We start from the raw sequence: 120,140 nt of genomic DNA on the forward strand, positions 1-120,140 counted from the left end.
TAACATCCACTGCCCAAGCTTCGGCTTCCTCCTACCTTGGCGAGCGTACCTCTCTCTTGCAATGGCATCACCGTATGGGTCACCCAACACTTGAAGTTGTCTCTTCCATTGTGCGCACCAACTGCTTGCCCATTGTTCCTAGCAGCAGCTCTATGTCCAAATGTGCCTCCTGTCCCCTTGCGAAATGCCATAGACTTCCCTATGTATCTCGTGGGCTTCAGTCCTCAAGGCCTTTAGATTTGGTTATTGTCGACTTATGGGGTCCAGCACCTGTTGTTTCTCATAATGGATATAGATATTATGTTTCCTTTCTTGATCACTTTACACGTTATACCTGGATCTTTCCTTTAAAATTAAAATCAGATGTTCATCAAATTTTTCCCCACTTTCTTGCTCGCATAGAACGTCTCTTTAACACTAAATTAATTAATTTACAAACCGACGGTGGCCCTGAGTTCAAGCCCATCACCACTCAATGCATTAACCTTGGCATTAATCATCGTCTCTCTTGTCCTTATGCTCATCAGCAAAATGGACTTGTAGAGCGTAAGCATCGTCATATCGTTGAAACTGGGCTTGCTCTACTAGCCCATTCCTCTCTCCCCTTATCCTTTTGGACTGAGGCCTTTGAAACTTCTGTGTATCTCATAAACCTTCTTCCTTCTAAAATTCTCCGCAATAAATCCCCTCATTTCTTGGTTTACAATAAATAACCTGATTATAATTTTTTGAAAACTTTTGGGTGCCAATGCTGGCCCAACCTCAGACCATACAACAAACACAAATTAAATTTTAGGTCCATCTCTTGCATTTTCCTGGGATATAGTCTGTCTCATAAAGGCTATAAATGCTTCGAGCCCACTTCAAAAAAACTCTACATCTCAAGAGATGTTCTATTTTCTGAAAATTCCTTCCCCTACTCAAACAACCAGCCCAATACGATTTCCCCAGCCCAACCATCCTCTCACACAATGCTGCCCATACTTGCCCCACCATCTTCTATCCTCGGCCCAGGCCCATGGCCCATTCCATCTCACATCAACTCTCAAAACCCTAATGACCCGAACCCTAATAACTTTCACCCATCTGCTGCCGCCTCTCCCTCGAGTACCTTCCCTACCCGATGCACTGAAACTAACCCTAACCCCACCTCAACATTCATCACTTCCACTCCCACCTCTTCATCCCATACTTCGGAGCCTTCCACTATACTCCCAGAAACTTCACCCTCTCACGGCGTCTCCCTTCCTTCCAATCTCTCCGAGCTTCCTATCACAAATGCTTCCCCTGCACCTCGTCCACTCCCATCTCACAATCTCGTTCCTCCTCGGTCTCCGATCATTACTCAAAGCCACACGGATTCTCTACGGCCTCGAAACTTTATCGACGGCACTGTCTTGTACCCGCAGCGTCATTGTCTCAGTACCACTATGGAGGTCCCGGATGAACCTTCAAGCTTTGCCGTTGCCTCCAGATTCTCTGAATGGTATGATGCTATGTCCTTTGAATTTAATGCTTTAAATCAAACCAAAACTTGGATATTGGTTCCTCCAAATCCTAGTTTTAACGTTGTTGGCTGCCGTTGGGTCTATAAGACCAAGTTGAATTCCGATGGGTCCTTTGCTCGACGGAAAGCCCGTTTAGTAGCAAAAGGGTACCACCAACAGTTTGGTTTAGACTATGGTGCGACTTTTAGTCCAGTTGTTAAGGCCACCACCATTCGTCTAGTTCTGTCTATTGCTGTGAGTCATGACTGGCCTCTGCGCCAAATAGATATTCAGAATGCGTTTTTGCATGGAGAGCTTACTGACACTGTTTTTATGCAGCAACCTCAAGGATTTATTGATAAACAATATCCTAATTATGTGTGCAAACTCAGCAATGTCATTTATGGTCTTAAACAGGCACCAAGGGCCTGGTTTGCTCAATTGAGCACCTGGCTCACTGATTATGGCTTCTCTGCTTCACATGTTGATCCATCACTATTCATTTTGAATTCTGGTGATTTACATATGTTTCTGTTGATTTACGTTGATGATATGCTCATTACTTCTTCCATACCTGCTGCTATAGACAAACTGATTTCTACTCTGGCCAGAGCTTTTCCTGTGAAGGGGATTGAAGTTGACTATTCTGATTCTGGAATTTTTCTGTCTCAAAGAAAGTATATAAAAGATCTCTTGGAAAGAAGTAACATGCTTAATTCTAAGCCAATGACCTCACCTATGGCAGCTTCTCTCAAGTTGTCACAGTTTGATGGCCCTGAATTCACTGATCACACTTTATTTCGAAGCATTGTTGGGGGCTTACAGTATTTGTCAATGACTAGGCCCGACACTGCTTTTTCAGTAAATAAAGTATGCCAATTCATGCATTGCCCAAAAGTTTCACACTGGTCAGCTGTGAAGAGGATTCTTAGATACCTCAAGTCCACCATAAATTATGGCATGATCTTCAAAACCTCTTCAAGTCTTACCTTGCAGGCTTATACAGACGCAAATTGGGCAGGATGCCCAGATGATAGACGCTCAACTGGAGCCTTTTGCATTTTTCTTGGCAAACACCTTATTTCATGGAGCTCAAAGAAACAAAAGACTGTGGCCAGATCAAGCACAGAAGCCGAATACAAATCACTTGCCACCACAGCTGCGGAGTTGATCTGGATACAAACTCTTATTCGGGACCTTGGCATCTTTCTACCTCAGCCACCCACTCTCTGGTGTGACAACATTGGGGCAACATACCTATCTGTCAATCCTGTCTATCACTCAAGAACAAAACACTTAGACATAGACTTTCACTTTATACGTGATAGGGTAGCTGCAGATAGTCTTAAAGTCTTATTCTGCTCTTCCAAAGATCAAATAGCTGATGTACTTACTAAGCCAATTGTTTCTGAGCGATTTGCTGCACTTAGATCAAGTCTCACAGTGGTTGATACCCCTATGGACTCGAGGGGGCGTATTAACCATATATCCTTTATACCCTCTGCTGTAACGTAGTCTAGCACGTTCTCTCATTTAGTTGTATTTTCCTATTTTTATATTCTTTGTAACAGATTTGATTCTCTGTAAACAGTGTATAAATATACACTGACTTGATAATGAATAGTAAGGAAAACATTCAGAAATTAGTCTCTTCTAACAGATGCAATTACCTATATACTCATATTGAAGAGAAATGTTTGATTCACGAAGAGATCTCACAATAGTAAATTTATGAAGATCACATGAACTGATGTGGCTTGCTATGGTGCATTAGATTACTAATATCTTTTTATTGTAAAATTGATCTAATGTATTACATTTAATCTTTATAAAATCTCTAGTTCTCAATATTAAATAAAGAAAAATCTTACCACACACTATAATCTCACCTTTATCCCTATATGATAATGTGGCATTGTCTATCAACTTTTAAATTTATCTACTTTTAAATAAGAGATAATTCAAGGTTGATGGAAAGTGTCACTTTTATAAAGTGGGACGATAGTGGGATATTGGTGTTAGTACACACCCGCATCATATCAATGGTGTGGATGTGTCCTCCAAATTTTCATCTCTAGATAATTTTCATTTACTGTATTGCATCTGTATTCGCAAATAAAAATAATACAAAAACCAAAACACATTTCATAACAATTCAAAAAGGCCTTTTCAAGTTCTCATAAAACCCTCTCTGAAAATTGAGATGTAGTACCTAAACTACCAAAATTGAGAAGTTGCATTATCCAATAAGTTTTTCAAAAAATATCGCCTTTTCTCCAACACTAACCGTTAAAATATCAATCCTAAATAATTTAGCTCAGTTAACATGCATATTTCTAAGCTAAACCATTTCTTTGATTGTCTCATGTCATGTGGGTGATTACCGAGAGAGAGAGAGAGAGAGAGCGTGACAGACGAGGTGGAATTGAGAATAAGGATGTATTTGTTTGATTTAGTTGGGCGTGCCTTGTTTGCAACGATGGTGAAAGCTTCAAGGTAATTAAATTATAAACCTTGCTACAAAAATTATGTTGAGAATCGTTTTGATGTTGAACTGAGTTGAGTTGAGATGATAAAATATTATTAGAATATTATTTTTTAATATTATTATTATTTTAAAATTTGAAAAAATTGAATTGTTTATTATATTTTACGTTAAAATTTAAAAAAATTATAATGATAAGTTGAGATGAGTTGAAGAACCAAACGAACGAGTGGAGAAGTACCGGATAAAAACGCTTGGTACCCTTAAAATGTTAGGAATTTGCATTTCACGCAATGTTTTGAATACCGTACCGGATGGCGTACCGGTCAAGATACTGGAACGAAATATTTCGGTACCGGTACCGTTTCGTGTACCGTTTCGGGATAGTCGATATATGAATAAATTATATATATAAATATATATAACAATTATATTCTAAAATAATAATTTATATATGAATAAATTATATATAAATACATACATACATATAAATTATAAATAGTCTAATCTAAATTGGGGGTCAAAAAATAAACTTGTAGTTTGAAAAAACGAAAAAAAAAAAACACAGGCCGAAATATCGGCCGGTACCGGCTGAAATATAGGCCGGTATAGGCCGGTACAGACTGAAATTTAGGCCGAAACGGCCGAAACGGCCGGTACGGCCGGTATTTTGGCCGGTACGGTATATATCTAGTACCTGTACCGGCCGGACGGCCGAAACGAAAAATTTCGGCCGTACCGGCCGGTACGGTACGAAATTAAAAACATTGATTTCACGTACACTCTGAATAATCAAAATAGACACATTACATCCTCTGATTATTAAAAGAAAAATGATATTACGCCTCCTGAGTTTGTCCTCTCAATTTGACCGCTCATGTATTTTATTTTATTTTTTTATATTTGGTTTTACTTGATGGTTAAGGAAGTAACTATTAGTGTATTGATTTTTTTTTATTTTTTAAAACTATTTAAACATGTTTAAAAAATATTTAAAAATATATATATAATTTGCACTATGGGACACACCTAGTGATCAAACCCGAGCGGCATAGTAGCATTACCCAAATGTACAATCCTAATAGTTTCAGGGTGCAACATAAACTTGAGTGATATAACATAAACCTGGACACATGCTTAATTGGAGCTCTAGAGCATTCTCATTGGATTAGTTAAAAGTTAAATCTAATGAGAATTTAGCTATTGAGCCATTAAATAGTTCACATTGAAATAGCTATATTCTAAATATTTGGAATATATCTACAGTAATATCTAAAATAATTTTCAAATTTGAAATGAACTATTCATTCATCAAATTTATTTTATATTCTTTTTTTTTTCTCTCATTTTAATATCAATTATTTCTCTCTCTATTTTAAATGACAATTGAAAAAATATAATTAGAATACAATTACTAATTAATATATAATATTATGAATAGTAAAATATGATAAAATAAAATAAATTCATAATTAAAAAAATTAAAAAATTTTCAAAATTATTAATTACTCATTACTATATAATGAATAAATGGATAATCTAATGTAGAGATTTGATGTGAATAGTTAAAATTAAATTTATCTTATATTATTTTATTGTCATATAATGAAAAAAATGACTATTTCAATATAGAAAATTATGTGAATGTAATAGCTAAATATTAAATTTATCTTATATTTATAAAAAATATATTTTAACTTTAATTAATTCAATAAGAGTGCTCTAAGCAAGATATGAAAACATTTGCACTTACCGTGACATCAGCTTCATTGTGCCGATCCCTTGCTTCTGGTCAAACATCACATTTTTGTAACATGAGAATAATTCAAACAAATCCAAATCTCTTTGGGATAAACGTTAAGGCACTAAGAAGAGAAAATAATAATTTGGCTCAAGTAATAACAGCCTTGGTCTCATCGGTATAATCCCTAATCCAAGATTTAGAACTCTTGGATTCAATAAAAAAATATCTTTGAAATAAAAAGTTAACTTAAATATGAGCATTCTGAGAATAAAGTCTCGAGTAATCTCAGAAATTTACAGATTCCCAACAAGAAGCTTTCCGTAAGTTTACGTCAAAAAATTTAAAGTGAAATTTCTCTAATCCGATGACCCTAAAAATTATTTCCAGCCAAGAGAATTCAAAGGTTAGATCTGGATGGAGCATAATATAATTTTTTTTATATATTATTTATTTTTTATATGTTATATTATATATATTATATACTAAATTACAAATTAATATAACATCAAAATTTAAAATTTTATTATTTATGTCTAATAATCTTAAAATTAATATAGCATAAAATTTTAATATTAAATATAATATTAATATTAAGTTATTAATATAAACCTATTTTGATAATATATATATATATATATATCAAGGATAAATATATTTTATGGCATAATGAATTATAATATATATTCTTTTTTATAAATACAATTCTACACCTTTGATCATATATATTAAATAGAGTAATGTTAGGTTCAAATCTCATATAAGTTATTTGTAAAAAAGTAGGTTTTACTAATAAAAAATAGTTTTTTTTACACTTTTTAAGGTAAAGTCTACTTTTTTATAAGGGTTTGATGAGGATTGTCTATTTGAAATTTGTACAAATCATTTCTCTATTAAATATGTATTTTTAGTTTCCTAAATAATTGAACACAATTCTTGCTATCTTTCTCTGCTCTAGAAAATTTTGTGAGGTTTTTATCATTAAAATTACATAAAAAAAAAAAACTTGATCGAACCAAACAAGAACCAATAAGATTGAGAAATTTTTGGCTTTAGTAATGAATCAGTTTGGTTCTAAAATATACTCAAAACTCGATTACACTCCTAATATTGTTAGAGCCACTAACTCCCACATTGAAACTCTTTGAAAATAAAAAAAATTGATAGTTGCAATCATAAGTTTGTAAGTGTTGCACAATTATTTTAAAATAAATAAATAAATACGAGACTCACATAAAAAGAAAATTAATTTTTTAATAATAGACCCTACTATTTTTTAAAGTGAGTGCACGAGCTTGCTCACTCCACAACTGTATGTAGCATTACTCTTTGAAAAAAAAAAAAAAAAAAACTCCTACATTGAACCCTAACAATATTCCGCGAAATGAACAACTCTATTTCCACGACCATTAAAGCTGAGATATCTTTTTTTTCTTTAAAAAAAAAAAAAAGGAAACTTGACCAGAAGTGGACAGCGATGACCGAGTGAGGCGCTTGCCGAATGCGGGAGAGAAGTGGCAGCAGGAGATGGAGGTGATGAATCTCTGAGCCAAATCGACGAGCCATGCGAGCTAGTCATTATTGTTGTTTTTGGCGCCGGTGCCAGCGTTGAAGATGGGGTTTCTAAGGGCCATAGGAGGTTGATCGTACGTAAGGGTGTAACTGGTTCGGTTTGGTCTCATTTTGGACAAAATTTAAGACCGAATCGGTATGCACAGGTTATACATTTTTAAGAACCGATTCCGCAATGGTTATTCCCTAGACTAGTACTTTCGGTTTTATCAGTTCCGATTCGGTTTTTCGATTTAATATACTATATTATATAATATATATAATAGTATTATAGTATATAATACTATAGTAATAATATATTGTAGTATATTATAATATATATTATAATTTTATTATAGACTATAGTGATATAAGATTTTGTACTTTAATATTATATTAATTAATAATTTATTATATAATACAAAATTATTTTATATATAATTATATATTATATAAAAATTATATATAATATAAAAAATTATAATATATATATGAATCGGTCTAATTCGGTCTGATCTGATTTTAGAAAAAGAAAAATTAAAATCGGATCGATTTTAACCGATTTTAAAAAAAAATAAAATCAATATCAAATTGAACCAAACTCGGTACCGGTTCGTTCCGGTCCGGTTTAAGCGTACAGCATCGTGTGGATGGTCCTCCGAAAGGACTGCTTCTGCAACTCGCCGCCCGTGCCTAATCCCTCTTCCAAAAAGATGTCGCTGGTTTTTCCCTTCACCTACCATCTCCATAATAGCGAGAGAGAGAGAGCGCGCCATGGATATGGAGGGAAGTACTGTAGATGAGCGTTACTCCTAGCCTATCATAAAAAACCATACTATTAAAATTAATATTTATGTTAATAATTTTAATATTTTGAAATTAAAACTAATATCAATTTTTTCATGACAAGCAAAATATACAAAATACTACGTGCGAGTAGTATTGAGATTATTTAATAATAAGGGTTAAAATATTAAAATAGACTCACAGATCATATGATTTATCTTTAAAGATCTGTTTGTTCCGATGTAAAATATTTTTAAATATTTTTTTATTATAATTATAGTTATGCTTGTTTATATGAGATTGTGGATGGACTTTTTAAAATGTCGAAAAGGAGATTGGAGTGAGTGAGTTATGTTGGTACATTGAATTTTAAATTTGTGAATGTTATATAAGATAGATTTGAATTAAGACTGATCAATTTTTTATACGATTTATCAATCTGATACGAACAAGATACGGAATAATAATACAAGTATTGAACATAATTAAGTTTGAATCAATTTTGGTCAACCTAAATATGATTGGATTAATAATCAAGTTATTATTAGGTTAGCTTGCAAACTTATAAATAAACTCGAATAAACTTAATTAAAGGAAAAAAAATAAAAAAGTAATTTGCACCATTGGGTGAGAATCCAAGGTCCCAAATGACACCAATGATCCCAAAAAAGTAAACTTACAAACCGACACGATTTGATATGATATGTCATATTATAAATTTACTTTTAAAGTATTGCTAGGATGCCACCCAACAGTTGTGCCCCTTAACAAAATTTTCCTTTTCAATTTTTTTAATTTTTTTATTCATATTTTTTTAATATTTTTAAACATTTTTAAAAAATATAAAAAAAATATCAATACACTAATAGTATTTTTCTTAATCAGTAAATAAAAAAATTTAAATATATGAACAGTCAAAATGAGGAAGCAAAATGGGACGGCATAATAACATTATTCTTACTTTTATTATAAAATAGATTTAACGTATATGATGTTATGTCAATTTATATATTTACTTTTGTAAAATCTATTTGTAGCTCTCTTTTCTTTAAATTTCCTTACACACTCTACCTCGTTATCCTAACCGCAGGATTGATCAAAGTTCTTCATTCCGATTGTGTAATCTCCAATTATACCAGCCGACATTGCCGGTTAAGTGATTTCTTATATCAACCATTTTAGAAAATAAAAAAGAAGATAAAAAGTTTCCAACATGTTAGATTCATAATATCAGAGAAAAGATAATACTACAAGTTATTTTCCCCAGCAGCATGGAATGCAATACAATTAAAGGATTGGAGTAGCTGCAACTCACACAGTACATGAAAATCTGAATAAATTTAATCAATTTTTTGGGGGGATATAAAAAGGGCAGGGTGATTCTTAGATGAGCACCCATGCTCCTGCTATACAATCTTTGCTCCTTGAGAGATTGAAACAGAGGAGAAAGAATCAAGAATCTCACCCCCTTTCTTATGCAACTATAGTCTTAAAGCTTCTTTAAGCCCAATGCTGAAACTATTTTCCATGCCCCTCTTACCACCATTTCCTGTTTGCATCATGGCCACAAACTCATTGTAATCTATGCGTCCATCCTGCAAAATGAACAGAATCACACAAAAAAAAAATGTTCAAATTACATATGAAATGCATCGGAGTGTTAGAATATGGTTTGGATTCAAAGATGAGATGAGATGAGATGAGATGAGATGAGATGGTTTTAGATGAAAGATGAAAGTTAAAACAAATATTGTTAGAATATTATTTTTTAATATTATTATTGTTTTGAGATTTGAAAAAGTTGAATTGAAATTTAAAAAGATTGAATTGTTTATTATATTTTGTACGGAAATTTGAAAAATTTGTAATGATGAGATGAGATGACATGACATTTAACCATAGCAGTGGAGAAATGGCCCGTAGGTGAAAATTATGAACTTGAAATTTTATAATTATTTTTTTTGGCTTTTCTTAGCCGTTAACAATAAGGTCCATATCTCAAGCCATCCCACTATTCCAAATGCCTGATCACCATGGTAGGATGACCTTAACTTTTTAAATACAACTAGTTTTCATCTGAAAAAACCGTTCGTCCAGCCCAACCAAAATGATTTTCAAGTTCTCTCTACTGGGTTTTACCAAGTTACCAGGTTAGGCAAACTAGACCATGCATTGTTGAGTCAAAAGTTACAAAGAAGTGGTTGTGGGAGCATAATAAAAGAAAATACTCACATTGTCCTGATCAACTTCTTGGATAATTTCTTCCAGGCGAACATCTCCAATGCCAAACTCCTCACAAGCTTTTTGAAGCTCATCAGGCGTAATATAACCACTTCCATCCTTATCAAAGTACGAAAAAGCTGCAAATAGATGATCTTCTCTCTCGATTTTGTTCAGATGCAATGTTGCAGCAATGAACTCCCCGTAATCAATGGTTCCACTGTTATCTATATCTGCCTGCAATTCAGTAACTAAGTGTATTAAAAAAATAATTCTTAATGCAGCATTATTTCCTCGTCATAAGTCAGAACACACGATTCCCGCAAACACTCTTAACCTATTTTCATGTCTTACCAATAGAACATTGGTGCAATGAGACTAGAGAGGTTTTCCAAGCAATCTACTATGTTTTGGAAGGACAGAGAATAGTATATTGATGTCCACATATATATAATAATAGAAAGAAAATGAAACTTGTACCCCCTCAAAGTAGTAACCCTCACCCCAATCAATGCAATCATCAATGGCTAAATCCTGCTTATCCAAAATAATATGGCATTACTTTAGGGGGGTAAGAATCAATCGATTTTCATTTTCATAAAGTTACGTTTTGGCAGGGGCGGGGGTAAGAATATCCCGTGTGCAGTTTATTTCAAATACAAGCATTACTACTCTGCTATTTGTCTTCAGAGGCTCTCTTTCTTCTTTTCCCAGCAATTAGCATAATATCAATTATTGCGACTTGGAGTAGCTCTAATACTTGGATCCAAATTCATCTAATACTTACCGCTTGCATTAGATCATAAATTTCAGACTCCTTAAGATTAGCTCCTACTCTTTTCATACCAGCCTTAAGTTCTTCAAAAGTGATTTGACCACTATTATCCGCATCTATCATCTTAAACATCTCTTTTAGACCAGCTATCTCTTCTTCAGATAAGCTCTCTGCAATGACCTGCAGAGAACAAAGATGGGGAGAAAAAATGTCGTTCTATCTAAGAGAAAATCAAACAATATATTCAATCTATATTATGTACAAATTGCATCTGAATACATTAGTTTATGTGGCAAGGCTAACGATTGAGCTATTCAATGATCTTATATTCAAAAGCCTTCAGCTTTTCCACGGACACTTACTCTAAGAGCCAATTTCTTGAGCTTGTTCATGGCAGAAAATTGCTTCAAGCGACTTAAAACTGCAGAATCAAGAGGCTTGTCAGGAGCAACTCCATCAACTTGAACCCAGGGGTGACCTGTCAGGAATTTGAACCATAGATTAGCCACTAAAAGAAAAACCAAACCAAAACCTACATAAAGGTCAAAGGATGTATACATGCACAACGAATGACAATGATTCGAGACAAAAGGCAGAAGCAGATGCTTTTGTCATTCTAAAGAGTTTTGAATAAAGAGGGAAAATAAAAAAGAAAGTAAGGACATTTGTTCCAAATTACATATCAAGTAACCAACAAACCAGGGTTAATCACCTCAACAACCTTTTCAAGGGTTCAGCAATTTAATGATCTAAAACAGACCTTAAAAGACAACAAAACAAATCAATAGTAGTTCTCTCTCAATATTTTGAAAAACAACTCACTTTGAATGAAAAGTCTTCTCATTTATCAATCAGAATACAAAAATCAACATTACAACAGCATCAAGGGAACTCTCATCATTCCTTCAATGCGATTTTAGTATATATTCATCACAGCTCACAAGAAAAAACGTTAAGGGAAACATTATAGAAAAATAATTCAGCAATTAGAACTGCATTTGCCATTATTCTAGTCCAAAACTTCGCTAAAATCCAGCACAGCATTGACAGGCCAAGAAAATTGTTAGATTTCAAGGTTACTTTTGGTGCAAAAAATGAACAAAATTGTGATCTCAGAAATCAAACCATTCAAGTGATTTGCAGAGACTCAATGGCACATGTATTTCAATAGAAATAGGTCCTGCCAAAATAAGACTCACACAAAACTTCATGTGCAGTTAGACGCCTTTTAGGATCTCGAACAAGCATTCTCTTCACTAAATCCTTTGCACTGTCGGAGATACTAGGCCATGGGTCAGATGAGAAGTCAAGATCGCCATGCAGGACCTGTTCGAATATCCCTTGCTCAGATTCTACAAGATCATGGCGAGGATGGAAAAGAATGTCAGCGAAAAGGAAACAATAAACCAAAATCGGGAACATACTTAGACATACACAGACACCATAGAGTGAAGTTTCAAGGACAAGTAAATTCCAAAATTCTTACCAGCCCAAAAGGGAGGCACTCCACACAATAGAATGTAAAGAATCACTCCAGCACTCCAAACATCTGCTTCTGGACCATAACGTTTTCGCAGAACTTCCGGTGCAACATAATATGGGCTGCCAACCACATCAGAAAATTCTTCACCTAGAAGGGTACAAAACCATTGATTTCTTATTAGAAAGTCTCAAAGAAACAGAGGAAGGAGTGGTAGAACAATCAAGCCAATAAGTAGCTACACATTCAACCACAAATTAAACAATAATTTGAGAAAAAAAGTTGTTGGTAGAAACATGCTTGTACCTGAAAGTAAGCAGTATCATTGCATCATATTTAATGCATCATAATGTGAACATGTGTTCTATTAAGATTCTGAAATTCCAACTTAGAATCTACTTATAGGTGATAAGCCTAGCACAAAAAGGAAACAAAATGTAGAACTATCATTGTCCATAAACTCAATCCAGAAATGACTGAATTTAATCTAAAATTAAAATTAGATTTAGTGAAAATAAAGTCCATCGTTTTGCAGTCTATGAACTGCCATATCCCACAGTATGTATGAATCTAAAGTATTGAGTGGAAAACTAATCTTATAGTCAAGAATGTTTTGGAAAGATAGCTAGAGTGATATGGACAAAACTTAGCTTCAGGTCAACAGAGCTTGTGCCCCAGATATTTGAAGCCAGCACAATATTGAAGCATAACTCCATTGACGATAAAAGAATAGTGGAAAATACTCTTTTTTCCAAATATATATATATATATATTCGATTACATTACACAGAAAGCATATAACGATAATTAATACAATACTATGATGCCATCAACTAGAGAAATCTTACCCAGCCATCAACTTTAGAAAAACAACAATGCAGCAATTTGAGTAATTTCCAGAAGAAAGACAACCGCCAGAATATACCTGGTTTGAAGAATATTGATAGGCCAAAGTCGATGGTTTGGAGAAGTGAATCCTCCTGATTGTTGACAAAGAGAAAATTCTCAGGCTTAAGGTCCCGATGCATTACTCCCAGTGAATGACAAGCTTCTACAACCCCAACTATAGTTCTAGTAAGTGCAGCTGCCTTTCTTTCTGTATAGTGCCCACGCTTAATAATCCTATCGAAAAGCTCGCCTCCTGCACATAGTTCCATCACAACATGAACCGCCATTTTATCTTCATAAGCTCCTTTAATAGATATAACGTTTGGATGCCCCTTCAGATGGTGCATTATCTGAATTTCCCTTCTCACATCCTCAATATCTTCGTCTGTTATCAACTTCCTCTTTGCAATAGATTTGCATGCATATTCTTCCCCCGTTGCCTGCTCCACACATAGAAACGTTGTCCCGAATTGCCCTTGTCCTAGTTTCTTCCCCAGACTGAAAAAATCCTTAAGATTTCCAGTTTTCGTATTTAACACCTCGGCACGAAGCCCTGCACTAGCCACCCTCTTCATATAAGGGTTCTTCTTGCCTTTTGAGGGTTGTACTGGTTCGGATTTAGTTTCTGGTTTTGGCATTTTCACTTGTTCTGGGGGTTTGTTTTGGACCGGCAGAGGCGATCCGGGCTGATTATGTGTTTGCTCATTGATTGTTTCTCCATTGGTATGAGAAGAAACCGAGTCATCAGGCGTCCGTGTCCGCCACATTGCGGCATAAACTGATTGGACGAGACCATTACTAGCCATGCTCGGTCCGACACAAGTATTCCCCATGTAGCCTTAAACTGATTTCTTTCTAAACACCCAACTTTCAACACCAAGATCTAATCCCACTGAACCTGTTAACACAAAACATGGGAGATCTGATCGTCACAACCTGAGTGAAAATATGAACTGTTTTGCTCTGGACTTGACACAGATAACAAAATCGAATCTCGAATGCATCAGCACCAACAGAGAAACGGATCAAATAACGGAAGCAGTTCTCACCAACTCTCGAGAGTTCTTCGTCACTAGCAGTTGCCGATTCCTATCTATGGAAAGATGTTAATAAATTGCACAAATGATCTAACTGTAAGATTAGTCGAACAAATACAGACAAATAAGGATACCCAAAAGAAGTCAGAACCTTTGTTGATGCAAAATGAAATCCATCAATAGAAGAAAAGCCCCTAAAGTTATTGGACCTCAGAACCGGTCAGTCATCAAACAAACCAGGAAACTTCTACGAAAAGCTCAAAGGTCGTCAAAATTGAAGAATTCCAACAAAAAAAAATAGAACTCCCAAGTGAGAACAAACATAAAAAACATAAAACTAAGGAAAAGGTAAACAAAGTCGAAAAGGTGGGAAAAAAAAAGTGAGAACCTCTGGTTTACCAGGTCTCTGAAACGAATATTGGAGAAGAAAAAGAAATGGCAGCCTTTGGTGGTGTGTCTGGACTCTGTAAGCAAGAGCAGGCCTTATTTAAATCTACTTGGTTGCTGAAGAAGGGTGATTTATTCGAACCCGTAAACGCGTTCGGACGGTATAGTTCCAATCACCGGAATCTTCGGCCGACTGTCGTATTGACATAGAAATCATCCACGGAAAATGATAGGGATCCCGCTGAGGGATCCGTTCATTTTTCCCGTTATAATTGTTTTTTTGTTTTTTGTTTTTTGTTTTTAGTGATTAAGAAAATATGAATTTTTTTTAAAATTTAAAAAGTGATAAAAAAAAAAATGATGTGAAGAAAATTTTTTACATTATTTTTTTAAGAAAATTTTTTACATTATTTTTTTAATAATTTCAAATATTTTTAAAAAAATAAAATTTATAATATTATTAAATAATATTTTTTTAATCATACAAAAAACAACTAAAAAAATATATATATTGTAACGGGATCCCGCTGCATTGCCCAATGCCTATCATCTAATCCTTTTGTTGGGATAAAATGCCAAACGGTCCTCCAAATTGGTCGGTCAATGTCTCGTGAGAAATCGAAGTTTTCAATCATTTTAATTTATTTTAAATTCATTATTGATAAAATTCATTATTTTTTTAAATTCTTAAAAAATATTAAACTCATTAATAGAAAATATAATTTAATCATAAAAAAATCTCAGAAAAATAAATCAATAAACTAATATAATTTGATATGATACGTTAAATTTTAAAAATATTTTTATTAAAAATTAAACTTAACGCATCATATAAAACTATGTCAAATATGAGTTTATTTTTATAAAAAAAATTTATAGTTATAGTATTTCTCGATAAACAGAGATATCCTTTGATCTCACATTTTATTTTTGGTTGTTATTAGCTTATAAACTTGGCTCCAATAAAAACAAAAAATAGCATTTTGGGTGCATAGGTTTTAGTTTTAGTTTTTTTTTATTGATTTCTGTGTTTTACTATAAAATGGTTTTAAATATAAATCATCATCCTCATGACCATCAAAATATTTCATAATATAGAAGAGACGAGACGTCTCATTTGGATATAAAAACACTTTCGACATATCTCATTTTATTTTATTTCATTATTATAATTTTTTTAAATTTTTATTTAAAATATAATAAACAATTCAACTTTTTCAAATTTAAAAATATAATAAACTCAATCTATAGGGGATTTGTTGTGAGAGAGAGGAAAAATGTCATCAGACCACAAGGCCATTGATGCTTCAGAAGTTATCATTTTTGGGTGATAATGTGAACTAAAATGTAATGAAGATGAAATTACTTTAATTGGGGTAATGAAACATGGTAGGAATTCTCAATTGCTCATGCAAAAGGTATTGAAAAGTTTGTTTGTTTATCTTTTTTTTTTTAATTAAATATGCATTAAATTAAAACGGAAATACAAGAGAAGAAGAGGGTGGAGTGTCCCATATAAAAACTTCATTACATTTACGGTAACTGCATTGTTGGGAGAGAATGGATAAAACAAAAAGAAAATTATTTACACATAAAAAAATTTATAATATTTTACACAATTAAGTTTTAAATTAGGTGTATTTTTATAAAATATCTTATAAAAGTAACATTATTTTATAAAAATATATTCATTTTATAATATATTGTGTAATATATTGTGTGTATATCATTACTCATAATTTTTAAAGTTTCAAATATGTGACGGCATGTAAGACTCACGCGCGATTTGAATAGCATGTCAGCCTAACGGACTGATTGTACCGTTGTACGACAACAATTTTTAGCCTATTTTATAAATCGGGACTTAGAGAGTGTAGCGATACAGCACATACACAGATTTACGCTTCGTTTAAAATTTAAACTCATCTCAACTCATCAGTATAATTTTTTCAAATCCTAACAAAAAATATAATAAACAATTCAATTTTTTCAAATCTCAAAATAATAATAATATTAAAAAATAATATTCTAATAATATTTTATCATCTAAACTTAATTCAATTCAACTTAATTTAACATCTAAACGCAGCCTTAGTGGCCAAAAAGCAGTAGATCATGCAATTTCCAACTTGGTAAATAACACAAAAGTGAAGAAAACAATGGACACAAAACTTTATAAACATAGAAAGAAAAATGGGAGAGAAATTTTAGAGTGAATGTGGAAAGAAATTTTTAGAGAAGAGGTGAAAATAAACAATCCTTGTTTCCAATTAGCCAGAGACCGAAAAGTTTGCTGGATACAACCCAAGTGTATTGAATAAATGGCGAGAGCACTAACATTAATTTCTCCATATGTATACATAAAATCATATTTTTTGGATATTGATTTTACATATCAATAAAAATTTTCATATTGAATTATTCATCTTTGAGTCAAATAATTATTTTATTATTATTTATTTTTTTCTTAAAATTATTTTTTTTCTTTCAAATTTCTTCCCATTAGTGTCGAAAGAGAGAGAATAAGGAGAAAAAAATATTTCGAGAGAGGGTTTGTTTTCATTAGTATCAAGAGAGAGAAAAAAGTAATAAAATAACATTTAGAAAGTAAACAATGCATTTTTGAATTTATAGTAATATTGTTCATACCTATGTAAATTTTTAGATATGCATAATCTAATACAATCCCATTTAAGGTCATATTATGCAAATATGTATATGCATATACGCATTAGTATCGAGAAAGATAAAAAAGTAATAAAATAATATTTAGAAAGTGAATAGTGTATTTTCAAATTTGTAGTAATACTGTTCATAGCTATGTAAATTTTTAAATATGCATAATCCAATACAATCTCATTTAAAGTCATATTATACAAATATGTATATACATATACAGATACATAATCCAATACTAGTACTCTTATAATTGGATAGTTCAATGCCTCAAGAAATCTTTATTAGGAAAGAGTCTTTTTCTCATCCTAGCAAGTTTCTATATTGAATAATTTTGTCAATATAAATAAGAAAAAAATTGGTTGGGATGAAAATGAGTAAATAAAACATGTTTGAAATACAATATGGGACCAATCAAGAGGATTCTCAATCCAAACAAGAGCCAACTTATGAGAGCGTTTAATTACTATATCTCAACCCTTTATATATAATAAATAAATAAATAAATCTTATATCTAACACGAGCAATGATACACCTATAATTATATCGCAGTTATTTTTTAAAATCAATCAATGCAAAATAGCGCCATCTTATCGAAAAAAAGCTGAAGTTTTATTTATTTAAATCTCTAACACACCATTTATAATAGGGTCCATTACAACTTAAAAAAAAAAATCAAAACACTAAGTATTTTTTAACATAATAGATATGAAAGGCTTCCACATCAACGGTGTGCAAAGTATATAAAAAATCATATTTATAAATAGATTTTAAAATAATTTTATGTATAATCATAGAGTACATAACTATTACGTAAATATTTTAAAAAAAATTTATTATTATTTTATTTAAATTTCATATTTATTTTTTTTAAAGAGATTATATAATATTTATACATTCTATAATTATAAATATCATTTTTATATTTTTTTTTTTACGACCGCTGTAGTCGGCAAAACTTTGTGTTATGGTCACGCGGTTTTAGAAACACCTGTGTTTTGGCCCTTCAGGGATCATTCTAACAAGCGGTGGACACCGCAATCTACGCCGGCCAATGCCGGCAGTTGCTACCATTTGAAATAAAAAATACACCTTAAAACACTTAACATTCACATTTATGCACTTTTTAACTTTTTCTTTGGTTCTTTGTCTAGAAAACGAAAATAAAGTTGAGATTAACACAATAATAGTGAAAAAGTTTTGAATGAGTAATGTTATATACAGTTATAGAGTGAATAAATATTACATCATTATTTTTAAAAAAATAGGATATTTATTAAAAAATTCGTTTTATTTTTTTATGTGAATTTCATATTTACTCACTTTTTTTAAAGATGCAAATATCATTTCTCATAATAATAATAAAAAAAAATCCTCTCAAGTTATTGTTGAATTTAAGAGTCTCAACTAGTGAGCATGATAACATTTTATTTTATTAATTTAATATTGTATGAAATATTTATACAGACATTAATAAATATTATAAAACTGTCTTGATGAGTCTATCTTTATCTTCTTTGATCCTAACATAATTAGTTGATGTACAGTTATGATTAATGTGATAGGTATTAATATACACTTCACAACAAATGTTAGGCATTAGATGTAATGTGTAACGTATTACAACAAAATTAATGACAATAGTGATTAATCATGGGATGAAAAAAAATATATAAATAAATAAATAAATAAAGTATTCATGGGGGTGGTGGTGGGAGTTGGGTGAAAGTGGCCCACAGCCCACTTTACATATTTTTCTTCCCACTTTGAAGATGAGCTTAGCATTAAAAGCCCACTGCTTGCCCACCTAGTACCTACCAAGTCAAGCTGTACATCCTAAGGATCCGTTTGAAAATAAAAATATTTTTAAATTATTTTATTATGAATAAATATAGATAAAAATTACTATTAAAAATATTTATTTTACATATATGATATAGTATCATCTAGACCATACATCTTCCTAAATGAGTGTTGAGAACAATCAACTAGAAGCAGCTAGCAATGAGTGTAAAATATGCACTGTTATAGTGACTTCTCTCTAACATTACTCTTTTATTATTATTCATAAATTATTTATTACTATTTAGATATTCAATGACAATACTCGTCATGTAGAATTTCCTTTTTAAAAGTAAAACCCACTATAAAAAGAAAAATGTTCCAACCACACAAATTTTATAGAGATAAACTAACAAATTAACATAAATTTATGTGATACGTCATATCTATTTTATAATAAAAATAATTTTATAATATGACGTATCACATCAATTTATTTTTATGAAATTTTTTTGTGACCAAAACATTTATCTTATAAGAAACTGATTTTTTTTTTTTTTTATGAAATTTACTTTTATATATATATATATATTTTTAATCTCAACTGTTAGATTTTCTCAAAGGATAAGTTATAAAGAGAGAGAGAATATAGGGGCAGATAAAGTGGTAATTTTGGTAATTTGAAGATAACAAAAAGGATACGAGTGTAATTTTACTCAGTATCAACTCATACTATCTCGTGGAGTGGACTCTTTAAACAAACAATAATTCGTTGCTTAATTTACACCAACATTAAAACCGTATTACCCATTAATAATAATAAAATTGTTAACTTTTTTACTTTATAATTCGAGTATAGAAACATCCCTCAGAAAGTTCTTGGCGAGTCAACTCAGTTTTTAGCAAATCAAAATCATCCAACTCGGTGGGGCATTCAAAACAATATAATATAGGCATCGTCTGGACAGTGAAAGTTTTTCATTTCATCTTATCTCATTTTATTGTTATAATTTTTTTAAATTTTCATACAAAAATTAAAAACAATTCAATTTTTTAAAAAATTTTAAAATAATAATTATATTTAAAAAATAATATTTTATTTAATTTTCAACTTTCATCTTCAATATCCAAATCACATTAGTAGTAAGAAGTGATCTTCTCATCTAAAAACAGCACGTGGACTTCTTCTACTGGCTACCAGAAGCCAATCTCAAATATGAGGATGGATTTACGCCACAATATATCATCAAGCAGGATTGGTGGAGCAGAGACTGCCAACTAGGAAAGATACTCCTCTGAAAATCTGGCACTTCGTTTTCACCAATGAGAAAGAGATTCAGATGAGCCTAAGGATAAGGGTCCCTTGTTGATTCCATTACTATAAATAGTACACCTGTCTAAGTTCATCCTCACTACTACTATCATACCCTCAAAACATCAGTCCCTCCCTCCATTGTTTAGAAGCTGTAAAACTTCCTTTTCATACCAATGGCTGCTTCAACAATGTCCCTCTCCTCTCCTTCTCTAGCTGGCCAAGCTGTCAGGCTTACTCCCTCCTCATCTGAACTCCTTGGTGAGGGCAGAGTAACCATGAGAAAAACTGGGGGCAGACCCAAGCCTGTCTCATCTGGAAGCCCATGGTATGGACCCGATCGTGTTAAGTACTTGGGCCCATTCTCTGGTGAGCCCCCATCCTACCTCACAGGAGAATTCCCAGGTGATTATGGTTGGGACACTGCTGGGCTATCGGCCGATCCTGAGACGTTCTCTAAGAACCGTGAGCTCGAAGTGATCCATTCGCGATGGGCCATGCTTGGAGCTCTTGGTTGTGTTTTCCCCGAACTCTTGGCCCGCAATGGGGTCAAGTTCGGTGAAGCTGTCTGGTTCAAGGCCGGAGCCCAAATCTTTAGTGAAGGTGGGTTGGACTACTTGGGGAATCCAAACCTTGTCCACGCACAAAGCATTCTAGCCATCTGGGCCACACAGGTGATCTTAATGGGTGCAGTTGAGGGCTATCGTATTGCAGGTGGGCCACTTGGTGAGGTGACAGACCCAATCTACCCAGGAGGAAGCTTTGACCCATTAGGCCTTGCTGATGACCCAGAGGCATTTGCTGAGCTCAAGGTTAAGGAGCTCAAGAATGGGAGATTGGCCATGTTTTCCATGTTTGGGTTCTTTGTCCAGGCCATTGTGACTGGAAAGGGACCACTGGAGAACCTGGCTGACCATTTGGCCGACCCTGTCAACAACAATGCTTGGGCATATGCCACAAACTTTGTCCCTGGAAAGTGAGGAAAGCTCTTGGATTTGGAGTGAAAGTTGTATGTGCAAGTGGTGTGAAATTAGCTCGATGCTACTGCTGATGTAAACCAGTGGACACTGGACAATGTACTTGTAAAACTTGTTTTAAAAGAGCACAATTTCTTTTCAAGCAGGCATCTATCCTTTTATTGTGTATTGAATTTAATTCAGTGTTCTATCCTTTGCTGTGATACACTAAAATGCATGTTCGAGATCACCCTGCATTCTGCTAGGGACAAGGATCATCTACATTTCAAGGATCCTATTCCTTCTGCTAGATAATATACTTTGGACGCAGGAGTCTCAGGAAAAGACACAGAACAAAAAGATAAGGCAACAGAAAACTACAGCAATTGAATCATAAATTCTATAACAATGAGTAAAAGCATAACCTGACATGTTGGCAGATTAATGTCGTCCAAACTCTTCATCTACCCAGAAATGTAGCAGCATTTGTTAAATCAAGACACAGATGAGATGAACTGCAACTAAAGGAAGATAAAAATACAAAAGAACAGAATTTCATGAACAAATCATTTCAATAGTTACATTTTTTTCCCTTCCTGACAGTGAACAAATGAAGTTTTATTGTTGTTATTATTCACACATAATTTATTTATAGAGTTGGAACCCACAATGATAGACTTTTCATTTGTCCAACTAAATCAACAAAATTAATCACCACCTCTCTCTCTCTCTCTCTCTCTCTCTCTCTCTCTCTCTATATATATATATATATATACACTAGGTGAAAGCAGCGTGCATTGCACGTTTGCTTAGTTTATATTTATTTATTTTTTTGTTAAGAATTAATTTTTTATTAATAAGAACGTGCTGCTCATGCTTACTGCTAACGGTATTCAATATCCAGCAACTATCTCACTTATCTTGTTTCATTTTTCTTCTTTTGCTTCAGAATATAATTAAATGGCATACTAAACTCTTAAAATGTAAACTTTCACCAATAAGAGAAGTATGAGGCCTCTGATCACACATATGCACAAAGAGAGAGGCACAGAGAGAAAGAGAGGGAGGTTATGAAGAAACAAGATCTTTTGGTGCATGCAGCTTGTTAACTTCATTTGGTTATGATTTATGAAAGCAGCATCCCACCAATAAACAAGTGTTTAAAACTAATTGCAGAAGCTAATCATTAGCAGACCTAATTAAACCTATGGATCTTCCGTAATAATAATAATATAATTATATAAATAAACATTTTACTTGTGAATCGAAGTGAAGGGTACTGTCGTGGCAGATCATGATGGTAGGAACTAATTTGTTAGAGGTCTAACAATTTGGGCCAATCTGACACAGAGGGAATTTGATTGAAACATCAATATTGCTTACTAAAAAACACATTATAAAACAATAATAATCGAATAACATAACAATTTGTCTAAAATTTGCTTATTATTCAATTGTCTTAAAAATAAAAAATAAATTTTATATAAAAAACTTAGCATGATTTTATGTGATTTATTAGATTGTAAATCTCTTTGTATCGTAAAATTATATTGCGTCATATTTTAATTTAGAATTTTTTTTTTTGTGTAAGATTTCTATGTAAACCAAATATTTCTATTATTTTAAAAGCATTATTAGTCTTTCTAAGAAATTACACCTTGGATTTGTCTTCAAATGCTTCCATCAAGTCTCCCCTCTTCTCCTCTTCCACAGTGCAAGACGTAGTTGGGTCATATGGGTTCGACCCGGTTTTATTTTGATCGGGTCGGATCGGATCAGCTGATCCTAGATTGATGTTGTTTTGGGTCGGGTATAAACCCGGCTATTTTTGTTCGGGTTGTAGCCCTGATTATTATGTTATTTATCTTTCAATTTTAAATAATTAAAAATTTTCAATTAAAATTTAGTTTCAATTAAAATTTAGTTAAATTTATCAATTATTAATATCCTATAATAAAAAAGTTTGATTAGAAAGATAATAAGTATCATATTCTTGGTATCAACTTAAATGTATCTATGGTTAATTATATAGAAATTTGCACAAATAAATAGATGTGTAAAAAGATAATAAACATGATAAATGTCATGTATATAAATTTTTTTATAAAAATAAATTTATAAATTAATGTAGTTTAATATAATATATGAATAAAATATTTAATAAACGAAATAGATATCAATGCATAAAATAACTTTTACAACATTTATCAAGCAATTGATACTCTTCAAAAGATCTTTAGGCACAATAATAATTATTATCAAACTATTTACAGGCTAAAAGGATTTCATCATGATTACTTAGCAAAACTGTCTCTTTATTATATATTCATGCATCCGTTTCTCTTCCTCCTTATATCCTAAAAATCATACAAATTCTTAAGTGGGTTTTGTAATATTCAATAAGTATTGTGTCTCGTCTCTCCCACTATATACCTAAAACTCGGTGTTAATGTTGAAAAACTGCATAATAGGTCAGGAGGAGAGAAATAGTCATTCCCAACCTGTGGTGACAACTTGGACCTCGATCGGTATGGTTTGGAATCCTTGACGGCACTCCGGTACAGTTGTACAATGTCCGTATGTATATCTGTGATAGTAAACAAGAAATAAGTGCAAAAAAAATAAAAGAGATAAAGACGCACATATTTACGTGGTTTGACATAATGCCTATTTCCAGGGGTGGAACTAGGATTTTGTGTTTGGGGGGCGATTGACAAAGTGTGTGGTATATGTGAGTGTAAGTAATATATGTTCTTTACACGTGACTATATAAAAAACAATAATCATACATCATAAAATTATATATAAAAAATATATGTCTATAAATCATCTTACATGTTTAGATTAACATACCTGGAACTGTAAATCTAGTATTACTGGTGGAGACTGCTTCAAGAAAAAATCAACTGAAAACTATGATCTGTGCAACTGTGCTTTGACTCTAGCGTTAATGTTGTAAAGAATGAAAAGAAAACTTAAAGAAACGTTGTGTAATAGACAAAGAGAGAGGTATCAATGATGGATTGATGGATTGAATAACCGTGTAAATTGTAACTGTCAAAATAATCCTATGCCAAAGGTTGTGTAGCCTGTGTAATTGTCATTGTCAGAATTGTTCAAATTAAAATTGTGTTCATTTAGTACTTAGTAGCATGTCAGATTACTAAAGTCTAGAGTTAGAGTGAAGGTGTTTCTGTGTTTGAGTATTGTAGACTCAAGGGTGTTAGGTGAAGTGAAAAGTTAATTGTTAGAGTCTAGACTAAATGTGTTAGGTTAAATGAAAAGTTAAAGCGGGGCCTATTTGAGTATTAGGGGGACAATTTCAGTAATAGTTTTGGAGACTTGAGTATTTTGGTGGGGCAATTTCAATTATATAAAGAAAAATTATAATTATTTATATACTTTATTATTTTTTTTAAAAAAAAATTGGGGGGCGATAACCCTTACCTTGTATACAGTTTCGCTCCTGCCTACGTCCACGAATCGTTGGGGAGAATCCACTATAATATGATTGTTTTATAGTCTTTCATGATCTCATATCCTTGATGTACAATGAAGGTTGATGATCTATTTCTGGTAGAGATCTTCTCACTGGTGCTCTTGTTGCGAGGTTGGAGAAGTTGAAAATAGCAGTATGGGAGAAGTCCCCCTGAAGTTGTTTGGTCCATTCCTTTTATCTACTGCCAATCTTTCATTTATGTCACATCTCATCTTTTTCTCTATCGACACACTATTATTCATCAACCTTCTATCCCCTCCTTCCTTTCCTCCTGATGAGACTCCAACCTTAGACTGGGCTTGAAAAGCCATTCTGATATTTTATCCACTCCACTTGATAAAAAAGAGATAGTGTTCATGATTTGTGCTCACTGAAGTCAATAACTTAGCGTGTGCATGAGGTGATAAAAAATGAGTGACCAAGTATGTACCATATACTATTTTTATAGACAATTTTTTGGGATTAATTATGCAAATAGTTTTGCTATTTACAAAGTAGTATGTAAATACACAACTTGTTATAGATTCACTATAACTATGAAAAAAATAAAATACTATATATTAATTAATGCGACAGGTCTCTATATCTTCTATATTTAAACTTGCAAGTGTATTTTGTTTTAAAGAAAATAAAGATTTCTAAGAGAAAAAATTATATTCTCGACCAATGTGTAGTGCATATTTAGTAAAGTGCTTATACAATATAATTTGATTTAAAAAATAATATTTAATATTTAAATCTTATAAATTAAATCTTAAACGTCAACAGTATACTCTGCACACTGGGTTAAAAATATATTAACCCTTCCAAATGAGTGAAAAATAATTTCTTAAAAAATGAGAATGAAAAATAAAAAACAAAAAGATGTATGGGTCAGGGCCGTCAGGCCCATGTAATAAGAGTATCCCCATCCCATTCTCCATATCACTATTATCTCTAAATTATAGGGAAAAATTTAGAAAAAAGTTCAAAAACTCCCTCCCATCCCATTCCCTATTTTAAGATTTTGATTTAGGAAATGAACAGTGGTTCCCTAAATATAGGAAATCACTATTCATCCCCTAAATCTTTTTTTATTAATATTTTATTCAAATAAATAAAATAAATTATTTTTTCAATCAACTACATTTTCTCTTATACTCATATTTATTATACTTTTAAATAATATTTTTAAAAATAATTTAAATAATTACTAAAATATAAAAATAATAATTTTAAAAATATTATTAAACCTTTAAAAAAATAATTTAAATTTTTGTTTAAAATATTCACAATAATAATAGTTCAAAACATAAGAAAAAATATTAAATAGTTAAGTTTGAAAATGGAAGTGAGAGAAAAAAGTAATAAAAAAGTAATAAAAGAATATTATTTTAATAGAATAGAGAAAGGATAGGGAATGAAATGTAGAAGATTTTTTAAAAATAAGTAAAATTTAAGATAAGATTATAAAGAGTATCTTTTTTAACTAAAATTTATAAAAAAATTTGAGGAATCGGACGTGAGTGCCGTAAGCAAACCAAAAAAACCCGACCAGTACAGAGTATTCCCAGCTCTCTTCTCCTCGCTCTCTCACCCTCGCATACACAGTACCGTTGTATCCAACTTCTCTCCGATGGCTCTATCCGTCCGTTGCCCCAATTACCCGCCACCGTTAGCTGCTGCTTCTTCTTCTTCAGTTGTTGGGTTTTTGCCCCCCAACTCGCTCCAATTTACGCCTCCCAGTCTCGGCAACCCATGTTGCCGTTCAAGCCACCGGCGGCCTCTCACTGCCGTGAACGCCTCCCTCTCCGCCGTTGTATCTCCCAAAAATTCCTCTATCCAAGACGAGAAGAAGCTCCTACTCGAAGTCAAGGACCTGAAGGCTGTGATAGCAGAATCCAAGCAACAAATTCTCAAGGGCGTTAACCTCGCCATCTATGAAGGAGAGGTAGGTCGGTTAATCTCCACGGTTAATATTATTTATTCGGTTCCCCAATTAAAAATATGGATGGTGGTGTTTCTAAATTTTTTTTAAAATGTCTTCTCTGCTGTGTTTAATTGATTAATTAACGTGTGTTTTGTGAATGATGGTATGTTTCGTGTGAGTAGGTTCACGCAATTATGGGGAAGAATGGTTCTGGGAAGAGCACATTGGCAAAGGTTAGAACTTCGTAATCTCTATCATTGAATCATAGGAGTACAAAACTTACAGATATACGCGTATAGTTGTACACAAGACGGTATTGTCCATTCGCATGGCTAAGAACAAAAGAAGATGAGGTAGAAACCTATTCCATTCGCATGGCTAAAGAAAGAAAGAATTGAACGTGGAATATACAAGTAGCCTGAACAAGTTTAAGCAGATAATTGTCGAAGTTTCCCACTTTGAGTTTGCGTTCTGCCCGCTTTAATTCATTCCCAATTCAATTAAAATTTGAAAGAATAGTAAGGTTCTCTACCATACTCTTCTAGTGAAAGTACTCTCATTAGAAAGCACCATCGTTAGAATATATTGTGTATGGGGCCCATCTGGTCCCTGCAAGAATATATTGTGTATGCATTCGCTTAGGTTCTCTTCTGAAAGAATATTGAGGTTCTCTCCTTTCCTCTTCTAGTGAATAGATAGTGTATGGGGTCCATCAGATTCCTGCAAAATACACAGCAAAAACGGTTTTATCTCATCTCGTCTCATCATTACAACTTTTTCAAATTTTCATACAAAATATAATAAATAATTCAACTTTTTTAAATCCCAAAATAATAATAATATTAAAAAATAATATTCTAACAATATTTTATTCAACTTTCATTTAAAATCATCTCATCTTATCTCACTATCCAAATGGGGCCTAAATCTCTAGCAATTCACCACTGCTCGCGTGCATCTGTAGGTATAGATTTTGAGAACTAGAGAAGCTTCCACAATCAATTTTAGGTAGACTTCCTTGATTTGCATTCCATGTAGCTGCAGATTGATATTTGCCTATAGCAGATGGTTAAGACTGCATTCAACCTCGCATCACCAACTCTGTATTTCCACCATGGCGTTAGATTGTGCAGGAGGTGAGATCCAGTGATTTAAAATGATGGAAGCTTTGGTTTATGCATTTGGCTATTTTATATAAAGTCCCGTGCCCATGCTTTATGTTGACTTAAGAAAACATTGTTTTAAGACTGTGCCTAGTGTCTTTTACAACGATTCATTTTAAGAAACTGTTATTATTATTTTTTCAATTACCCAGAGAAATTACCAACTTCCTTCTTTCTTGATCACAAAGAAAGCTGAATGAGATCTCATACATTGTAGGTTCTTGTTGGCCATCCAGATTATGAAGTTACGGGGGGTAGTGTAGTGTTCAAAGGGGAGAATTTGCTGGACATGGAACCAGAGGAACGGTCACTTGCTGGGCTCTTTATGAGCTTCCAGTCCCCTATTGGGATTCCTGGCGTGAACAATATTGACTTTCTGAATATGGCTTATAATGCTCGGAGAAGAAAACTTAGTCAGCCAGAGCTCGGACCGATTGAGGTTTAAAATTATCAGATCTCCTTGTTAAACCCCTTCAATGATAGAGAAAATTAATTTGGCTATGTCTTATTCCCTCATATATTGTACTATAATCAATTTGGAAACTGGTAATGATTGTTTGGCTGACCAAATATGGAGCTTAGACGTGTGTATATTTTACAAGTCGTTTCTCTTGATATACTTCTTATTTTCCTTTGCCTCATATGTGCATTGTTGTGTTTATATGACTATATAGATCTGTTTCTGATTCATAAGATTGTTCGAAATTGCTTAGTGATTGCTACTCACAGATTCAATCACTGACATTGTTTTGTCCTTGCAGTTCTATGCTTTTATTTTTCCCAAGCTTGAACTCATAAAGATGAAGGCAGACTTTCTCAATAGAAATGTTAATGAAGGATTCAGTGGCGGTGAAAGGAAGCGAAATGAAATTTTACAGCTTGCAGTACGAATATTGTTTGCTATTTTATCTTATTATTTTGCTACCGTAACCTGAATGTTACTTTCTAATATTAACAGTGGGAAAGTTATTTCCCCACTCTGGCTCTGACATTTGAATGTCTTTTTCCCCCTAGCTTCTTAAGTCTTTTAGATCTTCAGTCTTCAAAGTTATTCCATCTCTTTTTTATATCCAGGTTCTGGGTGCGGATTTGGCCATCTTGGATGAAATTGATTCTGGACTGGATGTTGATGCACTTCGAGATGTAGCAGAAGCAGTAAATGGGCTTTTGACTCAAAAGAATTCTCTATTGATGATTACCCATTATGAACGTCTTTTGAATTCTGTGAGGCCAACATTTATCCACATCATGGTAAGTCGTTTGAGGATGTTGGAGAATTACTGGGTATTGTTTTGGGTATGGAGTTGGCCAGGAGAAGGGGAGGAGTGGCTGGGGCATGTGCCTAACCCTATCTCGTGAAGAAAAAAGAAGGTTCTTTTGTAAAATTTTACATGGTCTTTCTATACTAGTTGCATGGCATGTATCAAAGATTTTATGAAGATAGCATGAAATGTATTGTTTCAAAAAAAATAAAAAAAATAGAGCATAGATAATTGAGTGAGATTGGGATGGGTTGTGGATCAAGTTGAGCCCTGGCTGGCTTACCTCCAGTATTAGCTGCAGCCCTAAGTTTGGTCTTTGCTATAAACTAGGTGATGGCTCAGTAGAAGCAATGTTGAATTTCTAGATGGTGGACCATCTTCAAATGTGACGAAACCAAGAATGGAGTCCTTTCTGTTTCAATCAGAATTGAAAAATAGGAGTTTTTCTTTCCATTTATTATGATCTTGTTGCATTCTAAATTATTTCAGCACTTTATTGTTTCAAACCTTGCTCTAGAATTGATCATTTGATACGGTCATAAATCAAATTTTGGTTCCTGTCTGCTCTTGCTATTGAAACAGTTTCTAAATAGATACTTATTGATGCTGTATCGACGTTACCATTTAATCAGTATATGTTTTTGAATGCTTGGATTTCAGGAGAATGGGAAAATTGTGAAGACGGGGGACATTTCAATAGCAAAACTTCTGGAGGACGAAGGTTACCAAGCAATTTCTGCATCATGAGTGCATGCAATTAGATGTTGGCATACTCTCGTGCGGTATTAGAAGTAAATCAACCATACTCTTGTCAGCTATATTTCTTTCAAATTTTCTAATACCAGTTCTTTTGGAAGTCACGCTTTATTTATCTTAAGGCTCCTAAATATTTTCTCATGCTACATGCATCAGTGCAATTGTTTTTAGATGGGCCTTAACAAGATCTGTGTTGAATATTGTCAGATTATGCTCAGGTATGTTCGTGTAGAAATGCTGACACTAGCACATTGTTCGTTCTTTTTCCAATTTTTTTTTTCAGAAGAAAAAATGAGAAAAGGATCAAGAATTGTAATGTCCTATTTGGTAAAGGAAAGTCAAGTCTGGATTACAATGGCCCCTAGCTCTTTTTTCAAATTATAAACGAACATCTTCATTACTCATGTCTTGCTCAAAATGTTGAGAGCCAGGTCGAGTGCCACATGACTCCACATCTTCGGTTCTAAACGGGTCTGATTTCTGTCCATTGGGCAACTTTTGGATATTGTGCTGAGTTGAGTTCTTTATGAATAATAGTGAGTTGAAATAGTGGAGTAAATTTTGTGGGACCCACTTAAGATGATTTTAAATGTATTTGGATGTTAAAAAGAGTTTAGATATATTTATGAGAATTTGAAAAAAGTTGTGGGTCCCACGTGTAAAGAGGTGTTGAGTTAAAAAAGATTGTGGGTCCCACGTGTAAAGAGGTTTTGAGTTGAGATGAATTTAATGATTTGAGAGTTGGGTGTTTGGATGTTAGGATCTCGGCTTAAAATTTGACTGAACTGAATTGATCTCAGTGCAATCCAACAACCAAACGGGGCCTAACATATTTTTAGACGGCCTTAGAAAACTTACAAAGTATTAACCCTTAATTTGATAGCATACAAAAGGTATACAAAAATCAAAATGAAACTTTGAATCCCCCTTTTCTAAACGTTTGTGCACTTGGGGGCAATCAGTCTGAATATGCATATGCTTAGTTTCAAAACTTGTTTACTAGTTCTCTTTCATTCCTGCAGATTTTACAGCATCGCTGAGGGTTAGGAAGGTGAAGAATTTATCACAGGCAATTTCATCCGGAATCATGGCAACATATTGTTTATAGAATTGCGAGATGCAACAGCCTGACCTCATGATGCTTATGTGTAGACTATCATCTGAGTTTTAGGCTCTTTTTTTTCCCCAAGTCCTTGCTGCAGGGTAAAGAAATTTTGATTGAGAATCATTTTATTGGGGATGGCTGATTGCTGAAGTACTTTATTTTACAAGCCTGTTGCTTACCCTATAAGAAACCAAGTTTTAAAACAAATAAATTTTGTTTTTTAGCCAAAAATTATCGGAAAAATATAAAAGTTGGACTTGAGTGTGGTGTTTGTACACCGTCTGGGGAATGTGTAATTACCTTTTTCAAGGTTGCCAATATGGGTAATAAAAGGTGCCCATGTGGTCATGTCGCTTCTTTATCATATTTTTTAAAATACATCAATAAAATTCATTTTTTTATATTTTATATATTAACTTTTATAATACGTCATATATTAACTTATATATTTTTTCTTTATATTATTTAAATATTATATTTTTTTTAATTTTTTTAATTTTTTATTTATTTCAAATATTATATTCTCTCCATATCATATATTCATATATTTCAAATATTTCTCTATATATCCTATATATTGATATTTTCAATATTTCTTTATATATAATGTAATATTTTAAATTACTTTAAAAAAGAGTAAAATAAAAAAAAAATACATGCATTTATTATTAACAATATCAAAACTTATGCATGCATAAAAGTCGAATGGACTATAAACAAAATGTTATAGAGTAGATGAGAGATAAGAGAGGTGCAAGTGATAAAATGATTAAAATGAAAATAAGATAAAAATTAATGAAATGAGAAAGAAATAATACAAAATTGTTTAGAGGAATAAACATTAACCTCTACATGTAGATGATTTACTGTAATTGAATGTAAAATAGAAATATAATAGATGATCCAATGAAAGAGACTTTTGGCTATCTTTTTTTATATTTTAAAGAAAAGTGTATTTTACATTGTTACAAGATCCATTGAGAGTGCTCTAAGGCCCCGTTTAGAAATTTGACTAAACTGAAATCAATTTAGTTCGGTTTAATTTTAAGTTAAGTCTAATATTCAAACACCCAACTTTCAAATCACTAAACTCATTTCAACTCAAAATCTCTTTACATGTAGGGTCCACAATATTTCTCAACTCAACACATATTTACACGTAGGATTTACAATTTTTTTTAACTTCTCATAAATATATTTAAATTCATCTTAATATCCAAATACATTTAAACTATTCTTAGGTGAGCTCCATAAAACTCACTCCACAATCTCAACTCACTATTATTCATAAAGAACTCAACATCCAAACGAGAGATTGGGTCCGTCTGACAATACAACTATTTTTAAGTATTGTCAAATATTTCATTCTCATAGATCATTTAAATATAAAATACTTTTAATTTTAAATTTTTAACTTTTTTGTTTAATCATTTTAATTTTTTCAAATTTTCAAACAAGACATAAAAAATAATATTAATTTTTTAAATTTTAAAATAAAAATTATACTTAAACATTTTTTTAATTTTATAATATTTTTAAATAATTTATTTCTCTTTTTTCAAAATTCAATAAATTATCTTAATTTAAATTATTTTATTACTATTTACAGATGTATTGAAATATTTTAAATATCCAAACGGCCGTAATATTTTTACATCACAATTTTTTATAACTGATAATTGATGATGAAATTGAAATGCAAGGGCGAAAACCTGATTAAACTTGCATGTTTGGGAAGAAGCTGTGAAAAAGTTTTTACTGTAGATGGAAAATTCATTTGCTATGGATGGATAGTGTAATGACATGTACACGCTCTAAATATATAAGTCTTGAATAAACATTTTATAAAAAGTAGACTTTATTATAAAAAAACGCAAAAAAAATAACAATTTGTTTTAGCTGAGGCCAATTTTTTTTTTTTTTAAGGGCTATCATTACACATGAATGGATATTAACAATGCCCAAACATGTGCTAAATCTATATTGGAGAAAGAAATAATTAGGTATCATATTTATAAGGAAAAATCTTAATGTAAGTGATTTCGCGCATCAAATCACGCACTGATGTTAACATGTAAGGTATTTGTTTAATGAAACGGTGTGAATTGAGACGTAAATGATTTTTATGAGACAAATGACTATATTTTTCTTTCAAAACTTTTCTTCTTCTATTTTTATTTTCAATAGAGAAAACCATATCAGTATTGGTACGTGATTTGGTATGTCAAATTATTCGTACCTAGCAAGACTCTATGTATAATCCATATTACTTTTTTTTTCAAGAGTAATATTACTTATTTTTAAAATAATAATATAATTATTTTATTATAATAATGAAAAAATCTATTATTATAATTTTATTCATCATCTTCTCATAATGTGATATTAGATGATAGATTTATAAGTAAAATATAATAAATAGTATTTAATTATCTAATGTCACATCATGAGATGAAGAGATGATGATGAGAATCGAGACGATAAGTAGCATTACTCTATAATAATTTAAGGTATATATGTTGAGACTTTTACAATTATTTAAAAAATACTCGGATCTAAATGATAAACAGTTAGGATATGTAAAAGAGAAACATAAAGGAGAAATTAAAACTATTTAAATAACTTAAATTGATCAAGGGGTTTTGATAGGTTAATTAATCAAATGAAAAGTTGGAATATAATATTTATTAGAGATAATAAAATTAAAAATTAAAAGAAGGAAATGATGGGCCCATATGCTCTTTCCCTTATTGTTTAGAGGCCCCGAGGTTGGACTGTATTGCCACGTGGGCCTATAGTGCTATTGCTTTAGCTCAACGGTTGGATCCATAACTTATTTATTTATTGGTATTTTCCCTTGGTCTTAAGTTTTTTGCAAAATTGTATTTACCAAAACTATGAGTCCTGATCTTGCAAAATTAAAAAAATAAACCTCTACGTGGCTTCTGCTTTTGTTTTTTGAAAATTCCCAAACTGTCCCCTTCTCGAACTAAACCAAAGTCGGCCCTCGTAATTCTACGTCCATTTTTGCTCAAACTTGCAGAGTCCTCTCTCTCTTTTCTTTCTCTCTCAGAACAAGCTCTTTCGGATTCCTCGATCGTGCGCCCATCAATCCGACCGCCCATGACTCTGATGACTCCTCCACCGTTGGATGTAATTCCCTAATTCCCTCCTCTCTCTTCAATTCAGTTTTGATCCCTAAGACCATTCGTTCTGTGGATCGCTACCGCGATGTTGTTCTTTATCGCTGTCCAATTTCCGCCGTGTCTGTGCTCCCATGCTTAGCTTATGGGGTTTCTAGCCACAGATCCGAGCACCGGGATTGACACTGTTTATTTTTTATTTTGCAGCAACAGCAGCAGCAGCAGCAGCAGGACGACGATGAGATGCTGGTCCCACACACCGACTTCCCCGAAGGTCCTCAGCCCATGGAAGGTAACGACTTGAAAACGCCTCTTTTTCGACTTTCTAAATTCTTCTTCTTCTTTTTTGTTTCCGGAGAATGTTGTCGGAATTTTGGAAGAGAATAGGAAACCCTGAGTTTTTCCTGTTCCGTTCCGATTTCGCGCTGACAGCTTGGTGATGTACGCTTGATTCTTTTTATTTTGCCTTATAATGACCGTGCGGCTGATAGTTTAACGCTCATCATTTTTTATTTGTTTGGTTGCTAAGAAAGCTGAGGAATCGAAAGGAAAATGACAATATCTATTGATGTATATTGTTAAGTTCTTTGGGATGCTATTCACCTCAATTCAATCCTATTTCATCATTTCTGGGTTATCCTACGAGTGCCGGAGAAATGATTGATGCACTGATGCTGATCATTTTAGGGTTTATGTTGGAATTTCGCTTTTTGTAATTTTTTTTTCATTCGTTTGTACTTCTTGCTTACTTGGTGCAAATAATTTTTGCTGGGTGGCAAGTCCCCTGGTGGGGAATGGGGTTGGTATTTTTAACATCAAACTCAATCTCACTTATCAGGCACAATCAAGACAAGTGGTTGTATTCATTGCTCTTACGATACAATATTGGATATATGTAATATCTAATTGTTTCTACACTTCTCTTAGCTTATGAGTGGGGACTTCGTGTCTGATATTTTTGCTCAATTATTTTTAGTAGCACAAACAGAAACAGCAAATACAGTGGATACTCAGGCAGTGGATGATCCACCTTCGGCAAGGTTCACATGGACAATTGAGAATTTCTCCAGGCTTAATACCAAGAAGCTGTACTCTGACATTTTCTTTGTTGGAGGCTACAAATGGTATTTGAATGTCTTCTATTTATACATGTTTTTCATCTATACACACACTGTGTTTAAAAATGTTTGTTAACTGATGGTTATGGTCTTGTGCTTTCTCATGTATACATCGTGCACTTTGGTTGCGCTTCTCTGTGCTTTTAATGAAAATAAATTTATGATCCTTGTTTAATTTCCCTTGACAGGCGGATACTAATCTTCCCCAAGGGGAACAATGTTGATCATTTGTCTATGTATCTAGACGTTGCAGATTCATCAACTTTGCCATATGGGTGGAGTAGATATGCCCAGTTCAGCTTGTCTGTTATCAATCAAATTCATAATAAGTACTCAATTAGAAAAGGTACTCTGTCCATTATTTTCCTTAATGAAAATGATTATTATTATTATTATTATTTTTTTGCGGGGGGATAAAATTTGGCACTAGTATACTTTTACCTTTTATGATATTACAGTACAGTTGGTAAATGCCCTTGAAGTCTTTACTGTAATTCCGTGTGTATTTCTTTCCATTTCTGCACTTTAAATTGTCATTTCTTGGACATGTCTGTATATAACTTATGTACTTGGTCTCTTTTTATTTATGAAAACAAAATGTCAATTACTTAACTAAAGAAGCGAGCACCCTTGGTTACGGTGATTTTAGCAAGTTACACAATTTTTCTAGCAAATTAAAGAGACCTATTTGTGTTAGATAATGAATATTTTGAGAATTAATTTTGATTAGCGATCCTCCCTTTCAGTAGGGTTGTGCCTTTTTGGTTCCAATTTTTTTACGCGTTGATAATGACCATCCTTTTGCCCTTTGCAGAAACACAACACCAGTTCAATGCACGTGAGAGTGATTGGGGTTTCACTTCCTTCATGCCTCTTGGTGAATTGTATGACCCTAATAGAGGTTATCTTCTGAACGATACATGCATAGTTGAAGCTGACGTTGCCGTACGTAGGGTTGTTGATTACTGGTCACATGACTCCAAGAAGGAAACTGGTTATGTTGGACTTAAAAACCAAGGAGCTACATGCTACATGAATTCTCTTCTTCAGACACTCTACCATATTCCTTACTTCAGAAAGGTTAGCATTTTTTCTCCTTTTACCTTGTCTCATTGCTTCTATTTGACAAAGAGGCTTCATATATATGATTGTCTATTCCAGGCTGTGTATCATATGCCAACTACTGAGAATGATATGCCATCTGGAAGCATTCCTCTGGCTCTGCAGAGTTTATTCTACAAGCTCCAGTACAGTGACACTAGTGTAGCAACAAAAGAGTTGACAAAGTCTTTTGGATGGGACACATATGATTCATTCATGCAGCATGATGTACAAGAACTTAATCGGGTCCTTTGTGAGAAGCTTGAAGACAAAATGAAGGTACATAGAGGTTTCAGTGTGTTTAAATGTTGCATTTTTCTGATATGTTTGCTCTGGAAGTGATCTAAATTAGGTTTGTTTTATTGATCCAGGGAACTGTCGTGGAGGGTACAATACAGCAATTATTTGAAGGGCACCATATGAATTATATTGAATGCATCAATGTGGACTATAAATCAACGAGAAAAGAATCATTTTATGGTACATATTTAAGGTTATTGTGGTTTTCTTTACATCAGAGATGGATTTATGTGCCTTACAAAATTTATATATGTATAGATCTTCAGCTTGATGTAAAAGGCTGTCGTGATGTATATGCTTCTTTTGACAAATATGTGGAGGTGGAACGTCTTGAGGGTGACAATAAGTATCATGCCGAACAATATGGTTTACAGGTAAATTCCTCTTACACGAGTGGACTTGTTATGGATATTATCTTCTGGTTTCTATGAGAATTTATGCTTTTAGTAACTCTTCTTTTTGTCCATTCACCTCTATTCTTCTTTATGTTCCCTTGGATTTCTCTAAATGTTTTTTTTTTTTTTTCTTGCCAAAGGTTTTACTTATAAAAAAAAAATTGTTTTTGTTTTTCTTTATTGGATGCCTAATCCATAGATGTTTTTGCTTGAATGTCCACTTCTTTAGTATGCTTTTAAAGAAACTTTTCTACATTTGACCTTTCAGGATGCTAGGAAAGGTGTTTTGTTCATTGATTTTCCGCCTGTCCTCCAACTTCAGCTAAAAAGATTTGAGTATGACTTTATGCGAGATACCATGGTAAAGGTGAGTTGCAGAGTGGATCCATTATTTTTTTTTGACCATCATTGCATATTTGAAGAATTTCTATGTATGCTTTGCATCTTCAATTTTGGAAGATCGGCAAAGCTTTTGACTTTATTTGAAATATGCTAGGATAAACGAAACCTTATAATTTTGGATTCCATATATGGTTTTTCTTTCATCTCATTTTTTTGTTCATTTTCCTTTAAAGGCCTGTTATTATAATCATCTGTTCACTGATTTTTTTTGACAAGTATCATCTGTTCCGCTGATTGCCAACAGATAAATGACCGATATGAGTTCCCGTTGCAACTTGATCTTGATAGAGAGAATGGAAAATACCTATCGCCTGATGCGGACAGGAGTGTTCGCAACCTTTACACTCTTCACAGGTATTAATAATCTTCTGTTGGATGCCATCGACTAGTAACATAGGTTGTATGTAATGCATTTTGTATCTAGGTAACTGTAAATAGTGAGGAGTGGGGCGCTGCTTAAGCATGGAAATATTTGTATGGATCACAGACAGAAATGAGACATGGTGACAAGGAAAATTCTGAAAATATAGGAACACTGCAGGGCCATGTGTGTATATGTCAATTCAGTTTCACTCCTTTAATTTAAAATTTAAAATTCTGATAGAATGGAGTGACTTCATATTTAATAAAAACCATTTCACAAACCCTAATTTTCCATACAAAAATGGAAATGTAATTCATATTTTTACCAATTCTTAATATTTATCTAGAACACTACAATGAAAACAAGAGTCAATGCACAAACAATGCGGAGGGGGTCAACCTTTTTTTCAAAGCAAACGAAATAGAAATGACTAGAGCTTTGAAGATTGGGAGCACTCTGTAGATGAGTTTAGAAGTTTCTTTTTTCACACCTTATTTCTTTGCGCTTGTTATTGTACTCAATGGATCTGGCTTTCATTTCTTTCTTGTATCGTTTTCAAGCTCCTAACTTGTAACTAGGTGTTCTCTTTCATATACTGCCTGTGTATTTGGGCAACATCTATTTACTTGATTCAATAAAATTTTATTTTACTTATAAAAAAGGGGCCATGGTTGCCATTTTCTCCCTTGCTCTTCTGGAGTGTTTCATATAATTTATGTGTTCTATGTCAATATGTTTGGCCATTTTCTCCCTTTCTCCTCTTGATCATTTTTATGATGAGTTAAACTCGTCAATGATCAAATGAGGTGTTGCTTGATTACACGGGTTGTATCATGAGAAACACTGATCCACAATATGAAAAAGAAAATTGACTTCCTGAAACATGAAAAAGAAAAACCAAAATGAGCACACATACAATGATAAAGGGTTTTAAAGAAGAAATTCCTTAAGGTCCACCCGTCTGCTCCTTATCCTCAAAGCTTTGGTTCTCTCTCTCTCTCTCTCTCTACCCATATGCACCATTTCAAACAACCTGAGATGAACAAGGTTTATTTGAAACATTCTTCAGGCAGAAGAATGAGAAGGGTACTGTTTGAAAGATCGTTGACTTATGCAAAGTGTTTTGGACTTTTTAATACATGCTCTTGGTAATGGTTGGATGCCAGATGAAGGTTTTCACAAATTATTTTATGCTGGGTAATTATTTTTGTTAGGTAATTACTTAACATCTGACCACAATGCTATGCCTATCCCCTAACCATATTTAACATTCTCTTTTCAATATAAGAGTGGAGACATGTCTAGTCATCTTCATTGTGGTATGCCTATCATTGTCATTAGATTGTGATGGTCATACCATATCATATTTTGGTGACTGCTATCCTTGTGGGATTTTTCTTTAATGACCTGTTCCAGTGGAGTGATTTATTTAGTGACCACAATTTCTCTTGGTACCTATATGTAAATTTTCCCGGAAGAACTGGAGAAGACAGTGTTGATCCATTTTTCTGTTGCTGTTTTTGGCTATATGCATACTATTTGATTTGATGGATTTGCAAATTGTAAATATCCACTATTTTTGTTTGTAGTGTTCTGGTTCACAGCGGTGGGGTGCATGGTGGACACTACTATGCTTTTATCCGGCCAACCCTATCTGATCAGTGGTAACGCATAATATTCCAAAATCTTTTTCAGCATTCTTGCTTCTAATTACTTTTTGTTAGTTATAAGTCTTTTGTCATGTATACATATTTATGCTATCAAGTGTTGAATGTTCTCTGAAATGCCATCAAGTTTATGGATTTTTTATGCTTCCTGAGTTAAGGAAGTTTACAACTATAGGAAGACTCAACATCATTACCATTCTACTTTTTACCTGTTGAGCTATTTTCTGACTTTTAAGTAGTTTCTTTCTTCATGATTTGGACATGAAGTACCTATCAAAAAAAGAAAAAAATGGACATGGAAGTGACTAGTGAGTAATTGAAAGCCATGCTCATATTTTTTGACATGTAGTCAAGTTGCTCTTTTTTTCCTTTTCTTTTCTGTCTAGAATCCGCCCCAATTTAATTTATGCCTCGATGCTTTTCTTGTGTTTTAATATTTTAATATAGTGCAATTTGTCCTTTTTAGGTTTAAATTCGATGATGAACGAGTGACAAAAGAAGATGTGAAGAGGGCATTAGAGGAACAGTATGGTGGTGAGGAAGAGGTAATAATTTTCTGCCTATTTATGTAGTTTTCTACTAATTTTATCTTTTATTGATTTTCTAATTGACGCCTTCTGTTCTCTGCTACATGCAACAGTTGCCACCAACAAATCCTGGGTTCAACAACTCTCCATTTAAGTTCACTAAATATTCAAATGCATACATGCTTGTTTATATACGTGAAAGTGACAAGGATAAAATAATTTGTAACGTGGATGAGAAGGACATTGCAGAACATCTCAGGGTAAACCCAATCCGACAACTATTGTTACTCTTACCTTATATACTCATTACTGTCGTAAAATCTCTTGTACTTTCTTCTCAACAATATAATTTGTGCTTTAAACATTCCATTCAGATAAGGTTAAAGAAGGAACAAGAAGAAAAAGAGCAAAAAAGAAAGGAAAAAGCAGAGGCACACCTGTATACTATCATAAAGGTTACAACTTTTGTAATCTCCTGTGTGTGTGTTTATGTGTATACTGCCTTTCTCTCTATGTCATGTGTCTGGTTGATTATTGGCTTTAGGTTGCACGTAATGAAGACCTACTCGAACAGATTGGAAGGGATATATATTTTGACCTTGTGGATCATGAAAAAGTACATAGTTTTCGCATTCAAAAGCAAATGCCCTTTAATGTCTTCAAGGTACTCTGATCTGCTGATCTGCTGATCTGCTGTTTTACCTTCAGTATTTAAAAGATAATTTGTTTCCATTTACTGTAACATCATTTAGCATCATATTTAAGCTAGCTGTGGGATATTTGAATATTTGTGGGTGAGTATGCACCACTAACTTGTGTTATTCCCCATACTTGATTTTGAAACTTTTTCTGGAATGAATGATGATCATTCTATTCACATGACTAGGTGTTACTCTTGTATATGTCCCTTGTACTTGGGATATGCCTATTTCCATCAATAAAACTTGTTGGCTGATAATAAAAAAAATTATATTCAAGATGGAGGTTGGGGATTTCAGTTGATCGTTGTTGTTGAATTTGTTGAATTGGGGTTTTATTATATCATTTGGTAAAGAAGTGTGATCTTTGTACATACACGTGTGTGTGTGTGTGTATACGTATACATATTGGAATATCAATTTTCAGAATAATGCATCTAGTGTGAGGATCCAACTGCAGTCTACATAAATGCGATACTGGTTGGGATTGGAATAATCACACAAATAGTTTCATTGAAATTTATCTTTTGCCATATAAAATCCTTTTATTTTCTGTCACCTTGGGACTGAGTAAAACTTCCTTCTTGTATCATCAAATCATTGCGTTGGACAAAATCTACCAAAGCTAGAATACTATGCTCTTCTAGTATCTATTACTAGTTCAATTTTTTTTCCACAGCATCTAGTTAAGGGGGGATAATGCACCAAATATCAGTTGTCTTTGAAACTAAGCCCAATGGCTATACCTTCATTAAATATCTGTTGGTCTTACTTATTACATATGACATCTAGTATAAGTGGATTTTTGCTCTTTGTTATTATGATGCTGTTTATCTGTGGAACTTGCTAGAACACCGATAGTAACATTTTATTTTTTTTGTTCTTCTCATTCAATTGTACTGTTGCAATTTGCAAATGTAATTTTTCTTGATTACCTCTATACCTGCTATACAACTATGTTCAAGGCTGACTGTAATAAGATATTCTTTGATACTTAATTTTTTTTTTGTGTTATGTTTTTTATTTATTATAAATATTATATTTTTCTCAGGAAGAAGTTGCCAAGGAGTTTGGAATACCCGTTCAGTTTCAACGTTTCTGGATTTGGGCAAAGCGCCAAAACCATACATACCGGCCAAATCGACCACTGACACCTCAGGAGGAAGTGCAGTCTGTAAGTCCTTGTTTACTTTTACATCCATGTCTTATATTACACCTAGTAATGTTGTCTGAGTTGTGATTGTTTGTATATTCACCGTTTCACCTTTTTATCTGCTTAACGAATTATGATCAACTTTGAATGCATCAAATATGAAAGAAGGAAGCCTTGTATCTTTAGACACTCATGCATAGGTGTTGTTCTTGTATATGTCCTGTGTACTTGGCTTCACTTATTTTAATAAAATTCTTATTAACTGATCAGAAAAAATGAAAGAATGAAGAAATGTCTGGCTGAAATTCCACTTTTCAGGGCTTGAATGAGGTGGACATAGTGCTATTTGAATCTTATTAATAAAAACTTCTCATAGACTGATAAGATGTCTAATTGATGGAGGAAAGACACTTCAGTACGTACATGGGAGAACAATGGAGATATATGAAGTTGTACCAATTGTCATTGGATAAAGTTTGCCAAAACTTGAAATCAACTGAAATGGAAATTAATTTTTACTTGTAACTTTAAAGGTGGAAATATGGACTATCCAGAAAGACCTTCATATGGTCTGTGTGTGTGTGAAAGGATTTGATAAGGTAAGCTATAATGGTATATGATGAGATATAAAAATGAAATTTTAAGTTATTTTTTAATGTTGTTGTAATTAAGAATTTGTGCAAAAAAGAATTAGCTAGTGAATTCCTTATCACAAGGTCTACATCGAATATCAAGATTGAGGATCTATTTATTTTTTGCATTGGTAATAAAAAAAAACACACTTTTGTCATTGGTCATTGATGAGATTAGTAAAATCTTTTTAAGATAGTGTCACATGATGCAGGATGATATCCATTTAGTTGAAAACAGATCAGGGTTTAGCCTTTGGTTGGAATTATGGAGAAATACATGATCTAGGGTATAGGGTAAGGAGAACTACCATTATGCAAAGTTTTTAATATGGTAAGAAAAAGTGGCAATGGGATAATGAAAATGAACTGTGAAGTATGTTTTTTCGGTCAATCATTTAGAAAGGTGGTATACTTGAAAAGTGGTGTTTATTTTTTTTACACCCCCGGTTGATCACAGTAGACTGGTGCTGCATGTGTAAGAAAAGTGGTGAGACTGGATCATCTTTTACTGCATTGCGAGGATGGTAGAGAGCTATGGGATGATGTGTTCCGCAGGTTAGAGCTAGCTTGGGTCATGCCTGCTGCAGTGGTTGAGTTCTTGGCCAGCTGGACAAATCTAAGAGGAGCCCCCCAAATCACATCTGTGTGGAAAATGGTGCCTATTTGCATCTTGTGATGCATATGGAAGGAGCGAAATGACCGGACGTTTGAAGACAAAGAACGCTCTATAGAGGAACTTGTATCACTTTTTGTTAGAACATTATTTTTATGGGTCATAGCTGTAGATTTTAATGGCATTGGCATTCATGACTTTCTTGTTTCTTTTTCTTCTTCTTCTTCCTAGATAGGCGCTAACTTGTGTATACCTTGTTGTGTACTTGGGTTAAGCCTATTCTTATTAATACAACCGTTTACTTATTTATTTTATTTTATTTTTATTTTATTTTTTTAACACCCCCGGTTCGGATTGGGTATAGAAAGGTGGTGAATGAGATCCCACATTGCTTAGGCGGGAGAAGTTCTTGCTGTCTATAATGAGCTCAAGGAGCTCTAGTTGTAACTTTTTTTTTTTTTTTGGTTTTATAAGCAATGCTCTAGTTGTAAACTTGACTAGTCCTTTTGGAGCATGAGTTTGGATGTGACTTGAGCTTTCCTTGGATTGTTACAAATGGTGTCAAAGCCAAAACCAACTAGAAGAGTGGGACGTAACCGTGCCACCTATGATAGAATAGCTTGACGAGGATGCCATGGATTTAAGTGGGGGAGATTGTAATAGTCCGGATTGACGGATTTAGTATAAGAAGGTTGTGAATGGGATCCTACATTGCTTAGGGTATATCATTTACTTCTTCACTGTGAGGTTGTTAGGGCTTTGTGGGATGATTTAATTAATAGGGTGGGGATAGCACGGGTAATGCCGGGAGGGTGGTTGATCTTCTCGCTAGCTGGTGTCTTTATGGTGTGTTTAGCAGATTACAGCAATTTAAAGGAGGGTCCCCATTTGCCTACTATGGTGTATTTAGAAGGAATGAAAGGACTGGACTTTTGAAGATGAAGAGTGTTCAGTGGAGGAGCTTAGAAGTCCTTTTTTTTTTTTATCAAAATGTTATTTCTTTGGGCAATGATTATAGATTTTAATGGTCTTAATGTTCATGAGTTCCTTGTATATATTTCTTCCTCCCTCCTCTTCTTAACTAGTTTTTATTTTTATTTTTTTTATCGGTAATCAAGAAGTTTGATTCATAAGAATAGGCAAAGCCCAAGCACACAGGGAGTATACATGAGAATTACCTAACTAGAGTTTACAATTGATAGCAAAAAGTCATGGACATTTAGTCCGTTACAAACAATGGCCCCCACCCATAAGAACAATGTTTGAAAGAAGAAGACTTTCAGCTCCTCCATTGTCCTCTCGCAGTCTTCGAAGCTTCTATCATTTCAGCTCCTCTTCTTAACTAGTTGTCTTCTCTTGCATATGAATTGTGTACTAGGGTTTTGCCGAGATTGCTATCAATAAATTTCCTACTTATAAAAAAATAGATAAATAGTGAGCTCAAGGAACTCCAATTCTAACCTTGCCTAGTGCTTTTGGACTATAAGCCTAGATGTGTTGGCTTGAGCTTTCCTTGAATTTTTCTTGGGTTGTTACATAAAGATTTATTTCGCTTCTTAATAGTTTTGTGGTTATCTTAGCTTGTTGATGGTATGCAAATCTGTTTAATTTTGCACTTTGCTCATTGTAGGTTGGACAGTTGAGAGAAGTTTCCAATAAGGCAAATAATGCAGAGCTAAAGTTGTTCCTAGAAGTAGAGCTTGGGCAGGTAATGCCGTCTTTCCTATTTGCTGAAAGTTCTCACCTCTGCATCGTAGGTTTGACTGTTGATGTCATGCATCTCTTTCTCTTTGTGCTGTGCCATGACCAACCTATTATCATTCAGGATTTGAAGCCTGTTCCTCCTCCTGAAAAGACTAAAGAAGATATTCTTCTATTCTTTAAGCTTTATGAACCTTTGAAGGAGATGCTCCAGTAATTACTCTTTCCTTTTCCCTCCTTGTTAGAATTGCATCAGGCACCTCATCTCATGCTTTTCTTCTATGATGCCAGATATGTTGGGAGGTTGTTTGTCAAGGGTAGTGGTAAGCCAGTCGAAATATTGGCAAAATTAAATGAAATGGCTGGCTTCAGTCCTGATGAAGAAATTGAAATCTACGAGGTTAGCTTGATTACTTTGGTCAGTTTTTCGATTTCTCTTATTTTCTTATCATAGTGTATTGTTTAGTTTCTTCAGTTAGCTTAACAATACTCTTTGATATTCAGGAAATAAAGTTTGAACCTAATATCATGTGCGAACGCATTGACAAGAAGGCCACTTTTCGTGCTAGTCAGGTGAATTTCATTGATGACTATTTGCAGATATTCTACTTTGAGTTGTCATATGTATTTATTGAAAAATTCTATTTGCAGTCCCCAAATGTGCAAACCCTTCATTAAATGGAAAAAAAAGTACCATTTTGAGAAGGATATTATTGTAATTTTAAAAGATTTTAAAGACAAAATTGATTAGGCTTGCACATGCAGTCCCCAAATGAGGACTGTATGTAGCATTGCTCGTATTTATATAGCTTTTAATCTCCTTAACTTTGCTCTAGAGTTGTTCTCTGTTGCAAATTACCACCCTATTTTTCTGTGGTCTTCATTTGCATTTTTCAGCTCGAAGATGGCGACATCATTTGCTTTCAGAAATCCCCTCAAGTTGGAAGCAGTGATCAATTTCGCTATCCAGATGTTCCTTCATTCTTGGAATATGTTCATAATCGTCAGGTATAGAGTGAACCCTTTTGATGTGGAAATTAGGATCTCTATGTTTTATTATACTTATTGAGCTTCTGCATAGTTGTGGGTAAGCAGTCTTTGCACCAGTCTGAGTACTGGTTTTTATGGAAAATATTACGGGGAGAAACCCTAAATTTGTTAAATAGAACATCTTAGTTAAAATTATACCTTAAAGGAGTCCAAGTAACATATGAGGACAAAGATAATACTTTGGGATCTTCCACAAGACTATTTAATAATCCTTGTCCTGTCAGCAGAACTAGTATACAGTGGTTTCTGGTCAATCATTCGACTCATACTTGACCAATTATAGAGTCAGGTTTGGCTCACCCATCAAATATAGATTTTTTCCAACTATGTTTAGTTCAGGTGGTTTTAGGCAGATTGGCAGAAAGAGAATATATGAGGAAGGTTCGGTATATCTTCATTTTCTTGTCAAGTTCACGCTACATGATGGTCTGTGCACTGCAAGAATTTTGAGATATTCTTCTGTAAGAATTTTGAACGAACTTAAAACCTGTGCTCCAAGTTCATGTATTGTCGCTAGTACAATATTTCTTTTTATAGGTAATCAAGAAGTTTTATTCATAAGAAGAGAAGGCATGGCCTAAGTACAGTCACTAGTACAATATTTCAAGTAGAGAAAATTGGAAAATGCAAGCATCTTTATTATTATATTTTTTCTAACTTTTATTAATTGAATATAACTAACCCTTAGGGGTTGGCTCAAGTGGTAAAGGCCTTGGGCTTGGGGGTATGCTCTCCCCAGGTCTAAGGTTCAAATCCCCTTGGGTGCAAACAATCTCTAGGGGCCATCAGACTGGGGGATTTTTCCCTTGAATTACCCAAGGTGCACTTGTGGGAAACTCCTTGCCGAGGGCCTTTGCACCCCCGGGATTAGTCGGCATGCTGTTCCTGGACACCCGGTGCCAATAAAAAAAAAAAATTAATTGAATATAACTTTGACGCTGACTTCTAAATAATAATCAACAGGTTGTTCGCTTTCGATCTCTGGAGAAACCAAAGGAGGATGAATTCTGTCTTGAGTTGTAAGTTGGTCCTACACAACTGTTCTGCAGTTGCTCTTTATTGGTGTGAATCACGGTTATTTTTGTTTTGGTGAATGGTGTGAATCAGTTTGTTGAAGTATAGGGGATGTTTGGCAGCTGAAATCCCCAATAAAGGAAGTGGGGATTTTTCTGTAAAAAATGTTTTCATTCCCTAACATTCAAACATCTACAGTATAAAAACTCAAGATTGTAAAAGAATGCAGAAACATAAAACCATCTTCCAAATAATACTTTAGAAAATTTAAAAATTGAAAGAAAAAGCAGCCGTCTGTCTTAAGTCATGGGAGTTTAAGTAAAAAATGTTTTCATTCACAAACATACAAACATCTACATAAACTTGTATATCTTGATTATCTTTTATGTAATTTTCTAGGTCAAAAAACCATAACTATGATGATGTTGTGGAAAGAGTAGCTCAACATCTTGGCTTGGAAGATCCGTCAAAAATCAGGCTCACATCACATAACTGTTATTCCCAACAACCTAAACCCCAGCCTATTAAATATCGAGGAGTGGAGCATTTATCTGACATGCTGGTCCACTACAATCAGGTAATTTATCACATGGATGTTTTTCTTTTTTGGACTTGTTACCTTCGTATTGTCTCTACTTAATGTGTCCCAGCGGCTGATAAAGAATTTGTTCTTTTTTCCTTCTTAGAGTTCTGACATTCTATATTATGAAGTATTGGATATCCCTCTGCCAGAATTGCAAGGCCTGAAAACGTTAAAAGTTGCGTTTCATCATGCTACCAAGGATGAAGTGAGTACGGATGCTGGTCAATTCTCTTGAATAGTTATTCTTTTATTGCATTATGTTAAGCTTTATGCCACTCAATGTACTACTGTTCTGTTGTTAGGTTGTAATTCATACTATTAGATTACCAAAGCAGAGCACTGTGGGAGATGTTATTAATGACCTAAAGACAAAGGTAACTTACAACTCTTCTACAAAACTGTGATGCCTGTTTCAATAATAATTGCAGCTGCGCATTTGTTAATATATTTTTTTTTTGATAAGTAAGATAAGTATTATTAACAAAAAGGCAACAACTGCCAGTTACAAAAATGTATGCCCTATTTACAAAGGCATGTTAGAAACTAGGAAATCATGAAGTTCCATGCCATTAAAGACAGCAATGGCCCAAGTACAAAGAGTCCTAAAAAAGAAAATTTTTAGTTCTTCCATCGATCTCTCCTTGTCTTCAAACGTCCTCTCATTTCGCTCTTGCCATAGGCACCACATGATACAAATAGGAATCATCTTCCAAATCTCTTTGATTTGATGCCCACCTCGAATAAATGTCCAACACGCCAATATATCCACCACGGATTCCGGCATAACCCAAGCAAGATCCATCCTTTGAAATACCTCATTCCAGAGCGCCCTAGCTACCTCACAATGCAAGAGTAAATGATTTACCGCCTCACCTCCTCCTTTACACATACAACACCAGTCTACAATAATTATCCTCTTCTTTCTCAGATTATTTGTAGTAAGAATCTTGCCTAATGCCGCTGTCCACACAAAGAAATAAGCTTTTGGAGGGGCCTTGTGTCGCCAGAGCCTTTTCCAGGGAAACTGTGCCCCTGGCGCTTGTGTAAGGACCTTATAATAGGACCGAACAGTGAAAATCCCTTTTCCTGCAGGAATCCACCAGAGGCTATCCTCATGCTGGGTATTAGGATTAAAAGAGTATAGATAACTATAAAATTCTGCAAAAATCTCCATCTCCCAATCCTGTGCCGCCCGGTTGAAATTAATATTCCAGTGGATACCCCTTTCTGAAATTCCCATGACCTCCGCCACTGTAGCTTCTTTGGCACTTGCTATCTGGAAAAGAATAGGAAACAACTCTTTTAGGGCACTGTTACCACACCATGTATCCTTCCAAAATCTGATCCTGGCACCTGACCCCACCTGAAATCTCGTGTGTCGATAAAAAACCTCCCACCATTTTCTAATATACTTCCATAGCCCCCTTCCATGTGTCCCTCTAACTTCTCTAGTACACCAACCTTCCCCTAAACCACCATATTTATTTTCTATCACATTTCTCCATACGGCTTCTGGCTCCTTGGTATATCTCCACAACCATTTACCAAGTAACGCCCGATTAAACAGCCGCATATTTCTGATACCCAAACCACCATTGGAGATAGGATGGCATACCTTCTCCCATTTGACCAGATGAAATTTAAACTCGTCTCCCATTCCACCCCACAGAAAATCTCTCTGTAACTTCTCAAGACGCCTCGCCACACTTGCCGGAATAGGGAATAAAGATAAGAAATAAGTAGGTAGATTAGAAAGTGTGCTTTTAATCAAAGTAATCCGACCCCCTTTTGTCAAGTACATTCTCTTCCACCCTGCCAGTTTCCTTTCTATTTTTTCAATTACTGTGTCCCAAGTCGAGCTTGCCCTTGGAGCTATACCCAAAGGTAATCCCAGGTAAGTCATAGGAAGAGACTTTATCTTACAACCCAACGTGTCAGCCAACTCCCTAATATTCTGAACCTCTCCAATCGGTACCATCTCAGATTTATCATAGTTCACTTTTAGACCAGACACTGCTTCAAAACACAGTAGACACGCCTTGACAGCCCGCACCTGGTCCCGATCAGCTTCGCACATAATAAGCGTATCATCTGCAAACAACAATTGAGAAATGGTAGTAATGTCCCTGGTTGGAGAACCAATTTGGAAGCCCCCTAACAAAACCATTAGCCGACAAGGCCGAGATCATCCTGCTTAGAGCCTCCATCACAATAACAAAAAGTAAAGGGGATAACGGATCCCCTTGCCTCAGCCCACGAGAACTTTGAAAGAAACCCTCAGGGCTGCCATTGATCAAAACAGAAAACCGTACTGTAGAGATACACCACCTAATCCATGACCTCCACCTTTCACCAAAACCACATCTACTCAAAAGATGTAAGAGGAAATCCCAATTAACATGATCATACGCCTTTTCCATATCCAACTTGCACAAAATACCTGAGTTTCCCTCCTTCATTCTGCTATCCAAACATTCATTGGCAATTAGAACCGCATTGAGGATCTGTCTTCCTTTAACAAAGGCATTTTGAGGCTTAGTCACAACTTTTCCTAGAACCTCACTTAAGCGATTTGCAAGCACTTTTGAGATAATCTTGTACACTCCATTCACTAAGCTGATAGGCCGAAAATCTGAGATCTCAATAGCCCCGGCCTTTTTAGGAATCAATGCAAGAAACGTGGAATTAAGACTTTTCTCAAATTTTCCAAACGAGAACAACTCCTGAAACACCTTCATAAGATCTTCTTTAATCACCTCCCAGCATTCTTGGAAGAAACCCATAGAGAAACCATCCGGTCCGGGAGCCTTGTCTTTTACCATTTTTCTTACTACATTAAGAACCTCTTCCTCATCAAAAGCCCTCTCCATCCTGACCACATTCCCTGGTTCAATAATGTTAAACACCAACCCATCAAGAGTAGGCCTCCACCCCTCCTGTTCAGTAAGTATCTTTTCAAAAAAATCAACCACATGTTCTTTGATAACCTCTTTTTCTCTACGCTCCACCCCCTCAATTTTCAACACCTCAATGTTATTGTTTCTTCTGTGCGAGTTTGCAATACTATGGAAATACCTCGTGCTCCGATCCCCTTCCTTTAACCATAATGCTCTTGACTTTTGGCGCCAAGATATTTCCTCCTGCAATATTATCCTCTCAAGATCTGTGCCCAACAAAGTTTTTTGTGCTTGTTCTTCTTCAGTAAGAGGCCTCCCCTCCTGTAGTCTTTCTAACTCCTGTATTTCCATCCACTTGGTGTTTTTGTTCTCCTCCACATTACCGAAAGACTGTTTATTCCATATTCTTAGATCTCTTTTTAAAACTTTCAGCTTATTTGCTAAAATAAAGCTGGGTGTACCCTCAAACTGATAAGAAATTCACCATTGTTTGACCCTCTCCACAAAACCTTCTGATTTCAACCACATATTCTCAAACTTAAAATACCGTCTACTACTCTGAATACCTCCACAATCCAGTAAGATAGGCCAATGATCCGAGGTTAACCGGCCCAACCGCTTTTGCCATACGTTCGGATACTGGCTTTCCCACTCTGGTGAAATCAGGAACCGATCCAATCGAGTCCATGTATTATTATTAGACCATGTAGCAAGGCCCCCTGCTAGTGGCAGATCTATCAGGTTTAGGTCAAAGATGCACTCTGAGAACTCCAAATTTGCTGGCCTCAATCTTCTATTTCCAAAACTTTCACTTTGGAATCGAGCAACATTAAAATCACCCCCAATACACCAAGGGAGTTCCCACCAGCAATGAACCCCAGCAAGCTCTTCCCACAATAATCTTCTATCCACGTCTAAATTGGGCCCATAAACCCCTGCAAAAGCCCACAAGAAACCATCCACCACACTTCTAAAAGAGCACGCTACCATATAATTCCCTATATAGTCCTCTACTTTCTCCACCACCCGCCTATCCCATAACAATATTACTCCTCCCGATGCCCCCGAAGAAGCCAAATACACCCAATCTACATAATTATTACTCCATATACTCCTCACAATCCTCCTATTGATTAACTTCAGCTTTGTTTCTTGTAAACAAACGATGTCCGCTTTCCACTCACGAAGTAAGTGTCGAATTCGAGTACGCTTTTCTACCTCATTAAGACCGCGGACATTCCAAGACACAATTTTTGGCTTCATTTATGAACAAACGTCCCCTTCCCTTTTACCCTACTCCTACTAGGACTACCCTCCGAATTCATCGACCACATCAACCTTTTGAGCTCCCTATTTTGCTTCAAGTCCCCCTTTTTTTTCTGCTGATTCCCAGCTTCCATAGCAGTTAACAATGCTATGAACTGCTCTTCATACCCCTCGCAACTAATCCCCACAAAATGTTGAATCTCTTTCACCTTATGTAATACCCAGTCTGAAGCTTGATTTGGAAAACAATAGTTCAATGGGATAGGATTGCTACTCTGGAAATTCTGAAAATCCTCCCCCACAGAAAAATCCTCTAAACCCAACTGATCGCATGCCTCAGAGAGGGCTAAATCATCCTCCACCGAGTGCATGAAATCCTCGGACTCCTCATCCCCAACCTCCGACTCGGAAACCTCTAAGGGTCTGACAGATAGCTTCGCCGGAACCACCCTCGTGCCTTCCAAAGAAGTCGGTAAAGTCTGGGTCGCATACTCCCGGATTTCGAGCTCCTTTTGTGCACAGAACACCTTTGACGCCTCGTCGGCGGCTTCGTCGGCGATCTCTACAGCTGTCGTCGGCGGTTTCTGTGCTACCTCCGCCATCGGAAGGCTTTCCGGCACGAAAACTGGGCTCGGTGTCGCGCCGCTGAGATTCACGCGTTTCTGGGCAGGATCTTCACACTCAGATCCTCGCCCGCCCATTTGTAACTCGGGCTGACCCGGCTGGGAAGGCCCAGCCCCTGCAGAAACTGAGCCTCGCTGATTGGGCCGAGTCTGCCCATTTATTTTCCTCCAAACGGCCCGCCCCTTAAGTTTATTCTGGTGGGCTTGATTCCGGGTTTTACTAGGCCCAGCCCCTTCACCCATATCTCCAACCCGCCCCACTTTTCTTCTTAAAGCTTCCACGTCTTCTGCTTTCTTTATCCCCTCGACAAAGGACACGATATCAGCCATATCTCTCTGCAAATACCGTAGCTGGCCTTGCATCTCCATCAGTAGCCTTCGCACTTCCCACGCCTCCTGACACGCCGCGGATCTCATGCCATGGGTATGGTTCGGGATTGCGTCTCGGCTCCACTCCCTTTGTCTCCTGTCAGAGTTTGTCCCTCCATGTTCCTGTTTCCTCCTAGCTATCGGCAACGACGAAGATAAGGCCTCCTTATACGTCCGTGACTGAACTGCCTCCTTCCCGTTGTTCACCTGAGCTCCTCCATTGACATGGACTTCTCTACCACTTTCAACCAAAGCCTCCCTCATTTTCCTCCAACCCCACCCCTTATTTCCTTCTGGAAAGCACAAAACGTTTCTCCTCCCCCCCTGGTTATATTCAGACACTTCAAGATATCTTCCTCTATAATTTGCGCATCGTTGGGCAATAAGACTGCAGTAACCATCTCTAGTTGCTGAATACACCTCCTTCATCCCCTCTCTTAAACTTTCCTCTAACACCTTCCTCAGCCAATGTATTGATGCTAATCCCAGGATCACTGAATGATCCATTTTCCAGTTTCTCTCGGTAACTCTCAGTGATCCACCACTCCCTTTTGACAGAATAAATCTTTTGGATTCAATAACCACTTCTATGGGATAACCCATATTGAGATGAAGCAGTTAACACCACAAGATTTATTTCACCATTAACAGAAAACTATCGACGAAGAAGATAATTTTCATACGTGCATGAGAAAAACAGAGGAGGGCATATATTGTATAAATACGATACTTTGGAAAAAAGGGGAACTTTCTTATTTCAATGTAACTGCAGAAACTCCCCCCGCATTTTTCAGTTGGAGCCTTGAGCAGTTGAAAAGCTTTGGGTTCAGATTGCACACATCTTAATTGAAGCAAAGTAGAGGCTGTAGTGTTATTACCAGAAACGAGTTCTGTGCTTAAGACTTTTTTGCTAGAAATATTTTCCACCACCAACGGAACATAAAACCCCTCTGCGCCAGATTTGATTAATATATACTACCATAACATGCATTTCACCTCATAATCAGAACATTTGATTTTTAATCTATAACAGTCATGTACCCTTTCCTAATTGTCGCTATGTACCAGATTTTTCTGCTTGCATTCATCAATAGAAATAATGAAAAACAATTACCTATTGTTGTGCCTTTACTTGGAACAGGTGGAGTTGTCTGATCCCAATGCAGAACTTAGATTGCTTGAAGTTTTCTATCACAAGATCTATAAGGTAATGGATATTTTTCCTTCTGAATAGAAATATCTAGTAGTGGGAAGGTGAATTACCTCCCTGGTGTACTTGGGCTATGCCTATTCATATTAATATAATCATTTACTTATCAAAACAAAAATTTACCTCCCTGGTATACTGGAATTAGGTTATAATTAATTTTTATATACCTTGTGGATCTCTTTATTTCTGATATGATTGTACAATTTCTTAGTTATTTTACATATTAAATTTTATACAAATTTTATTGAGTGCTTTTTTTCTGAATAAAAATCATGTAAAACTATTATTGATATTTAAGTACGTAACTAATGCAACTACAAGTTCTTTGTTCGAGTATTCAACCTTTAATTTATAGATTCAAAGACGTCACCAACATCGGGTCTAGGTAGTATAAAAGCAGAGAGCATAACCAACAATATATATGATTAAATTACGAAGTCTATAATTGTTGGATCCCACAGATGGTGTTTAAAGCTTAAACATCTATTTGTTACTTATCAAAAAAAAATTCCATTATTGTTGGATGGTGCTCTTCCCATGATAGTGGGCATGGGTGGTTTCAGAGTTGATTTCCAGTCAACGTATTAAAGAAAATAGTTGTCAGCTTTTATGTCTCTGCAATGCAATAAGCCAATAACTACCTCACTTGATGAGTGGAAAAGGGAGACTTCAAAATCCCTTCATTTCTTTCCTGGCCATAATATAGTAGCATACCTGTTTAGATTAACCTAGGCTTTTTGCTTATTGGCTTAGTTGCAGACAAATTGGGTAGTTTCTTTTGGTGCTCCTGTTCTGTGGACCTGGCCGACATATTTTATCTTCCTTCTTGTCAATAAACCCAAATCTAGTTTATCCCAATTCCAGCTTCTTTCTGGAGCCAATGAGATAAAAAATTTATCATCATAAACTGAAGGAAAGTAAATTTTTTGTGGTGAAGTCTTAAGAGTAGACAGTTACCATAAGGTGGTTGTTTCTTTTGTGTGAAACAGAGTAAGAAAAGCCAATATAATTTTTTACCCCATAAAAACCATAGATTGACATTTTGATCTTGCATGCATGAATTCTTCCTGCACCTTGTAATCTGCCTCCTTCTGTAGTTCACTGAAATCTCCCCAAGGCATCATCCTTACAATTCTTACATGTGTATATTGTTTGTTTAATTCGACAACTGTTTATTTGCAGATTTTCCCCCTCAGTGAAAAGATTGAGAATATTAATGATCAATATTGGACATTACGTGCTGAGGAGGTAAGTGTACTTCTTTGCTAGGCAGATAGATTAGTGGGTCATTGTGCTAATTTAGTGTGTGTTCCTTTTCTTTTATTGGTTGTTTTGAAGAATCTGATTCCTTGATCTGAGTTTTGCGAAACAGGACATAGATTGCATGCAGTGATATTCCCTGGCCCAGCCCCTTGCCCCACTCCCCCCTTGTTTGACATATGTTGGTCTTTGGAAATTCTTCTTATTAAAAAATGCAAAGGGTGTAGCCTATGTACACTGGACGTTTACAAGAGGAACACCTAGATAGAGATGGAAAAAGATACAAGAAAATCATGAAAACTCAGCTCGCTAAAATCTATAGTGCTGCCCAAAAGAACAATGCATTGAAAAGCAGAATTTCTATCATTCCCTCCAAATACATCCATCAAGTAGATAGGGACCATCTTCTACTTGGCTGCAATTTGCATATAACCCTCTCCAATTGGCAACGATGATTTACAGATTCCTTGTTCTGGAATCTATTTATGTCTTCAGATAATTGCACCTGCCCTGTTCTCTCTTGTATCTCTCTGGGGGGTGATGAGAAAAATGCTCTTAATTTTATTTAATTATTGACTTGAGGCCATTGCAGATGTGATGTGTGCATATTGAAAAGCAACATCTCTATTACCATCTCATGAGAACTAAATGGAAGAAAATATATTTTTTGTACCTTAAGACTGCTTACCTTCTGTCTTGAATGAGTGAAGAAAATGATTAAATTCTACATTTAAACTAGAAGTATAAAACTTACAAAGGGGTAGAGAGAATGAGAGATTGGATGAAGCAGTGTGCATGAGCATTTGAATAGAAGATGCAGCTGGCTTTTTAGGAAGTGGCCTAAGAAGTGGGATGCATGAGAGGAAAATGTGGGAAAGTGATGGAGAATGCTGGATGTTGGAAATTCCCAATCCTTACAAGATCATAGGAAATTTATGTACTATATTCACTTGGACAGCTAAGTTACGCCTTGATCGAATTTCCTGTTATCTAATTTATTTCTTATGAAGCGTCTCTGTCTTGGTTGTGTTCTGGTATTCTAATCCTTGAGAAAAGAACATTGATTCTAAGACTAACTTGATGACCAATCCAGATTCTCATATTCATGACCTGAGATGTTCTTTTAAATGTAATTCCCTCTTAGTTTGTGCGTATGAGATTGGTGATATCACCTAATTTACCAGTGGCTGCCCAAATAGACTCAAATGGTATTTCAAGTACTTTGTGTATGTTAGATAGCTGTTACCTAACCCTGATTTCTTGTTGCCACAGATTCCAGAAGAGGAGAAAAACCTTGGTCCTCATGATCGCTTAATTCATGTCTATCATTTTATGAAGGATACAGCTCAAAACCAGGTGGTGAGTACTTGTGGTTGACTCTGGGACACTGCCATTTTTCTCCAGTGTTATGAATCAATTTGTCACTTGGTTAGCTGAGATTATATTATTCTTGCATTTATCTCTTTTCAGCTTCCTTTGTTATTGTTTTCTGTATCTAACAGCAGGTTCAAAATTTTGGGGAACCATTTTTCTTGGTTATCCACGAGGGTGAGACATTAGCTGAAGTTAAAGTACGTATTCAGAAAAAATTGCAAGTCCCTGATGAGGAGTTTTCTAAGGTAAGTTCTTCTTCATGCCCTCTCAGTGTGTCTCAATACTCGGGCACGAACTACCATGCACTTTGACCATTTTACAGAAGACCATAAGCTCACTTTGCTGTTGAATGCCATCTCACTTTGCCCCTTCTTCACTTTCTTGTTTCTGCACAGTGGAAGTTTGCATTTTTATCTTTAGGTCGTCCAGAGTATCTCCAAGAGTCTGATATTGTGTCCAATCGGTTTCAGGTGTGTCTATCCTCTCTCTCTCTCTCTCTCTCTCTTGCACACATGCACTTAAACACTTAAAATGCTCACAGTAATATCAATTTAAATTGGTGTTTAATTGTTATCTTTACTGTACTTATTAAAAAAAAATTTGTTGTCTTTACTGTACTTTTCATTTCTCATTGTGCAGAGAAGGGATGTTTATGGGGCTTGGGAGCAGTATCTTGGGTTGGAACACACGGACAATGCTCCTAAGAGGTCATATGCAGCCAATCAGGTACATAATTTCCTCAGATCATGTTCCAATGTCTTTTTATCTTTTAGGTTTGGAAAGTAAATGTCACTCGAAAAGAAAGAAAAGAAAGATGACAAAACAATAAAGAGAATGAAATCCGTAGTAGACCTTTTCCAATGAGCAAGGAATCAACGCCTTGTGGGGAAAAAACTTAAGGAGTTAACAAAGTTGTCAAATACCCACATTTCTTCTTTCACCTCTTAACATTGGCCTGTAGTGTTGAGCACTGGTAGTTATGAGGGGGGGTGACATTGCCCTCCTCTTCCCAAAGTAAAGGATGGTGAAGATGATGTTGATATTTTTGTAGTATGAGCCTCTTGTGTTCACTTCTGGCTCTATTTTGCAGAATCGTCACACATTTGAGAAGCCAGTGAAAATCTACAATTAGATAAAATGGATGTTTCTCCAGTTCGTTTGATGATCCAACTCCCGATGGAGTTGCGACTTTTGTGTAAAGAGTGATTGACGCACAATGGAAGCTTGCCAACAGTTTTTGCAAGAGTAATCATTGATCTTACATGTATAATTTTTTGTTGGAGGGCTGGGGAGTGGTTAGAAATGTTTAACCTTATATCTATTTTCTAGAGTTCCAAGACTTCTCTCCCTCTTGTAGGCACCCATTTCTTGGGTTAGTAGGTGTCATTTCATCTATATAATTCCATTGTAATCTAGTATATAAAGATTTTGGGGTGGGTGATGTACAGAGGGTATAGATGTGTCTTAGTGTTTAATTTCTCTTTTTATCTGATCATCATCCTGCTGTGTTTTTCCTAGATGCATAAGAGGATGAGGGGCATGTATAATATTCAGTTTGGCTTCGTGGATTTGTGCAAAAGGAAACAACCGAAACATCGCTCGCATGCGTCCCCCTCCCCCCCATCCCGAATTAACTAGAAGAATCCTATGTGATGCTTTTACCAATTCTTTTTTAAGTGGCTGTTTGTTTTTGTGGCCTAATCCATTCTCAACACGCTCTTATATTTTGCTTATGCACGCCTACATGTTTTTTTTATATGAAACTGAACAATTTCTCGGGTTTACGCCTTTCTACAATATGGTTCTTGTGTTTCAAAAAAACTTGTCACATAAGAAGATCGGTAGAGTGAATGGTTTTTAGATGTTATAGGAGTTATGATACATCGAAGCATATCTTTGGCATTTTCAAAACCGATATGATAATTTAATAAATTGGATTGGAGAAATTCTTTCAACTTAATTTTGGAGGAAAGATGTCCTTAGTTAATTCTAAAGTGGTCTAAAAAGAGAACCACTTGACCTGAAGGTTAATAAACCTTGAAAAATTGGCCTCAAAAACCAAAATTGACCAACAAATCGAACTGGAAAAATAAAATAAAATAAAATAATGAAAGAGTGCATATAAGATAGCAACCTAGAATCACTTATAATAGCTTGAGATACGAACACACGCTCGATGGAGTACTAAAAACTAAAAAGCCTCTCACCTCTTGTAAATTTAGGCACTTTGGCAAGTTCTTGGGTGACTGTCCTTAACACTCACAATCTTCCACATAAATAAGTTTTTAGAGATAAAATTAAGCTAATGAAAATCTGATTCCACTTCCCTACCATATAAATAAGTTTGTAGTCTCTACCTTGAAAGAGTTATATTTGAAATGGAAAATGCTTGGATTTTAATTGTAGCCCAAACATGCCCTCCTCTTGTATTTTATTTTATTTTTTACTTAATGATTAAAGAAGTAATTATTAGTGAAGTTGTAATTTTTTTTTCTTAATGATCAAGAATGTTTAAAAAAATTATTAAAAAAAATCACAATTATACTTAACGCGCATATTTGAAGTGCACACCTTATCATTGCCCATTTGAAATAACAACTTGAAAAAAGGAAAAAATCTGATAAGGACAATTGAATTTATTGACACCTACTGTTTTGGGTAAGGTTACGTTCATCGGCTATAGTTAGTACTACACGAAATGAACCCTTTGTGATCAGGTTCATTACACTTTTGCAGAAATCGAGAGAGAGAGAGAGCAAAAAATGGTGGCATCTACGTTGCTGAGATTTATTTTCCCACCACCATCTTCTCTTTTCATCACGGCCATGTCAGTGTTTAGCTTCACATCAACAGCTTATCTTGGGTTCTCAGAATTAAGAGGAAAGCACTTGCCATATTCCAAGTTTTGGAATGGAAGTTCTACAAAATCTGGAAGAAGAAAGCAGACTGAAGTTTGTAGCAGGAAAGGCATGCTCTTTGGTTATACTCCTGCCTTTCTTGCTTGTATCACATCCTTTGTGCTTTTGGCACCTCAAGATACCCGGTTTTTATTGCTCCGTTCTGCTTTAACCCTTCATTTCTTCAAGAGGATATTTGAGGTACACTCTTTTCTTTTTCTTTTTTTGCTCTCTTCATGGGAATTCAAAGACGAAATAGACCCAAGACTTCCTTTCCTTTGATCCTTCATATGTATATATCTCTTGTTTGTCTTTCTTTAATAGGTGCTGTTTGTTCACAAGTACAGTGGGGGGATGGTTCTTGATTCAGCAATCCAGATTTCTCTCAGTTACTTTATGACCACTGCAACAATGATATATTCCCAACACCTAACACAAGGGATTTCAGAGCCACCAGTTGATCTTAAGTATCCTGGAGTTTTGCTGTTTCTTATAGGAATCGGAGGCAACTTTTACCACCATTACCTCCTCTCCAAACTCAGAAGAAAGAGTGACAAAGAATATAGGGTTCCCAAGGGTGGTTTATTTGGCTTGGTTATATGCCCACATTATCTGTTTGAAATCATCAGTTTCTTGGGGATCTCGTGCATTTCTCAGACACTTTATGCATTTTCTTTCACTCTGGGCAGTGCTTTGTTCCTGATGGGAAGGAGTTATGCCACAAGGAGATGGTACCTGTCAAAATTTGAGGATTTCCCTCAGCATGTCAAGGCTCTCATTCCATATATTTTCTAGAATGTAAAACACAGTTAGAAAAAACATAATAATTGGCGAGAGAAGTGATACAACCACACAATCAGATCGTAAAAGTAAACTCACAAATTGATATGACTATATATGATACGCTAGATCTACTTTACATTAAAAATAGTTTTACAATTTAACGTATCACATTATATCATGTCAATTTGTGTATTTACGTTGTAAGATCTCTTTGTAACTAAAATATTTCTCAATTAACAAACACATGACTCATGTAAGGTTCATAATACTCTATCTTAAAAGTCAATATGTATTTTTTTTTGGTTTGCCCTTTTTTTAGCATAGAACTAGTAAGTGTTGTTTTGACAATTGGGCACTTCTATTTTTGGACCAACTTGCAATGGTATGTCTGCTGTGCTATTAAAATTTGGGGTTATGCCCTATATAAGTGGATTTTTATTTTTTCTAAAGTGACTTCATTAGTAAAATAAAGTTATTACAAAAGGTTAATGTAAATTATAAACCATGTTTCTGTTGATTAGGGGAGATACTTCCCACTATGAAATTCTAACAAGCATATTGGGATTACTACTAGAAGGATTTTTTCCAAATTTGTTATTGGAATATGCCCATTGCGCAATGGAATGCGCGCATCAATTTTGAGATCAATGTATCTTAACTGCTCTCCATTCTTCAAGATCTTTTAGCAAAAATCCGGTATCTCTTACTACTCGTTCTGATTCCCAGTTGTTTGCTTTATGGGGTTGGTTTATACTGTTAATAGCATTTGAGGAGTCTCCTTCTATAATTTTTTTTTATCTGTCTTGTGCATGCTTCTTGTACTCTTATTAGAGCATTCTCATTGGATTAGCTAAAATCTAAATTCAATGAATATTTAGCTATTAAAGAGTAAAATATGCTCACATTGGATTAGTCAAATTCCAAATATTTGGAATTTGGCTACAGTGACTTTCAAAAGTTTTTCCAAATTTGAAGGTTACTGTACATACATCAAATACATATTTTATTAATTATTTCTCTCTCTCTTTCTTTCTATCACATATTTTATCACAATTAATATATTAATTTGACTTAGTGATATATTAATTTAATAAGAACATGATTATTAATTAATATATAATAAGTAAAATAGTAAAATATGATAAAATTAAATAAATTAATAATTTAAAAAATTAAATATTTTTGAAATTATTAGTTATTCATTATCATATAATGAATAAATGTATAATCTAATGTGGAGATTTGATGCGAATAATCAAAATTAAATTCATCTTATATTATTTTATTATTATATAATGAAAAAATAGCTATTTCAATGTGGAGATTTATGTAAATGAAATAGTCAAAAGTCAAATTTCTCTTACATTCATCAAAACTGTCATTTAACTTTGGCTAATCCAATGAGAGTGCTCTAAGCTGCCATTATATCACCTTGATTAGGGTCAGTACTCCATATGAATCTGGTGACTACAAACTGAATTTCTCCCCCTTTTTGATCTGTAAACTGCTGCTGATGTGCTTCCTTCCTTTCTTATTGCAACATCAAATGTGATTGAAAAAAGTGTCCTCTGATTCTGGTGGATTCCTTCTGGAGTTGTATTCTGTAGCTTTCCACTCCCATGCTTTGCAATGTTCCTGATACATGTCTAAGGTTTTTTTTTACAAAATGTTCTACTACTAGGCTGCTATTATTGTGAATTTTCTAGTTTCTAATGAACCAAATGTTATCAATTGCCAAAACAACAAAAATCTGGAATTTGTGAGCTTCTTTGTATGAGAGATTGAGCTTGGTGGTGGGGTTTAGGATAGTTTCAATCTAGTTCTTAATACCAAGAGGTCCGAAGGATGATATATCCAGTGGCCAAAGTGATTGTCTCCATAGGATTCTTGTGAATGAACAATTTAGAATCAAGTGTTTAGTAGTTTCTTCCTCCAACTAACAAATTGGACAGATTTCTTGGCCTTCAGAAAGTGTAATATAATTACTAAGAAGAGTCTTAGGTTGTGTTTAGATGTTGAAGTGAGTTGAGTTGAGTTGAGTTGAGTTGAGATGATAAAATATTGTTAGAATATTATTTTTTAATATTATTATTATTTTGAGATTTGAAAAAGTTGAATTGTTTATTATATTTTGTATTGGAATTTGAAAAAATTGTAATGATGAGTTGAGATGAGTTTGGTAACCAAACTCACCCTAGTAGGCAAAAAATCATTTAGAACTTTCCATAGAAATAGCTTAAGTCAATCTTGAAGCTTTAGAGACCAGAGTTTTTTTTCTCTATGTTAGTAGAGTGAACTATATTTTGTTCATTGTATTGGATGACAATAGCAACATAAGCTGACTTGAAAGAAAAATGGCCAGAGGAATGTTGTGTCCATCTTGGAGTGTCTTGATGGTTGTGATATTGATGTTTTGTTTGATGGATTTTTTGAATTTCTGTCACTGATTCCTAAGTGAAAAGAGTCTTTAACAAAATTGTGTTCTATCTTCTTCGTTCCTCTAGGATGAGTTCAAAAACTTTCAAATGAGGGTCTTGCCATGTGTTTGATGTTTTTGGTTTAAGAGTGAATCTGTTAAGGTTTGTTACCCAAGGATCAGACCAAACTCTAGTCTTTGTTCCATTATTAATCTGAAAGCATATATTCGAAAGAATGAGGTCTTTTTGTTTAATGATGCATTTCCAGAATCTTGAGTTTGTTGGTTTTGAAGAGGTAATGTTCCAGGATGTATTTCTCACGTATTTTTGGCTAATCATTTCTTTCCATGTGCTTTTTTCATTACTGAGTAGATGCTAGACAAGTTTGCTCAATAATGCTTTATTGAAATTAGCAGCAAGTCTTATTCCTAGCCCTCCTAAAGACTTAGGTTTACAAATTGACTTCCAAGATTTAGGGGTAAAATTATGAATTTTGTTTGCTTTAAACCCCCACAAAAAACGCATTAGGGCTCTATCTATTTGAGTGATGGTTTTCTTTAAAAGCCAGGTAGTGGACATGGTGTAAGAGGAAATTGTATTGGCGACTGATTTAATGAGAGTTGTTCTACCAACTTCTAGAATAAGTTTTGATTTCCATCCAGCTAGTTTACTAAGGATTTTCTCTAGGATTTCTTTGTAGTGTTGTTTCATAGAGGTTCCAGAATTGAGTAATAGACAAAGATATTTAATTTTTGAAGGAGAGAGCTTGAAGTTAAGGATTTCTTTAACTTCTTTTATCATGTTCTGTTTGATGTTCTTACTAAACTGGATGGAGGATTTTGCTGTGCTTTTTTTTTTTTTTTTACCAGACCAGGATTTGTAAGTTTCAAGACTTTGTTGAAAGGCCTAAGCATTTTGAGCTGTGATTGTGCCAAAGAGGATTAGATCATCTGCAAAGAGCAGATGAGAAATATAAGATCCATTCCTTCTGATTTGGATCCCTCGAATGTTTCCATTTTGTTCTTGTTTGGTTATTATTCGAGAAAGGACTTCACTTCCTAGTATGAAAAGAAATGGGGAGAGGGAGTCTCCTTGCATGATTCCTCTATTTGGGTGTTCAAACTCATATGGTTTTCCATTAATAACATATGAGTAACAAGTTATTGTGATACATTCATTGATCCAGTTTATCCAAGTTTGATGAAAACCAAGGCAGTTAAAGATGGTTAGCAAAAACTTCAATTCCATAAAGTCAAAGACATTTCCCATGTCAATCTTGACATCCATAAGTTATTTTCTACATTTTTTATTTTTCAGAACATGAAACACTTCCTGAGCAAGAATGATATTTTCTTGTATTACCTTTCCTGGAAGGAAAGCATTTTGAAAAGGAGAGATGATTTTCTGCATGACTGTTTTGAGTCTGTTAGATAGGATTTTGAGAATTATCTTGCAGTAGACATTTGAAAGACTAATGGGTCTAAATTGGTGGACTGTGCTTGGACAGTTAGTTTTTGGAATGAGAACAATGTTTGTATGGTTCATCTCCTTTAGCATGTGCCCTGAAGTGACGAAGCTTTTAATGACTTTGTTGAGGTCCTCTTTCACAATATCCCAGTACTGTTTCTAGAAGAATCTTGTGAATCCATCTGGACCAGGTGATTTAGAAGATGGAATCTGTTTGATTGTGGAGAGAATTTCTTCTTCTGAAGGCAATTTGCACAGAAATTGATTATCAGCGACAATTATCTTCTCTGGAAAGAGAATATCAAGGTCTTCTGGGATCTAAGGAGATGATGTTTGGAAGATTCTTTTGAAATGATCCAAAAATATTGTTTGGATGTTCAATGGGTTGGAGTCCCATTGATTTGAATAATTTTTCAAGCAATGAATCACATTCCTCATTCTTCTGATTGTAGAAGTCATGTGATAAAATCTAGTGTTTAAATCTGTGGTGGTTAGCCATTGAATTCTTGATTTTTGCCTCCACAAAGTCTCTTCTATTTTCAACTGTTCATTGAAGCATTCTCTAATAAAGTTCTCATGGTGTGAGTTGTTATCATTAGAGACTTGTGATTGAATATAAGTTAATCTATTGGATAGGTTTTTTATGCAAGTTTGTATGTGTCCAAAGTGGTTAACATTCTAGATTTTGAGAACTTTTTTTACCTCTTTGAGTTTTTGGTTGAGAATGAAGGAGAGGGATCCTTTCAGATGGGTATCCCATGCTTTATTTTTTATTTTTATTTTATTTTTTATCACTGTGGCACATGAGGGATCTCTTGCCCAGAATTCCTCAAATATAAAGGTTTTGAAGTTTTGGTTTCTGTCCTCTGTGTACAAGAGTATTAGAGAGTGGTCTAAGGTATGGACTGATAGGTGATTTTTTTTGCATTAGGATTAAGCATTTTCCACTGAGGGCTTGCTATGACTCTATCCAATCTTTCTTTCATAAAGCCATGACCATATCTAAGTGAATTTAGGACCACAGTAACCAAGGTATGCAAACCCATTATCTTCCATGAATTTTTTTTTAGACCACTAATTGATGAAGAAGAGGCAAAAGGCTTGCCTCCATGTTTTTCAGATTGATTTAACAAGGAATTAAAGTCCCCTATTTCTAATATGGATCCGGGATATGTTAGTGTTATTTGGTTCAAGAGATCCCTGAATTTCATTTTGCATGAATATTGAACAGGTAGAAAACCATCGAAAGCAACCATGACATATATAAGGATTAGAGTACACAAGCATAACTATTATATTGCTAGAACATTTATAAGTGGAAATTACAATTGAAGCACTTTTTTTTTCTAAGCAAAATGCATTAAACTTGTAAATTAGCCTTATAGTGTTTGTTAATATTTCAAGAGTATTGATGCACATCAATTTTTTTCAACTCTTCTTTTAAATGGAGAAGTTTATAAAAGTTTTAAATTCAAATAAATAATTTTAGCAAATTTTATGAAGTTATACAATCATAATTATTAGTTGTAAAATAAAATTTTTAACAAATTTTATGTAGTGACACTATTACATTAATTAATTATAAAATGACTTATAAAATAGTTCTATTATAAATTTAATTATTGGAATTACAATTTGTTCAAGGGCATACATTCATTATCTTGATGGAAGCGGGCTAACGATTGAAGAACTTTAAAAATCACTCTTAAAAGATCAATTGAATCTAGATAGATCATTATTTTCATTTTTTCTTCAAAAAAAAACATTTGGTAGTTTTAATTTTTAATTGGATTTTAGAGTTTTCTTGGTTTTTTTATTTGTTGGTAATTCATACAAACATTGGATTCATGTGGCAAATGAACATCAAAAGACGCTAACAAGAGAAGAATAGAAATATCCAACTGTGAAGTTCATCGAACTCAAGAAGTTTATTAGAAGCATGGATTTTTTATTTTTTATTTTTAAGATTATTTTTAAATTAAAACGTGAATGTCCATAAACTAATGTTGAAATAAGGTGTTTTAAAATGCTGGCAATAAACGTGGTGAATTATGGAAAGAAGATAAATGTTTTTACCACAAAGAGATTTTATAAAAATAAATCAATAAATTGACGTGTCTTAATATAAAGTTATTTTTATTATAAGTAAATTTAATATATTATATAAAATCATGTCAGTTTGTGAATTTACTTTTATAAATCTCTTTGTCACCGAGCACTTCTCTATAAATAATACTAGCATTTATTCTTGATTTTATTACTTTTAATCGTGACACATTATAATTTTATAAATATTGTATTTAAATTTAAATAACGAAAATGATTAATAGTGTTCCCATTTTGATTATTTTTCTTTACTTAATTAATAGTTAAGAAATGAGCTATTAGTGAATTGGTGTTTTTATTTTATTTTTAAAAAATATTTAAAAAAAACGTTTGGTAAAAGAAGAAGAAGTCCATTTTGCACTATACACGTCTCCTGGAATTTGTGTTTTAAATTAGGGTTTTGTTACTTATCATTTTTACATATTAATATTATATATCATAATTAATTTTTTTTATTTTTAATTTTTTTAATTTTTTAATTTTTAATATTTAAATTTAAAATTTTTTACTCATCATTTATATATCACATATTTAATAAAAAAAATTATGTGCGATGAATAAAATTTTTCTTAAAATCAACTTAAAATATCAGATGAATAACGAGATGCAGACGACAGTCACTCTCCTAATCCTTCCACTTCGAGTGGTTACGGTTGGATGAACGATTCCATTTCATAGAGATAGATCAATCTCATTACAAGCGCACACACGATTTCTTGTCTGTGGGATTCGCACTTTGGGTAACTATTTATTTCCCCTCTCCTCCTTTCGACGTGGAGGTTCATCTGTCTGGAAATCCTTTTCTTGAATCGCATAAAGTTAGTATTTTTTTTTCTTCTTGTTTTTGAAAATAATGGCACAAGGTACCGAAGAATATTTTGGATTAAGATTAAGTAGAATTCTTAGTTAATCCGATTGTCAAGATTTTACATATCAGCGACAACATTCTTAATTTTTTCTTAATTTATTGCGTGCTTAAAGAGTATCCTAGTAATTCAAGCTAATCTGAACAGTATTGTTCTAAACCTTCTAACTCAAAGAAAAGCAAAGGCAAGAAAAAAAACCTGTTGCTTAGTTTATTGGAAGCTGATAATGTACGAGAAGCATGATTTGTGGACTGAGGCTACTGGTGTTGGTTGTTGTGTTACCTTCGTATACTCTTTACACTCTCTGGGCACATGAATTTGGATGAAATGCCTATTCACCATATCCGTGATGGACCTTTTATTTTTTGTTATTGATTGTATTTATCAAAACTTCAAATACATAGATTAAAGACTATATATTTGTGAAATTCTTGTGTACGAGTCAAAAGTTCAGAGATGTGCTTCTCGTTTTGTCTTCAGGCATGTTTTTTTTTAATCATTCTCCATGTAGCATTTCACATATTTTGAAGATTTATTATAAATTAGGCTGATTCTAGGATTTTGATTCGACATTGTTACCTGAGTGCGTATGTCCACTAGGAGAATATTCGTTCTTCTGTTCTGTTTAGCATAATATTTATTATCAGGATGTGGCTTGAAAGTTTCTACTGAGATTTTATAATATTGATCGAGCTTTGTCTTGGTGTTGGAGTGGGTGTAGGGTTGTGTGAATCTGAAGGGATAGCATCAGCTGCTGGTTTGTTTGTTTTTCCCTTTCATCTCAATTAAATAAGAAAGCTATCTGGAGATACGGATTGAGCAGGTTCTGTATGAAGGATAACATTACTCTACAAACCTTGTTGTGACAACCCCACCCTGTGATAAATGTGACAGTTCGAGGATTTGAATACAATTGGTGCAGGCTTGAGCAAGGGTATGATATGAATCTCTTGTCGTAATTTTTGTTGTTGTAATTGTTTCATGTTGGTGCTAAACTTACGTAACATGTCACATGTTTAGGCCAAAGTAGTGTCATATGTTACTGGCAAAGGTCGCTACTCATTACAGAAAGATAAGAGGGACGAAGACGATGAAGGTAAGGCAATCAGTGAGATTCTGCTGATTCTGTCATATATGTCACATTGTTAATGTCTACCTGTAAATGAGTGGTAATAAGTGTGACTGTCTGGTTTTTGAAGCGTGGATATGTCTTTTGAAGAGCACTACAGCCCCATCCATGATCACTCTTGAACTGATAATAACCGGTTTAACAATATTACCATTCCTATGCCATCTAAAAGATCTGATGGGTCCAATAAATAGATTGTTTTTTTTTTTTGTCTTGAGCAGTGGGCAGGATATTACATTTTTTAGCTCATAATCAAGACTCAACATCATCATAAATAATGATGATCATATCTATTTTGTCATAACATCATCGATATTTCAATCATTACCATTTACTTCATCGCCATAAGACTAAACAATATAGTCATCACCATTTTCATTATCATTATTAAGGTTCCATGTGAAAATATGAGGTGCTCTATGAAGCACATTATTCTGGGATTTCTATAAAACATATTTTTCTGTTTTTTTTTTTTTTTTAAGTAAAAGATTGCTACCGTGGAAATTAGGCACAACAACTAAAGATGGACATAGGCCCCAGTTAACATTGAGTAACCCTATTGACCGCCTATTTTTCTGCTATGATTGGAGAAGTTGCTTATCAGACAATTCTCCCAATGTCTATTTTGCAGAGTTTAGCAGATGCAGGACTTCTGGATCGGATCAATGGTTCTGCACGTCTCATGATAGTTTCTGATCTTGACTCTACAATGGTAGCTTTCTGTTTAAATTGTTATGATGTCTTAATTGATGACTTCATGCAATCCGTCTAGTGATTCTATCAGATTAGCGGTATGTGATTGTAGGTTGATCACGATGATCCAGAGAACCTCTCCCTTCTTAGATTTAATGCACTATGGGAAGCCTATTATCGTCATGATTCTTTGCTTGTGTTTTCAACGGGAAGGTCACCTACAAGTTACCAGAAGCTGAGGAATGAGAAACCTTTATTAACCCCTGATATAGCCATAATGTCCGTGGGAACTGAGATTACATATGGTGAATCAATGGTACCAGATACTGGCTGGACAAATCATCTTAACTGGAAGTGGAACAGAGACATAGTTGTAGAGGAAACAGCTAAGTTTCCTGAACTTACTCCTCAGGTAGGGTTTTTTTTTTTTTTTGGCCAATAGAGTCTGGTAGCTGATATCACTTTGGCCTTATGGGCTGCATTGTGTTATATGAGTATTATGTGGAAACATGTAAGATGATGGAGTTGTTTGTAATGAATTTTCATTCTCAGAATTTTGTCGGTTTATTGCAGTCAGAAACTCAACAACGTCCTCACAAGGTTAGCTTTTTTGTGGAGAAGGTCAAGGCTTTGGAAATAATGAGTTTTCTATCCGAGCATTTGGAGAAACGTGGTGTAAGAAAAATAATGGTTACCTAACCTTATTACTAGGATATTGTCAATGTCTTTTGATGGTACTTGCTTGCTCTGTGATCTTTTAAGATTATCTTTTGTATTCATGCTTGGGGCTTTTTTTTTTTTTAATCTGGCTTTTCCCATGACTAAAAGCTTATTATCCCTTTCTCTTATACACACATTCGCCTAATCTTGATTTCTTCATGGACAGCTTGATGTAAAAATAATTTATAGCTCTGGGATTGCATTGGACATATTACCAAAAGGTGCTGGCAAAGGGGAGGCTCTTGCATATCTGCTTCAAAATTTTAAAGTTGATGGAAAAGTACCTTTACATACACTTGTTTGTGGTGACTCCGGAAATGATACTGAAATGTTCACCATTCCCAAAGTCCATGGTGTGATGGTTTGTAGTCTCATTAGCACTGTTTAGTTCATCATGTACTTGTATCATGCCATCCTAATTATATAAATTGAATAGTTGTGTTGTCAAGTACCACTTATTCTTGAATATGCAGGTTAGCAACGCACACGATGAAATGTTGCAGTGGTATACACAAAATGCAAAGAACAATCCCAGTATAATTCATGCCACTGAGAGATGTGCGGCTGGGATCATACAAGCCATTGGTAATTTCTGTTTAGGTCCAAACGTGTCTCCGAGAGATATCAGAGACTTTAAAAAATGCAATGTGGACATCTTCAGTCCTGGTCATGAAGTGGTGAAGTTTTATCTGCTTTATGAGCGATGGCGACGTGCAGAAGTTGACAAGTCCGAGCAGTTTGTGAAAAATCTGAAGTCAGGCTTTGTAAGTGTAACAGGCGGTAATTTTACTTGTCTTTTGGAACCTTCATTTTTTTTCTAAGCATTGCAGTAGATCCAGGATTTGGCAAGAGCCATTTTGAAATCCACTATCTCTTGCAAATTGTTGACTGCAAAACTGGAGACTCATTTCTGGGTTGAAGACTTAATAGCGTCTGGGATTATTACTTAGGATAAAAAGGAAAAAGATTATATTTTGGCAGCGAGACATGATATGGTGTTCTTTGGTCAACAACAAATATGATCTTAGAAAGAAAAACGTGGCAAACTTGGATTTGTGTGTAATTGACCTCAAATAGCTAAAATATGGTTTGCTGTATTGAGTTGAGGGTTCTATTTTTCACTAGCAGTGTTAATATCTACCCAATTCTAATTCTCTATTTCCGCGGTTCATGCCGTGTTCTTGACTAGCATATTGCTTCAAATTTCAATATGCTTTCATATTTTCACAAACTATATGGTGTGACTTAAACTTGCCAAGTCATCTAAGTGTCGCTAACTTGATCTTTTTAGAAGCTTTATTTGTGTATAGTTGGTTCTGACCATGCATCCCTTTGCTGTCATTACAATTTGTAGAATTTGCTAAAATAGCAACATTACAATTTCTAAGTCTCTCTCCTCCAGTGTCCATTTGGTATATTTGTCCATCCCTCAGGAGTTGAGCAGCCTTTTCATCAGTGTCTAGATTCTATGGCAAAGCTGTATGGGGACAAGACGGAACACCTATTCCGGTTATGGGTGGATCGAGTATCTTCCGCACAAATTGGTTCAGACACATGGTTGGTGAAGTTTTATAAGTGGGAGTTATCTGGTGAGATTTGTTTGATTTAATATAATTGATATCTACATTTGAAATCTTAGCTTGTATTCTATTTTGTCTCTTTTAGATATGAACAGGGCTACGCTTAGCCTAGTTCGGTCCTGTTTCAGCCCATTCTATATAAAGCATGTCTTGATTCTGACAGTCTCGTACTCAATGCAGATTACTGATCCTATTCTTAACCGGTATTGACCATGCTGTCCTAGACTATTTAAGCTCAAAATTGTTGTATAATCTCGCAAAGTTAGCCATGTCTTCTGCAATTGTTAGTGCTCTAAAAAGAAGAATTTGAAAGCAGATAAAGAAATTTGGCTGAGGCAAATTTATTTTTCCTAGAAAATTTCCCCAAATATGAAGTACTTTTTATCCCAGGCAGTAATCCAAATTGTGTGTTGCCTAAGGACTAGAATAACTCCAAATGAATTTACTAACTAGTGTAAGACATGAATAGCTAAGTAGCACCAAAGACCTCGATTATCAGCAGCCTTTTCTTTTCCTTGGCAGGAATTTTGTTATAAGCAGTCCATTATACTTCAAAATCCCAGTACCAGAATTTTATTTAGCTATTCAAAGAAGTCGTGCTCAACAATGACCAAGTGTTCTAGTGGTTATACTTGTAAAAAACAATGCTCTAGTGATTCCAAAGGAGTGATAGGCTGGTTTCTTTCTTCTAAATATTTCCCTGAAGGGAGAGTACGGGCCCATGGGCTTCTGGTTGGGTTTCTTCACCTGAGCAACCCTCCATGGCAGCAAAGCTCATAGTAGGCCTCTGACACTGCATTCCTTAGTTACTGCAGCATTGTAAGTAGTCTGCGTGTCTCATTATATTTAGTTTATTGGACAACCACAAGATCCAATACGTCTGTAAATGGCTGGATGGTTATCGAAAGTTCCGCATGGAAACATGCAAGCTAGGAAAAAAATAATTGCTGATGTTGTCTTACATTCAAATTTGCCTAAATATACTTTTTATTTTGACTCTATATTTTCTGAGCAAATTTAAAGAAGCAGAAAATTTCTGCATGAAGTTCTTTTGTAGTCAGAGAGTTAATAAAATGTTTTTCTCTTGCATTCATATCCATTGCTAAAATGTTGGTTATTCTTTCAGGGGATGAGCGGCAGTGCTGTGTGACGACAGTTTTAATGAGTTTAAAGGTATTTTCCATAAGACAGTCATTTCTCAATCCTTGAAAGATATTGCTTGCTTTCTGTGATTTACTACTTCATGATTATACATCAGAAAGAGCAAAGGTATGGTAACCATTACCCATAATTTCTTGCGAGTTTCAGCAGCCAGATGGATTCACCTGGGTGCACATGCACCAGACATGGCTGGAAGGTTCTAGAGCAAGAGACCAGACAGCCTGGTGTTTCTAGGTTGCCAATCAAGTCACCATTGATCCTGCAATAAATCTTTCCTGGTAACTTTTATGTAATAGTTATGTTTATTGCACTGTTAAAAGTTAAAACTATGCTGGATGGAGGGAGTAAAATCATCCTGATCTGCCACCAATTTCTCAGTATTTCTTTGCAGACACATGATTGAATGTAAGGCACCAACTACCAATTATAGCAACTCTTAAATTAAACTCAATAAACAATATGCAATCTCATCAAATTTGATTCTTTCTTCTGTTAAAATGGGTTCAAGTATATGCATATCACGAAGTTAAGCAGATTGGATTGGATTGGATTGGATTGGATTGGATTGGATCGGATCGGATTGGATTGGATTGATGAGGTATTAATGAATGGATATGTACCAAAGTCCATTAATTACATGCTAGATGGAACTGCATTAGACGTATCTATATCAACCTCTAGTGTGAGAAAATAGGAGGATTTCATGGACGACTCACGCAGGAAATCTAAAAGCGTTAGTAACTTACAAAGGTTTTTAGCATTCAACGGATTTTTCACCTACTGACATTATTCATGCTGCTATTTTACAGTCATTTCTGCACACTTTGTTAGAAATATTAGAGTTTTTTTTATTTGATTTTCAAATTTTACATAATCGTAAAGATTGAACGTGTATCATTACATACAGACGCACTGGCCTAGTGATAAATTTCAATCTCCAGCTACAAATGCTAAAGGCTTCGTTTGTTTTTACAACTTCTTTCAATTCATCTCATCTAATCATTACAACTTTATCAAATTCTCACACAAAATAAAATAAACAATTCAATTTTTTCAAATTTCAGAATAAAAATAATATTAAAAAAATATATTCTAATAATATTTTATTCAACTTTTAACGTTAATTTCAATTCATCTTATCTTATATGCTAAAACAAACGAACGAGGCAGACCTCATTTTAGACTAGATAAAGAACATTTTTTTTATTTTTTGCTGGATGAAGAAGGAACTCTTGCCTTTATTTGTAGAAGAAGTTATACCATGACTTGCCAGAGAATTGCAAACCCATTAACATGATCATCATAACCCCAAAGCAACCGAAAAGGATTACTCTCAGAAGCGCACAAAATCATCACAAAAACCAATGCAGCCAACAAGGTATAGACTCGTTGATAAGAAAACTCAAAAATCTCACCCCATATAAAAAGGTACACAAAACCAACATTTTTTTCACATTCGAAAGCCTTAACTTTTGATCTGCACACAAAGAAGAAGAAGAAGAAGAAAGAATTCAAAACCTAAAGCAACAGAGATATGGCAATGAAGCGACAATCTGGGGTGGTTACTACAGCCCCTCCACCACAAGCTGTCCGTCCCGTATATGAGGATTTCCAGCCAAAATACGAACAGAAGCAAGAAGCAACAGAACATATTATACAAGTTCATCTTCCTGGTGTGTTTAATATATCTTTATAGCCACTTACTTCATTTTATTTGATGAATTTCTTCGATTACGCTTTCAGATTCATTACTTTAAAAAAAAAAAAAAAAACCACAAGTATATATGAATTTCTATATTTACTAGTCGTCCACTCGCATTATCGAGTAATTTAAACGTAGCCTTCTTCGATTATTGATTCAAAGAAAGAAAGAAATAAAAGATAAAAGAGTTGTATATGAAAACAAATTGATATGGTTTTATAGAGTCTGTTAGATCTGTTTTATAATAAAAATAACTTTACAATTTGACATATCATATCAAGTTACATCAGTTTATGGGTTTACTTTTGTATAATTTCTGTGTGACTAAAGTATTTTCCTATATGAAATTAGTGGAAGTGTTTTAAATTTTTAAAATCTCAAAAAAGTTACTTTCAACTTAAATTAGAAATTTATGGACATTTATTAACATGAATTGCTTCGAAAATTATATATGTTATACATTGGATTAAGGTCCTCTCGAGTTCGTGCAATCTTAAGAGAGATCAATAAATGAAATAAGTTTTAAAATATTTATTATTCATTTAATGTTGTCCAAAATATTTATATGGATAATAATAAATGTTATATGATTTATTTTACTAGTTTTATCTTTTTTTCTTTGTCGGAGTTTAAGGGAAAAAAAATATTTTCTTTTAGGTAATGTTTAGTTAATGAGTTGAGATGAAAGTTAAAAATTAAATAAAATATTATTAAAATATTATTTATTAATATTATTATTATTTTAAAATTTAAAAAAATTAAATTTTTTATTATATTTTATGTAAAAATTAAAAAAAAATTATAATGAACAAATGAAATAAATTGTGATTAGGCCTTAAATTTGGAATTACAGCAATTCCCCGGAATGTATAAAAGCCTTTACGTTTTCAGGTTTTGTGAAGGAGAGAATAAAAATCAGATACGTGAACTCCTCTCGTACGCTAAGGATTCAGGGAGAGCGGCCTCGTCAAGACAATAGATGGAGCCGTTTCAACCAAACTTTCTCAGTTCCAGAAAATTGCGACGTCGACAAAATTCAAGCAAAGTTTCTAAGTGGGATTCTCACCATTACAATGCCCAAGATAGCAACAGTTGGTCCTGCTGCAGAAGACAAAACGGCAAAAGCAGCTCCAAGCCTTCCAAAGTCTACTCCCCAACCAAAGCTTCCAGAGGTTCCAGAGCAGATTCCTCCTACGCCTGCTGCTTCAACTTCTGGGGTTGAAAAACCAATGGAGGAGAAGATCGCTCGACCTCCGAGTCTCAAGAGGGCTGCCACCGAGCCAAAAATGGAAAAGGGTTTGGAAGATATTCCCCCAAAAGCAGCTTCAACTGCCATTAACGAAAGACAAAGGGTTGTAGAGAGTAGCCAATCTCAGAGTCCACCGGGAGCCACGGCCACCACCGAGCCGAAAGCACAGATGGGTCAAGACTTAGCTCCCCCAAAAGCTGCTTTAACCACAGATACTCTGAAGCTAATGGACAAAACGAGTATGGAGTCAAGCGCTAAGCAGGTTGATCAGAAGTCCATTCCAAAGAAAGATGTACTGATTGAGGGAAATTGGAAGGCTGGAGAAACAAAAGAACCTGAGAAAATTGTGGAAAGTAAAATGGTTAAGGGAAATGGGAAGGCTGGAGAAACAAAAGAACCTGAGAAAATTGTGGAAAGTAAAATGGTTAAGGGAAGGGAGAGTGGCGAGAAAAGCAGAGACTCTGTCATGCCTGAAACCACTGCGCCAAAGATTGCACAGACCGGAAAGGAGAAGAAAGAGAGACCTTCCGGTGTTAAGAAAGAGAAGCCTAAGGAGGATTTCAGTTCTGAGAAAGGGATGGGACTAAAGAATATGATGGGTTCTGCTAAGCAGAGAGTGAATGATCTAGCCAAGAGGATGAATGAAGAAGACAGGAAGATGCTAATAAATATAGGTGCAGCAGTGGTCGTGCTTGTGGCACTTGGAGCTTATGTCTCCTACAGCTATGGCTCCTCTGGAAAATCCGAAAAGTAGTTCTAATGTTAATTTCTACACGTTAACAAAAGCTTGAAGTTGTAATCATAAACAATCTATGAATTTCATTATGCGGAATATATATAGCAGGCATGGACTCATGTGAAATACAACGATAAAATTTGAGATATTCTGCACCTAATCGTGTTCAATTCTGCATGTTCCTTATTCTGATCACAACCGAAGGAAGATCTGGTTAATATTTTATCTGGAATTTCTTAACTAGAAAGATGAGTTCGTAAATGATTTGATTATTGCAAAAGACATTGAGATCAGCTACTTGTTAATAGGAAAAGGGTCTGAGATGCTATCCATAACTTCTCCCCTTGTATTGATCTTCTTGGTTATGAGTTGGGAATTTAAGTTACCGATCAAAAAGGAAAAAAAAAATGAGCTGGAAATTCAAGGCTGTCTTTTACATACATGGGATCACTCCTATGGCTTGATTTGCAAGAATGTTGCTTGCAGATAAATCTGAAGACATGATTAGTAGCAACTAAAGACGATATGGACAAGCAAAGAAATTTCCATGCCTCTGATTTTAAGAGAAACACCAGCCAGTTTGAAGATACAGTAGGCTTGTATTTTTTATATTTAACATCAAAGAAGGGAACAGGAAAACAAACTGAACATCCTTGTTCTAGACAAAGCAATTGACTTCATTTGAAGAGCTGATTTATACAACCTTCAATTGTGTTATCCCATTATACACAATTCCTGAAGACTCTTCAGAGCTCAATTGCATATAAAGCTTTTAGATTCTAGCTAGGCCAATTGTCGAAGCGAAATTCAAACTCAAACATGCAACAGCTGCAAACTAGTCATTAGGAAAGTCTCAATCTCCTCCAAGGTTTCCGACCATGTTTAATTTGCTACGGAGGGCGGTAATGCGGGTGAAGATTCTGGTGCCAGCATCTACTTCCTCATGACTGTGATCATCAGCTTTTGGTCTGAGAAATCGCAGTGCCATTGACATATATAATAGTTGTCCCCTAGAGTTGTCAAGGTTACCCTGTCGTTGCTGCTGTTGAAGACTCCCAAATTTGGAGATGACAGACACTTATCATATCCAGTAGCATTGACTACAATGACATTGTGATCGTCCTGGTTGTAGTTGAAAACTAGCAAACATGAAAGCAAATATGTAAATTCACTGGTGAAAAGGAAATTTAAATCAGTTCTTGCTGAATTTTTTCACTAGATTAATGTTACCATTCACATAAATCCCAAATATTACCTCAATCTCACAAGACCAAATCACTTCAGAACCTTAATCTAAGTAGAAATTTCACAAAACTCGATGATCTCTGGGAAGCTACAGCATAGAAAGTTTAGATTCTGTTAGTACTAGGATTAATTACCTAATGTGTCTCCAACATAGAAAGTCTTGCCCTCAACCCATGCATAGTAATCAACGTTAGAATTCCAGCCTTCTTCATCTCCAACAACGTATTCTTTTGCATGTACTGCTCGCAGAAGGACCAGAAGTGCAATCCAAAAAGCTGTAAAAGCCATTGCTCGCAACATGTTGAGCTAGTTCTTCTCAAACTTTCCCTGTAAAAGAAACACAGGCTTTTTTTCTGAAAGTAATAGGAACCTGATGACACTTATATCTCATATTACCCTTCAAACCAAACAAAAGGAATCGTCCCGATAGATGTTAGTTAATTAGTTCTTCGGTAATACCGTTCTGATATAACTAAAGTATACAGCAAGACCCTCCCACTGTTCTGTTTTTTGCTGCTGGTCGACGTGGTCGTGCTTTCCTATGATCAACAAGCTATACGACGATGTTGAGGGTATACACATGCAAGGTTTTGAGCTTTCTGTGGGGGTATATAAATAGTGATAAAAACTAAAAAGTTATTCTACACAGGTTTAATATCAAAGAATTAAAGACCTGAAAATGTATGCAACTGGAAAGTTCTACAAATCATACTCATCCCATTTTATTAATTTCACTCTGATGGAGGGGCGTTATCCATCAATCTTTAAAAGATCTTCTTTAAAAAATCAAGGATGACCAAATGTGGTAAAAGTATCACATTTTATCTTGAGGGATGAAAGTTGAATGATAGTGTAATATGTAGCATTTAGAAAGTTTTGCTATTTATAAATAGAAAATACTTTAGCCACAAACAAATTACATAAAAGTAAACCTACAAACTAATGTGGTTTGATGTGGTACGTCAGATTGTAAAGTTATTTTTATTTTAAAGTAGATCTAACATATTCCATAAAATCATATCAGTTTGTGGGTTTACTTTGTATAATCTCTTTGTGTTTGTAACAATTCTTTTTTTTTTTGTACTTGATATGATAGCTTTTACGTTAATAAAATATTTTGTGCGCCAATAAAAAAGTTTGCAAATAGATCGTCTAATTCTTTAAAAAGATCTCACAAGAATGAAGTTGACAATGTAGTTAGATGTTAAACATCAAATCTAAAAGAGTTTTGCAATCTGATACATCACAATAAGTTATATAATTTGTGAATTTAATTTTATAAAGTCTTATTATGAATCAAACTATAAGTTACTAATCACGGATTGATTACATAACACTAGCAGCCGCCCTGGTGACACCAAACTCTTGATCATCTTCTGGAATCATAAAACTCTCAAAGTGAGTGTGTGTGTCAGTGTGTGTGTGTCATTTAAAATACATTTATTTAGAAGAATCCATGGGGTTAATACATTTCTTTAGAAGAGAATCGTCATGAGGGAGAAGACCCTGCATGTATTTCATCTGAAGCAATGACAACAGTATTCACAGCCCTGAGTAACAGAACTTGGACAGCAATTCTCAAGAGATTCCTTGCCCCTTCAATGTCCCTTCTGTTCTTCATTTGCAGGAATTAGATTGTGGTGTTCCCTTGATTGGCCTGGCAACACCACCTTAAACCCTTGCATGCAGATTGAAGTTTATCGTCTCAATTGTTATAAATATTATCATATGTGTCTGCAAAACAAAATGGAAGGACGAGAATAATTGTTTGGGTTTTTTTCTACAATTATTATTTATAAGAAACAATGGAAGACAGATGAGAAAGGATGAAATAAGGGCCCCAGATTTCATTGTATTGCAAAATCGAAGAAGTTGTACCAGAAAGAAGAGAAAGGATATATGCTTGATGAAACAATGGTGCTATTTTGTAAGCAGTTGCGCTGATCCTAATCTTTCTATGTCCAAAACTAACTCCCACATCGATGAGAAGCAAGAAAACTCCGTACTTTATAAGACCACAAAGAGGTTGTGATGATCGCCGGGCTTAGCAACGCAAGCCTGTTACCCATGTGGGGGCTTTAAAGTGATCGGACGCTGGCATATGCCATCCGGGACGGGTTACACCGATGGCTTATTACTGGCCCGCCCACTCCAAGTCAAGAGATTGAGGCATGTGATCTGGGCGAAGGCCCTCGGGTCACGTGTGATTCCTAGAGGTTGGGGGCAAAGCGTTCAGGCTGGTTTCACAGAGCAGCGACAACCCCCCGCTCCTGACGGTGGAGGGATAACGGGACAGTGCCTCTGTGATCCAATAAAGACCCGGTGGATTTGACCTGGCTGGACCATCACTTTTTTGTACACTCTGGGGAGTGAGAGTCTCCTCAGCTCTGGTATCCTTTCAGTCTCTGTTTTTCTCATTATGTAGATCTTTTTTCTTCCCACTATCTAAATTATATGATCTTCAACTGCTATCAAGCAATTAGCTGATGCAAATGGAGAGTTTTTCTTTTAGTTATCAAATGCTGTACTTTATGTGTCTGGTGCTGTCTTAAATTCCCCCTACCATGATCTTCCTTTTCTCCTAGAAACAGACATTTATTTAATAATTAATAAAAAAGACTACTGAAATGTGTCTAAAATATTACCCAATTTGCAAAGAATCAAGGTTTCAATCCTCGAGCATCATGTGAAGTTGCTAGTCATTGATAGCATGGTTGCTCTTTTCACAGGGTAGGTTCAATTGCTTTAGCAGTTGAATCAAGCTTTTAGACCTCAGGCATTACCTTTATAATCAGCATTCCTCCCTCAAGACATATTGGGTTCCTTGTCAAAACATTTCTATTTCAATATGATTTACCAGAAGAACCTCATGTTAGGGTGCAACTGAATGGTCAGAGGGCGGACTTGGGATGAACTGCATGCATACTCAAGACATATTGGGTTCATTGTCAAAGCTCTCTGCCATATCTCCCATCTAAAACAGAAATGAAGAGTCATGCATGTGCTCTACTAACCTTCCTTTTCTAGACATTTCTCTAATGTCGATTAGCTCATAGTAACCTTTACTCGATCAATTCAACGAAGCCTTTGTCCCTTCCACTTAGGGCTGGCTAAAATGTTCCTTTTGCCACCAGTGCTATGTGTACTTCAGATATACCTTCAAAATGTACAATGCCCATATATCAAGCATCATTGAGTTTGCTGTTGCTAATATAGTAATATACATCATTCAGGGAATACTGAGAAGGGGCCTCCTACACAACATCCATTGGGTTGGCATGTTTCTTTTATCAAGTAATGAGGAAATTATCTTAAATCATTTTACTTTGGTGACAAATCAAGGGAGATCTCACAGCCGTGGCGAGGCCTCTGCCTGTATTCTTTTCAAGGTTGGATGGCAAAAGCAAACTACAAAATTTGCCTACCGATTAAAAAAAAAAATTAATGGATTGTGCAGAATGAAACCAAAGTCAAGTGACTATTAGAATTATTTAAATTAATAGACCTACATAGATTATGAATCATATATTATATAATTATTAAATGAGTAGTGTTATATACAGTCGTAGAGTGCTCAAGCGTCATGCAGTCTCTTTTGGTCTACTGTTAAAAAATTAATTTTTTTTTATGTGAATTCCATATTTTTCACTTTTTTCAAAATGATTGTATAATGCTTGCATACTCACGACTACAACCATTATTTCTCTTATTAAATATAAAATTTGGATAATGTCTGTAAGGTCTAATAAGTGTGATAAATAAAGTGACATAACTGAGCCATTGCCACGTATTCAAGCTACATTAACCAAGCCATTCTTGTCAAGTGTGTTGTTTTCAATGTGTTGTGTTGTGTGCAGGAGACTGGGGTAGGTTGGGTGCCATAATTTGAAAGAAAATGAACTCTTGGCAATAATAAGACGTCCAAGATCATGTGGATTTCCAGTTTGTTATATTGATCGACTGCCTTCCATTTCTTCTCTCGACCTCTGGAGGTAAGAACAAACAAGCCACTGTACCAGTTCAATCATCAACTATTGTATTAAAATATAGCGATGAACTTTGCTACTTGCAATGTTTGTGCATCGATACATCACTTGTGATATCGATTATAAAATGATTAAAACCCTAATACCTTTTCATCGTTGCAAAACCCACTTCACTTCTTTTTTTTTTTTTTTTTATTTATTGAAGGAGGACAGCACCTCCACAATTTTATTAAAAAAAAACCTTATCAAGGCGGAAAAATTACCATAATTACATCAATAAAATATGCCCCAAAAGAGAAATTCCCAACAAACCTCCCAACGTCTAATAAAAGGTAAACCCATTTTATCCGTACATATAAGACGTTTTGGTGTGTTTAGATGTTAAAGTAAGTTGAGTTAAATTGAATTGAGATGATAAAATATTGTTAGAATATTATTTTTTAATATTATTATTATTTTGAGATTTGAAAAAATTAAATTGTTTATTATATTTTGTATTTGAATTTGAAAAAATTGTAATGATGAATTAAAATGAGTCTGAAATCCAAACTCACCTGTGTTCCCCGGACCAAACTCCTCCCCATCAAAAAAAAAAAAAACAATATTTAAAATGACCCACTTCACTTCACTAGTGTGCTGATTGTTATCAAAACAATATTTTGCAGATATTTTATATATATGTATATAATTAAAATGACCTATAACAGAAAGCTGTCGTGATTTTTTTTTACATGCAATATATTAATGTCCAAATTCAAGGATCTTTTTTCTTGGTATCAGGAGCAGTTCCATGTAAGAAAGTCAATATTTTTTACTACCAAGTAGGTTTGCAAAGGCAGCATCCCTCTGTTCTGCGTGTCAATTAAGTTATCATCGAGGGAGGGGGGAGATGAACCCAAAGACAAAAGAATCGAATCCAAAAAGAGTTGAGAAAACACCTGTCTCCTTAGAGAAGGGCCTGCTTTAGAGAGATTCCCGACATAAATAAAAAATAAAAAATAAAATAAAATTTGTGAAGTTTCAATGCTTTGATAATATGTAAACACTGCAGAAATTTGGATGAGGAACCGAAGTTCTTTCTATTTTCGTGATTTCACCGCTTGTTAACTTGTTGGAACATGTGCGGAGAAAATTCAAAGCTAGGAAAAACACAACATCTATAGAAGAAGAAAAAACTAAAAGCCTCTAAGTTGTCTAGCAGGAAAGACCCAAGTGAAGAGAGAACTAGGAAGTACAGATAAAAAGAAATAAGAACTAAAATCTAATTGTACTAATCTGAGACATCATCCCCATGAAAGCCATTGCCATTATCTTGATCAACCACAGATTTATTTTTAACTTTTGACAATCTACCGGAAGATTTAGGTTTCCTGACCTTCTCTGCCTGCAACTCCAACCCTTTCTCTGAAGGCTTCCGCTTTCTTTTCATGCGTGATCCTCCTGCATCCTCTGCTGCAGAATTATCTACAACTGCATGAGTCAGTGCCTCATTTTAAGGAAACTAATACTGAACTAATTACAAGCTTAAGTGGCTAAGAAAGATATTCCAATTTATTTACAATATAGGAGATTAGCTTGTTTGGACACTTGGGGTATCTAAAAATCTGTGAATAGTAGTAAAATGATTTGAATTAAGATGTTTTATTGAATTTTTGAAAAGGAGGGAGAAAAAGTTAAATAAAAATATTATAAAGTTAAATATTCAAACCAAACAATTTATCATCTCTCTCATCTCATGTTTTCTCATTATCCAAACGTGCCTTAAGTCTTTGGTTTTCCAAACCTTTTTTTGATGTTTTCTCCCCCAAATACCGTGTTAGAGAAATTCAGAGAATCCTTGTCATTAACGCAATAAAAGCTTAAAAGGTTTCACTCCATCAAATGTTTACTGAGGCATGAATTTTCTTATTTTTATTTTTCAAAATACGTAATTGCTCTCTTACAACAGAAATCTATCGAAGGACCTGAAAATCATGAAAAATTCTGCTTATAACATTAATATGTGTGATACCCATGTAACACCATTGGCGTGGCAAAAAGTCAAGGCAGCATAACACTTGTGTAGCATATTAATGCCTGTCACGTCAATGGTGTTACGGGGGAGTGTTTCACTGGGGTGTTACGAGTAACAGAACTGGAAAATCATATGGGATTGCTAATTAAAGAATAAACACTACCAAGCATCACTTCCAGAACAGTTAAGGAGCAATGCCTCTTTTCTGGTAAGTATCACTTAAAGCACCAAACAGAAGGGGGTGCAATCCAAGTACACGGGATGTCTATAAAAGGATGGCTTCAAGGGAAGAAAGAAATGGCTAGGAGTACAGAAAAATAAAAAAACACAATTTCAGACACAGGTAGCTTAGAAACTTAGGCTTTCAAAATCAACATTAGAGTTTTTTAATCCAGATTTTTGGTAAAAATAATCTGATGGAAGGACACTACCAAACTTGACTAGTGTAGCTAGCCTTGTTCCTAGTAAGGATGAATGTAGCAATGACTTGCAGAAAAATACATAGAAGGCATAGAGCATTACCTTCAGGCGGACTTGATGCATGGTTTGTTGTGTGCCCATTTGGTTCGGCCTCTTCTGAAAGAGGGGATCCAGACTGGTTACTATCCACTAACTTCGATGAACTTTCAACACACTTGTCTTGCCGCTCAGGCACGTCAGGAGAAGGAATAGCTGGCAAGAAGCACAGTTCTTCTTGGGACATGTCTGAATCACTGAAAGCTGAATTCTTCTCCAGCGTCAGTATATCAACTTCATCATCTTCATTAACATCTGATTCTTTAACCTGTAAGGCACAAAATTTTAAGAAACGATGAAGTGAAGAAATGATCTGCTCAACCAGTTAAATGCCTTCTCACCTTTTCGGTTTCAGGAACCAGATCAAATTCATCTTCTCGTTCTACATACTCCTCATTTTCCTCTAGCTCTTTGAAATCAGGAGCAAATGCACTCCAGTTCTCCGTATAATCTTTAGCCCAAATATAAACGAAACCAGTCAGGGAAACAGACACAACAATGGGGTGAACAGGATGCCATGCTAAGTCAATCAAGGCTTCCTTTGGACCTTCAAGGATTTTCACAAGATGCCCAGCCCTATCCCATATGTAAATCTTGTGCTCTCCTTTGCTTGCAGAACCACCAATTACCCACTCACCATCACCACTAAAGCAAGGTGCTTTCCAATGCATCTTTGTGATAGAATCTTGAAACTCCCGAAAAAGTGTTAGACACTTCGATCCAACAGCCTTCAACTTCTCAACACCATCTAGCTCATTAAGTGTCTTGTCCAAGTCATCAAGGGCTACGAGCCCATCTTTGAAGGGGAGGAGATTCTCATAGATTCTAATGGTACGATCATTCGAATTTGTAAGCAGATACTGCCCATTCCTGCTGAATACTATGTTCTTGACCACAGCACTGCCACTAACTGGAACCATGGCTTGCACTTGGACAGTCCTATGGTCTATTATAAGAATTTCCCCTTTGGAGTTCCCCACATAAATAAGATCCCCATACTTGTTAAAGCAAGCAGCAGTTGGAGTGAAAGGGGGAGTTCCATCTGAGAATTTATTGCGTGACTGAGGGACAGTTCCATTGCCTGTGTCAGGGATTGAGACCGGAAGCATAGTAGTGCTTCCTGTGTTTAAATCAACTATCATGGGAGCAGATGAGAGAGGACATGCCAGGCAGAGAGATGGAGTAGAGGAGCCTGGATTTAGACGAGCTTGTAAAGGGGTTTGCTGCAGAGTTGTGCGTGTAAGCCTCTCGCCACTGACAACATCCCAAAGTGTTAATGACTTGTCAGCAGCAGATACAAGGATACGATGGCCATACTTTGACCAACAGACACTTGTTATGGCAGCAATACAGTCTTTATCTCGGAGCTCCTTGGCAATGCCCCTGGTTTCAAAATCCCAGATAATGCAGTTCCCATCAGAGCATCCAGCTGGTCAATCAAACAAGCATAACACGAGCTGTAAAGATCTTTGAATATACCCCAAGAATGTCACAAGAAAGCATCAGAATTACATGTTTTTACCCAGCACCACCAAGGCAAAAAAAGATAGTAGAGGCAACACTTTAGCTATGTGCGAATAAATGCATTTGGATGAAAAATTAAAGCAAAGATAATTAGTAAAAAGGAGAGATAAATTTAAGAGTTCTCATATCACTAATGTTACAAGCAAAATCATTAACTTAAAGACCTCACAACATAAATCTCAGCACTAGCATTTACTGAAAATGAGTTGATGGATGAATCTACTGTCTAGTATGCACTAAAGTACTCAAAATATTCTCTTCCGCAACGAAAATACTCAAACAAAGTATATGATGAAGTTTCTCAACTGCGAAACTTAACAAGGGAACCAAGTTTTGTCAACTCTACAACTAACATATCCAAATGAAACATAGAGATGAAAATCCCAGATTCAGATGAACCAAATAAATTAGAAAAACCATTAAATATCAGAAAGCTACAATTATGATGGTAACTGTTGCTTTAGCACTTGTGTCGATAAATCCTTCCCATAATCTAAATTAGGCAACGAACAACAAAGGAAACAAAACAACTTTGAAGCTGATATCCTAAAAAAAAGTTGGTCATGGCTAACTAACCTAAATATGCCATCTGAAAAAAATTATAGTAAAATATCAGCCAAACTCGATGTGAGCTATAGTTAATCTTGGTAACCATTGGAGTAAAAGCAATCTTAAAATATTATGAAGGTTAATATAACGCATGTGGTAAAGGAGCACAAGTTTTTTATGAAAATAGATATTACTCGAGCAATTTGCTTAAAGCTTTTCAACTAGAAGACTAATTAACAATCATGCTCCAAAATATTCTTCTTTTTTTTTTTTTTTCCTTAATCTACTGTTAAACACCCTAACTAATCTTTCTAGGACCAGCATGATGCTACAAGTATAGGCAAAAAGTTAACCACTGGCAAAATTGCAGATTTTCAGAGATGGCCACTGTGGCTACCAAAACATAAAATGTGTAAACCTTCTGCTAGGTTCCAAAAACAAAGTTTGCAAGGGAAAACGCAAGAACAAGAAATTTTTACTTACTCTCCAGTTAGTACATAAGTAGTTCTTCAACAATTTTAAGACTCCCCCGCCATTTGTGACCAGGCCAAGACACCCAACAAATCAATATAAACTATAGATATTGCAAAATCCAAAAAATTGCATACACAATGTTCAAATTATACCGTTGGGGAAAACAGATATTTCACACTGGAATTTTCTCTTCGACTCAACACCCGAGAGAGAGAGAGAGACAGAGAGAGCGCATACCAGCGAGAAGGGTACCACGGCGGTTGAATGCAATGCACTTCATGACCCCATGCTCCAAATACTCCTCAATCACCTCTGGGAAGTCTCCTTGCAGTGGATCTTCACAATAACATACAAAAATTTAATAACCCAAAAAAGCTTTCAAGTTAAAATTAACAAAAGTCTGAAGAGGGAAAGAATGAGCGGAAGCTCACCGATTATGGGCGCGTTCATTGGTCTTGATTTTTGTTTCAGAGAAAGGAAGGGATTGGACAGAGAGAGACAGAGACAACGTACGAGTGGAGTTGTTCCGAGGAGGAAGGAAGAAGCAAAACTTCAACTCCGGACTCCGAATTTGGCTCCAATGGAGTTTTATACACCCAGAAAATCCCGAGTAGATCTGGACCGTTGATTTGAAAGTGTACGTTCCGCATCTGGCCACGTCGAGGACCACTTATTTAAATCCTTGAAACGGCTGCGTTTCGTGTGCGAACCTACTTTTGTTTGGCTAACCTCTTTTACCAAACGCAAAAGCATTCCCCCTCTTTGCAATTTGTTTTCCCCTGTGGGCGGCATTTATCCAAGTTCTCGTTTACATCCCCTTATTCAATTCATCTCATCTAATTATTATAATTTTTTCAAATTTTTATATAAAATAAAATAAATAATTCAATTTTTTAAAATTTTAAAATAAAAATAATATTAAAAAAATATTTTATAATAATATTTTATTTTATTTTTATTTTAATTTTAATTCATCTTATTTAATTTTAATTCATCTACAAAAACAAAGGAGAGGGCTGATTGACCAATCTTTTAGATTTTTTTTTTAAGTCGCCCTAGTTTTTATGGGATTTTGGAGCTGATAAAGGCACACTATCTTATTCGTTTTGTACTGGTTCATGAATTTGATTAATGATTATGCTTGTGTATCTTGTTAATTCATGTGGCTATTTCTATTTTGGCATAATGACGAGGGCCTATGTAACACCCATTCTCAAGAGTTAAGAGTGTCAAGAGTTTTTATAAAATAAATCCAACAAAAAATATTATATTTTATTTCATAAAAATAATCATTTAAAAATAATAAATCTCCATATATATTAAATGAAATAAACTAAATAAAATCCATTGTCATAAAAATATTAGAATATTCTAACAAGTCTAGGACTCAATCAACTGTTATTTCTAATCCTGGTTTGTCTGCTCATGTTCATCATCTTCGCATAGATGGTTACAAAATAAAATAGACTAAAATGAATCGAAGATTTAGTATGAAATTCATCACAACGTAAACGTAATAAATATAAGAATTTTCATGTTGAGAGCTTAAATCATGATTGTTCATGTTGATGTTTATGCTATGTATTACTGATTTATCTGAATTAACAAATTAATCTTATTTATCTAAATGATCTGACTTAACTGACTGGCCAACACACTTATTAACTATGTGTGCAAGGTTGTGCACAAGCCTCACATCCCGTTACAGCAAAATGAATCGCTGATAGTATTATGGTATACTATGGTTGACCACACTTGAGTCAGTGGCTTGCACATCCATCCTAAAACTGCATTGGTACCATGCATCTGAAGGGTCATCTGATTAAATTGATCCGATATTATATTGCACTTAAACTTAAGATAACTTACGTGTTTTATACAATTTGAAATGGATGATATACATACTGAAATAAATAACTATAAATTTTTGAATTTGAACATGATGTTGAATGACATGATCATGATCATGTACTGTGCTTGGTGACATGCTTGCATATGACATAAGTGGTACATAAAAAAATGGCTATCAAAGAATTGGCTCTGATAATAATTTATATAAACTGAACTGTGATGATCCTAATTTGTGATCAAATTATTTACCTCGTATCGCAAATTCCAAAATCTTATCTTGTAGATCGTTACCTATACGGAATACCATATGTTACTAATTTCTTAAAAAATGTCATGACATTCTATTTAATTAATTAATATGAATAATTTAATCAATATTTCGATATATGCTAAAATTAAGAAATAATAATATGATTCAAAAGTCACAACATATTCCTTTATTTTCCAATTGATAATATAACATAATAATTTTATCAAAAATCCAATAAAATAAACATTGGAAATTCATCCTACTAATTAAACTTGATTATACTTAAAATTCAAATTCTTGTAATTTATTATCGTAATCAAATTATAAATGAAGACTTCATATAATTTAAATTGTATACAATGTATAAGTGTCAACTATATGCATCAAGAACCAAATTAAAATCAAGTCAACATATTACATCTATAAGTAAAAATAGGCCGAAGTAAAGAGACCCAGTTTAAACACATATTGTCATGCCCACGCAAAAACTAAAAACGTACCACTCCAAAGATTTCAAGAGACATTTTACAAAAGCTGAAAAGTGGAGTTAAAAAGGTTAGAGGGCATTATTTTGAAATAATCAAAAAGCCTTTAGGGCTTATGAGAAAGCTGATACATGACAAAAGCCCAAATAGTAGTTTTATAATTAACTAAAAAACATGAAAGGTTTTATGGAAAAATTGAACTAAAATAGAAATGGTGATACACGATAAAACGGGCAAAAATGAGATTACGCAAACAATAAGGTTTCAGCTTCTAGAGACAAAATGTATTGTGTGAAGGGTAATTTGGTAATATGCAAAGAGGTGCAGAGCTTTATTGGACAAAGCTGAAATAAAAGTGAAGGAGATCCAACAAAAATGCACGAAAACATAAAGAGACGAACACTAGAAAAGAAAGGCATCATGCTAATCAGTGAGGTGCTCGGGCTTACCGTGAAAGAAAGCAGAAGCCGTGCGATGACGGATCTGGCTGGATGGACAAAGATCAGCGATGGAAAAGCTTCGGAAGCAGAGAAATATATTGTTAGACCAAAGAAAATGATGGTGAAAGAAAACAGAGATATTGGAGTGGTCTTACCAAGAGAATGCCAGAGTGCAACAACGGTGGCTAGTAGATAGAGATCAACGACGATGCAAACTCTAAGAGATAAGTGGGATATGTGCCATTAGCTCAAGAATGAGAGGGTCAAAACAAAAGAGAGAGTATGTCAGAGTTCAACTCACCGAGGGACACCGTGTTGTGGTGGGTTTGGTGAAGATCGACAGCAGTGGAAAACACTGTGAAAGGCCTCTGTTTGTGGCGAAATACCTAGAGAAGAAAAGAACAAAAATACATTTAGTATTGATGGTGGTTACGGAGAAGGAATTAGGTAGAGGAAGTGTGTAAATCGACAAGAACTTACCATAAAAGAGATGGAAAACGATGAAGTTGGACTACAATCTATGCCAGTCATAGCTAGGGTCTCCTTCGAACGGGGTGGTGGAGAAGCACGGACTGGCTAGACTCTATTTGTTTATGTGAAACGGAGGCTGATTTCTCAATTGAGGTGGTGTTGTTTGTTGTGTCAGTGTATTGAGAAGTCAACAGGAGGAAAATATATAGATGGAGATTGGAATTTAACGTGTTTAAGCCAGAGGCCTGAAATGGTTCTAATAATTCTTGGTGGGAGGGGGACTCGGTTTGGTCACGAGATTAGAGGGATAAGCGTGAAGGAAGTGATCTTGACAGTTTGAGTCGTGGGGGAACTGCAATTTGAGTTATACACGTTTAAAAACGCAAAGAAGTAAAAATTTTAACAGACTCTTAATTAGTAATTAATAATTGATTTAAAAATGTTTATGAAACACCTAAAATAAATAAACAGATAAATACTAAATAATAATAATAATAACAATAATAATAATAATAAGTAAATTTATTTTATTGTCCAAATTTTGAACCTACATGTTACAACCTATTTTAAGATTGGTTGACATATATAATTCACTAGTTGTTCGATTTCTCATCTTTTTTTCATTTATTAGAAAGTTTGAGAAGGGATCAATATCTTCTCTATAATTTTAGAAGGAAAATGATTTACCTACAACACATTTTACAACACATTGTACAACAATGTGTTAAATGGGGGGTATTAGAATGATGTTAGGTTCAAGTTTGATCCTTGGGTTTTCCTCAAGGACATGGTCTACAAATTCCTTCTATCACAATTTAGAACTTTCATCTTTACCTTAGGCCATCAAAGTTCATAGCAATAATACAACGTATTTTAGCGGTCTAGGTGCCAATTCCTCTTTTTGGGATACTAATGATTGCCTATAACTACTCCAAATGATGCTGTCATGACTATGTTGCAAGTAATTCCTAAGTTATACAAAGAACAAAGTCACTCCAATTCAAGGTTAGACAGAATTAAGCAAATGGGATGAAAACATTAGCTCTACACAGTTACAAGTAAGCATTAGGTTTGTGGAGCCTAGTTCATTGTAGTGGTGCCCCAACTTGATGACCTGGTCCAACAAGGATCTGTTATAATTTTTTAGTGAATTTTCAATGAGGCTTGTACCATGTTTGTTTTGGCTTGGGCCGAAAAATTTTAGTCTTGGGAAACGCTAAATAAAAAGTTCACTCGACATTCAACTTGAGTGAAGCTCAGACAAAAAATTCGCTCGAGCTAAACCCAGGCTAAGAATTCGCTCGACTAGGCACTTAAGCGAACACTAAATAGAGAGTTCGCTCGATGCGCACTTGACACTCCGCTCGAGCAAATATCGCAAAAAAGTAAAGATTAGGGCTTCCGCCGTATAATCCTATATATATACTTATTATGAACAGTATGGCTATTTGAACAGTAATATTTTCGCCCCAAGGTGTATTTTGTAATTTCTCGGCATAATAAAATCCTCTGCGGCTCCGCGAACGTAGGCATGTTGCCGAACCACATAAACTTGAGTCATGTAATTGATTGTTTGTTTATTTTCTTGTTTATTTTTGCTTTTCTATCATCTTTTTCACAACATAACCTTTGACGATACATCTCAAGGCAGTATCACTATTCCGACAGTTCAGAAGGAGAGCTCAGACTAATCATTGAAGGCTATGATGGAGACATGTATATCAGGTGCTGTCTAGCACACCATCTGATGGATAGGCCTCTGTCTTGAAAATGTTCTGTGGAATTCTCAGTTTGCCGCCACACAGATTTAGGATTCATAGAGCTGTGACACTCAGTACAATGAAGACTAAGCTGTGACATCCTCCTGAGAAATGTTCAACTTTCAGCTTCTTAATTGGTGCATAAATTAGACGACAATGTAAGTTTTGAGATCATATAAGGATTCATAGGACCATTTCAAAATGCCTCTTGCATATGCCTACAAATGCCCAAATGTGTGTTCCCCCCACTTTGATTTTGCTCAAATGCCAAAACTATTAAGTATGGATTTACAGTTGGGTATTTGATATGTGAGCAAAAACCTCAAATCGTATTTTCTAAAACAAAACGGAATATATCTGGTGCTGAATTTAACTTACAATATTAAGGAATATTATGTCCATAACAGCTAACACAGGACTATCATGTCTAAAATACAATTTACATTCATTCATACATGTGTGTTTGTATGTGTATACCTAGAAGTTTAGATTTTAGACGTGGGTAAAGAGGTGATATCTGGTGTGAAGAGCTGCTAGCTTCAATAAGGAAACAATCTATACACTATGTATAAAACAAATTGAAGATCAAAATTCTCATATTTCGAATGGCAGATTCATTAATAAGATATCCAGTGAACAAGTATATTCCAAAAAAACAAAGATATCCAGTCTGGGAGGAGAGAGAAACAGGAAAAAAATTAAGAAAAAAGATGAGTTAGTGTCTGATCATAGCTGCTGTGATTCAGAAATCATACCTTGAAACTTGGAGTTGGAATACTCTCAAAGTGATGTATTCTTGAATAATGAGAATTCTCTTTCTTCATGTAATCAAACATGGCATGCGAATGCAATCTATCACTTAGAGGTATGAGAGCCAAACAATTGGCATTCGCCATCATATCACAGCACAAAAATTCGGAGCCATGACCATTAACTGTTGGTGGTGATGTGGATAACCTTCATCTACAAATAAAAAGCCCAAAACGAATGACTGAAAATTCTCTCCGGATCCTTTTCTTCTAGGCAAGAGGCTTGCATGTTATTCTTTTCTAATGCTTGTTTACTAAGAAAACACAAGATCAAGAGATTCCCACAAGCCACTGGTCATCTTACAAACCATATGATCTCAGGGCATAGCAAAAACAGATGCAGAAATGATAAAACTCTTGTGCACTTCATACAACATAGGCTTTCACAATGCATGGACAGACCACCAAAAGATGATATCCATGTACAAACAACATGAGCTTCTTTAAGTGCTTTCCTGAAATGATTGACATCGACAAAAAGCCACTGGGTTTGCTTTTAAGACCTTATCAGCATCTGATGTATGAGAATTTGTATTTGATTTGGATTGGGAAGCTTTAAAAATGCCACCTCTGACGCTGGATTTTTCCTTGTCAGGCTCAATACCCAAAGTAGACCATATGGAACTCTTTGCAGCCTCTTCTGGATGAGTAACTCTCAGTGTCTTAGGTACCCAAAGGCTCTGTTCCTTTGTTTCTTCAGCCAGTGAATTTGCATCCTTTGAATGCTTTCCCAAGATCGGTGAGCTATTACCTGAACAGCTGCTGTTGCTAGTAGAAGATGAAACTGATGGGCTACCATTAGATCTGACCAACTGTTTATTCCACTTCCTAGCATCCCAGCTTGGCATGCAACCCCAGTATGGCACAGGAAGAGGCAGGAATGTTGGTTCACAGAAGCCAGGAACTGGCACCATAGGTGAAGAACCCATATGACCAGTATTAGAGATACTACTACCAGGTCCAAACACCAGTTCATTCGAACCTGGGTTCCAATGGCGTGCACATTGAGAAACAGGGTAACACTGCAGTGGATGAGTTAAATTGAAACTGTTGCAATGTCCTGGAGATTCACTTTCGTGGGAAGTAGCAGCTGTGAAGGAAGAGCCAGATGATAAGGGCTCCTCGCTACTCTCCTCAGAAACCAAAGGCCAAATTTCAACATTTTTCTTTTGTTCTTTGAGATTGAGCACAGTTGACATGGATTCACATAGTGGAGCATCTTTGCTAATATTTAGAACTGCTCCTGTTCCTTTGTCAAGTCTTAAAGAGGCAGGAAGTTCAAGACATGAGGGATGCTGGTCGCTAGCAGAGTTAAGGCTGTCTGCTTTGGTGACTGGTATTACATTAGATGGCACCACTACTTGATGGTACTCCGAAGGCTTATTCTTGCGCCTTCCAGCCCCGACAGGAACACTTCTAATTGTTCCTCCAGCTGTCCAATATCTCTGGCAATTCTTGCAAAAATGTCTAGGTTGGTTTACATTGTAGTTGTTGAAATAGCAAAACTTTGTCTCCAGGCTAGTACAGCGAGGACAAGGGACAACCTTGTTTGGCTTCCTTAAAACCTTCTCTTGGCCACCTGCATCATTTTTAGCAGCTCGGTCTTCCTCAGGATTATGATCTACTTTGGCCTCATTCTCTATTAAGGGATTTTGGTTTTTGGTATCTTTTTTATTATCTAACTCAGAAGGAATATCCTGCTCGCAAAAATTCTCCATCAGAGGGTCATTCATTTTAATTTGTGTTACTTCACATACCCTTCATTTTAAATAGAGTTGTAAAATAATTGTAGACTAGTGGTTTATAATTTTCCAAAATACTGCATCAAAAGCAAACCCCTAAACTTCAATGAGGCATGTAGTAACAACAAACGACTTATATGATAGAAAATAACCAAATCTAGCACATCTTAATCCATATCTAAGATGAATTTGGGTTTATAATTCTTCAATAAAAGCCCATAGATATGAGTAATAAATAATTTTTTATAGGTAAATATAAGTAATAAATAATAAAAACAGTAACAGCAAACACAGGCAACATAACTCACATCAGATATTTGAAATCTATAGCACACAAGCATGAGTCTATGCAACAAAGTTCAAAGCCCAAATTCGGGGTACAATCCCAAACCATCCATATCACCAATCCATGAAAACACCGAAAGAAATAGACATCTTGCTCCCTCAATGTCTTTTTCGGTAGGATTTTTGTTTTCCACTATTCCTAAAATATTATGGTTTATTTAGGTTTCAGTTGTAAGTGCAACGATATCACTCAGGTTCATGTTTGAATTATATATTATGAGTCCACATTGAAGCTGTTGAACTCTGTACTATACTGCTCTTGCAGGCATAGAGATATTCACACTTACGGTTCCTTAACTCGTTGCTGAGGGATTTAGTGTTTGGAAACTACCAGTAGCTTTACTGATGATATAATATTCCCGATGTTCCATGGTTATCTTTTGTTAATTAAGCACTTGTAGTTGTAGCCACTCACCTTAGAAAACTGTGGAACTGCGATCATTTTCAAGAAAATAAGAAATTTCACTTAGTTTCATAAACAAAGCAATTCAGCTCCCCACAATCCCATTAAAAATGCACCGACTGATTATTACATGCTTGTGTTATAATGAAAATGACTTCATATTTTTTGCTTTTGTTTCTCTTTGATTATTTAGTCAGATTTGTTCCCCTTCTTCATGACTAGAAGCAAATAGCAGCTGCTATCTAGAAAGTCAATGCAATCTTTCCAACATTAGAATTTTTTTTTTTAAAAAGCAGTGATAGTGAAAGCATAATGAATCCGAACTTAAAAAGTTAATCAAGAATACGATCCAAAACAAGGCAACGATTTCTGCTTTCTTTATAAAAAAAATTAAAAAAAAAAAAGGTCGTATTGCGTTTTCTCCCACAAAAATAGAAAGTAATTTATGCAAGCGCCAATCAATCCAAGTATCCATAAATGGTCTAAAATTACCGTGACTAAAGGAATTGCCGGAGAATGACGTTCAGAGCCGGAGCCTTGTTCGGAAACCGAGGGAATCCGAGAGTCAGCTACCGGAATATTCCTACCGAAAAGCTTAATGGCCGGATCTCTCACTTGAGACATGCCCCCTCAGGTGGGAAATTCAATGAGTCTCAACTCTCAAGTGTCAAAATGACTCAAAAATGCTCCATAGGTAATGAAACAGAGAAACTCAACTTCAAACCCCCCCCTAAGCTTTTGGGATACAGAAACATCTTCTTCTTCGTTAACGATAAGAATTATATATTTCAAAGAGCCTAGCGGTCACTTGGCCTTTTGTTCTTTCTTTTTTTTTTTAATTTTTTATTCATATTTTTTTATTATTTTTAAAAAATATAAAAATATATTAATAATCACCCTCTTAACTATTAAATAAAAAAATTAAAATATATGAAGTGTGAGAAAACAAGTAGGCAAAATAGTATTTTTCTTTCAATATTTGGAAAAAATAAATAAAAATTTAATTCCATTTCATTTCTTACAAAGAATTTGAATATTTAACTTTTCTACAAATATAAATATTGAAATAAATAATCCTCTAAAATATATTCTGATTCAAGGTTAGATATTTGAGATCTATCAATAATGGACTCGATTGTTTTTATAGATGAGATGAATTGAGATTAAAATTAAAATTTTAATAAAATATTATTAGAATATATATTTTTAATATTATTTTTATTTTGATATTTGAAAAAATTAAATTATTTATTTTATTTTATATAAAAATTTAAAAAAATTAAAATAATATAATAAATTAAGAGAAGTTGTAAATCATTTCATTTTATTTATGTGAGCAACAATTATATCTCATAGTTTTACAAAAAAATGTGTAATGCGAGTAATGTTAAATAGAAGTCTCAAATAAACAAGTACTGTGCGGCCTGCAGATCCTTTGTAAAAAAATAGATCACACTAAAAAAATAAGTTTTTTTTTTTTACTAAAAATTCTATGTAAAATGGAGTGCGCAAGTAATACGTAAAAATAATTGTATATAGCAAAATTCTTTTTTTTTACACATTTTAAAATGGGATCTATTTTTTTACCAAAAGACTGCAAAATTTATCTATTTTGACCGAATTTTAAGATACAAAAATAAAGATGGATAGAGTGAAAGAGATGGATAAATAAAGATATAAATTATAAAGTAGACCCTACTTCATCCATCCTTCCTACAGTGATATATCATCTCTTATTATATTATTATTATTATTATTTATGATAACAATGCCGGGTGAACGATGACAGAACCTAGCTCTTAGCTTTGTTCCAAGACTATTTGGCAGTTCTCAGAATATGGATGAAGTGACATATCAACAAATATGTATATAAACAATTTTGATCCTATCATAATCATATGATGAGAGTACTATGCGTTCATTGTCAGACAAATACCGTGTTCTAAACGAGATCGTTGGCACTCCAAGAGTAAATGAACATAGGTTGAGCTAGATTCAAATCACTTAAAGTTCTTAGGCCCTAGAGCGGGAGAGATAGATACATAAAGTGAAGTTAACTTGATGTGTCTATTTCTCTTTTATTCTAGACCTTATAGTTCGGTCGAGAAAGGTAGATCGCTATCCGGTTGAGCCGAACAACACATTACCATAGCTTTGAATCGAAAACATATTAAAATGCCAAACATAACTCATAATCTCATCCTTTAGCTGATGTTATATATACTTGGCCATCTGGAGGAGGATTGGAATGCCATCACCTTGCTCATGGTGTATGTACTATGAACACGGTGGCTGTTGCACCTTTGTTATAAAGCTTCTTACACTTCAGTTTCGCAGCTAAAGCTGGAGTGAAGTGATACATGTGGAAGTTCCTTTTCTTGGGGATATGACGTGTGTGAAAGTTCATTTAAGAAGGAAAATACCTGGAATCCCAAATCTCACGCATCAGGAAGCTCCATTGAGGACAATATATGAGCCTTTCTCATCATTCCTACACCACACACGTCTTAAGATTTTTTCTTAACACAAACCTCAACATGTCTGGTGCATATAGACCAGGGCAACCCTGACATAAGATGCTAATACTATTAGGCTACCATGCTTTTATATAATCAGCCACCACAGTCTCAGACCAGAACCCAACTCATTGCTGACTCAAACCAAAAATAAAACAAACTTGAATCCACCTATCAAGGAGAAACAACCAAAGTTGGTATCGAACTCTGATTGTCTAAATTTTTCAGTGATAACCTTGGTAATGTACATTGAATGACTATGTGAATACAACAAAATAAAATACAACATTAAAAAGACTACCCTTCGGATAGCAATAACAAAAATCTGGCAACCAAGAGAGATACTCTGAAGCAGCCTAAAGAATAGGATCCTTTACAAAGAAAAGGAGGTGTAAACAGGAACAAAAACACCTTGTTATCTTTGTGGAGGATCCGGGATAGGATTCATTTCTATTTCTGTAGCTCCAAACTCCCTCAGATTCCCAAATTTCTCAGCTTCCCTTGCAATCTGAATATCGCTGGGTTTATAGTATTGATACAGAAACTTTACAGCCAAACGAGGAATTAGGCCAGCTATGACGATTGCAAGCAAGCATAACCAAAATGTACTCCTTTTTGCAACATGGAAGATTGCCCTGTCATATTATAGTGGAGTTGCACATCAGTCTCTACTAAAAAAGTAAAAACACGATTTCAATATATCTTTCAACACTGGACTCATGCAGGAAGATTTTTCATCTAATCTTTTTTTATCAGTAAATAAGAACTTTATTGATGAGGTAAATAGGCATATCAAAAGTCCACCAGAAGAATTTTCATCTAGTCTGCAGTAGATATCACCCAAATTGTGCCTCTTTGTGGCCATTGAGTATGTATTGTCGTCTGGGAGACATAAAGTATTAGTAGTGAATGTTGTAAGGTTCACACACTCTATCTTTATACAAATCTAGGCCCAAGAAGGAATTATGCTGAGTCTGTATCTGAAACACAAAACTGATATTCTACCATACAGCTTTTAATTGCAGCTCATTAAAAGTCTACGTGAAGTGGTTTTAAAGAACAGTGGGTTAACAGGGAGTGAAAAAAGCCGAATAATAGAAGCTCTAGAAGCCAAGACAAGAGGTGTATAAAAAGGATGCATAATTACTTACAAGCTTATGACTGCCCATTTTTAGACGTAAGAAGATATCGTTTTTGTTAAAGAAAAAGAGGGGCCAAGGTAGGTAGTTGGGTCATTTTCTTTTGGCTAAGATGTACATACTCACATGAAAAGCTAGAAGAACAACATGAAAAATTAACCAAGGCTACTGGAAAAATGGGGAGCTTAGAAGAACAAGCCTTCTCACGTTGAAGGTGACTAAAAGATGAAGATATCTAGCAGCAGGTCCTATTGTCTCTTTATCGTATGAATTTCAGCTTGACACAATTAAAAACCGTTCCAAAAATTTCAGTTTAACTATCCAACATTGGAGAATCACCATTCAGGCTTCTATTCTTGTCTTCGGGAGGACCACTAGTAAGAGTGAGCTCCCGCGAATTGGGAAGAACTTGTATATGAAGCACATTATTAAATATAGGGCTGAAATAATGTGATGACAAGACAAGAGACTTACCAGTAACCAACTAATGAGGGTATAACATCAATGATAACAACACAAACGGCAGTAGCAATTATAGATCCCCAAATGACTGCATGAGTAATCCAAGTCCACCGAAAGACGTCCATGGCCAAGTGTATATTAACCAAAGTAACCACTCCAAGTATCCAAAGATCTCCTATACCTGATATGTCAATGGTGCTGTGCCAATATGCAAAGAAAGGGATAAAGAAGATAGCTGCACTTTGCCACAATGAATCAAACATTGTTAACCAAAACAACCTTCTATTGTAGCACTCTTGTCTTTGCCCAGCCCCATAAAGTTGGGGATACTGTAGAAGAGTCCTCCTACTTAGATCCTTGTCAAGAATTCCAACAACAATCGTAGGCAGTGAAGTATAGATTATTGAATACAACACACTACTCCATTCATTGATTGCAGTTGTCAAACTGAAAGAAGTAAAGAGCACATACCTACACAAAGTACATGAAAAACTTAGCAATGGTGAAGCAGGCCATTGCGGACATAATTAGGTTAAACTGTAATCTTTTCCGTCTAGATCATATTCTTTATCCACATGTACAACTCTGTCCCACTCGACTAAATAGTAATTCAAGCTTGAATTACAAAACCATATTATAAACACAATTAAAAAACAATCTGTCTCTCCCCCTTCCCGCAGAACAAAGAGAGACAGTGAGAAGCTTATACATAGTTTGGACACAGGTTAAGACTTGAGACGATGTCCATAACAAACTTCAACAGACTGAACCAGCTAAATTAGATGGCGTATTCATAACTACAGAATCATTATATGTGAAGAAATAATCAAAAGAAATATGAGTGCCCAATAAAAACTCACCAAAATAGAACAAATACCAACACAGAATTCCTGTAAAAATTGTATAATATCATGTAGCCCATTCGTTGGTAATTCCAGTGCCCATGGACCAAAATAAGGGGAACTAAGAATTTAAATTGCCCCATTGCAAAATCTGATGCCATTACAGCTTGCCGACCCTCTTGGCCACTGATGCCAACTCCAACATCAGCCATTTGGATCATCGATACATCATTGGCACCTGATAGTGATACAAGCAAAATGTCAACAATGAACATCAAAATGTTAGCAGGAAAATTTGCATTTTATTTTCCATATTTTGGCTCTCTTTTATGGGAGCATAAGTTATTTATCTAACGCACCATCGCCAATGGCAAGTGTCATATCAGTAGTTCTGTTCTTCACAAGGGCAACGATTCCAGCTTTTTGCAAAGGAGCCACTCGACAACATAGCACAACAGAACAGTTACTGGCTAATTGGAACAGCTGCATCTCAAGATGAGTAAGTTAGATCAACATATCTCGCCAACAACTAAAAAAAGCTGGAGGTTTACAAGCACTTGCCTGTTCTTCGAGTTCACTGTCAAGAATATAAACAAGGCTGGTACCATCAATAATCAAGGCCACTGGTGTTGAACCAGCTTCAGAACTTCCGCCAATATTGTTTGCAACTCCAGCAACGGCCACAAGCTTCTTACACATGACAATGGCATCTTCCAAACTCCTTCTACATGACTCCTTAGAACTGCTATTAATTATTATCTGGGTCATCTTGCTTGTCAGGAGCTTGGAGGAGTAGCCAATTGAAATGGCAGTTTCTTGCTTGTCTCCAGTCAAAACCCATACTTTGATCCCTGCTGTTCTCAGAGATTCTATGGCCTCTGGCACACCTTGTTGGAGTTTATCTTCAATGCCAGAGGCACCTAGTATGCATAGATTGTTTTCAACACTGCTAGCTACCTTTCGAAGCAAAGCAGATCTACCAATTAAAGAAGTGCTCGCGGCCTCAAAGGAAGAATGCCATAGATCAAATTCCGAAGCACTCAATTCTCGCATACCAACAACAAGTGTTCTCAAACCCACTGAGGAGTAAGCGTGAAGGTGGGCTTCAGTTGCACGTATTACTTTCATGTTCAAAGATTTATCTACCACACTAAACATGGATGTGTCAGCACCTTTTACAAAGACTCTCACAACCTTGTCGGGGCACCCCAATATAACTGACATCCTCTTCCGGTCACTATCAAACTCATGCAAGCCTAAAACATTGAACCTGCAGTGCCCATGCTGAGGAAATTCATCAAAAAGAAGAGATACAAGGTTTTATCTTTTGAAAGAAGCTACCTATGAGTATGATAAGATAATCACTTGAAATAATAATCAAGTATGACTATTCCCACTGCAGCTACTATCACCAGTTTATGGCCAAGTCATCGTTATCATAATTAGTTTTGCTACCAAAGTTACTTTAAAAAAAAAAAACAACAAAAAAAAGATAATTAGCTCAAGAAATGGTTTCAACGCCCAAATGCCACCTATTCTCTCACTTTCATGTGTATCTTGCCATTGTGATTGTTTCCAGCAGGAAAAACAATTGAGAGAGAGAGAGAGAAGGAGACTTTTTTTTTTTTATAGGGAAAAAAAAAAGGAAAAGGAAAAAAAGGAGACTTGTAAGAATTATGAAACCACTATAGATTAGCATAAGTTCTCTTATATTAGTAAAGTAAAATCAGCCAAAATGATTGTAGCCACTTTGTTAAAGCTGTTCTAATAATTGTGGTGGTCGTTTTTATAGTCGAAGGGGAAGACGTGATGCTGTATAGGAAGGGGGGAAATGAACAATATAGCGACTAATTACCTTTGCCTTTCTCCTTGAATATCAATAACTATATAGCCAGAGGTTCGTTCTGTAAGCATAAAACCATAGGCAGCAGCAGCATACACCAATGCTTGTTCATCAGGAGACTCCCCTTGGTAATCTATCATCTTCACGGTAGGATCAGATGTGTCTACAACAAGGGGCACAATTGTGTTGCAAGCTGCCAATGCAAGTAAGAAATCATGGATATGTTTGCCTTCCTTTGTGCCACTTCCGCTTCTTGATAGTTGTAAGAGCTCCGGGTCAGTCTTTACCTTCATTGCTGGCCTTAGAACTTTTCCCTCCACTGATACCAAGGCAGACATAAAATCAAATTGTCATGCTAATGTGAAAATAAAATCGGAAACAATAAGACTATTTTACTAAAAAATAAAAATGGCATTACCTTGAACACAGTATTCAACTTGATCAATTTGTGAATTCCCAGCACTATAATCTACTCCCCATATACTTGCACATTGAAATTCCATCTTGTTCTCTGTAAGTGTGCCAGTTTTATCTGAGAATACATACTTCACCTGTCCTAAATCTTCGTTTATATTCAATGCTCTGCACTGAAATCTCGAATTTGATGCCTCATCATACATTTGGGTATCTCGGATCATGAAGTACGCCTGACCAACCCGGACGAGCTCCATGGAAATGTAGAGAGAAATGGGGATCATGATCTGGAAAACAATAACTGACATGAGGAATGCGAAAAATGTCTCCATTCCCGCTCCATAATAGTTATAGTCTTCCTCCTCCAACTCCGAGAAGTCAGCCTTTCTGTAATAGGGTATGTAATCCAACTCTTCCCTGTGTCTCAGCAACCAAACAAGTGCACAGACAGAGACAACCAAACACAAAGCAATAAGAAAAATGGAGAGTATGATGATCTCAAAGTTCATATGGATTTCAAGCCGGCTCCTCTTAGATGGAGCTCCTGAGCTGTTAAGCATAGCTTTGGTGTCACGACCAGCATACACGGCAACCCCAAAGGCCCACTCAGTATTCTTCAGCTGACAGCCTCGAAGGACAATATTGGAGGGTCCAAGCGACAGCTTTTTCCCATCAATTTCCATGTTTGCATGGAACCCATAAATATTCCTATTTGGTTTCTCACACTTGATCAACCCACTAACTTTAACTTTCCCTTCATCAGGCATCTTCAAGAGGGTCTCTTGTTTTGCATAGCGAGTCTTCAAATTGGACTCGCCATCCAAATTAATCGTCTGCACATAGGCGACCCCAGTTGGGTCAGAGGTCGAGAGCAGCACCATATCACAAGGAAGTGTTTCATTTGCATGAATTCTGATGATTTCACCAACTCGGATGTCCTTCCATTTCTTTTGTTGGCACTGATCATTAACCAAAATATTTGCCAAACGGTTGTTCTCAATTCGGTCCGACCGGTGCCGCCTATAGTCCTCGTATGCATCCTTCACTGCTGTAACTAAAAGCACAAAGGCTAATGGCAAGATTGAAACTCCCCTGCCAAAAACGGCCAGCTGGGGGAGCTGATTTAGAACAGCAATCACAAGGAAATATATGTACGCCACTCTATGAAACTGTTCGAACAGATTTCGCGGCAAAAAAGTAATAATCGAATACTTTCCAGTCCTTATAGAATTTCCTGCAAACTCATACCTCTCATTTGTCTTTGCAGGATCATTTATATAAATCAACCTCGCATCCTCGTCACTGATTTCTTTCTGGGACATACTAAGCGCTTCGGAATCAGCCCCTCTAGACCCATATCTCACGGGCTTCGATCCCAAGTCAAAACTCACTTCCCTAATAGAGTTTCCAGCTGAAGCCTTGGATTGAATGGACGCAATACTTCGTTGGGATGAGGAGTGGAAATTGGATTCCAGACTAGAGGAGTTTTCAACTGGGTTTTCCAGTTCCATCTTGGAAAACGATTCGGGCCGGCCAGATTTGGATTTAGCGAGATCTAACAAGACGGGTGCAGTATTCAGGTCTTGGTTACTGGGAGTTTAAGGAGACGGGATCAAAAGCGGACGCTCAGGAGCCATGATGTGAGGATCAGAAGCCTCTTGAGCAGCAGAGTGTCAACAATAAACAAATTCATGAAATACCCAGCTGGTGACTGCAATCAAATGTCGCAGAAATTTACAACAACAACAGAAATTTACGAAAACACGCAGAACCCAGAACCAAAACAAGTCGTGTATGTATGGGAAATTGATAGGAAAAAACGAAGCTACTAAAATATTAAGCTCGACATGCTAGACATAGTGTACAGACTGGGAAAGATAGGGAGAGAGAACCTTTGCTTTGTGCTAGATAAGGCTGTCAGAACTTGCTCGTACACCAGGAAATGTTAGAGGGAAGGATAGAGAGAGAGAGAGTAATGCGAAAGAAGGGAGAGAAACGGCTCTTGAGACGAAGTGTGTTTTCCGATTACGTTTCCAGAAAGAAAGAAGAATTGTAAAAGGTCAAAGGCATTGATAGAGAGAGCGAGTGATAGAGAATTAGAGAGATCCTGAGCAAGCGAAGAGAGAGAGGCGTTGATTGCAAAGAAATGGGAAAAAAAGTCGTATGGGATGGCGACAGCGAACGCATCAAAAACCATACAGAAAGGAAATACAAAATTCGGAATGTGCGTGCATGAAGAAAAAAGAAAAAGGAGAAGTCTTTCACGGAGAAAGAGAGTTCAGAGAGAGAAATTGCACTTCTAGAAGGGCTGGCGGAGGATGATAAATAATTACCAATAAAAACTAATTGTATTTTCTTTCCTTTACAGTGGAGCTGTGAAAGCTATAAATTGCCTGGATTTGACTGCAGTCTTTTATTTCTCTCTCTAAAAACTTTATTATATGTGAGGGATTTTCTTCATTTATATTCCATGTTTTTTAATTTAAATTTTCAAATAAATGACAAATATACTTATAAAATTCTTACAATATTTATTAAATAATAATAGATATAATTTTTTATGTATAAATTTCATACACTCTTTTTTTAAAAACAAATATAAATTTTATATTTATCTATTTTTTTCAATAAAAATATGCAAGCCACATTCAAATTGTATATACCATTTTCCAATTTGAAATTGAAGTCATTTTAATCCATCGTCAAATATCATAAATCTATTTACTTTTAAGACTCATTTGAATATAAAAAATATTTCATCTCATCTCATCATTATAATTTTTAAATTTTTATATAAAATATAATAAACAGTTTATTTTTTAAAATTTTAAAATAATAATATTATTAAAAAATAATATTTTATTTAATTTATTTAAAATTATCTTATTTTATCTTATTATCTAAACAAATCGGTAAAGTATGTTTGGATATAAATAAATTTAAAAAACTTTTAAATTACTTTTACAATTAGGAACGAGTTTTATAAATTTTAATAAAAATATGGACCCAATGAAATGCTTTCATTCTCTTTCTCTCTCTTTTTTTTTCTTTTTTTATTTTTTTAATGGTGCCAGCTTTTTCTCTTTTCAATGTTTTCATTACTATGTTCATAGTTCATGCTCGTAATTAAGCTCTGCTTTAATGGCTTCCTTTCTTCTTTACATTACACGTGGAGTTACACGAGGAAATGATAAAAGACAGGCATAACTACTCCCTCCTTTTCCCTCCCCTTCTTTTTTTTTTTTTTTAGCAAAACTTTTAAACCCCACTTTTTCTTTCTTATTAATGTATTCTCTGTCAATTTTTTTTCCAAATAATTATTACAATTAATGAAATAGTAAAATGAGATAAAATAATTTTAGATAAAAATTAAATATTATTAAAATATTATTTTTTAATATTATTATTATTTAAAAATTTAAAAAAATTTAATTGTTTATTATATTTATGTAGAAATTTAATAAAATTATAATAATGAGATAAGATGGGTTGAGAGTGTTTCTCAATCTAAACAACTCTGAAAAAAATTCGATCAAAATAAACTCACAAACTAATTTAACTTTATATAATATATAAGATTTATTTTATAACAAAAATTAATTTTATAATCTAACGTATGCCATCAAGATATGTCAGTATGTGAGTTTACTTTTATCTAAAGCATTTATCCTCTTTTTAATATCTAATTACTTTTGCTTGCAAAATTTAAATTTCATAGATGTCGAATCCTAGTTAAAAAAAATAAAAAATACATAGATTTAAAAAACTCTATGCTTTTTATTATTAGCAAATTTCTTATCCACTACAATAAAAACATTATATGAAGGTTGATTTGGTTGGTATTATAATATTTAGATTGTAAAATGGATGATACACTTTTCACGCCATTGACGTAACATGATTTAATTTATAAGACAAGTTAATTATAAATTATCTTACAAGCTAAATTTTATCGTGTTAACGGTATGGATAATACATTATTTATGCCAATTTATAAATATGACCCTATGGAATAAAATGCTCTCTATCTTATATTAAGAGCTATCACATTGATCCCACGCCTAATTTTTTATAAGACTTTAAAGAATAAGATGTTCTCCATATTTATATTAATAGCTATAGGGCCAAGGGTGCTCAATTGGTCAAGATAAAGTACTTGGATCTTAATATAGTCAATAAATAAAAAGAGCTAACCTATCTCCGACATCTAGTACATTCATGAAAAATCGACCAATGACTTCATTTTGCATTAGTGGTGTTAGGTTTATTTGTTAGCTACGTGACTAGAGAGTGGTTTAAGTTGCGTTTGAGCAGTGAGGTGATCTCAAATATTCTGTAAATAGTAATGAAAAAGTAATAAAAAAATAATAATGATAGAATATTGAATAGTAATGAAAAATACATTAAAAATAATAATAAAATAATGAATAATAATATCAGAATAGTCCACTACCCAAACTAGTCCAAAATCTTCGAATGTTGTTATTTTAAGGCTTCTACACCATGCACTGTCTATGCGACATGATTTGATTTATAAGAATAATTTTAAAATTTAAATCTTATAAATCAAATCTTAATATTTAATTGATGTGGATACCAGCTTGAAAATAGAATAGTTCTTAATCTTTTAGATTATTTGAATGATTTTTCCATATATAATTTTTTTTAAATATTGGTTTTTTTTATTATGAATAGATGGTTAATATTTTTTATACATGGAATATACCTGCAATAACAAGAAAAATAATAAATTTAAGGGAAATAGAATACATGGATTAAATTAGACAACAACCATAATAATATTATTTTTAGGGTTTTAGAAGCGTCCTATAGATCAACAAATTTTCAATCCAAGAATGTCAAAATTGATGGGAAGAACAATGGGTATTTCATGCACGTTTTAAGGCCATCAACATAGACAACTTTGAACTTATATTCTTTGAATATAAGTTCCAAATTAGATGAAGTTTGAGAACTTTCCATAAATTAAAAATAAAAATAAAAATAAAAATAAAAGATGGCGTGTTGGTCTAAAAGCTATCTATGTAGGAAGGCCAAAGCCTAACATAGTAAAACAAAGAAGACACGTTTGACGGTTTGAGTACCAAAATACCAAATGCACACGGCATGCACTTCAATGGTCCAAAACATTAAATGGAAAAACCTTATCAGCTTATTTGGAGATAATTCTTTCAAATTATTATTTTAGATTCACCGTTCCGTTTGGATTTACAGGTGAGTTGAGATGATTTTAGATGAATTAAATAAAATATTATTAGAATATTATTACTATTTTAAGATTTAAAAAAGTTAAATTATTTATTATATTTTGTGTGAGAATTTGAAAATATTATAATAACGAGATGAGTTGATATGAATTTCGAATCTAAACGAGATCAATCTCTTTTAATTTAGCTATAACAAGAGAATTAATAAGGTGCATAATCTCAATCTTGTTTAAGGATATAAGAAACTTTTCATTAAACATTAGTTTTTGAGAAATACTTAAGCGATAAAAAAATCTAATCAAAATACTTTTATTATGTAGTAAATCTAATATAATTAATTTATAAATTTATTTTTATAAAATCTTTAACTATAATGTTCTATTTTTTTTAATTATTTCACTCGTGAATGAAATTATATTCTTAAAGATAAAATAATCCAACATAACAATTAGATTACGTTTGGATATTGAATTGAATTGAGTTGAGTTAAGTTGATGTGAGATAATAAAATATTATTTTTTAATAATATTATTATTATTTTAAGATTTGAAAAAATTGAATTGTTTATTATATTTTGTATTAGAACTTGAAAAAATTATAAGATATGAATTGAAATAATTTAAGGAAAATATTACTTTTATCCTTAGTTTCTACTACTAGTTTCTACTATTATGAGTTTTTTATTTTTTATTTAATAATTAAGTAAATATTTTTTAATAAGATTATGATTTTTTTTATTTTTTTAAATATATTTAAATGTAAAAAAAAAAAACAACATTTCAAAATCACTGACGGAAGCTCCCTGCTGTAGGAGTAGCACCGCCCTAGTATTAATAACCCAACAACGAAGCCTTAATAACATGCTGAAAGAGAAAATCCAAAACCTATTGCCTGAAAAAAAGAAAAAAAAAAAATGATTAGGAACTGTCGTACACAGATAAAGGAAGGTAGACTGGTAGAGGCATTAAAGGCAGGAAGTTTGTCTTGTTAAAACAAAGAGGACAGACAGAGACAAAGGCCGCACACGATATCAGTAAAAAGTTGCTGTCTTTCTTATCCAATTTTCAAGACAACATATCTATTCATCCTACGGTCTAAAACCACACACGCGAACCGGATTGATTGTTTGTCTGTCTGTCATCAATCCTAATAGCGTATTTTGCCTCATAGGCGGCTTGGCTTCCGATGTCTCTCTCAGACACATGAGTGAGAGAGAGAGACAAAGTTGGTACTGTTTCAAAAATTAGAAAGGGAAAATATTTTAATTATAAAAAAATTATATAAATTGACGTAATTTATTAAATTATAAAATTATTTTTATTATAAAATAAATCTAATAGATTAAATAAAATCACATCAATTTATAAAATTAATTTTATAAAATTTTTTTATAAATATAACAGTATTTATATAAAAAAAAGAAGAAGTCATATTCATCATGTGATTTTCCTTCCTCGTCTATGAACCTAATAAGTGTAGACACTGGTCCATCCTAAGATCGGTCTTTGATCCAACCACGTCTCCCTCTTTTCACATTTTTGAACGCAAATGTAAAACTTGTCTTCATTTTCTCAACAGAGAGAGAATGAAGATTTGTCTAATACTCTCTCTCTCTCTCTCACTCTTTCTCACCAACTATTTCTTCTTTCTTTTGAAAAGTATTATAGACACTGAATTCTAAAAAATAATTTAAAAATAACATAACATGTTACTTACTTTAATAAAATAATTTACAAACTAACATGACATGTTACTTGCCTCAATCGAGAGAAGAAAAGAGAGATCTCATACCTAATAGTTAGGGGTGACGACGACGAAGTCCCGACATCGATGACAGGGCAAGGGAGATGACTAGACTGTTGTGAGGGGTGACATCGACAATGTCAAAAAGAGGTTGCTCAAGCGTTTGGAAAAGGGCGTGAAGAAAAGGGAGGAGGATAAAGGCATATGGGGAGAGAGAGAACAAAAAAAAAAAGGGTCATATAGACAATATGCCACATCAATTTATAAAATCATTTTATGCATCTAGCAGTCATCTTTTCTTTTTAGTTTACATCTATAGCCTTCCAACCACAGCAAGGCATATGAGGCTTACGTGCCATCTATGTGCACACATAAGTTTCACATGTCATCACTTATTTGGATCCAACTCTAAATACTATATGTGCTATGGAGTTTGCTATGCATCTGCCTACACCCGACACACACTTCACATATTTTTTTTTTTTTACACTCAATGCATTGAGTGTGTGCCGGTGTAGGTAGATGCAAAAATTTTTTCATGTGCTATATACATGAGCTTCTAAGAATATATCTTCCAAATCAACAATGATATATATAAATCCCAAATGTATAAATCTCGTGCAAGATTTGTATGTAAAAAAACAAACTCCAACATAAAAAAGTATGAAAACTCATTTTTTTTATAAAAATTTGCACAAAATTTATGCATTTGAGGCTTATCTCTAGCATTACGTGTTTAAAATATACCTTCCCTCGTCCCTACCTCACCAATGCATGAGACTTGTGTCGACAAAAGCCTGGGGTGTGCCTTGGTGTGCTACCATTGATTTGGGCTATCTAATCCCTAGTCATTTTACTACGTTCATGTTTTCTCTAACCAATAGTTTAGAAGAGGGAAAAGAGTGTGGAGATCTCCAGTTCTCTATCAACAACACAGAGGCAACAATACAGCAGTCTTAGGCCTAGTTTAGTTTTACAAACCTTTAAAATTATCTTATCTCATCTGGACATCTAAATATCATTCAAATAAAATATTTTTTAATTTTTAATTTTTCAAATTTTTCGTATAATCACATATAACTTTCCCAAACTCATAAACAAAACATAAAAAATAATTCAACTTTTTCAAATTTCAAAATAAAAATTATATTAAAAAATTATATTCCAACTCTCTTTTAACTTTATATTTTTTTATTTAATTGTTTTTCTCTCATTTTTTAAAACTTCATAAAAATCTTAATTTAAATAATTTCACTATTAATATTAAATTATTTCATTATTATTTATAAATTTATCATTTTATTTCATCTGTATAACTATACGAGGCCTTAGAAATATTAGGGAAAAAAAATGGAGGTCTCACACACTGACACTGGACACATGCACTGTGCTTTGAACTCTGGGCCTGGCTCATACCCTTGTTAAACTTTGGATCTGGACCAACGCCAGCCCGAGAAATATTGCTAATAGATTTGTATTAATTCTTCCTAATGGGTTTGATTTCCTGCCCAAATCCAAATTTATGATCAGTTTTTTTTTTTTTTTTAAACATGGATTTTGAAAAGAGTAGTGTTATTGCCTAATAGTAATTTTATAAAAGTAAACTAACGTAATTTCATATTATGTGTTATATTTAAGAGTTATTATATTCTCAGGTTGATATGTAGAGCACATTATTTATATCACTTAAACGATAATATTTGATTTGTTAGATTCAAATTTTTAAATTTATCTTTTATATGAAATTATACAATGTAAATACTTTATTAGGTGTGCTCTACACATCGGTTTTAAAATATAATTTTTTTTACTTTATAATAAAAATAATTTTATAATTTAACAAATCACATTAAATCAACATCGTTTAGTATACAAAAATTATATTCTCAAGCTAGTGTCTATTTAATAAAGTGTTTACATGATATAATTTAATTTAAAAGATAAATTTAAAAATTTAAAACTTACTAATCAAATTTTAAAAATTTGAAAATTTAAAACTTTTTTTGTTTTAAAAAAGAGATAGATCTATTATTTAAAAAATTTTTTTTTTTTATAAATTTTATATTTTATATTTTTTAAAAAATATATACACGACACTTGGCAAATATCATTCATCGTATGTGCTTAAAAAGCTTTGGTGACGAGGATTCATCCAACTCTTTAAAAAGGGAACGCAAACTGCAAAGCATACGTTGGAAAGAGGTATTTATTTTATGCTCTACCCTTGTTTGTTCAAAGCATAATTTATTATTATTTTTCATTTTTTGGAGTAATATGGCGTAACTAGTTTCTTAGCTTCTGATCTCAGGAGAGAAAAAAGAATCGGTAAAGGAGGAGATAATGGAAGATTTCGAGAAGAAGGTTTCCATAACAGAATCAGTGGAGGCCCGAGGTTTATCCGATTCCTCCAAAATCGTCCATCTACTGCGCAGATTCCTTGCAATTCAGCAGAGCAGAGCCGAAGCCTACGCCAAGCTCAAAGGGTACGTCTTCTGTTGATTGTATCTCCGAGTTTACGAGAAAATGGGGTTCCGATTTTCTTCTTCTTTTTCCGTTCATGTTATTCTTTTTTTTTTTTTTCTTTTTGGCAGTGGGTTTGCCGAGTATATGGATTCAGGAGCGGAATTAGCTTATCAGCAACTTTGCAGTGAGATCACAGTAGAATTCAATGATTGCTCGAAACAAGTAGTTATCTCATGCCCGTTTCCCTTCCATAGAATGATAATAAAATAATTGTAATAATAATAATAACAACAATAATCTTATCGAGTTTCCACACAATTTTAGGTCCTTGAAATCGAATCACTATTCCTGAATCCTGATAGCTGCCGGGTTGATCTGGCACAGTTGCTCAGGGATGTTCAAGCGCAGGAGAAGCAGAAATTGCATCTGGTAAGCATTCAAACTCGGTAGCAGTAGTCCTTCAGTAATTTTTTTCCTGAGAGGAAAAAAAAAAAAAATTTCTCATAAATTGATAAACAAACCTTAAACACGCTTCCTCCTTTTCTTTTAGTGTTCAATTTATATAGTTCAAGCAAAATGGCGGTTAGGAATTAGGAGTTCTGCCTGAATGTAGATGCCTACTCCTATCTCTGAGCCTTTATTTGCCGAGTTTGTTTCAATTTGAACGACTTCCTTGCATGAAAATTTGGGTTGAGCCGCTGTTCGTACGATTCTGTTTAATGAGCCTTTGTCACCGCCTGTAGTAGTCAGGGAATGCATTCATCTTTTGAATGAAAGCTCTATTGGAGAAATTATAACAACGATCCAAGGATGGAAATTTGCAAAGTATGGTTGCAGGTTGAACCTGTAAATAGTTGGTCATTCAGAGATTTTTCTTTTATTTAAGCTATGGAGCATGAAGGGGAATTCTGGATTTTGTAGACATTAGACAAGTTCCTCTAAGACGATATAACTTGAAACTTCTGAGGGTGCGATGCATGGGACTGGGATTTACTCTGCAGGGGTGGGTCCGAAGGGCCCTGCCTTGGAGAGGTTCCCCAACATAAAAAAAAAAAATATATATATATATATAAAGTGAAGATGAATTTTTAATGATCTCAGAAGCAGAGATATTTCTTGAGAAGTACAATGCAATGTTTAATCATCAGATACAAACGTGCTAAAATGCAATGCAATATCATTTTAACTTTATTTATGGAGTAGGATCCCTTTGTTATTTTGTGAGGCAAAGAAGATGCCATATGGAGAGAGGTTGAATGAAGATCCATGAAAATGAACTTTGAGTGCTTTGTGTGTATGCCTTCCTTAAAACAAGGGGAAGACTGCTTATTATTAGAATGCAGTTTCAGAGACCAAATTTTGCCATGAGTTGCTCAATTCCTTTGGACTACTTTGTAGAAAGATCTCTGATGTGCTATTGACCTTTTCAGTTTACTCTGTAGATCATCAAGAGAAGTTGTGACCCTACTTGCTTATATTTATATTTATACATTTATTAGCCTCTTAAAAGTTTGGAAATGGAATAACTGATATCAAGAGCTGATGTAAAGCTATTGAAAACACATGAAAAGGAAAAAAGAAAAAGAACAAGAGAAGGAAAGGTCCAATGTACATAAGTCTGGAAAAGCTTCGGGATAAACAAGCTGATCAGTACGGCAAGACTTTGAGTGCAAAAGTAAATGGTACATGATCAATCATTTATGCACTGCCATGCACCACGTATCTGTCACTTCGTGAACTCAAAATTTTCAATCTGTTTGGGAGAACCAAAACTGGTCTAGAGTTTAAATACATGCATGGCCCTAACTGAGCAATTCAACTTGAGATTTTCCCTGCACTTTGATAGTGACAGAAGAACACACTTTAAGGGAAGTGAGTGTTCATTTGGGATTTGATCTTGCATAGTTTTAGTTTGGCAAAACTATACTCTTTAGAGATTTTTAAATGACTACATTAAGATTTCTACTTGTGCTTTTTGGAAACACGGTGACATTTGAAGACGTCAAGTCATATTCTCTCTCTTTTTTTTCATTGCTCAAAACGTACTGGTCCTTGTTTCTTTGTTGCTGAAAACTACAAATTCCTCTTTTAGACAGCTACAATTCAGGTGTTGAAGAAGGCTGGTCGTCCCTCTGACCGTCCAGTGAGTCATGACAACTGCAAATATAAGAAGCCAATGGAACATGAATGTGTCCATGTCCATGAGATAACTGAAGCTTCTGGAACTGAGGAGGCAGAAGCAGATGCTGAGTATGATAATGCTCTCAAGGAGGCCATTAGGGGTGTGCAGGATGCAGTGACTGCCATAAACGAACATATAGAAGAAGTTAGATACGAAATTGCAGCCCTCGAAGCTGAGTGACCTTACATCTTTGTTTAGAAAGTTGCTAATTAAGAAGGAGATAAAGCTGTAAGCTTGTAGGAGTAGGGAAGAGCTAATGAAAAACATCGTTGCATAATTTCCAGATCGGTGCCAGTTTTAATGAATATGTTTGCTTAGTCCATGAAATAATGTTCGGTAAGGATGAGCCAATAACTGAAACCTCATCTACCGGGAATGGTGAACACTAAACCATCAAAACCATATCGACTGCCGAAACCCTGAGACAGACTCCGAACCTTCAGAGTCCACTTCTTCTGCTGCAACCCCTACCTCTCAGACGAGAGCAACTCCATCAGGTGTCTCTAACTACAACAACCGGTGCATTGTCCTCATTTTCATTCAGTCTCGAGTCTCATTGATACATGTTTGTGACGTGGTGATGGGGGCTGTGGATGGAGCAGTTGGCAGATTGTCTTAGGCTGGTTTGGATTTAAAAATGATATGAGATGGTTTTAGATGAAAGATGAAAATTGAAAAAAATATTGTTAGAATATTATTTTTTAATATTATTATTATTTTAGAATTTGAAAAAGTCAAGTTGGGATTTGAAAAAGTTGAGTTGTTTATTATATTTTGTGTAGAAATTTAAAAAAATTGTAATAATAAGATGAGATTAGATGAAACACCTTTCGAATCCAAACGAGATCTTAGGTTTCCAGGAAGTGAAGAAGCCGAAGCGGATTGAGAAGAGGAGGTTCAGCATATCAGGCTATCATCAGCCTCCTCTGTTCTTGGACCTGATTTTGACGGTGGGATGGCTGACATTCCTAATGGCCCTTGGTGATACATGCATACATACTAATGAGGTATAGCTTGAATGTACTGATTATCATCTTTTCGTTTACACTCTCTCTCTCTCTCTCTCTCTGGTAATGGTGTAGATTCTTTGCAGACACAGGAAACAAAAGGATGCGTAGAAAGTATCGATCCTCATAATTCTACATATCTTTTTCACCCCTTTACAGTTTGAGAAGCTAGGGAATCAATGTTGCCAATTAAACCACAACCTCCCATGTTTATTCTAAGAAGCATTTTATTCTCAATCAGTGTGTAGAGCACATCTAATAAACTATTTACATGATATTTTTATTTGTAAGAGAAATTTTAAAATTAGAATTTTACTATTTAAATAATGTAGATGATATGCTTTATGCATCGGCTTAATAATAGAATAACTTAAAAAAAAAAAGTATACAACTTACTCCATTTTTTTTGTTATTTGAAATTTTTACTCCGTCTTTTTAATTAAAGATGGAAGAGATATTCTATTTGCAGTCTCCACTTGGGGACTACATGTGTAAACTTTTTATTAAATGAAAAAAAATATTATTTCAGGATGGATAGTTTTGTAATTTTAAAAAATTTTAAAGATAAAATTACATAAGTTTACATTACAGTTCCCAAATAGAGACTGTATCTAACATTGCTCAAGATGGATTTAGTTTATGCTGTCAATATGTTAATAAAATGTTAAATGTGCCATGTTAGCTCCATGTTAGCCAATCAAAATTTGACACCTATCACTTAAATAGATAAAAATAAAAATAAAAATCATAAAAATGCCTTAACTAAAAAAATTATTATTATTTTTAAGTTGGTGCGCAAATAGAATTAAGTGAGAATTTTTTTCAGTTGGGTACTTTCTCTTGGAAGCATCGACTGGGGCTGGCTGAACCTTGGGCCCTCACTAAGACCACTGCTCAGTACTCAAATTAGTTTCAAGAATTCGACCCAAGCAAGCAAAAGAAATTTAATCGGTCATTCCAAAGGCCCGAAAAGCTGCCTTCATCCCTAAAAGGTTAAGGACATATTTCTCTTTCTTTTTCTTCTCATCTTTTATCGAAAATAAAGTTTTTAGAATAATTTTTAATTTTATATTCTTTCTCGTTGATTTTATTATCTTTAATCACATCAGTTGATACGGTGCATTTTTAAGGTTTCATAAGTCAATTGCTTAAATAAAAACCACTTAAAATACAAACCATCAATGGATGTGAATGAGAATGACAAAATTTAATATGAAAAATAACATTTCTCAATTACAAAATAAATAATACTAGATACAAGTTTTAAGCAAGTGAGCCCATTTAAAAAATAGAACTCACCAATAAAAAGTGAGATGTACAAAAAAGTGAGTTTCTCATTGTACGTCTCACTTTTTTTTAAAGGCATTTATTCGACACTTATACGTCTGAAATTTGTACAAATCATTCTTCGCTTGTGGTCGTACAAATATTAATTTAGTAAATAAATTCAAACCTCTCATCAATAATATGGAAAGCATATCCACTTACCAATCAAGGTGGTTTAGGATTCATTCTACTTTTTATCAGTTAAAAATATGTTTATTTTATTTTTATTTGATGTAATTTAGTAAAAAAAATCAGGGGCTTTTGACATTCATGATTCACCCCCACTCTTTCAGATGCCTCCTCACAATTCATGGTAGTAAAATTGCTACGTAACTGATGCATCTGAAAGCCAGATAAGCCCATTGTTTTTCAGTTTTTTGAAATTTGATAGATTTTCTTTTTTATAAAAAAAAAAGAAAAGAAAAAAAAATTATTGAAATCCAGAAAGAATATAGACCAAATCTCATTGGCAGCATGGCTGCACCTCCAAGCCAAGTGTTGGGCATTTAATTAACTCAAGGTTGATTAAACCAGCTCCAACTTTAACCCAAGGTTAAACCTCTCCACTCCCCCACCCTGTAATTGTATGTTTTTTTTTTTTTTTTTCAACACATTCTCCATTTCCATGCTTCTTCCTTCCGTCCTATGTCTCTAGCTTCCTGTTTTGGTAAACCACTTTAGGTTACCAAAATGCCACTGCTATTCCTACTACAAACCATTCATTCATAAAAGAGAAGAGAGATATATATATATCTATAGAGAGAGAGATATATATCCATTTTGTTCTCCTTCTAGATTGGTTTGTTGTTTGTGGGAAGGGAGAGACAGAAAGACCCAGAAGATGAAGAGGTCTCCAACTTCTTCTTGTTCTTGCTCTTCTTCTTCTTCTTCTTCTTGTGTTGCGTCTGGTGTTTTTCACAAATCAGAGAAGTCCAAATTAGCCAAACGTTCCAGGAAAAACAAGAGTACAGAGAAATGCAAGCAGGATGCAAACAGCTCAATCTCAGGCAGGAGAAGCTCAATTTACAGAGGAGTCACCAGGTCTCTCTCTCTCTCTCTCTCTCTCTCTCCCTCTTTCGTTTTGGCTTATTGGGTTTTCGTTAATCTGCATGTTACGAAATTATTGAGTGATCAACAGACATAGATGGACTGGGAGGTTTGAGGCTCACCTCTGGGATAAGAGTACCTGGAATAACATTCAAAACAGAAAAGGACGACAAGGTAATTATCTCCTCTTTTCATGAAAATTATAATTTTTTTTTTTTAAAAAAAAGAATGATATGTGATCAAGGAGATCGGGCAATCTTTTTTTTTTTCGAATATTATATTCCTCACAATTTTTATTTATTTATTTATTTAATAAATTATGATTATATATTCTTCTGTGGTCTGACTATGTTTTATTCCTGTCATTGCAACGTTCATTTGCACTTTTGCCGCTGTTTAGTTTATTTGGGTAAGTCTCTGTGAGTGCTTTCTGCATGATCTTCTTTTTTAAATTTCCAATCTTTGACTTCTTAAATCTTTTCTATTCTTATATTTATTTATTTAATTTTTTTCCCCAGTTTGGAAAAAGAAATGCAAGAGAGGAAGAGAGATTCTCTTTTTAATTTTCTTTATTTGGGTCATGAGATTTTCTCTCTTTTTGATAAGGGATGATGGTATTCATGACTTTGTAAAATGTGTAGGGGCATATGATAATGAGGAGGCTGCTGCTCACACCTATGATCTTGCTGCCCTTAAGCATTGGGGCCCCGAGACAATCTTGAATTTCCCGGTACAAAAATTAATTAATTGATATTATTTTTAATATAAATTTTGATTTCACTTGTGAATATAATTTTTATATGCAATACAGATAGAGACATACACAAAGGAACTTGAAGAAATGCAGACAGTTTCAAAGGAGGAATATCTGGCAACATTGAGAAGACAGAGTAGTGGGTTTTCTAGAGGTGTTTCTAAATATCGTGGTGTGGCTAGGTGTGATACGTCGTCTTTAAATCATAAAAGCTTTGTTTTTAATGTTATTATTCATAATCTTTTAAATCATCATGTTTTCATTTGCTATTTGATACAACATCAGGCATGATAAAAAAAATATTAATAATAATTTAAAAGATGATGAGTGACATTACTTTATAACCCATTTACATCCTATTGTCCTCGACCATTTGGTAATTCAACCAAATCTCACATGATATTTTGACACATAATGATATTAAACAAGTTGAAAGCTTTCTTCTATAGCTTATCAAATGAATTAAAATTTGATATTTATCATTTAAGTACATCTTGAATGTTTGGCTCTTGTTAAATTCGTCTTAAGTGGATTGTATCAATTATTACTTTGCCTCATTGATTTTCTTAACTCTTGACTTTGTAATTGACCAATCTGAAACTTGTAAATTATCTTTAAAAGACTAAATGATAGATCTATGTTGGTGCCCATCACATAATCTTTTCATCAATACTCACCGATAATCGATACAACATTAAGGATAATGAGAAAATAATAATTAAAAGGATGATGAATAATATTACTGCATTTAGGTGCAAAATAACCCGTCAATATAATTATAATTTGGATTTGAAGGCTTGGTGAGCTGATATTAGTTGTTGAATTTTGACAGGCATCACCATAATGGTCGGTGGGAAGCAAGAATTGGAAGAGTTTTAGGGAACAAGTATCTGTATCTGGGAACTTACAGTAAGCTCTTAAACTCCTCTCTTTCTTTTACAATGAAAATTAGGGTTCTTGCTTACAAGAATTCCATTAAAAAAAAAACAGGGTTTTGGGAAATGGTCGTACGTGAATGGACAGAGTCAGTAAAGCTTTTAAATCATTGACATTTTCTTTCTTTTCTTGTTTGCCTATCTTTGTCGGTTCGTTCTGTGCAAGATATGACTTTAGTACATAGGGAGCAGATAACACTGGTAACCGAATTATTTTTGTCTCTCACAACTAACCCTGAATTTTGGAGATTTTATCGACTGAAATGAGAGAGTGAGAATTATAGAGATTCATCTCTTATTTTGAGAACTCTCATTTGAATATAGAAATATTTTTAATTTAATTTAATTTAATTTATTATTATAATTTTTTTAAATTTTTATATAAAATAATAATAATATTAAAAAATAATATTTTATTCAACTTATTTAAAATAATCTCATTTCACTATCCAAACGAGTCTAAATTCTTAAATTATTTGGTGTATTTATTAATATTGACATGCCTTATATATATATATATATTTTTTTTTCTCCATTTTTTAATTTATTGAAAAATAAGCATATATGTCAATAATTCAAATTATAACTTTATTCAAATAGAGTACATATTTTAAAAAAATAGTAATACTAGATAAAGTTTTAAGATGTGTAAATTTTGTGTACTCTATTGAAAAAAATGAGACCCACAATTAAAAGATTGATTTTTTCACGTGGGTCTTAAATTTTTAAATTTTTTTTAAAAAAAAACAAGTATGCTGGATTTACTCATTTTAAGACTATACAAATTATTTTTTAAAAATATTTTAGATGAGTTTTCTTAAAATTAAAAAATAAAAATAAAACTCTAGTTGTGGCCGTCCTCAATCCCATATGATTTGTTATGGGAAACCGAGTACCGCCAACTAATTTAAGCTGACTAAATGCCAATTTCAAAATTTCAAAATCACATGAATCAGACAGAAGCCATTTTCCTTAAAGCTACACGTCAATTTCCAAGCAGTTGATGTGGCTGCAGGCAGGCTTTACCTGACCAAAAACACTTGAATTTTTTAAGGAAAACGTTTCAATATAGTAACAGTCAAAGTCGATTATTATTTTTAATAAAAGTATTTTATTGGAAAAGTTACTTTTTTCAATTTTTACAGGTTTAC

General features: G+C 34.4%; 13 protein-coding genes across 31 annotated transcripts in view; 8 read left to right on the forward strand and 5 right to left on the reverse strand.

Annotated features, from left to right (window-relative positions):
- Nucleotides 1-9,242: 9,242 nt before the first annotated feature.
- LOC109019928 (calcium-dependent protein kinase 1-like) lies at nt 9,243-15,085 on the reverse strand. 6 transcript variants are annotated; one of them, XM_019002315.2, is made up of 9 exons: nt 14,602-15,085; nt 14,463-14,506; nt 13,451-14,311; nt 12,532-12,675; nt 12,245-12,397; nt 11,408-11,523; nt 11,058-11,225; nt 10,283-10,507; nt 9,243-9,645 (listed from the first exon to the last, which is right to left on the reverse strand). In XM_019002315.2, the coding sequence occupies exons 3-9, from the start codon at nt 14,244-14,246 to the stop codon at nt 9,532-9,534; spliced, it is 1,716 nt and encodes a 571-aa protein (XP_018857860.1). In that variant the 5' UTR covers nt 14,247-14,311; nt 14,463-14,506; nt 14,602-15,085; the 3' UTR covers nt 9,243-9,531. The 6 variants fall into 6 exon arrangements, with proteins under 6 accessions (XP_018857860.1, XP_018857863.1, XP_018857862.1 ...); XM_019002318.2 differs by lacking the exon at nt 14,463-14,506 and having other exon boundaries at nt 14,850-15,085; XM_019002317.2 differs by lacking the exon at nt 14,463-14,506 and having other exon boundaries at nt 14,839-15,085.
- Nucleotides 15,086-20,698: 5,613 nt separating this feature from the next.
- On the forward strand, nt 20,699-21,767 carry LOC109019927 (chlorophyll a-b binding protein of LHCII type 1-like). Its single transcript, XM_019002310.2, has one exon. It carries the CDS (start codon nt 20,785-20,787, stop codon nt 21,586-21,588), a length of 804 nt encoding a protein of 267 aa, XP_018857855.1. The 5' UTR covers nt 20,699-20,784; the 3' UTR covers nt 21,589-21,767.
- Nucleotides 21,768-26,560: 4,793 nt separating this feature from the next.
- Nucleotides 26,561-31,397, forward strand: LOC109019930 (ABC transporter I family member 6, chloroplastic-like). 3 transcript variants are annotated; one of them, XR_002000848.2, is made up of 8 exons: nt 26,564-26,993; nt 27,155-27,205; nt 28,353-28,574; nt 28,897-29,019; nt 29,210-29,386; nt 30,058-30,188; nt 30,310-30,371; nt 31,176-31,397. XR_002000848.2 is itself a non-coding variant. In XM_019002321.2 (7 exons), exons 1-6 carry the CDS (start codon nt 26,679-26,681, stop codon nt 30,142-30,144), a joined length of 975 nt encoding a protein of 324 aa, XP_018857866.1. In that variant the 5' UTR covers nt 26,564-26,678; the 3' UTR covers nt 30,145-30,188; nt 31,176-31,397. The 3 variants fall into 3 exon arrangements, 1 of the variants encoding a protein (XP_018857866.1); XR_004801556.1 differs by having other exon boundaries at nt 26,561-26,993; nt 30,058-30,371; XM_019002321.2 differs by lacking the exon at nt 30,310-30,371.
- A 2,875-nt stretch (nt 31,398-34,272) lies between these two features.
- On the forward strand, nt 34,273-58,392 carry LOC109019926 (ubiquitin carboxyl-terminal hydrolase 13-like). Of its 5 annotated transcripts, XR_004801557.1 has the most exons (33): nt 34,273-34,411; nt 34,609-34,693; nt 35,378-35,525; nt 35,708-35,865; nt 36,334-36,599; nt 36,681-36,899; nt 36,992-37,100; nt 37,179-37,294; nt 37,584-37,682; nt 37,962-38,071; nt 39,671-39,745; nt 40,215-40,293; nt 40,389-40,535; nt 40,650-40,730; nt 40,820-40,939; nt 42,025-42,147; nt 45,002-45,079; nt 45,197-45,285; nt 45,364-45,472; nt 45,577-45,645; nt 45,970-46,080; nt 47,086-47,141; nt 47,536-47,713; nt 47,823-47,924; nt 48,022-48,093; nt 54,016-54,081; nt 55,267-55,332; nt 56,617-56,703; nt 56,847-56,963; nt 57,114-57,188; nt 57,358-57,444; nt 57,809-57,963; nt 58,237-58,392. XR_004801557.1 is itself a non-coding variant. In XM_035690260.1 (32 exons), exons 1-32 carry the CDS (start codon nt 34,382-34,384, stop codon nt 57,848-57,850), a joined length of 3,369 nt encoding a protein of 1,122 aa, XP_035546153.1. In that variant the 5' UTR covers nt 34,273-34,381; the 3' UTR covers nt 57,851-58,392. The 5 variants fall into 5 exon arrangements, 3 of the variants coding, with proteins under 3 accessions (XP_035546153.1, XP_035546154.1, XP_035546155.1); XR_004801558.1 differs by having other exon boundaries at nt 47,536-47,924; nt 56,850-56,963; XM_035690260.1 differs by having other exon boundaries at nt 57,809-58,392.
- Nucleotides 58,393-59,389: 997 nt separating this feature from the next.
- LOC109019931 (3-oxo-5-alpha-steroid 4-dehydrogenase 2-like) lies at nt 59,390-60,820 on the forward strand. Its single transcript, XM_019002322.2, has 2 exons — nt 59,390-59,816; nt 59,940-60,820. The coding sequence occupies exons 1-2, from the start codon at nt 59,481-59,483 to the stop codon at nt 60,408-60,410; spliced, it is 807 nt and encodes a 268-aa protein (XP_018857867.2). The 5' UTR covers nt 59,390-59,480; the 3' UTR covers nt 60,411-60,820.
- Nucleotides 60,821-66,969: 6,149 nt separating this feature from the next.
- On the forward strand, nt 66,970-73,020 carry LOC109015998 (sucrose-phosphatase 2-like). Of its 4 annotated transcripts, none has more exons than XM_018998463.2 (11): nt 66,970-67,128; nt 67,967-68,188; nt 68,275-68,350; nt 69,015-69,095; nt 69,189-69,488; nt 69,650-69,751; nt 69,963-70,157; nt 70,270-70,560; nt 71,199-71,385; nt 72,503-72,549; nt 72,685-73,020. In XM_018998463.2, exons 3-11 carry the CDS (start codon nt 68,291-68,293, stop codon nt 72,769-72,771), a joined length of 1,350 nt encoding a protein of 449 aa, XP_018854008.1. In that variant the 5' UTR covers nt 66,970-67,128; nt 67,967-68,188; nt 68,275-68,290; the 3' UTR covers nt 72,772-73,020. The 4 variants fall into 4 exon arrangements, with proteins under 4 accessions (XP_018854008.1, XP_018854010.1, XP_018854011.1 ...); XM_018998465.2 differs by having other exon boundaries at nt 72,688-73,020; XM_018998466.2 differs by having other exon boundaries at nt 71,253-71,385.
- Nucleotides 73,021-73,982: 962 nt separating this feature from the next.
- LOC109017844 (inactive protein RESTRICTED TEV MOVEMENT 2-like) lies at nt 73,983-76,331 on the forward strand. Its single transcript, XM_019000025.2, has 2 exons — nt 73,983-74,210; nt 75,131-76,331. The coding sequence occupies exons 1-2, from the start codon at nt 74,072-74,074 to the stop codon at nt 76,240-76,242; spliced, it is 1,251 nt and encodes a 416-aa protein (XP_018855570.2). The 5' UTR covers nt 73,983-74,071; the 3' UTR covers nt 76,243-76,331.
- Nucleotides 76,332-77,157: 826 nt separating this feature from the next.
- LOC109017845 (blue copper protein-like) lies at nt 77,158-77,757 on the reverse strand. The gene is made up of 2 exons (XM_019000028.1): nt 77,604-77,757; nt 77,158-77,363 (listed from the first exon to the last, which is right to left on the reverse strand). Exons 1-2 carry the CDS (start codon nt 77,755-77,757, stop codon nt 77,158-77,160), a joined length of 360 nt encoding a protein of 119 aa, XP_018855573.1.
- A 4,758-nt stretch (nt 77,758-82,515) lies between these two features.
- LOC109017847 (protein RBL) lies at nt 82,516-87,092 on the reverse strand. 4 transcript variants are annotated; one of them, XM_019000035.2, is made up of 5 exons: nt 86,964-87,092; nt 86,770-86,868; nt 84,327-85,414; nt 83,992-84,253; nt 82,516-82,925 (listed from the first exon to the last, which is right to left on the reverse strand). In XM_019000035.2, exons 1-5 carry the CDS (start codon nt 86,980-86,982, stop codon nt 82,726-82,728), a joined length of 1,668 nt encoding a protein of 555 aa, XP_018855580.1. In that variant the 5' UTR covers nt 86,983-87,092; the 3' UTR covers nt 82,516-82,725. The 4 variants fall into 4 exon arrangements, with proteins under 4 accessions (XP_018855580.1, XP_018855583.1, XP_018855582.1 ...); XM_019000038.2 differs by having other exon boundaries at nt 82,516-82,904; nt 86,964-87,078; XM_019000037.2 differs by having other exon boundaries at nt 82,516-82,907; nt 86,964-87,078.
- Nucleotides 87,093-92,936: 5,844 nt separating this feature from the next.
- On the reverse strand, nt 92,937-95,842 carry LOC109009998 (cyclic dof factor 3-like). Its single transcript, XM_018990689.2, has 2 exons — nt 95,581-95,842; nt 92,937-94,295 (listed from the first exon to the last, which is right to left on the reverse strand). Exons 1-2 carry the CDS (start codon nt 95,710-95,712, stop codon nt 93,042-93,044), a joined length of 1,386 nt encoding a protein of 461 aa, XP_018846234.2. The 5' UTR covers nt 95,713-95,842; the 3' UTR covers nt 92,937-93,041.
- Nucleotides 95,843-97,552: 1,710 nt separating this feature from the next.
- Nucleotides 97,553-104,417, reverse strand: LOC109009997 (phospholipid-transporting ATPase 1-like). The gene is made up of 7 exons (XM_018990687.2): nt 102,309-104,417; nt 101,903-102,209; nt 100,609-101,317; nt 100,407-100,530; nt 100,066-100,285; nt 99,218-99,676; nt 97,553-98,239 (listed from the first exon to the last, which is right to left on the reverse strand). Exons 1-7 carry the CDS (start codon nt 103,813-103,815, stop codon nt 98,020-98,022), a joined length of 3,546 nt encoding a protein of 1,181 aa, XP_018846232.2. The 5' UTR covers nt 103,816-104,417; the 3' UTR covers nt 97,553-98,019.
- A 7,005-nt stretch (nt 104,418-111,422) lies between these two features.
- LOC109010001 lies at nt 111,423-114,225 on the forward strand. Its single transcript, XM_018990692.2, has 5 exons — nt 111,423-111,477; nt 111,584-111,758; nt 111,867-111,960; nt 112,063-112,167; nt 113,831-114,225. Exons 2-5 carry the CDS (start codon nt 111,616-111,618, stop codon nt 114,098-114,100), a joined length of 612 nt encoding a protein of 203 aa, XP_018846237.2. The 5' UTR covers nt 111,423-111,477; nt 111,584-111,615; the 3' UTR covers nt 114,101-114,225.
- A 2,583-nt stretch (nt 114,226-116,808) lies between these two features.
- Nucleotides 116,809-120,140, forward strand: part of LOC109010003 (ethylene-responsive transcription factor WRI1-like) — a 5,758-nt gene continuing 2,426 nt past the window's right edge. The window contains exons 1-6 of one of the 2 annotated variants that reach the window (XM_018990693.2): nt 116,809-117,294; nt 117,392-117,474; nt 117,701-117,709; nt 117,942-118,030; nt 118,112-118,236; nt 118,887-118,963. In XM_018990693.2, the coding sequence (XP_018846238.2) occupies nt 117,095-117,294; nt 117,392-117,474; nt 117,701-117,709; nt 117,942-118,030; nt 118,112-118,236; nt 118,887-118,963 (583 nt within the window). In that variant the 5' untranslated portion in view covers nt 116,809-117,094. The remainder of the gene's footprint in view (nt 117,295-117,391; nt 117,475-117,700; nt 117,710-117,941; nt 118,031-118,111; nt 118,237-118,886; nt 118,964-120,140) is intronic. The other variant, XM_018990694.2, reaches the window with a different exon arrangement.

Source organism: Juglans regia, chromosome 5, assembly GCF_001411555.2.
Source record: "Juglans regia cultivar Chandler chromosome 5, Walnut 2.0, whole genome shotgun sequence".
Classification (NCBI taxonomy): domain Eukaryota; kingdom Viridiplantae; phylum Streptophyta; class Magnoliopsida; order Fagales; family Juglandaceae; genus Juglans; species Juglans regia.

Excerpts from the sequence above, each read along its gene's own strand:
- LOC109019928 (XM_019002318.2), bottom strand. The coding sequence starts at position 14,246 with ATGGGGAATACTTGTGTCGGACCGAGCATGGCTAGTAATGGTCTCGTC. Across the intron at positions 12,676-13,450 it reads ATCAATATTCTTCAAACCAG|GTGAAGAATTTTCTGATGTG; the intron begins GTATATTCTGGC and ends GTACCCTTCTAG. Across the intron at positions 9,646-10,282 it reads AAGAAGTTGATCAGGACAAT|GATGGACGCATAGATTACAA; the intron begins GTGAGTATTTTC and ends TTCATTTTGCAG.
- LOC109019927 (XM_019002310.2), top strand. The coding sequence starts at position 20,785 with ATGGCTGCTTCAACAATGTCCCTCTCCTCTCCTTCTCTAGCTGGCCAA.
- LOC109019930 (XM_019002321.2), top strand. The coding sequence starts at position 26,679 with ATGGCTCTATCCGTCCGTTGCCCCAATTACCCGCCACCGTTAGCTGCT. Across the intron at positions 26,994-27,154 it reads TCGCCATCTATGAAGGAGAG|GTTCACGCAATTATGGGGAA; the intron begins GTAGGTCGGTTA and ends TCGTGTGAGTAG. Across the intron at positions 29,387-30,057 it reads CAACATTTATCCACATCATG|GAGAATGGGAAAATTGTGAA; the intron begins GTAAGTCGTTTG and ends CTTGGATTTCAG.
- LOC109019926 (XM_035690260.1), top strand. The coding sequence starts at position 34,382 with ATGACTCTGATGACTCCTCCACCGTTGGAT. Across the intron at positions 34,412-34,608 it reads TGACTCCTCCACCGTTGGAT|CAACAGCAGCAGCAGCAGCA; the intron begins GTAATTCCCTAA and ends TTTATTTTGCAG. Across the intron at positions 36,600-36,680 it reads ATATTCCTTACTTCAGAAAG|GCTGTGTATCATATGCCAAC; the intron begins GTTAGCATTTTT and ends TGTCTATTCCAG.
- LOC109019931 (XM_019002322.2), top strand. The coding sequence starts at position 59,481 with ATGGTGGCATCTACGTTGCTGAGATTTATTTTCCCACCACCATCTTCT. Across the intron at positions 59,817-59,939 it reads TCTTCAAGAGGATATTTGAG|GTGCTGTTTGTTCACAAGTA; the intron begins GTACACTCTTTT and ends TTTCTTTAATAG.
- LOC109015998 (XM_018998463.2), top strand. The coding sequence starts at position 68,291 with ATGTTACTGGCAAAGGTCGCTACTCATTACAGAAAGATAAGAGGGACG. Across the intron at positions 70,561-71,198 it reads AAAATCTGAAGTCAGGCTTT|TGTCCATTTGGTATATTTGT; the intron begins GTAAGTGTAACA and ends TCTCTCCTCCAG. Across the intron at positions 72,550-72,684 it reads CAGTTTTAATGAGTTTAAAG|CAGCCAGATGGATTCACCTG; the intron begins GTATTTTCCATA and ends TGCGAGTTTCAG.
- LOC109017844 (XM_019000025.2), top strand. The coding sequence starts at position 74,072 with ATGGCAATGAAGCGACAATCTGGGGTGGTTACTACAGCCCCTCCACCA. Across the intron at positions 74,211-75,130 it reads TATACAAGTTCATCTTCCTG|GTTTTGTGAAGGAGAGAATA; the intron begins GTGTGTTTAATA and ends TTACGTTTTCAG.
- LOC109017845 (XM_019000028.1), bottom strand. The coding sequence starts at position 77,757 with ATGGCTTTTACAGCTTTTTGGATTGCACTTCTGGTCCTTCTGCGAGCA. Across the intron at positions 77,364-77,603 it reads CTATGTTGGAGACACATTAG|TTTTCAACTACAACCAGGAC; the intron begins GTAATTAATCCT and ends CATGTTTGCTAG.
- LOC109017847 (XM_019000035.2), bottom strand. Across the intron at positions 85,415-86,769 it reads CCGTGGTACCCTTCTCGCTG|CTGGATGCTCTGATGGGAAC; the intron begins GTATGCGCTCTC and ends TTGATTGACCAG. Across the intron at positions 84,254-84,326 it reads TGGTTCCTGAAACCGAAAAG|GTTAAAGAATCAGATGTTAA; the intron begins GTGAGAAGGCAT and ends TGTGCCTTACAG.
- LOC109009998 (XM_018990689.2), bottom strand. The coding sequence starts at position 95,712 with ATGTCTCAAGTGAGAGATCCGGCCATTAAGCTTTTCGGTAGGAATATT. Across the intron at positions 94,296-95,580 it reads CGGCAATTCCTTTAGTCACG|GATATTCCTTCTGAGTTAGA; the intron begins GTAATTTTAGAC and ends TTTTGCGAGCAG.
- LOC109009997 (XM_018990687.2), bottom strand. The coding sequence starts at position 103,815 with ATGGAACTGGAAAACCCAGTTGAAAACTCCTCTAGTCTGGAATCCAAT. Across the intron at positions 99,677-100,065 it reads TTGGTATTTGTTCTATTTTG|GTATGTGCTCTTTACTTCTT; the intron begins GTGAGTTTTTAT and ends TACTTTGTGTAG. Across the intron at positions 98,240-99,217 it reads CCCTCATTAGTTGGTTACTG|GGCAATCTTCCATGTTGCAA; the intron begins GTAAGTCTCTTG and ends ATAATATGACAG.
- LOC109010001 (XM_018990692.2), top strand. The coding sequence starts at position 111,616 with ATGGAAGATTTCGAGAAGAAGGTTTCCATAACAGAATCAGTGGAGGCC. Across the intron at positions 111,759-111,866 it reads GCCTACGCCAAGCTCAAAGG|TGGGTTTGCCGAGTATATGG; the intron begins GTACGTCTTCTG and ends TCTTTTTGGCAG. Across the intron at positions 111,961-112,062 it reads TCAATGATTGCTCGAAACAA|GTCCTTGAAATCGAATCACT; the intron begins GTAGTTATCTCA and ends ACACAATTTTAG.